The sequence below is a fragment of the Pleurodeles waltl genome, chromosome 12 (assembly GCF_031143425.1).
Source record: "Pleurodeles waltl isolate 20211129_DDA chromosome 12, aPleWal1.hap1.20221129, whole genome shotgun sequence".
NCBI classification, from domain to species: domain Eukaryota; kingdom Metazoa; phylum Chordata; class Amphibia; order Caudata; family Salamandridae; genus Pleurodeles; species Pleurodeles waltl.
The window spans coordinates 493,345,109-493,489,287 of record NC_090451.1 but is presented as its reverse complement, the minus strand read 5'-3'; the positions used below and the strand labels follow the sequence as shown (position 1 = coordinate 493,489,287).

At 44.8% G+C, this 144,179-nt stretch overlaps 1 long non-coding RNA gene across 1 annotated transcript; it reads right to left on the bottom strand.

Moving 5' to 3' along the window:
- Nucleotides 1-100,889: 100,889 nt before the first annotated feature.
- LOC138267421 (uncharacterized) lies at nt 100,890-102,461 on the bottom strand. The gene is made up of 2 exons (XR_011199798.1): nt 102,086-102,461; nt 100,890-101,316 (listed from the first exon to the last, which is right to left on the bottom strand). It is a non-coding gene; the product is annotated as an uncharacterized lncRNA (long non-coding RNA).
- Nucleotides 102,462-144,179: the final 41,718 nt, after the last annotated feature.

The window sequence follows — 144,179 nt, the reverse complement described above, 5'->3', positions numbered from 1 at the left end:
CTGGACCCTAAATCCACCCACTGGATATTTTATGAAATGGGACCACGCCCCAACACTTAGGCCCTAATTACGACCCTGGCGGTCTTCTGACCGCAAAGGCCGCGGTGGCAGTCTGACCACCGCCAAAGCAGTGGTGTGACCGCTTTAGTGGTGGTCTGACAGCCACATTATGCGACTGGCGGTTCGGCCATGGTCGACTTTCAGCACCGCAGTTTCCCTCCACTGGAGGGACTAGCGGTGCTAGCGGTCCTAATCCACCATGGCAGTGCTGCATGCAGCACTGCCCTGGGGATTAAAATCCCCCTTTCAGCCAGCTTTTACATGGCGGCTGCACCATGTAAAACCTGGCGGAGATGGGGTGGAGGGGGGCCCCCTGGGGGCCCGTGCATTGCCCATGCACTTGCCATGGGCAGTAAAGAGGCCCCCATGGACAGCCCCATTGCACTTTTCACTGTCTGCAATGCAGAAAGTGAAAAGCGCGATGGGTGCTGTTGCATCCTACGCACCACAACATTGCAGCCGGCTCAATGTTGTGGACTGTTCCCCGCTGGGCCGAAACACCATTTCAGCCCACTGAACTTGTAACGGGGCCCGTGGGAAGGTGGCTGCACTGGCAGCAACCTGACAGCAGGAGTTTGGTGGCAGGCTTTTCCGCCCTCAAAACTCAAAATGGCTCCCTTACTATGTATTTTCTGCACCGCTAACAGACTACGGCCCTGATTATGACCTTGGGGGAGGGGATTACTCCGTCCCAAATGTGGCAGATTTCCTGCTCACCATATTACAAGTTCCATTATATCCTATGGAACTTGTAACACGGCGAACGGGACATCCATCACATTTGGGATGCACTAATCCCCTGTGCCAAAGTCTTAATCAGGCCCTATGTCTATCCTGCCTTACTTATGGCAAGATTTTATTTTTCCTTTTCATGTTTAGATTTAATAAATGAAACGCGTTGATATGGGATGTACTCTAGCAATCTCTGGAATATTTGCAGCCTCCCCAGTCAGTATTAAATATTTTGTAGTGCAATGGGCCTGCTTTAACGATCCATAGCTGCTAACCTTCCCATCTGGCCTTCTTGCCGGTGTTCGAGTGCCCATCGGTCTCAAGTGCCCGCAAACAATTCTTTTAGCTTTGCTCTGTACTTTGGTTTGCCTGCTTTAGCTCGGAAATTGCAATTTAATTTTGCCTATCATATCCTTCCTTTGCTGGCAGTACCATAAGAAAGGTTGATATAGTCTTGTGATCTGCAATATTTTGTCGGTATAGGAGCAACCAAAGTTGCAGGAATGATCAATACTCGGTACAGGGGAATGAACGTCAGTTAATTGAGTGCAGAATGTAGGACAAGAGACGTGCTGTGGATATGATATGTGCAAGGAGAAGATTTATCAAAGATCCTGCATCAAGTCAGAAGTAACCAGTGCTTGATTTCTGTTTGTTGTTTCCGGTGCTGTGCACCAGCACTTATTTTTGAGAGCCAGCACTTATTTTTCTGCCTCAAGCATTTACTGCGAGCAAAAGACACATATGGGAAAGACGGAGGAAGAGAAAAACGAAAAAGCGTCAAAATGGAGTGAGCTGAAGGGGAAGGGAGTGGCTGTAAATACATTAAAGAGGTACGAGGTGACTTCAGGATTATGCTGCCTAAGTATGTGGTGTTCGCACATTTAATTGCAGCAGTCTCATGTTTAAGAGGAGGGCTTTGGGCTCCGACACATTTTGATTTACAAATTAAGCACAGGAAGTAATCTGTCATTTCCTGACCCTGCACCTCTTTCAGATGAGGTGGAATTATTTCAACAGTATGATAAGAAATAAACTGCTACCCTTCCTCTTCATGGAGGTGCAGCAAGGTGTTATCCAGAGAATAGAAAGAGGTAGATGTGAGAAAGTAGCCTCTTTCTAGCCTTGTTATCCCCACTTTTGGCCTGTTTGTGAGTGTATGTCAGGGTGTTTTCACTGTCTCACTGGGATCCTGCTAGCCAGGGCCCAGTGCTCATAGTGAAAACCCTATATTTTCAGTATGTTTGTTATGTGTCACTGGGACCCTGCTAGCCAGGACCCCAGTGCTCATAAGTTTGTGACCTATATGTATGTGTTCCCTGTGTGATGCCTAACTGTCTCACTGAGGCTTTGCTAACCAGAACCTCAGTGGTTATGCTCTCTCTGTACAAATTGTCACTAACAGGCTAGTGACCAATTTCACCAATTCACATTGGCATACTGGAACACCCTTATAATTCCCTAGTATATGGTACTGAGGTACCCAGGGTATTGGGGTTCCAGGAGATCCCTATGGGCTGCAGCATTTCTTTTGCCACCCATGGGGAGCTCTGACAATTCTTACACAGGCCTGCCACTGCAGCCTGAGTGAAATAACGTCCACGTTATTTCACAGCCATTTTACACTGCACTTAAGTAACTTATAAGTCACCTATATGTCTAACCTTTACCTGGTAAAGGTTGGGTGCTAAGTTACTTAGTGTGTGGGCACGCTGGCACTAGCCAAGGTGCCCCCACATTGTTCAGGGCCAATTCCCCGGACTTTGTGAGTGCGGGGACACCATTACACGCGTGCCCTACATATAGGTCACTACCTATGTGTAGCTTCACAATGGTAACTCCGAATATGGCCATGTCACATGTCTAAGATCATGGAATTGCCCCACCAATGCCATCCTGGTATTGGGGAGACAATCCCATGATTCCCCGGGTCTCTAGCACAGACCCGGGTACTGCCAAACTGCCTTTTCCGGGGTTTCACTGCAGGTGCTGCTGCTGCCAACCCCTCAGACAGGTTTCTGCCCTCCTGGGGTCCAGCCAGGCTTGGCCCAGGAAGGCAGAACAAAGGACTTCCTCAGAGAGAGGGTGTTACACCCTCTCCCTTTGGAATAAGGTGTCAGGGTTGGGGAGGAGTAGCCTCCCCCAGCCTCTGGAAATGCTTTGATGGGCACAGATGGTGCCCATCTCTGCATAAGCCAGTCTACACCGGTTCAGGGATCCCTCAGCCCTGCTCTGGCGCGAAACTGGACAAAGGAAAGGGGAGTGACCACTCCCCTGACCTGCACCTCCCCTGGGAGGTGACCAGAGCTCCTCCAGTGTGCTCCAGACCTCTGCCATCTTGGAAACAGAGGTACTGCTGGCACACTGGACTGCTCTGAGTGGCCAGGGCCAGCAGGTGACGTCAGAGACTCCTTCTGATAGGCTCCTTCAGGTGTTGCTAGCCTATCCTCTCTCCTAGGTAGCCAAACCTCCTTTTCTGGCTATTTAGGGTCTCTGCTTTGGGGAATTCCTTAGATAACGAATGCAAGAGCTCATCAGAGTTCCTCTGCATCTCTCTCTTCACCTTCTGCCAAGGAATCGACTGCTGACCGCGCTGCAAGCCTGCAAAACTGCAACAAAGTAGCAACAACGACTACTGCGACACTGTAACGCTGATCCTGCCGCCTTCTGGACTGTTTTCCTGGTGGTGCATGCTGTGGGGGTAGTCTGCCTCCTCTCTGCACTAGAAGCTCCGAAGAAATCTCCCGTGGGTCGACGGAATCTTCCCCCTGCAACCGCAGGCACCAAAGAACTGCATCACCGGTCCTCTGGGCCTCCTCTCAGCACGACGAGCGAGGTCCCTTGAACTCAGCAACTCTGTCCAAGTGACTCCCACAGTCCAGTGACTCTTCAGTCCAAGTTTGGTGGAGGTAAGTCCTTGCCTCCCCACGCCAGACTGCATTGCTGGGAACCGCGTGTTTTGCAGCCACTCTGGCTCCTGTGCACTCACCGAGGATTTCCTTCGTGCACAGCCAAGCCTGGGTCCCCGGCACTCTAACCTGTATTGCACGACCTCCTGAGTTGTCCTCCGGCGGCGTGGGACTCTCTTGTGCAAGTTCGGGTGAGCACTGATTCACTCCACTTCGTAGTGCCTGTTCCGGCACTTCTGCGGGTGCTGCTTGCTTCTGAGTAGGCTCCTTCTCTTGCTGGGCGCCCCCTCTGTCTCCTCACGTAATTGGCGACATCCTGGTCCCTTCTGGGCCACAGCAGCATCCAAAAACCCTAACCGCAACCCTTGCAGCTAGCAAGGCTTGTTTGAGGTCTTTCTGCGGGAAAACACTTCTGCACGACTCTTCACGACGTGGGACATCCATCCTCCAAAGGGGAAGTTTCTAGCCCTTGTCGTTCATGCAGAATCCTCAGCTTCTACCATCCAGTGGCAGCTTCTTTGCATCCACAGCTGACATTTCCTGGGCATCTGCCCACTCCCGACTTGATCGTGACTTTTGGACTTGGTCCCCTTATTCCACAGGTACTCTCGTCTGGAAATCCATCGTTGTTGCATTGCTGGTGTTGGTCTTTCCTGCAGAATTCCCCTATCACGACTTCTGTGCTCTTTGGGGAACTTAGGTACACTTTGCACCCACTTTTCAGGGTCTTGGGGTGGGCTATTTTCCTAACCCTCACTGTTTTCTTACAGTTCCAGCGACCCTCTACAAGGTCACATAGGTTTGGGGTCCATTCGTGGTTCGCATTCCACTTCTAGAGTATATGGTTTGTGTTGCCCCTATCCCTATGTGCCCCCATTGCATTCTATTGTGACTATACATTGTTTGCACTGTTTTCTATTGCTATTACTGCATATTTTGGTATTGTGTACATATATCTTGTGTATATTTGCTATCCTCATACTAAGGGTACTCACTGAGATACTTTTGGCATATTGTCATAAAAATAAAGTACCTTGATTTTTAGTATATCTGTGTATTGTGTTTTCTTATGATATTGTGCATATGACACAAGTGGTACTGTAGGAGCTTCACTCGTCTCCTAGTTCAGCCTAAGCTGCTCTGCTAAGCTACCTTTTCTATCAGCCTAAGCTGCTAGACACCCCTATACACTAATAAGGGATACCTGGGCCTGGTGCAAGGTGTAAGTACCCCTTGGTACTCACTACAAGCCAGTCCAGCCTCCTACAGTAGAACGGTCTGTGTTCCTCTGAGTTTTATCTAACGTTACCCTCTGGCTAGTTTTGCAGAAGAATTTCCTTCAATGTTAAACTAGATTCTCTTGCGGAGGGAGTGTTCTCAGAAAACTATCATTTCAGAAAATGCTTCCCTTTGGACATGGTTGGCAAAAAGCTGGACTCTGCAGTCCAAAAATCCTCTATATTTGTGAGCACCTTCTCATCCTATACCGTCCAAACTTTAATCTGAAATTTTCAGTTGCTGGAAAATCAAATACAGTCAGGAGTAGGCCCAGTGCTTAATCTGAGCTTGTGGTTTCTGGTGCAGGGCACTGCTACTTATTTTTGAGGGCCTGCAGTTATTTTTCTGCCTCAAACATTTATTGAGAGTAAAAGACACTTATGGGAAAGACGGAGAAAAAGAAAAAAGAAAATTGTGTCACAAAGGGAGAAAGATGAAAGCTGCAAGAGTGAGAGATAAAGGGGCAGGAAGTGGCTGTAAATGGATTAAAAGGCCCAAGATGGCTTTAGGCTTACGCTGCCTCAGTATTCCATGCTAGCACATTTAATTGCAGCAGTCGCGTGTTTCAAAGGAGAGTTTTGGGCACCGGTATATATATATATATATATATATAGATGTATATATATTTTTTATTTTTTTTATTTATTTTACAAAATTTACAAATTAAGCACTGAGTAGGCTTAATGTCTAGTGTTTCAACTATGGGGCAAACATGTCTATTTTTTACTAGATATCTTCTTTGACTGTATGTATATAGTAGTGTCTGCATCACAAGCACATTTGGATGAAATTCTAGGATGTGGACTCTCAAAAAGCTCTGCTCCTTCATGTGCTTTTTAATGGGGCTAAACTCTTTGTTTCTCAACTCTGCTGAGGGCAGAAAGTTAATTGCTGCAGACCCTACCAAGCAGAGGGGTAGAGGATTCTGTTTGAAGATATGTTTTAGACTACCTATTTTTTTCTAAAAACTTGATTCAGCCCTATAGAGAAAGGGATTGTTGTCCCATAGCCTGTGTCACCTTAAAGTCCCAAGTGCTGTCCTCAAACCCCCCTCCTTCAAAAACATGAACATCTTCTAGCAGGAGGACAACTTCTCTTATTGCAAAAAAAAATGTTTTCATCCATGTATGACTCTTTAATGTTAAAAATTGTGAAAAAAGTGCTATCAGATTACATTTCTGGAGGAATCTAGCCCCTATTTCCATCCTAGTCCTCCTCCACGGTGGAGTCTTTGGTCTAAGCCTCATTCCAGGATATTCAGGACCCATTAGGTAAAGCTGCTATAAGACCAGTACCCACAGAGGAGAAAACCAGTGATCTTTCTCAATCTTTTGTCTAATTAAAAATATCAGAGAAGTATCATCACATTTTGGATTTGAAATAAATAAATCAGTTTCCTCCTTCCATACCATTCTAGATGTTACATGTGCAGACAATCCTGCCTCTAATTTCATGGGGCAATTTATTGACTTCCCTGCAAAAGATACATGAGCATACCTGGATAAGGTGTTACTATTAATTTCTGGCCCTACTCTTTGGACTCACTGCAACTCAAAGAGTCTTTACAAAGGGGATCTTGTAAATATTTTGGATGGCAGGAGTGTTCAGGTATTCCAACACCTGGAAGACTGGCTAATTTGTTCTGCTTTTCATAAGAGAGTCGATGATGTCCATTTGGTGTGGAAAAGGCCTGTTTTCCAATACTTCCCTTGGTTTTATTTTTAACTACAAAACATTCTAATCTTGGTCCCTTCTCTGCTCATTCAATGCAAGGAAATGTTCAGGACGCATCTCTGTTTGCTTTTACCCACCACCTTCAAGAACAATATTACTGGTGATTTAACTTTCAGGTCTTCTATTTCTTCAAACGTTTCTGCCAGAGAGTGGAAGGGAGAGCAATGGAGCACTCTGTCTGGTCGTCTGATGGCCCCTTGTTCCAGGCTTCACCTCCAACCTCTGCTTCTACATCTTCCGAATTATTAGATTCCAGCACCAGGATATTATGAGGCTTTGATTTCTGTCACACTACAGATAAATCCTGATGTACTATTGTGGTTGATTCAAAGTCATCTGGAAAAGGAATTTCTCTTGTCCTTCAGCCCAAGCTGGTTTTAACTATGGGATGCTGGCATTCGGCGATGGTGGGGCTGCCCTAGAATCAAGAAGTGCTCAAGGACAAACAGTCCTTGAACCGAAGGCAGCCAGTTGCAATCTATTAAACCCTTCTGTGTTTCCCCTCTTCTTCAGGTTCAGTCAGTCTAAGAACTGGCAACTATGTGGCACGAGCATATATAAATCAAATTGGGGGCTCAACTGCTCAGCCTGGCGTCCCTGACTTGGGAGATTGGATCATCTGCAGTGAATCTTCTGCAGTCCCTTAAGTAGCCAGATGAGTCTCTCAACAAAAAAGAACATTGTTTAAAATTGTGTATTGGGTGACCTATGGCAAACACACATTATGATAACAAACTTAATAGACCCATCAGAAAGACTTTTAAAAGATGTTTGCAATTTTCAGATTATTTTTATCATTAGGGAATTAATGATCCATCCCTTGTTCCAGTGTTATTTAGAGGTTTAAAGTGCTAACGTGTGTACAAAGATATTTTGATGGCTGCAGCATGTTCAACAGATGAGGGATTTGAGACAGTCATGTTAATTATTTACAAAAGATTTACAAGCATAACACAATTTGCTAAGAACTACAATAGACACAGTAGAAAGACCTTTAGAAGATATTTAGAATTTTCAAATTATTGTTATTATTAAAAAGATATTGATTCGTACTTTATATCTGCATTGTTTGGTAGTTTAAAATGTACTATGGCATCTTGATGATTGTGCCATGTTCAACAGACAAGGGATGTGCAGTGGCATCTTACTTATTCAAGGTAGGAAAAAGACTGGCTTAGTAGACAAATAATAGCGAACCTGTATTGCTGTATGAAACATTGCTGGTGATTGTTTTGTTTTATTTTATATTATCATTTTGGGCACAGTTGTAATTAATTATGGAACAGAGATGTCTGTCTTTAACCAACAGCAAACATGCATACTACATGGATGATGGGACTCTGATGTCAAAATGCTGAGGGAATGAAGGAAATGTTCAAGTCTAAACACTACACAACAGTATGTGAGCCATTTACATTTGTACTCATCTTGAAATTAAACATAATGGATGTATGACCCTTAAGGAGATCAACAACTGATTATGACTAAAACTATGAATTAAAAAAATGTTTGGACAGAGCCCTTTCTTATTAGATGAGAGATTGATCTTTGATATGCAATGCTTTGACGAGTTCCTAAATGGTTCAGAAATTCTGGAGCGATTCATAAGAAACAAATACTAGAGCAAAATGAATTCTTTAATATAATTGTTAAGGATGTAAAGGACGCCTTTAATATTTGGAATCGTACCTTACCTGCAGTACTTGACAGTAGCTTACATTCCAGGGATAAAGAATGAGCATGTGTATCATTTGAGTCAAATACTTCCATCCTCCATTTCTGTATACCTGTGCCCTAATTTGTTCCAGAAGTTTTCCTATAGGCTCAGTCTATTATGTACAACCTCTTTCCTCAAATCGGAATGCTCTTATTCCCCAGTTCATCTCTCCAACCCTATTATCCAGGACTCAGGAAGTAGATTCACTGTCAATGAATTAGCCACAAAAGTGGATTATGCCTTCTCTCCCATTCCTCCTCTCAGCAGAGTACTTAAGAAGATTCAGGACAGAGCACAAGTGCTCCTGGTGGCTTCATTTTAGCCCTAGAGCCCATAGTTTCCCAAATTACAGCACTACCTCCTCCTTGGAAAATCCCTGTTCACACCACTCCTCTGAGAAATTCTCTATTGACAGATTCCTTCTCGATTAGACTAAATCACATGGTTTTGGGCATGAAGGTTAGGACTTTCGGCTCAGGGTTATTTCAAGGTAGTTCAGTTTTTATGCAGGAGTCTAGGTTTGTCAGTACTCGGAAGGATTATGATCCGCACTGGGCTTATTTTGAATCTTGATGTGAATCTAATGATTTTCAGGCTACCACCTGTACCCCTCCTAACATGCTTAAGTTTATGAGTGAGAGAGTTTGTTGGGTCTAGCAATTTCCTCTCAAAGAAGTCAGTGTGCAGTGAGTTGGGCTTTCATGGCTCAGAGATTTACTCTACTGCTCCTTTAGCTACTGGTCTTCTGAGAAGCTTTTCCGTAAAGTGTCTTACAGTGCACTCTCTTGCCCCTTGGGGTCTCCTATGGCTTCAGAGAGAGCTATTTGCACCTCCATTGCCTTCCAAAATTTGACAGCGAAGGTAATTTATTTTAGTTTTGGTCTGTTCAAGAGGCTCTGTAGGAGAATTAGAAGCTTTCTTGTTCTGTCCTCTTTTCTTTTGTTTCTTTCCCAATTAGGTTGTTTTGAGGAGCAGTGCAGATTGCATCTCACAAATGCCTTCTAATTGTCATCTATCTAAGGATTTAGTGTTTCCTAACTTTTCCCTAATCCTGATTTTATCTGAGGCAGTAAGATCACCCACTTTCAATTTACACAGATTTCTCTATGTCTGCAGGGCAGTCCTATTCCATATAACTCGCTCCCTTTTTAAAAATATTTTTATCTTGTAGAAAAGAGCAACAAAACTACATACCCTTAGTCAATGTAAAAGGACAGCAATTCAGAGGGCCTTCCAAGCTACAGAAAATTGATTACCAAGATCTATCAGAGTTTCTATTTCTATTTCATAGGCAATATTTAAGGGTACCTCACTTGCTGATGTATGCAATACTGCAGCTTCACCTCTCTCCATACACAATTGCTGCTGATTGTCATTTGCAAAAGGGGGTTAATTTTTCAGCTGAATTTTGATCAATAGTGTTATCCTCTAAGTATTTAGATTAAATTTTCTTGTTTTTGTTATTCCTAAATACTTCATTAAAAAAATCTCTAGATGTACCATCATTATGTTTAAAAGGTGTGTTTGCTACGTTCCTTCAATACAGTTGACTTGTTCAGCTTGAGTATATCCTCAATATGTAGGGAGTGGGGCAAACAAAATGGCTAAGGAGGTAATGACCCGGTTACTTACTGGTAGTCTTCATTACTTCAAGTCCTAGTCTTCCACGTGTTTTGCTTTCACTAATGACTGAGCTGACAAAAAACTCTAGAATGCACTTCTCAGTTCAAAGAATACATTTATTATTATTTCACCACTATGTTCCTAAAAAGGAGATTAGCATGTTGAAAGCACACATTTAAAAATAGTCACAGCAATGAAAGGAAAACATACCAAAATGATTCACAACTGCATTGTACACAGCGAATATATGTATTTATAATTATACTGCAAAGCAAATAATGAAGTAAACATTCTTCACCGTAGGGCCTTCCAAGCTCTTCATCTTTCTCATGCCAGCAAAACGATGACCCCATTCGAATGTGAGAAAGAGATTTCCACCCTCACGGGACAGATATCAGGCATCCAACAACAAGAATCCTGATTGAGGCCACTCTCACTCTCTCACTGTCGCACTGGTCTTTTTATATCTTAAAGAACCAAAAGGAGCTTTCTGGAAAAAAAAACCCTAATTAAGCAATTCAAACATGCTGGCTAGTTTAGGTCTGCTTTGAAAATAAGACATTGGGATTTGGCAACAATCCCAAGGTGTAAAATCAAAACAAGGCTGTTCCCTGCCCTCGGAGTACATCCTTATAAACCAAAGCCGTTGGTGAGAAAAAGCACGAAAACAAGCACAGTTTACAATGTGGAAAAGTACGAACAGAATTAACACGGCGGTGTCTAATGCTACGATAAAGTCAATAGGCAACTAAACTGAATACAAAATGTAGTCTGCAACTGGTGAACACTAGACAGCTAATCCAGGTGCAAAGTGGTGAAACAAAGTCAGTAGTCAAAAACGCATTTCACCACACCACGTCAGTCCAAAGTCCTCTCTGTAAGGAAATGCCTTTTTTTGCATGTTCACCCAAACATTTTTGGACTGATGCTATTGGTTTTTCGGCTCTGAGAGTGCAATGAGGCCTGCTAACCAGACCTCAGTGCCAGTGTTCTAACCCTATACAGATTATATGTTGAATTGGCTATACCCAATTGGCAAGGACTGATTCACTTATACGTCCCTAGTATAAAGCACCCAGGGCACATAATGGAGTGTGTCCACCCAGGGCTGCAGCACTGTTTGTGCCACCCTGTATGTGACAAAGAACAAAATGGTTCCCAGCCTGCCTCTGCAGACTGGAAGAGCAGAGTTGACATTGCTAGTTCCACTTTGCTACTTAAACTAACGGCAAAGCCATTCCCTTAACCTTATACATAAATATACCCTAAGGAAAGCCAATGAAGCACTATAGCAGGGAGCTATATGTTATTAAGTAAGACATCATTTTCATATGTCTTGACAGCAACACCTCCAAATCGTCATTTTGCTGTGGACAAGTTAGTAGTCCCATTAGCTAATACAGTTATTTGTTGGCACCCCAACCGGGCTAACTTCTGAATGGGACTACATAACTGGGTAATGTAAGATATCAAATTAATTGTGACATTAAACCTGACCTGCTGACCAGGTTGAATTTCAGGTTAAAATTAAGGTTCTGCAACTTTAACAAAGTGGGCTCTGGACTCCAGCTAGTCCAGTGGCCTCACAAAGGCTCTGGCACACAGACAGCTTCCTGCTCACCTGGGGACACCTGTTGACAACTCCCAGGCTTAGGAATGAAGATGGTTGCAGCACAGTGAAGTGTCACCATCCTCTCCCAGGATGGTCACTCATGGTGTTAGCCCAAAAGGTGTGCTTCAAAGTGGAAGCTGCCTTTGTGAGGGAAGTAGTTGTATCACCCCGAGCAGGATGCCTTTTGTTCCTGCAGAAAAAGAGGAGACAGAGCTATGGAGGGAAAACCTGCCCCAAACCGTTTTTTCTGTGAAAATGTAGCCCTCTGGCGGGTGGGCTACCAAGCTCCTGGAGACTGACGAAGGGTTGTGCCAGCCTGAAAGGGGCAGAAATGTGGCACTCTGGGAAAGCCAGATAACACACTTCACAAGAAACACGTCACTAGTTAGGAGGTACATATGGCACACCTGGCACACTGCGCCTCAGATCACACTGAAACTGGAACAAGGACCGGAGAAGGGGTGCCCTGCTGCCCTTGAACCCGCACAAAGAGAGGCTGCATCTTCTGCTGGACTTCACCTGTTGCACTTTGGGTTAGCAAAGTTGGGCCTGTACCTGTTGCTCCTGGTGTGGGAAAAAGTTGTGCCCCACTTGCAGACCATAACAGTGACTCCAAGGATCAGTTGGATGATCACCTGGAACCAGCTCCAGGGACACAAGAGCTGAAGAAGCACAAACAGACAATCCAGTAGTCACTACAAACGTTTTGATACTACCAGTGACCGAGTGGCTCAAGAGACAAATGCAAGAGAGCCGTAAGTTGTACCCAAGTCTCCTGGACCCAGGTGTCGTAGCCAGGACATGATTATCACCAACAAGGGACACCAGCCTCCACCAAAAGCTCTTGCCCCAAACGCAGTGCACACTGACCAGTAGCACAGCACCGGCTGGCCAGCTACTGCAATGTAGAGGATTTCGACCCCCAACCTCTGTGGCTAAAGTCACCTTACTTTGCCCATGGACAAAGGAACAAGCACAAAGTCACCCCCATCGACTGCATCAGAACCAGAACATCCTTGAGCATCTTTTCACTTGTATCCTAAGTATCAGGACCACTGCATATAAGTCAATGGCGGTTGTCCTGTAAAGGTTAGAGCTTGCTCTAAACGTGCTCTGGCAGCTAGGTAACTGTCCAGTCTCTTCTCTGGCCCCCTTGACCTCCACCCTGTCTGATGTGATCCCCCAAACGGGGCCAGAGTAGTCAAAGTAACTTTTCCAAACTTTTCAAACGTTTTAAAACGTTTCATTGACCAATGCTTGTTTGCAGTTGAATTTAAAAGTGATATTATCTATAAAAATCTGTATTTCCAGAACCCTGCAGTGGATTTTGTTGATCAAGGTCTCTAAAAATTCATTAAAATATAATCTATTTCTTAAATTGGTATCTTCTTTTTCACTGTTGTGTCACTTTCTTTTTTTGTTGTTTGGTGCTGTTAAATGCTTTACACTATGTACCTTTGCAAAGCCTTACTGTTCGCAGCCACAGCTATCCAGGGTTGAGCTTAAGGTTGAGTAAATGAGCTTCACTGGACCCAAGACTGTAGTTGCAAGTGTACTGCATGATAAGGCCCCACATTCATATCATATAGCATACCCAAATCCTCACATGCTCCCTCCTTATTCCCAAGAGTGAGGGAATACAGAACTGTGCCCCATTTTATAGAGCTCCTAGGATGTGGAGCCTACCTAGGCATCAGGGAGTTGGTACAGAATCTGTGTAAATTCAAAGGGTGTAGCTAGGTAAAAATAGTCTGGAAGGGCTGTGAAGAGAAGACTTTAACCATATTTTACCAACTGGAATGTTGAAGGGTCTTGCTGACCACATTCACCTCATCACTGTCAGTATACGTAATATAGTATTATATGTTTTCTCTAAAAGACAGTTGGGAGTGTGTCTACGATGGAGCACAAATAGCTGTGCTTTCACAGAGCTACAGCCTTCCTTCACAAAGTAAGGGGTGTGGCATGCTTTGGGACACAATAACTAAGCACCCTGGGAGAAGCACCCAGCCCACACTTAGCAGCAGCAATGCCACAACAAGACCCGCCAGAGAGTGCCCCAACACATGGAGGAGAGCGCCAACACAGCTAAAATGGTGCCCATTGTGGAGCCTTGATATCTACGGCCCCGGCTGGTCGCATTGAATCACTCCTGATCACGCCACATCCCTCAAGGGCTCCAGGCGCAATAGTGGTGAGACCTGCAGCAGTGATTGGGCATGCCTTGTGGTTAACACTCCAAGCGGAGCATGGGTGAGGCTCAGACGCTGGTGCCAGGCCCTGATGGTGAGGGCGGTGATGGACAGTTGGAGCAGCCCACCCATTCTCTGAAGCAATTCAAGCACTGGGCCGCAGGAGGCAGTGCAAACACACACCTAGTGGCCGAGACCACAGCTCACTGCTGGAAGGCACTGGCAGATGGTAATAGTGAGGATCTGTTTTTCAAGGCCCCAGAGACTACTCACATAACCTTTTACTTACTGGTGCATCGATGGGCCCAGGCATCATACAGAGAAGGCTAAGGGAGCACTGCCAGGAACAACAACAGCACAGGTTGGCGTGAGCCTTGTTGAAGCTGAGTCCTTGTGAGGGAGATAGCGTCACGACTGGAGATGAACTGATACTCACCCGCACACTCTGGAGCTATGGCCCCCCACATCTCTCCCAACCTCTACCCTCAGAAAGAGTACCCACTGCTTTTGCGGTTCCAGAGAAATTTAGGTCCCCCTGGACCCTAAAGACTTTACAGTGGTGGAGTCTTGGCCCCCTACTTCAACAGCACATCTGGTGAGGCCTTCAGGGATCCCTCACACAAAAGGAGGGCTGGGGACATATTGTTAGAGGCAACACCCAGTAGGCCCCACCATGTGGCTGTGCGGAGGCCCTTTAGCTGAATCCCCAATCAAAGGGACCCTCTAATTGCAAAGGAGCAGGTCTAGACATTCAAGGCAGCAGTAACCAGTGTCTCCCACCTTTAGGCCACACTCAAGAACACATTGGTGGACCCAGCCTGATGCTAAAATGGCCACACACCGTAGTAAAAAAGACGCTACTTTGAAGGAAAGGCCTTAGTGAACCCTCCACCAAAAAAATCTGAGCATCGTCAGGATGCCTCGCCTCACAAACAGCTGCGACTACTGCAACTGCCCCCTTCCCCGGAGAAGGAAGTACCCTATTTGGTGCCCTGGGCGATGGCATTGCTGTCTTCAAGCAGGCCATGGACCAAGCTAGTGATTCACATGAAGAGGAAAATGATGACCATCCATGTGAATTACTAGAACTGTGAGACAGAAACAAAGAATTGGAATACCACCTGGAAGATCCTGAAAATAGATCACAGCGCTCTATTATCAGAAAAAAAGGGTCTGCTGCAAGTGAACTCCGGGAATCCAGAGAACTATGTCGACCGCTTGTTCCGCAATGTGTTGCCAGACCTAGCGGATAAGGACATTGTTTTGGACTGCACCCATATAGCGGGCCGGTCAGCTAACTACCGTGGCATGCCGCAGGATATTCTGACTTGCCTACACTACTACTGTCAGAAAGAAGCCATTATGGCGGCAGTGCGAGATCACCACCGTGTTTCTGTGGCAGAAAAAGGGGATCCGATATAAGGTGGGGTCACTTTTTCTTCATTTGAAATAATGAGACTCACAGTGTCCGCACCTTTGAGGAAGCTCCTCCATACTGGGCTATGAGGCACTCCAGGGTAGGAGTCCTAACACCCAAAGCCCGAAACCCACTACACTCCTCCACCAAGTTGAAACACCCCTCACAATCAGTGAAAAAGTACTTTGCTAAACCCACAGAAATGGAAATCTGCAAAGAAAGAACAGCCTTGCTGTCCCAGCTCCAGTGCCAGGACAGCATCTCAGACCCTGACAATAATTAACGAAAGGATGAACTGCCTGCGCCATATCCGCCAGACACCTGGCCCAACTCTTGCACAGATACTCACACTGCAGGCAATGCTGGCTGGGCAGGCCCGATGGGGTGGATGCGCTACTGCTCGACCCACCCCCCACATGCTTGGCTTTCTTGTACACTCTGACACTTGATTAAGATAATTAGTTTAAAAGTCCGAGGCCTCAATGCATCAGTAAAGTGCCTTGCGCTTCTCTCCATGCTAAGAGACTCTAAAAGCAAAATGTGCCTTATCCAAGACACATTTCTTCTCAAAAAAGCAGACTGGAAACACCTGCAGTCCCATTGGTTTGACCTACAATACTTTTCATCTGGACCAGGGGTGGCTGGCAGTCCTGTTGGCCACACATTTCCCGGGCCAGATCATACAGGTACAAGCTGAGCGACCAGGTAGATTACTTTCCTTACACGTAGCAATGAATGCACACACATTGATACATGCTAACATCTATGTCCCAAAGGACCATCAAGAGGCTTTCCTTCTGGAGGCTGTGGACCGGGTGATGGCCAACCCCGATGCAGACACCTTTGTATGGGGAGACTTTAATCTAGTCCCAGATGCACTAATGTATAGTTCTGCTCAGAGCAAGTTGTAGATGTGGATATTCACATCTATGGACCTTCAATGGCTGAGGGACATGGGGCTGGTAGACGTGTGGTGCTTGCGTCACCCAGCAGAAAAGGATTATACACATTTCACGACAGCCTACCAAACCTATGCTAGAATAGACTTCTTTCTTTCCTTGCCACGTTTTACAGCAGCTACCACACTAGCGGATATAAGCGTCGCCGTTCTTTCTGATCATTCACCCATCTGTATCACACTGCACATCCCAGTCGGCACGTACATTTTCGCACCAGGCGCCTCAATCATAAGCTACTGACACACGGCTCAACCATATCTGAAATCAATGATACAATTCACATCCTTCTCAGATCAATGACACGCCTAATAATCCCATTGCTTTACTATAGGACACATGTTTATAGCCATTGCTTTCCAATTTAATAGAGACAGAAAAAAAAGACGAAAAACTTTGCTTGAAGGGACAGGTCAAAGACAGAGGAAGCCCATAAACAATCTGGCTCCCATAAAATACAGCACCAACTCAGGCTAGCTCGAAAACAGGTTAAGGCCTTAGACATGGCCAAAGCGGAATATGCTTTTCTTAATATTAAACAAAAAATTTACTCTGGAGGCAATAAAGCAGGGCTTCTCCTGGCACATCGGCTATGTGCCCAGGTATTCAAATAGAGAATAACAGAGATTGAAGGGTCATAGGGGAACAGGGTGCATCAGGATGCACAAATGGCTCAAGAATTTGAACGCTTCAGCTCTACATTATACTGTATACAGAGGAGACACTTGAACTGGGGGACGCTGAAACATACTTGGCTCAGGTCATAACGGATCACATCCCGGATGAAGGTACTTCACAACTAGACAGGGACATCCATCCCAATGAGGTGCTCATGGCCATAACTCCCTTGCAGCCAGGTAAAGCACCTGACCAAGATGGCTACACATCTGACTTTTATAAAATAGTTGAGACTATCCTAGCCCCCTAATGGCCCACTTCTATAACTCTTTTAGCTCTCCAGGCTCCCCCACATACACAATGAGAGAAGCTATAAAGACGGTTCTCCCCAAACCTGGGACTGTGCACTGCTCCTCATTCGTCCCATCTCATTGCCAAACGTAGGTTAGCTTCAGGCTTCCCCACATACACTATGAGATAAGCTATCATTACGGTTCTTCCAAACCTGGGACGTGTGCACTGTTTCTCATATCGTCCCATCTTATTGTTAAATGTAGATTTTGCAAGCATATTGGCAGCCTACCTTGCCCCCCTATATGCAGTGACGGGTAGTTCCAGATCAGGCCAGGTTCATTCTCTAAACGGGCTGCAATGGCAATACCAAACGCATCTGTCATCTCATAGATAAAATTCATTGCTCCTGCACGCCAGCGCTCCTGCTATAGGTCAATGCCGAGAAGACATTTGACCGAGTGCATTTGTCATATCTTCAGTTGGTGCTGGCCAAGGCCAGGCTTGGTGCCAGGTTTCGCACCTGGATATGCTGCAGTTATACTAACCCTGAAGGTAAGGTCAGAGCCAACAGACTATAGTTGCAACCTTTCAATGTAGCCCGCGGCACAAGACGGGGTTGTCCCTTGTCACCGCTTCTCTTTGCCCTCTATATGGAGACATTCACGAAAGATTTCACAGACACCCCCATATAGCAGGAGTTAACATGGGGGCCAGTGAGCATAAACTAGCCTTATATGTAGACGATGTTATGTTTTGGTAGCCTTTGCACATTCCTTCACATCCCTACCCCTGCTGATGCAGGAGTTGGAGGTCTTTGGGAGGACCTCATTATTTAAGGTAAATCTCCAGAAATCACAGGCTCTTAACCTTACCATTGCACAAGCTGGCGAACTCCAATTAGAACACCTCTTCCTCTTTTCTTGGGCCTCTCACAGGGTCACATGCCTCGGCCAGCAAATAAACCCCACGCCAGAGTGCACAGCGGAACGCAATTACGCTGAGTTACTTTCCACTGCCAGATCAGACTTACAATCTAAAAGGAAACTCCATCTCTTAGCTGGGAAGATTCACTGTGACTAAAATGACCTTACCAGCCAAGATACTGTAAGTCCAGTGATACTCAAAGTACGGCTGACTTTTGCATGCGGCCACCTATTCAAAAGGGGCAAGCATTTATTTATTTAAGAGTTGATTGACATTGAAGAAACAATTATTTAGGGTGTCCTGCACAGTTTAACTTTAGGTCCACCTTCATTTTTAAAGAAATCTTGCTACAAAGGTGTAAAAATACGAAAAAATCTCAAAACTTAAAAAATGTATTTCATTAACATGCAGAACCATTTCACCCTACTAGTAGTACAATATCAGACTATATTAGTGCAATTATTAGTGATAGTTTTCAAACATGTGGCAAAATACCAATTGTAAGAGTGTGAGGGACCTATTTGATCAAGATGGTCTTATGGACTTTACACAAGTCCAGTCTATTTACAGCATCACTCCTAGTGCACACTGGCAGTATGCCGCCATTAGACACTGGTTTACACAACCACACATATGCCCATATGCCAGCCAACCCCCCCATATGTTTTTTAAAATGGCTCCTCACCCGTCAAAGGACTCCTCTCCGACATTTATGCCTTCCTTAATACCCTGATGCCTAATACTAAATCCCCAGTTCAGGGGCAATGGGATCTAGAGTGTGAATGCCAATTCCCTCCCTGGGAGTGGTCAGACATCTTGCACCAAGCCCACACGTCTGCTTGTAGCGCCTCCAGTAAGGAGACTTTACTAAGAAATTGTGCACCATTGGTATTACACACCTGCTAGAACAGCTAAATGAAAACAGGACCAGGATGATGGCTGCTGGAGGCAGTGCTACATCTACGCACACTGACACATATTCTCTGGCATTGCCCCAAACTACAACAATATTGGGTGGATGTCCTAGCTAACATTAATGAGATCTACAACACTGACCTGCCTAGGTTCCCCAGCTACATCTCGTTGGACCTCCTAAATTGTGCTCTCTCCTCCATCACCTCAAATAATTGCATTTCCTAACACCATGGGTTGTCGAGTAGATCACTACCTCCTTCTCCCTGACATCTCTCTCTCCTATCCTCTTCACCATCCCTGCTAGCTCCCTCTCAATTCACACCACCCCTCCCCGCCAATCCTCCCCCTCCCCCCGCAAAAACTTACTTTTTTTTTTTTAAACAGCTCACCAGCCTATGGATGTGGAGTTTGCTATGTATTCTTTTTTTGAAAATTCATTAAAACTGAGGTAAACCTAAAAGACAGTCAGCATCTAAAAGACCATCAGCATCAGGCCACTAGTATTGAGACTGTATTCTGGTTTTAGTCAAATGTCTGCCTGAATGGCCCTCATGTCAAATGTACAATTGAGTCTCTCAAACCTTTAAAAAAAATAAACGTCTGTCTTTTCAATACTATACCACCCTCTAAACTCATCTCTGGTTTTGCAGATGCCGGAGCCCAGCGCTACAATGGCTAATTGTGTGCTCCGCTGCATCATTTCAATGCCACAAGGTTTTAAGGCCTTTGTCTTTCACTGACAAGTTAACTTTTTGCTTTTTCACTATGAGCTACAAGTCCCTACAGATTCTTCTGCAAGTACTGTGTTTCCTACTCTGCTGCAGTACTAGGCTGACACTTTCTGCTCTCTGCCAGCCTGTGGCTCTTTAGGCCACTTATGTAACACCAACAAATGTGAGGTCCCTGTACTGTGGGAAGACCTCTGGTCCCAATAGGAAGAAAGCTGCTGAATGTAATCCTGTAGTGATTTTACCTATACAACTCCCATGGCGTCCACTTGCAGTAACTCAGCAGTTGTTTTAGTATAGGAGACTCACAAGTATGGGGAGGGCAAGAGACTCAGCAGACTCACCCTTCTGAAAGCTTGAAGGTGACAGAGGAGCTCCTCAACTCAAAGGTTGTCTAGTTGGTTCCTGGCCAGCTGACTGGGGCGGCCTTGTAGTTTCTGGGCTGGCTCACTTTAGCAAGTTGTCCTCCAGATGGGTCCTTCCAGTCAGCTGGCCGTTGCCTCTCTTCAAAGGATTAGGTAACTCTTTCTGGCAGGATCTTTCCAGCTTCTGCCTCCCATGCAGGTACATCTCCCTTCTCTTGAAAGGTCAAGCACCTAACTAACGCCACAGGCTTGACAGACTTAGGTCCAGTCCCAAGAGAGTGGAAACTAAGGGCCTGATTTACATCTTAGTGGTGTTACAGCCAAGCTGCGTTGGTGGCCGACCCAAAAACACCGTCAAGTGTCTAAGGTGTACTGCCCGCAGTATTTAGTTGTTACAACTCTGCAGGTGGTGGACTGGTGACAGATTGCTGATGGAGGGAGACGGTGGCTCGACCCAGTGGACTTCGTACAATAGCATCGGCTATGGAATACAGGTAAATGACACGCTGTACCTTAGCCATATGTGTACCCTGCACTACACAACACACCACATTCACACCCTCACCCATTACAATTCCAACACAACACAATCCGTGCATGCCGAAAACACACATTGACATGCATCCATGCCACAACATACAGACACCACTGACACTGTACCCACACACGACACAACTACAACAAACAAAATAACTACACACCCATCTACACAAAAAAACTCACACACAAGCACAATTGCACACAGCATGACACAGAATGACAATGTCCGGCATACAACAACAACACTCCCCTGAATGTGTCACATGGCAACACAACATACACAACAACACCAATCTCACATGCAAGTGACACAGATATGGACGCAACCAAAACCAGCCACACACATACTGATTCAAATAAACAACAGACAGCACAAACCTACTAGTACAGGTCCCCTTGCATGCTGGGAGAATGCATTCCATTGAAACGTATGCCTTTACCATGCACATGTTACAACACAAATGCCATTATCCCGTATTAACCATGCATTGCAAACAAAGAATATGCATCTACCAATACCACACATGCTTTTACATGCAATCCATTGTAAAAGCATGTATGTCAAATGCATATACTTGGTTAAGGTTTTCCCTGGCCCCTTCCCTTAAAACTAAAATCGAACCTCCGCCCCCCCCCACAGCGCTTTTAAAATAAAAAAATATTGAACTGTACCCTGAACCTTAAAACTGCTCCCCAAGTCCTAAACCCGAGCCCCCGCCCTGAGCCCAAAAACCTGACCATAGCCGAGCCCCCTCCCTACCCCTTTAAAAAAAATGCCCACCCCTGCTCTGAACCCTAGCACTGCCCCCCTTGCCCCAACACTAAACCAATACCCTCGTCCCAAACTCTAAAACCTGACCTCCGGCATGAACCCCTCCCCTGACCCCCAACCCTTTTTAAAAAAAAATACCCACCTCCCACCTTAAGCCTCAACACTGCCACACCCCAAGCCTTAACACCACCCCACCACAAGCCCTAAAACCTACCCCCCCAGCACTAAATCCGCCCCCTCCACCTTTCCCCTTACCTCACTTTCCACACAACAAGGCAGCTCTCCAGGCAGGCAGGTCATAAAGAGAGAACGGAGAGGTCTTTCCATTTCCTCTAATGACACTGATAGCCTTTTCCACACCTTTACCACACATATTCCCTAACCACCACAGTTACGCATATGCCATTACCATGCATGCCTAATTTGTTGTAAAGGTATGCTTGGTAAAGGTATATCCGTTGTAAAAAATGTGTGGGTTAAGGCCATGCATGGCAAAGGTGCATGCATGGTTAAGGCTGTCTGTGGTTACAGCCAGGTGATAATGCACACACATGGACACCATTGACAAGTGTGAATGTACTGTCATTGTGGTGCCAGCGTTCATTGGCAATCAATATTGACACCACAATGACAGTGTATGTGTGCGATATACGTCTTATGCCAGTGTGTCTCCAGCCATGTATGACACAATTGTCCCCTCGACATATGCATGTCACAGTGATTTAAAACAATTATGCGTTCAGTGGTCCTGACCTCCTGTGCAGTGCCCATCCAACGTACCCTGGCAATGTAGCGTCCCTATCTTCAAGTCTGGATACGCCGGGTCATGTTTTCTCTGTGGGTCGGTGGCAGCAGCAACAGCATGTGTTTTTCAGTCGGGTCCAGTGGAAAACAAAAGAGGAATCAGGAAAAAAGTTGAGTTTGCACCCCCCCCCCCAATCGACCAACTAAGAAGTGGAGGTTGGACCACCACTTTTTTCTTGGTGGTAAGTCACATCCAAATCTGTTCAGCAGTAAGGGTGTCTGGGTTCTTGCCGGTATACACTTTTCCCTCTCCCTCCAGTAGCGCAGGCAGTGTTTCTTGGCAGAGACGGCAGTTCGAATGCAGGCTTTCAGCTATGGGACTGTGAAATCTTACTACAGCCGGTGGATCGTCACAGCGGCAGATGGATTTTCAGTCAATAACTCGACAGCGAGACCGTTACAGCCAACATCTAAATCAGGCCTTATGCAATATTTAATTCCTGGTTCTTCTGCTATTCTTCTCTCTTGATGCTGGTGAACAGGACCTCTTCAAAGGTACTGACTGGGAAGGAGCAGTACTTACTCTCTTGCCTTTGTTGTCCAAGTGTTAATAATCAGGGAGGTTTCAACTTTTGATTGACCAGGGCCTTATCAAATCTTAGAGGAGCATTATTCCAGTTCATGAAACCAATATCCACGACCGTCCTATTCATCTGTTCCTCTGGGGACCTCTTCAGCTGATTCAGGTTAATATGGAATGGCTCAGCCCAACATGCCATTTCACAGAGCGATGTTGGTCCCAGGCAAGAAAAAGGGAGGGCAGGTTTCAACCCGACAGGGCAAACCCTCACACTTAAAAGGAGAATGATCTGGCTCTCTCTCCCACAATTATAGACCTAGGCAATGGAGGCAAACATCTTGTGCAGCATGTGGTGTTCAATAGACTCTAGTTCTTAATAATCTGACACCACATAGTAAACAACACACAATCAACATCCAGCACCTGTACCTTTCATTTATGTATCAGCCACAATTAAGGCTAAGGGCCCACGTTAAGAGGTCTGAACAGCCCTTTACACATATTGGGCCAGTAGGCATTACCACTCCAGAGGGGAGGAGGTAATGCAGCCTACTACGCCTTTGACTACATAATACAATGCCACCACTGACAGTCTTGCGCTACATTGGTAGAAAGGCTAGTAATCACTCTCAGGGACAGGGGAGGACTTTGGGTGTACCTCTGCCACTACAGTCTACCACTGATACTTGACCCCAGCTATAATGTTTCAAGGTTGGTTTCAACAGAAGGACTCTCAGTGGGCTCACATGACTGTCTACCTGACCGGAGGAAACAAACACATGACTCTGCTGAAATGAGCAAGGGCAGGATGGCACAGTTTCACAAGGCTGTGGTAACTTAATGCTCTCCAACACAATTTTTGGCTGACTGGTGCTTTAAGTAGTTGAAAACCTGGAGTGGTGGTATTTTACCACCATAGACAGTGGTAAGCGGTTGTCACCGGAACTTTGGAAGGAATTGCTGCTTGTGATTGAAAATGTAGCAGCACTTGTTGACCACTTTTGAGCTTTTGTCCCCAAAACTGCTGAAGATATTTTTGTACAAGCTATATACCAATTTCATAGACTTGTATAGAAACGTAGCAGATGTTTATGTTAATTTTGCTTATGTTGTGTGCACTGCAGAACTAAGGTACAGATGTACGTAGTTTTTTTATTGTTGCAAATGGCCTGATTTGCAGAAACGGCAATTTGCAACACGAAAAAAGCAATTTGCTATTTACAAACCCTATTTTGCGATTTGGTAATCTATTTACCAAATCGCAAAATAGATTTGAGAGTCGCTGTTTGGAAGGGGCGAGCCGAGTGTGTCTCTTCCAAATAGCGAGTAGCAGAGGGATGTGTGATTGATTTGTGACCGCAATTGCAAAACAATTGCAGTTACCAACAATTTCAAATTGGCAGTAACCCATTCCCAAATGGGAAGGGGTCCCATAGGGACCCCTTCCCCTTTGTGAATGGATGCAAATATATTTTTTCAGGGCAGGCATTGGTCCCACGGACCACTGCCTACTCTGAAAAAATAAAACTGAAACATTTAATTTTTCTTCTTGAAATGCGTCCCGTTTTCCTTTGAGGAACACTGGCTACATTTAAAAAAAATAATACTTTATTTAAAAAGCAGTCGCAGGCATGGTGGTCTGCTGTCCCCAGCAGGCCCCCATCCCTGTGAGGTCAGCCATTCCCAATGGGGTTGCATTTGCACTTTACCTCATGAATATTGATGAGGTTGATCATTTGCGATCTCATTGGGAATCACAAACAGTGTGAGTTATACTGTTGTACGTTTGGTTTTGAGACTCGCAATTCGGTTGCAAATTGTGAGTCGCAAAGCTAGCGGTCGTACATCTGGTCCTAAATGTCTTATTATTCATACAAGATTACCAAGGCACAGTAAAACAACTGACCTGTAAATTGACAATTGACAATGGAAAAAGGGGAGAACAGCTCATACTTTAAACCAAAGTTGTGATAAATGTGTTACATGGTCCCGGAAAGAAGTCAACTGTAAAGAAGGGGCCACCCTGTTAATGTTCCGAATTCTAACCAAGGGAAAAAGTTATTTTGATTCCACTGATAAGAAATTAGAATTGATCCTGCGAGTACATTGGGAAGAATATATTTTTGATAAGTGATCTGTAATGCCAAGTTATGCAATTGCAGTGGGCTATCTGTGAATAGTAAATGAAGAGTCTATGGAGATGAATATTTGTAATATCAAATAAGAAGCAATTCTAATGTACATTCTCGCTTAGGAATAGACAAAGTGTTTTTAAATGGATTCTTTGTAATTCCCATTTTGCTAACTGGGTTTCCTGCATGATGTGTGGATGGGCTGTGATAGGAGTATGCATGTAACTTATAAGCAGTAAGTGCTTTGTCTTATTAAAAAAAAACAAATATGTGTATATCTAATATGTATTTGATAATAGATCATATGTGTGCATTGTTAGTATTTTTGTCTATTTCTTTCTGCCTTTTTTAGTACTATGTAAGTAAGTAGAAAGTGGCTAGAATTCTTTACAATTTCACTTGGAAAGATGTCAAGGCATGATTCAAGTGAGATGTAGAGGACCCTACGTTTCCGATATTTTAGAGTTGAGGGGAATAAGCCCTACCTTCAGTGTACAATACTAAAAGAAATGTATTTGTGGGACCAATGTCAAATGATTAACCCCTTCGCTGCCAGGCCTTTTCCCCCTCCTGTGCCAGGCCTTTTTTTGCCTATTTGGGGCAGTTCGCGCTTAGGCCCTCATAACTTTTTGTCCACATAAGCTAACCAAGCCAAATTTACGTCCTTTTTTTCTAACATCCTAGGGATTCTAGAGGTACCCAGACTTTGTGGGTTCCCCTGAAGGAGGCCAAGAAATTAGCCAAAATACAGTAAAATTTCGTTTTTTTCAAAAAAAGTGGAAAAAGTGGCTGCAGAAAAAGGCTTGTGGTTTTTCCCCTGAAAATGGCATCAACAAAGGGTTTGCGGTGCTAAACTCAGCAGCTTCCCAGCTTTCAGGAACAGGCAGACTTGAATCAGAAAACCCAAATTTTCAACACAATTTTGGCATTTTACTGGGACATATCCCATTTTTGCAATTTTTTGTGCTTTCAGCCTCCTTCCAGTCAGAAATGGGCATGAAACCAATGTTGGATCCCAGAAACCTAAACATTTCTGAAAAGTAGACACAATTCTGAATTCATCAAGGGGTCATTTGTGTAGATCCTACAACGGTTTCCTACAGAAAATAACAACTGAAAAAGAAAAATATTGAAATTGAGGCGAAAAAAACTTCAATTTTTCTCTACGTTTTACTCTGTAACTTTTCCCTGCAATGTCATATTATCGAAAGCAATATACCGTTACGTCTGCTGGACTCCTCTGGTTGCGGGGATATATAGGGCTTGTAGGTTCATCAAGAACCCGAGGAACCCAGATCCAATAAATGAGCTGCACCCTGCAGTGGGTTTTCATTCTATACCGGGTATGCAGCAATTCATTTGCTGAAATATAAAGAGTAATAAATTGCTATCAAGAAAACCTTTGTATTTCCAAAAAGGGCACAAGATAAGGTGTTGAGGAGCAGTGGTTATTTGCACATCTCTGAATTCCGGGATGACCATACTAGCATGTGAATTACAGGGCATTTCTCAAATAGATGTCTTTTTTACACACTCTCCTATATTTGGAAGGAAAAAATGTAGAGAAAGACAAGGGGCAATAACACTTGTTTTGCTAATCTATGTTCCCCCAAGTCTTCCGATAAAAATGATACCTCACTTGTGTGGGTAGGCCTAGCGCCCGCGACAGGAAACGCCCCAAAACGCAACGTGGACACATCCCATTTTTTTGAAAGAAAACAGAGGTGTTTTTTGCAAAGTTCCTACCTGTAGGTTTTGGACTCTAGCTCAGCCGGCACCTAAGGAAACCTACCAAGCCTGTGCATTTCTGAAAACTAGAGACCTAGGGGAATCCAAGATGGGGTGACTTGTGGGGCTCGGACCAGGTTCTGTTACCCAGAATCCTTTGCAAACCTCAAAATTTGGCTAAAAAAACACATGTTCCTCACATTTCTGTGGCAGAAAGTTCTGGAATCTGAGAGGAGCCACAAATTTCCTTCCACCCAGCGTTCCCCCAAGTCTCCCGATAAAAATGATACCTCACTTGTGTGGGTAGGCCTAGCGCCCGCGACAGGAAACGCCCCAAAGCGCAACGTGGACACATCCAATTTTTTGAAAGAAAACAGAGGTGATTTTTGCAAAGTGCCTACCTGTACATTTTGGCCTCTAGCTCAGCCGGCACCTAGGGAAACCTACCAAACCTGTGCATTTCTGAAAACTAGAGACCTAGGGGAATCCAAGATGGGGTGACTTGTGGGGCTCGGACCAGGTTCTGTTACCCAGAATCCTTTGCAAACCTCAAAATTTGGCTAAAAAAACACATGTTCCTCACATTTCTGTGGCAGAAAGTTCTGGAATCTGAGAGGAGCCACAAATTTCCTTCCACCCAGCGTTCCCCCAAGTCTCCTGATAAAATGATACCTCACTTGTTTGGGTAGGCCTAGCGCCCGCGACAGGAAATGCCCCAAAGCGCAACGTGGACACATCCCATTTTTTGAAAGAAAACAGTGCCTACCTGTGGATTTTGGCCTGTAGCTCAGCCGGCACCTAGGGAAACCTACCAACCCTGTGCATTTTTGAAAACTAGAGACCTAGGGGAATCCAAGATGGGGTGACTTGTGGGGCTCTGACCGGGTTCTGTTACCCAGAATCCTTTGCGAACCTCAAAATCTGGCTAAAAAAACACCCTTTCCTCTCATTTCGGTGACAGAAAGTTCTGGAATCTGAGAGGAGCCACAAATTTCCTTCCACCCAGCGTTCCCCCAAGTCTCCTGATAAAAATGATACCTCACTTGTGTGGGTGGGCCAGGTGCCTGCAACAGAATAAGGCCCAAAACTTGAAGAGATAGAGGGGATAGCACAGCGAGTTTATAAGGGCATATTATTTTATACATCTTTAGACGGACTCTGCTTTGGGGACCCACATAAGTGAGGTGTCATTTTACTTGGGAGACTGAGGGGAAAACTGGGGAGTAGGAATTTTGTGCTGGAGCGGTGATCCTACTAAGAAAAGTCAGGAAAATATGCTTTTTTATGCAAATTTTGAGGTTTACAGAGGTGTCTGGGTAAGAAAATGTTGGGGGAGCCACGCAAGCCACACCTCCCTGGACTACTTGGGGTGTCTAGTTTTAAAAAATGTCTGGGTTTTGTAGGTTTCCCTAGATGAAGGCCGCACCCAGGACCAAAAACATAGGTGGGCCCTCCCCCACCAAACACAGGTATTTTTGTAATATATCATTTTGATGTGTGCACATACGTCCGTGATGTGCCAAACACTAAAATTGTGAAAAGAAACACACTTAGGTTATGTGAAGAAGACCCCTCACCCACCAACCAAGTTGGTGGCATGCTTCATCATCGGGGTCCCACCCGAGGCACCTAGCGTGTCACAGGTGTGCTGCGACGCCTGATTACAGCGGAGCAGGTTTTGTCATTTTTACCACACATACTGGTTGGATTTGGCACGAGGGTGAGTGATGGTTCAGTGGATCAAATTTTATTAACAAGAGATTTCACAAAAATAAAATACACTGCTAATAACTGAAAGGCAAAAAACTGAACCAATGACTCACAGCTCGTGAGCTGTAAAGCCGCGACAAGGCACCAACCGCTTTACAGTCCATTCACACACCTTTCATACATGACACGCACAATACCATTCACACCGCCAGCCACGGGCCCAGCACATTACAACACTCACATCGACAGACCGCGCCACTCAAGGGCCCATCACTTACATACGCCCACATGCCTGATACAAGAATCACACCAGCTGATGGGAGTGTGGACTGCCGTTTGGCTGGCACCACCAGCCAAGCGCCACCCCACGCACACCACCAGCCAAGCGCCACCCCACGCACACCGCCAGCCAAGCGCCACCCCAAGCACACCGCCAGCCAAGCGCCACCCCAAGCACACCGCCAGCCTAGCGCCACCCCACGCACACCGCCAGCCAAGCGCCACCCCAAGCACACCGCCAGCCAAGCGCCACCCCAAGCACACCGCCAGCCAAGCGCCACCCCAAGCACACCGCCAGCCAAGCGCCACCCCAAGCACACCACCAGCCAAGCGCCACCCCACGCACACCGTGAAACATATGAAAATATAAAACAGAAACCTAAGCTCACGGTATTTCCCAGAATTTTTTTGGGGTATGGTAACTTCTATAACAGCCGGGCACACACAGCCCAGGCTTTGAAGGGCATTCGGGGCAGTACATCCGGCTCTCCCTCCGGATTAATCTCCGGGCACATACTCTACATTTCTTTGTGGGCAAGTCTTTTTTGGGAGTGGGAGGAATGTGATCTGGAAAGTGCCGATCTTTCAATCTAGCCACATCCTCCACCACTTCTACTCTAGGAACTCTTGCCGGTTCCACCACAATAAGGCTTTCTATCACTGACTCCTGAAATTTAACAAATGTCATCCTTGACTCAGGTGAACAATCCTTGTATACAATAAAGGCATTAAAAGTTGCCAAATGAAATAAATGTAGGGCCAACTTTTTATACCACACATAAGACTTACGAAGAGCAGTGTCAGATGCAGAGTCAGTGTCGTAATCATGGTTTGAAGACGACTCAAAGAGCATGCGAACAACCTGCTGAGCAGTCACTTTGCGGCTAGCCATGATCCTCACTAACAACAAATGGATTGCCAACAACAACTAGCACTAAAATAAGTAATAAACAAAGTGTAGCTTTATCACAAAGAGTTATGTACTACAAAAAACTATACCACTCACTTGCCTGAAAAAGCTACTCACCAAGCAACTACTCTGCACAGACACAGCAATCACCAATGATATCCCACTAAAAAGAAAAAAGAAAATTAGACATATGACAACACAAACATCACTGTGCTCAAATCTAAGGACAATATCAAACACACAATACTGCATTTAGTACACCACCTACAAACATGTCATTCATGCATGTCAACAATACTCCTTTGGAGTAAATTGCTTTCACTTACCTAAAACATGCAACTATGCAAACCACAGGACAACTACTGCCAAAACCGCAAGGATCCACAGCAAAGGAAGCAAAAGCGTTGAACTAGAAGAAAAAGAAGAAATAAATTGTTATAATCACAAATACAAGTACTTCGCCAGTTGACAAACACCCCACCACCAAGAACTTAGAAGTTGTCCCTGGTACCTAAGTGGATCCTGCCCCCCTCGGGGGTAGATGGGCGTAAAAAAATTGGCCAATCTGCCCCCAAGGGGGGCAGAAATGGGCAACACCTCTGTGCCCCCTTTAGGGGGCGACCCTTCCCAAAGGGGGCACCCCCAGTACAAAACAAACAAACAAAAAAATCCCTGTCGTATTGTTGGTTTCTGCCCTCCTTGGGGGCAGAGATGGCCAATATGAACTTTCCCCACTTTAGGGGGGCGACCGTTGCCCAAGGGGTGCCCCCAAACACACACCACACACACCACACAATCCCTGGCGCCTAGTGTGCTTCCAGCCCCCGGGGGCCAGATCGCCCAAAAAAATGGCTGGTCTGCCATCGGGGGGCAAAACAGAAAAAAAAAAAATAGCCCCCCAGGGGAGCGGCCCTTGCCCAAGGGGTTGCCCCCAAAAAACACAATAAAAACAAAATCCCTGGTGTCTAGTGGATTTCGCTCCCCCCCCCCTGGGTGCAGATCCGCCGAAAATTCGGTGACCTGCCCCCAGGGGGGGGGGCGAAATACTAAAAAAAATAGCCCAGTGGGGCAACCCTTGCCCAAGGGGTCGCCCCCAAAAGAAACTTTACACTCGAAATAAATCCCTGGTGTCTAGTGGATTTCGCCCCCCCCCCCCCCCGGGACAGATCCGCCGAAAAAAAGGCGAAACACTAAAAGAAATTGACCCCCGGGGGGCGACCCTTGCCCAAGGGGTCGCCCCCAAAATAAGCAAACAAAACAAAATCCCTGGTGTCTAGTGGATTTCACCCCTCCAACCCCCCGGGGGCGAAATACTAAAAAAAATTGGCCCCCAGGGGGGCGACCCTTGCCCAAGGGGTCGCCCCCAAAATATACACAGCAAAGAAAATCCCTGGTGTCTAGTGGAGATTCCGCGATCGTGGAGCAGGAATCTTGTGAAAACAGGCACAGGGCGAAAGGAAAAAGCCTTTCCTTTACCCCTGTGTCTGTTTCCCCCCCCCCCCCCCAAACCCCCAAAACGGAAAGGACTCACCTCTTGGGTCCTTTCCCCACGACGCGCTGGAAGCAAATGGCTTCCAGCGCGTCCAGCAACACCTGATGACATCGGCGCGCTGTGCACGCACTGACATCATCGGATTGCCGGGGGGGTCGGGGGTGGGAGGGGAAGGTCTTCCCCTTCCATCCCTGCCTTGGGGGGGAGGGGGGTGAACGGTGGGGGCGCGCTAGCGCTCCCCCAACTTCCCCTGTGCCTTGGACGAGGTGACCTCGTCCAAGGCACAGGGGAACTGTAGCCTTGGACGAGGTCACCTCGTCCACGGCACAGAAGCGGTTAACCCATTCATTAGACTGTGATACTTTATATTATTTGTTATTAAATAAACATTTGGAATATACTAAAACAGCCATACTTTGACAATGCAATATTAATAAGGAATACATTTTTATATATAAGCATGTAAGTAGCAGACTATCTAGGTGTATCATAAAAACACCACCTATGTGTCGAGTCTCACCTACTTCTGAATATTTGTCTTTCAAGAAAGGGGTCCTACCAGAACTGCTAACATTGCATACTTATCATTGTATGTGGCTGTGCTTTGTATTCTTCATTCATGGTTGATGTAAAGTGATTATGGGTGTGATGTAAAGCAATTTTGCAGTTGCCTGCAGTTTGCAAAATCACAGGGTTTGTGATGACGAATGGCTTTTTGCTATTTACGAAACCCACTTTCCAGATGGGAAAAGCTTTTCCAACTCAAAAAATGGGTTTACGGGCCCATTCCAAATCGCAGTTAGGAAGGGGTGTGAAAGGGACTGTAAGAAATTGGGATATTAGTTGAGAGGAGTGATAGGCCACACTCAAATAATAAATACAATTCTTGTCAGGGTGAACCACAGAAAGTCACTAGATTAACATGTGCTTAATCTTCTGGTGGCTTGGTGTGAGGAAACAGGCCTTTTTTAGGTGTGCGTCCTGCACAAGTAACGGGCCAACATGTGCACTCCATTGGGAGCCAAACACCCAATTGTAGGGCTTGACTCTCTAAGGGTAGCAGAGCAGAGCAGCCCAAGGTATGTCAAGGGACATGGCGTGGGCCGGCTTACCACCATTCGCTGGTATGCAATAATAACACTCAATAAATAACCATCAAATCAGTGCTTTTTCTTTAGAAAAGGGAATAGTACATTTATTATTCACCCACTACTAATTACTAAATATAATTTACTAATATGCACATTAGGCAGATGTAACACACCATAGATGACATTGCATATTCACCATTGAGCCACTGAAGGATGATACATCAGGTAGGTCTATTGGCTTGGTCAAAGGTTCAAGATCAACAAACTACATGTTAAAGACATCATCATCTTGTGTGTAAATGCAAGAATCAATAATAATCATGTGTAAATGCACTTATTAATGTTAATAAACCATAAGCACTTTGATCAATTACCGCTGTCAGCATTTTTATATCAATAAAGCCTTTTAAAATGAACATAATATATGTGGTTATATTTCTTTTCTGCCACATATAATCTAATCATAACCACAGCCCATAGAGGGCATCATTTTCTCATCACATTAAATACAACCACTGATTTAGTCCCTAGAGGGCGTTGCGCTGCACTTCTAGCTTTAGGGCTGAAGCTCCAGACTGGGGAACACTTGTAAAAGCAAGAAAGATCCCGAGTGGGTCATCCTTTCCATGACCTTCTAAACTTAGGGTCACTACTTTTGCAAATGTGCTGTAAGGAGGTGCTGCCATACTCTTGCTGCACCCCCCCGCACTCTTTTGGACATGTTGGTGGTGACCCTACCATCCTGGGGCTATTGCATTATCCTTTTTACACTGTCAAAACAGTCCTGCAGAGCATTATGGCGCTCTCCTTGGTGGAGCTCGCAAATACTTGATGAGCAGCTCTCCCGCTCTGCTGTGGTGAACTACACCCTTTTTTTTTCTTTGCCATGCAGCCTTGCAATGTGCAGCCTTTTCTTTTTATTTGGGGGGGCTTGGTGCCACCCGGGCACCCGCATGCCTCCAGATGTTGGTGGCAACCATGAGAGCCCCTCACTAGCTGTCCCACAAGCTTCCACTCGACCCTCACTTCCATGTGCAGCCGCAGGAGCGAGCAGCATCTCCTTCCCTGCCCACTTCAGTGGGCTGGAATCTTGGCAGGCGCGATGACCACCCACTCCCCCAGACATGGGCAGGGGGGCAGGCTCACCACTACTGGAAGGACGCAATAGCACTCCCCCTGGCATTACTGGTCTTCGGGAGTTCGGGCATGGGGTACTGAGGTCTTACTGGCAATTACGCCGGGGGTTGGAGTCCCCGGGCAATAGAGAGAGTCTAGAAGGGGGCCCCACACACGCCCTCTCCTTGGGAGAATTAGGGAAAATCTTTGTGCATTTACCCTTGGGCCCTGGCCCACCCTGAGAGTAATTTCAGGAATGGCAGTAGAGCCCACGTGCTCCATTGCCGAATGGGGTCAAAGGTCACCAATCTTCTAAATGCATAGATTGGCCCCGTTTGGCCAATCTTGACAATCCTGGGCTCAATGTATGCCTAGTGGCAACTCTAGTCACCAGGAGCAGTTTCAGCCAACCTCCTCACCTCCAAAGCAGTGTAATCCACAAGGAGCTGATTCTCCTGGCTCCCTGCACCTGCATTCCTCCTAGTTCTGGTCTCTGTCTCTGGGTGCAGAAGTCCAGGGCTTTCCAGAAACTGGTTCTCAGGGTGTGTAAGGGGGCCAGCCTTACTGGCCCTTGCAGAGATCCACTGGTTCTGGGGTCAACTGTGACAGAGTCCTTAGTGCTTTTTTGGCACCAGGGGGTACCTCATTCCAGTTGTCTATAGCAGCCTCAGGGTCCAGCAGCGCACAGCAAAAAAACAGCAACCAAGAAAGAGTCTCTCCTATGTGCAAGAGTTTTTAATGTTCAGTGGAAGGTTCCAGAATCCAGGCACCTCTGGCCAATCCTAGGGTGCCACATCATCTCTGCACCCCTGCACAGCATGTTGCAGGAGTTCAAAATGGCATCATCAAGGAATCACTAGTCACACCTCCTCTGCGGGCCCATCTGCTTCCCCCCTTGCTGCCATCACTTCCAGGGCCTTTCTCACCAACTCTTCGAAGGAGAACACCCTCCTGTGTTGACTCTAGAGTTCTGGGCTCCTTCCTTTGGTCAGTGGAATTTTGGCAGCAGATTTATTTATTGATTCATTCAGTCCTCCAGCCCAACCCCTTTCCTCCTCAGGAGCTGAGTGAAGCACTGTTAATTGCTTCCGTTGTGTGGGGAGGTGCCTGTTCCAGCTGCTGGAGAGAAATGTAATTAACTACAGGGAGTGCAGAATTATTAGGCAAGTTCTATTTTTGAGGATTAATTTTATTATTGAACAACAACCATGTTCTCAATGAACCCAAAAAACTCATTAATATCAAAGCTGAATATTTTTGGAAGTAGTTTTTAGTTTGTTTTTAGTTTTAGCTATGTTAGGGGGATATCTGTGTGTGCAGGTGACTATTACTGTGCATAATTATTAGGCAACTTAACAAAAAAAACTATATACCCATTTCAATTATTTATTATTACCAGTGAAACCAATATAACATCACAACATTCACAAATATACATTTCTGACATTCAAAAACAAAACAAAAACAAATCAGTGACCAATATAGCCACCTTTCTTTGCAAGGACACTCAAAAGCCTGCCATCCATGGATTCTGTCAGTGTTTTGATCTGTTCACCATCAACATTGCGTGCAGCAGCAACCACAGCCTCCCAGACACTGTTCAGAGAGGTGTACTGTTTTCCCTCCTTGTAAATCTCACATTTGATGATGGACCACAGGTTCTCAATGGGGTTCAGATGAGGTGAACAAGGAGGCCATGTCATTAGATTTCCTTCTTTTATACCCTTTCTTGCCAGCCACGCTGTGGAGTACTTGGACGCGTGTGATGGAGCATTGTCCTGCATGAAAACCATGTTTTTCTTGAAGGATGCAGACTTCTTCCTGTACCACTGCTTGAAGAAGGTGTCTTCCAGGAACTGGCAGTAGGACTGGGAGTTGAGCTTGACTCCATCCTCAACCCGAAAAGGCCCCACAAGCTCATCTTTGATGATACCAGCCCAAACCAGTACTCCACCTCCACCTTGCTGGCGTCTGAGTCGGACTGGAGCTCTCTGCCCTTTACCAATCCAGCCACGGGCCCATCCATCTGGCCCATCAAGACTCACTCTCATTTCATCAGTCCATAAAACCTTAGAAAAATCAGTCTTGAGATATTTCTTGGCCCAGTCTTGACGTTTCAGCTTGTGTGTCTTGTTCAGTGGTGGTCGTCTTTCAGCCTTTCTTACCTTGGCCATGTCTCTGAGTATTGCACACCTTGTGCTTTTGGGCACTCCAGTGATGTTGCAGCTCTGAAATATGGCCAAACTGGTGGCAAGTGGCATCGTGGCAGCTGCACGCTTGACTTTTCTCAGTTCATGGGCAGTTATTTTGCGCCTTGGTTTTTCCACACGCTTCTTGCGACCCTGTTGACTATTTTGAATGAAACGCTTGATTGTTCGATGATCACGCTTCAGAAGCTTTGCAATTTTAAGAGTGCTGCATCCCTCTGCAAGATATCTCACTATTTTTGACTTTTCTGAGCCTGTCAAGTCCTTCTTTTGACCCATTTTGCCAAAGGAAAGGAAGTTGCCTAATAATTATGCACACCTGATATAGGGTGTTGATGTCATTAGACCACACCCCTTCTCATTACAGAGATGCACATCACCTAATATGCTTAATTGGTAGTAGGCTTTCGAGCCTATACAGCTTGGAGTAAGACAACATGCATAAAGAGGATGATGTGGTAAAAATACTCATTTGCCTAATAATTCTGCACTCCCTGTAGGCACTGCAGGGAGACAAAAGGCCTGGGCTATAATCCTGAGCTGAACCTGAGAAATTTGACAATTCTGGACAACCTTTATGTTGTGCAGATATCTTTTTGGAACTTGCAGATTTGATTTTCTCATACAGGTCACATCCCAGTTTGATATGTCACTGGACTTTGTATGCCAATGGGAAGCAAAACTGCAGTCTAAGGCAGTTTTTCTCCTATGTGTATAATAAAGTGGCACTACAGACAAAACAGTAAATTACTGTCTTTCTCTCTTAGTGTAACTAACATTATATGGCCTACCCCAGGTCAATATCTAATCTTGCAGAGTCCCCTCTGCGGCAGGCTACTTGTGCGCAGTTACCAGTCTGCGCATGACAGAAGTCTCTCTCACACGTTCAGCCACCACATATGTGCACACATGTCCATGTGTAACAATCTGGGTGTATTGCTGCAGCCTTGTCTTAAAAGACGGACACTGGCGGAAAGCTTTTGCAGTCCATTTAGCATTTATTTACAGAAGGTGAGTCACCTATGGTGGGGCTCGCCAATAGTAAAAAGGGCACATACCTGGTTAACCAAAATCAAAAAATATGGGTGGATTTGATGGGCAGAACCCATCCCCTCACACTTGGCATAAAGCAGTCCGGCTTAACTTAGAGGTAATGTGTAAAGTATTTATGCAAAACATACCACCAATAAAATCCCAAACCAATTTAAACATACAGAGTAACTTTTAATAAATAAAATGACACCAAAACAACAATAATCCCATCCATAGAACTGGAGATATGAGTTTTTAAAGGTTTGAGTAAAGATAGCACCAAAAAGCAAAACACTTTCTGGTTGCGCTGTACCGGGCAAAGTCGGCAGTTCAGGCCAATCACAATGGAGCGAGGGCGGGGCACAGGACCAAGGTCGGTCCATTGGGAGTTGTACCTTTGATTCCTTGGTACAACCCTGCAAGGTCCTGCATTGTTCTGCACAACGCTGTGTTGATTCCAGTGAAACTGCTAATCTGGGGCTGCACAGGGTTGCAGTGCGAGGTCCTGTGATATAGGGTCCTGTATGGGTCTGCACCACAATTTTTCTGTTTTGGTGAAGCCACCAATGAGGAGCTGAGAGGTTCTGTGATGCAAGGTCCTGTGTCGGCCTGCACTGCACTGCGTCAGTTCCAGTGAAGTAACTGAACAGGAGCTGGAAGGTGCTGCGATGAGAGGTTCTGCAACAGTCTACACCATGTTGCGTTTGATAAAGTGAAACCTTCAGTAGCACAAGGAAGAGTACAACCTCTCTCCAGCCAAGGGTCCATGACCTTAAGGAAAGCACTTAGTGGGCCAGGACTCAGTTCCACAGAGGGGATCAGGTCAGGTCCATTTTGTTCTGATGAGTGGTTCTGAAAGTCCCATTTTTATACCAGTTGCCAACCTTTGTGAAAGGAAGTTTCCTGACCTATGCCCAAAACTGGTCAGTTCTTCCCCGGTCCTGGTTCCAAACTATCTAGGGTGACAAAGGCAAGGGAAGGCCTAATTTCAGGTTCCTTTGTGTGTGCTACAGGAAGAGTCCTTTGAAGTGAAATTAGGGCTGGGGACACCACTTCTTCAGTCATTCTGTCAGGAAGACCCTCTCCCCTCACACCTAAGCTTCTTTTATCTCACCGTCTGGAAGCTTTGTACAACCCACAACAGCAGACCCATTCACAGTCATGTAACTCAGTACACAGACAGCAAAGCACAGTTGGTTTTGGCAGACAAATGTCTAAAACTGGCATTTTCGAATAGTAACTTAAAATCTGCCTTTACCATTAAAGATTTGAAATTACAATTCATTTGAATGTTACCATCATTTCTCCATCTTTTTGCAATCTGAAGTTAGCACTTATTAAGTGTAACAAGGCACCCATTATTAGTGAATGGGAGAGATAGTCTGACAGCAGTGAAAAACAACTTTAGAGGGTTTTTCTCTGCAAGGACACGTAACACGTAAACGCCAATGCCTTCATGAACCCCCTGCTCTAGGGATGGTTAGAGTCTACCTTAAAGGTCATGTGTAAGTATTAAAAAGAAAGATTTAAGCTTGTTAATATATTTAATTTACCAGGGTAAAATGATATTTTAAAATGCCACTACAAGCTGCAGTGGCAGGCATGAAACATATTTTACAGGGCTACTTTAGTGGGTGGGGCACTGTGTGCTGCAGCTCATTCACAGCGTTTAATTTACAGACCCTGGGTACATGCAGTACTATTTACTAGGCTCTGGTAAGTAAATTAAATGTGCCAATGTTCTGCATGCAAATTTCACCATGTTTAAAGGAGAGAGCACAAGCACTTTGCCCCTAGATAGCAGGGGGAACATACATATAGTTCTACTAATGAAAACAACACATGGTTTGTGACATCAGCTGCAGTCAAGAACTATTTAAAAGTTCAGGAAATCTCAAAAAAGGTGGTAACGGATTCGCCAAAGGAACCTATCCCCGTTGAACAGCTATCCCTTTAAGAATCTAGTCAGGCGATCTCTGTGAGAGCAGGCGTTGCTTACAGGAGCCACTGCCTGTTTCTCTGGAGAAGTTTCTGAACTGGATTTTTTTTTAAACCAACATCAGGTCCTTTAAGTAACATGGGCTGTAGAAACAAATAATATCCCAATGTGGAATTCAAACACAACGATACTGGTCTGTTGTTCCTTGCAGGCCACTATCCTTTTGTTTGGTGACAATTACAGGGAGGTCTCAATTAAAAACTTTCCTAATTGATATTCTTCAGGCAGGTTGTTCTAAGACTCCATTGTGGCAGGAGATTGTGTGATGGAACTTATCAGTACATATGTTGCAGTGCAAAATTAAAGTCTGGTCACAAAAAGTCAGTGAGCAATTCTTGACAACTTTATTCCACGTTTTCATACATCACGTCTTCCGTACTTTTCTACTCTTTCCGCTGTCTATCTCTCCTGCTTGCTCCCTGTGCATGTCATTTTTATGAACATCAAGGATGGGACTAAATGCCACAGTCCAAGGATGGCATGCATATGTTTGCAGAACAAATAGGTAAAATATGATCTATTGCAACAAAAAAAAAAAACTTGAATTGAATTAAAAGCAAAATATGCTCCCCCCCCCATACTTGGCACTAAACTGTACAACGTTTTAGGCATATGGACAAGTGAAATGCAGTCACTCACAGTGAAGTGTCAGTGACTAAAGTGGACTGGCCCCTTCACTCAGAGAAAGCAGAGATAAAAATTAACTTGATTGCTCAAGGTGAGATAAAGAGACAGAAAGTGAAAGGTGTAGATACCAAGGAAACCTTGATGGGGCTATCATTTTAAGTTGACTTGAAATGTTGCTATGAAACCAAGTCAATAGTTGTCCAATTACTTACTCTCATTTATAAAAACCTGCCTGGCTGAAATCCACATACCGCTGCAACTCTTCTCAACGAAGAACAGTGAATAATTCTCCTGTGGCACAGGTGATTTTGTAAATGGTGTCTTATCCTCTCACTTATGTTTATGCTTGGTGGCTCAAGCCTTTGGCCTTACACTGGCCGCCATAGAAGGGATATGCAGTCCTGCCAACATGAAGAGCTGTTTCACTTGTGAGGAGAGGGTGGAGGCTTGTAGGGGTGGAGCTTTGTGCCATGCACAGGCTGAGCCACTTTATATACACCACCTCCCCCTTCCACCAGAAAAAGGCAAAATGTCTGAGGCTATCACCAATATCCTGGGGAAGTTTCACAACGCATACCGGACATTGGTTGCACAGAGCCCCCAAATGAATGGCTGGAAACTTGCTGCCTTTAGGGGTTTCCAGCTAAATGTGTGCACACCATGTGATATCAGCTTCTTACTGGGTGACCATGAGAAGGGAGCTGATGTTGTGTGACACATGGTGGCCTGTGTAAGGTGGAAGGTCTGGGTGTGAGCTAGACTTACTAAACCAACTCAGTGTTTCCACTTACATGTTTGGTCACTAAAAATGCCCAGGCTCAGGAGTAATCTCAGCTATATGTGTAAAAATGTGCCTATATTTCATTTATGGGTTTCATCAGTTTATTCCAACAGCCTTCATATGATGCTACAAGCCATGCAGCATGTTTTCCAAATATGAGGCAACTGGGATTCACATTTTCCTTGTGACATCGTTCAGAAATCCCGCATATGGAGGAAAAGCGAGTAGCTCATGAACTGCATCAATGAACTCCAGAAGTGACTCCTGTAGCCCATTCAGTTTCATAGGAACCTGGCATGCTAACGGTTTCATGAGTCAAACCTAGCTCTATTCAATGCAGAGACCCAGTGTTTCCGTTGCTCAGCACTGGCACTTAATCGTCAACACCGGGACTTATGACAGCCAGCCATATGGTACTGCTTGACTAATTTTTCTAATGAACACAACAGTTGTTTCTTAATGCTGTATATACATTAAAATTACTAATACTTGCCATGCAAAGCTGTAAGAATAGCTTGGTTGGCTGGTATGTCATTTTTCATGTATAGAAATTCTGAATGAGGCAGTGGGTGGTGCCTGCTGTAGTGGTCTCCTGACAAGGGCCCCAGTACTTATTATTTTTTTTTTTTATAAATTAAGTACTGCAGAGATCAAACCTGTAATAACACACATTACATTAGCCTCTCCAGTCATGCAAGTTATAGGGTGATCCTAAAACATAAACAACTTTATCGTGCTAGGTTTGACTAGCAATCCTGATCTTTCCTCAGCGTTACCAATGACCAACATGAACTCTGACATTTTGCACGTTGTCCACTTGAGAAGAATCACCAAGCCCTCTGACAACACTCGTCCAAAAAGAGGTTTCCGAGGTGTTCCTGGTGTGGAAATATTTGGAAGCAGAATCAGTTCATCTCAGAAGACAATGGGCAAACCTCCCTTCTAATGTGCAAGGGGAAATCCATTCCTGAGCTTTGTCCCTGTGAATGTGTGCTTAGGCTTTGAAGAAAGCATACAGTGCTCCACTAGATCGCTTCATGCACCTCCAAGGCCCTAGGCATCCTTCCTGATTATTTCTTTCATTGCAGCAACTATCCCTTTAAGGGAAAGGTCTGCAGGTTTGTGGGATTTTTCAATTGTGAGTGAGGGGTGAAGGTCTGCTGTCCCACGCAGGCATCTCCATCCCAATATTTCCAACTGGTTGGAATGAGTCACAAGCTAATACCGTACCCGTAATTGTAATACTGATGAGGCTGAAGGTGTACACATGTTTGCAATCTGTACTTTCGCCATCCATTTCACTACAAAGAACGAGGGGGGCAGCGAAACACAAACATTCAGCTGCGAGCAGTCGCCTGTGTACTTGACGCCACAAGTGTTTTGAGATGTGTCAGAGAATAGTGAAAAAATAAATGAACAGTTGTTTTAAGGCATTGGCCAAATGGGCAATAGCCCAGGGCTCCCCTTCTTCCAAGGGCCTTCAGGGAAAGCAAACCTTTTCCATATTTAACCTCTGTCGATTTTATTTCTCAACGTGCAAACCGCTCTCCCTCTGCCCCCCACTCAGTCTCTCTACCCAGTGTATTATTAAGGATTTTAAGGGGGTCTCCAGCAAGACATATTTCAGCTACTGTCATGTGACCCTGTTACAGTTTAACTTTAACGCATAATTTGGTATTGTCTGGCATCACGTGAGTGAGTGGGGGGGGGGGGGGGGGCCATGAATTATCAGAAAATGGATAATAAAATTCAAATTAGTTTCCCCAAAATATGTCCTGCCTGAGGCCTCAAAAGACCTTATAATGACACAACATAAGTGGAACAAATTTGTTATGGAGGAGGGATTTATCATTAAGAATCCCCTGCTGCAATGCTGTGCTGCAAAGAGACTTCTAAAAATAAGGCAGGAAACTCCGTTGGATGAGATGAAGTTCCTGGCATCCCAGGGGAATCACTCGCTAATACCACAGAGCCTACTATTTGAATTCTAATTTTATAATATGTGATGGAGTTTTGTGTTATTTGAAGTAATATGATAATATCACTGCTCACAGATACAAGAGAGAATATGTAAGACTAGGATGGGCAGATTCAATTCAATGGCGCAGGTGAGTGCATTACTAGGAATAGCGACTATGAGCCACCCAGCCTGACCAGAGAAAACTGAAAATTAACGGATCTAAGTATAGAGGAAATAAATTATGGAACATTATGAATATTTTATAGAACCCACAGGCAGCCTAATCTCATGCTGCTGCGCAAATATGTAGTAATGACGATGACAGAGAATTCAGAAATAGATTACTACATTTCCTATTTCGCGAGGACAATGTATTTAATAGTAACCAGCGGCTGATTCACGCGCACACTGGTTAAGAGATTATAATTAGGGAACAAAATACAATAAGTTTCTATTCATGTCTGATGACAAAATGTCTACCATTAGAAGAAAAAATGTACAGGCACTACAAAAAGTAAATGAAACAAAAGGAATGACTCCAGCCATGACGAACCACTGAACATGCTAATTGAACCATTTTTCTCAGGTGGTAAGGTACTTTTGAAATAGTGGAAGTAAATTACATATTAAAACTGCTTGGGTGCAAAACAGTTCACGGACACAGTGCTCACAAAAACAGAAAACTTACTTAAATGTGATGACATCATCGCTGACCATGCTGACAATCAAGTTCATTGCCAACCAGGCGTGAGGTATCTAAAGTTATGGTTTTACCAAATTCACTGCTGCGTTACAGTAACAGTGTTCTTCCACAGCCATTATTGGTCTGTGATATGTGTCATCAGGATATTTTAATTCCTTTACGAGATATCTGATCATGTAGAGGAAGAAGGCAGTCTCTATATAAAGGCACCGAACTCGGAACTCACTATAAATATTCCTTTATGCATAGGAGGATTTTTTAATTCCTAATAACACATCGTGACATCATGACCTTCACCTACCCTCTTTAACATTCATGGTTGTTTGCCCAGCTTATAAAACATATCTGTTTGGTTGCGGGTATGTGGAATCTGACTGTTAAAGTAAACACGCCGATGTGTAGCTTGCAATTTGCACGCGCATTCCATAAACGGCTACATGGAAGTTACTTTCAAAACTGTCTGTATGTTAAATTGTGCCTGTGTACTAATTTACGAGTAGACTTCTGCTTTGTTGCAATGATCTAAAGCTTGCATGCAGTGCTTAATTTGTAAAGGAAAGAGTGCCGGTGCCCGAAGCTTTACTCAGAAGGCCGCGACCGGTGCAATTAAACATCTGCGGCTGTCTGGTCTAAAATCTACCTCAGGCCTCTAATCCAGTACCAGACACCCCTGCTCCTTCATCTCACTCTTGCAGGTTCCTGATATCTCCATTTGTGATAGTTTTTCTGCCTTTGACTTCCTCTGCCTTTCCCATTTGTATTTTTTCACCTCTAGCTCTCAGAAAATATCTCATGAGGAAAAATAAGTGCCGGCCCCCAAAAATAAAGGCTCAAATTAAGCACTGGTTGCATGCACCTTATCACAGACGAGCAATTATTTCTTGTTAGACTTTTTATATAGTTATTACAGGTTTATAAGTATTATATTACTGTTCTTATGCCTCTTTTCATGATCCTGTTTTTTTGACTAGTTAAAGTCAGTGCTTAATTGGTTTCCAATGCTCGGCACTGCCACTTAATTTTAAACACTGGCACTTATGACTGTCTGCTACATGGTGGCTCTGTTTGTCTAATCTAGAGATAATCGCTACAAGCATTGGGTATTAATTCAATATACATTGCTAATGGCTAATACCTACTGATGAAGCAGAAAATGAAGGTTTTGGTTTATTAACGCTTAAACGTAGTGCTGAAATAATCTTGTGTGACTTTAACCGAACTAATTAAGATTGTACGGGGACAAAATGTGCCCTCAGAGTAGTTTGCCAACATTTATACACGTGCTTTATATAACGTGGTGTATTAGAATTGCACTAATCCGACATAATCATAAACGTATACTACGATTTGCTTGTTTGAAATGCTTTAGCTTAGCATTACTTTAGCGGAGGCTTTGGCCTAGTGGCCTGGTCTCACGGTTTAGATGTTCGTATTTTCCAATGTGCTATTAAACGTGTATTTCTGCTTGAAGCTGTACTTTTCCACAGAAACTGTTCACATGCTTATCTTAAAGTTTCGTGCCAGCTTGGCATATTTTCTCTTTAATTCAAGGTCGACTTGCAGGTGCGGACAATGGAGGCTCTGAAAGTGAGCTAATTGGGAGACAATGTTGCGATTTGCGTACCCATCTCCAAGGATAATGTATGGTTAAGTAAAAGCTTGAGAACTGTCGTTTTTGATTGGACAATTTGAAGCTAACCTATGAACCCTCCAATGGAGACCCTACTGGACTTGAACCATTGTCTATAAAACCCAGGTGCACGAGAGGAAAGCTCTCTCCATTTTGGACAACCCGCCATTTTGCAGACTTCGTAGCTATTATGGCCCACTTTGCTGCGACGCCATTTTGAGAGACTTTGATGCTTTCTCTAGTCGAGAGAAAGAGACTTTAATGATTCTTGCCCTAGAGACTTTAACTTTGATTTGCCCCTTTGCATGAAGTAGCAGTCTTAACTTGCCGCCGTGAGGCAATTGCCCCGTTCACCCCTGTCCCTTTGTCCCGTCCTATGCTGATCGAGAAACGATACCTGTGAGACGAAGATTTCATTGATTGCTGTTCGGAATTGGTAATTATGAAAGGAAATTGTAAAATTGCATTATGTTTCTGTTAGGTAACCAACTGCTGATTTTGATAAGAGCCCCAGCTAGGAGTTTTCTAAATTTATGTTGCCAAATTGTTTTTGCATGAAGTCCCACATGCTGATGCTAATTTGAGGTTAGACGAGGATTCCATATGTCGCACGATGCAATTTGAGATCTTGTTATGCTGACTAAATGTACGCAATTAGTTCATTACAGATTATTGTATTAGTGCTTTGCATTGCCATTATCGAATGCCTTGTGATTCAAATGCTACATAGATTGCACTTGTTTCGACGGTATGGACAGCTATTAATGTTCATTTATGTTTATCATTTAGTGTTGAGACACATTTATATTGTGCTAGCTTTGTTAATATAGGGAAATAAATTCACTAACTTTGCAATAAACTGGTGTGGTTATTCCTGACTGAAAGGTCAGGGTTTGCCGAAATGTATTCTGGATTAATTGTAAAGTGTTATGTCGTTCAAGGGGTTGCTTATGTTCGTTATTGATTATTGATTTGATGCGACTGATCGATATAAGAGTACAGAGAGTTCCCACTTAGTCAAAAGATTCATCGGCCTAAAGGGCGTCCGAACGCAGGTAAAATTATTACTACGGACCGCTCTATCAGTAGATGGTAGCAGAGGACGGTTTCGTCTTTTGGGACCCTGTACTCCTAAAGTACATGGTGTTAAATTAACGGTTACGCATTTTGTGGCCCCATTCGAGAAGTTGAATTAGATTTTTCCTGGATAAAACGGATTGACAACATGATGATGGGCTAGGTCCACCGCGACTTTCCCGGGATCTCGGAGCTTGCGAATGGAGAGAACGGAGGTGTGGAAACAGCGCTGGTGGTACTAGTGATGGTATGAGTGAAGTTAGGGTTTTGCGCTTGCACAGCTTATTGCCGCAGGGTGTGTGAAAAGGTTGCGAGGATTTTCTTTTAAGGATAGCGGAGGTGCGACTCCGAGTGTAGAAGTAGAGAAGTCGTCGAACTTCATAGAAACAACGGAGGTGCGGCTCCGAGTGTGAGAGTAGGGAAGTCGTCGAACTTCATGTGCGTGTGGCGCTTTGTGCATAAAAAGGTCCACGTGGTTGTTGTTGTTGAGACGGGCCCTGCGAGGTCAAGAGACTCCGGAGTATGTTGATCCACGTTGTGGTCTGGGCGGTTTAGTAGGTTGATCGGGCGTGGTCAACGAGTCGGGTACGTGTGTTAGGGAGTGAAAGAAACTTCGACTTCGGGCTCTGACAAGATTCTAAGTGCACTAGAACAGATCATTGACAAGTTGAGAGTAGGTCTGCGGGTCAGATTTGCTTGCGAATGTGGGGACTGAGAAAGACGGAATAGCGGCCAGAGGCTAGTGAAAAGTCCCGAGGCTAGTGAAAGGTCCCTAAGGTCCTGAAGCGATTGTGTTACCCTTCCTGTAGTAAACCGACAGATCTCTTTTAGTTTTTGGTAGCTCGCGATACATGCAAAAAGTTGTTACGAAAGAGGTGAGTGAAGGAAGACTAGCCGCGAGGCTTTGTCAGCCGCAGTGTGTGTGAGTGTGACGTCACTAAGAGCCGCGCTGGGATAGGCTGGTTGGAGAGAAGGGTCGCGCACGGATTGGACGCAGTCCGTGGGGCTCGATTGGAAGGGGAAAGGCAGGTGAATAGTATTCCGGGAATTAAAGTCACCTATTGATTACAAACTTTGTGGAATAAAAGTGACCTATTGACTATAAACTTGGTGAAATAAAAGACGAGAAAATGAAATTCCTTAAAGCATTTAGGAGTGCGATGAAGGGGGAGTCTTACATTAAAGCGAGCGTAGGAGAGGAGACGCCACCCGAAGGTACACCAGCTTACATTGTAATGGAAGAGAAGGGGGTAGCTCCGTGCCTTTGGCTAAAGCAATGGCACAAGTTGACAGAGAAACATGGGAGCGTAGCGTTCCCAATATATGGGACATTCAATATAAAGATCCTAGAGAATTTGAGATTCACGATGTACGACATGAAGGTGCCTCCAAGGCCAGCACAGTTTGAGGCTCTAGCAATCTGGGAATTAATGGCTAGACAGCAACAGAAGAACAAGTTTGAAACAAGGATGAGGAAGGTAGAAAAGACACTAGCGGATGCTAGGTGGGATAATGCGCAGAAGGTGTGGAGGTCAGATGTATTGCAGGGAATAAAATTGTTTCCCGCAATAACTAAGGATGAAGAGGAGACAGGTAAGAAAGCTACCTGTAAAACAGACAGGAAGTGTTCGAAGGATAGAGAGGATGAGGAAAAGTTGAGAAGAGAAGAGGAGTTAGAGGATGAGGAGTTAATAATGCAATTGCTGAATGACCGTCCACCACCTTATGCAGAAAATGGACAAGGTCCAAGTACCAGTTCTGCCCCTCCGGCACTACTACAGAACAGTGAAACCCAGAGTTCAGGAGCACCATCGGGATCTAAGGACCCGAGTCTGCTGTTCACCCCGCAGATACCGCAGGTTAGGAGAATATATCCAGATGTGCCCGTGTTGAAACCAGCAGAAAATTATCAGCCGCAGATGCCAGGGTACTACAGCAGTGAAAATAGTGGAGGAATGATCCTAGATCCAACCGTAAGGGGCGTACAGAATGGTTACAACCCAACAATAGCACAAGCTGAATCAACTCAGTTTATGATGCCTCAAAAGCAGATGCAGGGAGGAAACGCATATGCTCAAATGACGGGGAGCCAGATGGGCATGCCGGCAGTGATGACCCATGGTGTGGGAATGAACATGCCTCAGAACATGGGGAATGGACAGAACCCAGACGCGATATCCTTACCCATTACCGTAGGTCCAGCGGTACCTCTGTATAGTCAGCCTAATTCGGGTCTGAGCAGTCAGGGATCAATGCTGCAGAATGGGACAGAAAGAAGGTGCATAGAAAACACTCCAGGGATAACTCCGATAGCGGCTCAGCCAACTGGGTCTGGGTCCCTGATGGAGTTTAGTCCCATATGTGCTCAGTCAACACTGGTGAGGTCGAGCCCCCCACTGATAATACCATTAACATCGAACACTGAACAGTTGCCGCAACCATCGATGGCAGTCGATGTGAATGCTACACTGATGGGAGTAAATGCGCAACAGCTAACCCAGTGGTTCAACAGTCTAAATTCCACACAAAGTTCAGGCAGTGGGAAAGGAGAAGAGTACCTGAATAGGATGAGGCTGAACATGGAAGCACAAGAATTGGTGGAAGGGAATATGGGTGTGAACAGGTTAGAGTCCTACACGGAAGAGGAGCTGAGGTATCTATGTCCAAAGATCACGAAAGAAGTAAACAAGGTACATAAAAGTTTGCAGGAAGTAGCGGACAGAAATGGGATTGACATAGGCAAGACGAAACACTTGAGCAGGAGCTATAGGTTGGATTTTGGGACCACAGATTTTGAACACATGAGATCAGCAGGCATGAAGGCACACCTTAGAGAATTGTTGCAGAGTGTACAAGTGTGGAGGTGCTTAGACAAGTGGGAAAGCAGGTGGGTAAAGAGGAAGGATAAGAGGAGGGACAGTGCTACAGAGCACAATGAGAAAAGACCGCAGAGTAGTGATACAGTAACAATGTTACCAATGAGGGAGACAGCAGGGGGAAAATTAGTACATGTACCATGGCACAGAAGCGACATTCAGTCTTTTACGAATGATTTTCCCAAACTAAGAGAGAAGCCGATTGAATGGTATCAACAGACTGATAGGTTTGTGAAGCTTGCGAAATGTCTCTGGGAAGACCTGAACACTCTATTCGAGATTGTGGTTCCGGCAGATTTGTGGGAGGATTGCAAAAGAGCGGTAGGTTGGCCGACAAGTGAACCAGAGAGAGACAGAGAGACGGGTGCACCATCACCTATGGTGATGAGCTTGTACTATAAGGTGATTGAGCATTTGAAGACGAAGATTGCCGCGAAAAATGTGGATTGGCAGAAAATTGATCGAACTGCCCAAGAGGCTAAAGAATCGATTCATAGTTACTATGAAAGGTTGTTGAAGGCGTTCAAGAATTACAGTGGCACGGAAGCAATAGAGGCGAAAGATATGCTCCATTTTGTGTTCAGATTTGTGGAAGGGCTGAGACCAGAGATAAGTCAGATGATAAAATCGCATTTGATTTGCTGGCAGTCGAAACCGATTGAGGAGGTCTTGACTTATGCGAAATACTGTAGCGACGAAATTGAAGTGAAACAGAAAAGGCTGAAAGAGAAGGTGATGATGATGCAGCTTAAGGCAGCCCAGACAGGTTTGCAAGGTCTGCAAGGTCTACAAGGGATGCAAGGGTTCCAACAGCAGGTATCGCGACCGCAGCCACAGTTGCAGGGAAACATGGCGTTTCAACCACAGGCCAGAGGCAGAGGCAGAGGAGGTTTTGTGAATAATGGTCCGGATTTGAACACTGTTGTGACCGGTGTGCAGTCACGTGTGCGGAATTGTAGGTCATTGGAAGCGCGAGTGCCCGATGGTGGTGCAGGAAGGTGCAGGTACAGGTGTAGGTGTTGGTCAGCAGAACAATGATGTCAATGCATTTCAGACAATGAGAGGACCGAAAATGAGAGGTCCAAACTCAAATTTTCAGACCATAAATCAATTGCAGGGATTACAACCTATGCAGCCGCAGCAGATGCAGATGCCCCGTATGCAGATGACGCAAATGCAGCCGATGCAACAGCAGTTACCTATGGTACCTAATCAGCAAATGCAAATACCTTTGGCACCAATGAGTCAGCAGCAAGTGATGGTTCCTCCACAGGTAACGGGTCAGGTAATGAGTACAAACGGCACAGTACAACAGTTCCCATTACACAGTGAGAGTGGAATAAACAATGTATGGGAGAGTGAAAGCTCAGAAGAGGAAGGAGATTGTGTGCTTGCGGCATCCCTAGAAGTTGATCAAAGGGGTCCGTACGTAGAAGGAAGAGTAATGGGTCATCGTGTCTCATTCTTGGTTGACACAGGAGCCACACGTTCAACTGTTAAGAGCAGTGAAGTACCAAATTTGCCACTCTCAGGGAGGACAGTTCAAGTGGTGGGAGTAGCAAACAGACATCTGACGAACCCAATTACAGATCTGGTACCAGTCAACATTGGTAACTATCAAGGGGTACATCAGTTTGTGGTGTGTGACTCAAGCCCGATAGCACTGTTAGGAAGAGACCTATTGTGTAAATTGGGTTGTTCGATAATGTGTTCAAACGAAGGAATAACAATACAGACGAGCAATGATGGGGAAGAAGAGGACAGTGTAGAGGGGGATGAGATGGAAACAGTCGACGAAGAGTATCCTCTGATTTGTCTTTTCCCGATGATAACTGAAGAAGATATCCCAGCAGAATTACGGGAAACAGTCGGAAAGGAAGTGTGGGACATGACAGGGAAAGAGGTGGGATTGATGAAAGGAGTGGAACCAGTAAAAGTGATGGTAAAGCCCAATGCGATCTTTCCCCGGACCCCACAATACCACATGCCACAAGATACTCTCATGAAAGTTGCCCAACTCATTGACGAATTCGTAAAGCAGGGAGTACTGAAAGAAGTGTTAAGCAGCCCATGTAATTCACCGATAATGGGACTAATAAAGCCAAGTGGGAAAGTCCGACTCGTGCAGGATTTGAGGAAAATAAATGACATCATAATAAAGTGCTGCCCTGTCGTGCCGAATCCAGCTGTGATAATGTTTCAAGTCCCTTGCGATGCTGAATGGTTCTCAGTCATCGATTTGTCACAGGCATTCTTTTCTGTGCCTCTTCATGAGGACAGCCAATTCCTCTTTTGTTTCAAATTCCTAGACAGAGTGTACAGTTGGTGTCGAATTCCTCAAGGGTTTTCTGAGTCACCGTCAATATTCAATCAAGTTCTAAAGAAAGATTTGGAAGAATTAGAATTGCCATACGAGTCAATTCTAGTACAGTACATTGATGACTTACTGGTTGCATCCAAAACGGAAAATGGCTGCACAGTCGATACCATTGCTCTGTTGTATCATTTGGGAAGGAATGGACATAAAGTGTCCCCTTCCAAATTACAGTTCTGTCAGAAGAAAGTGAAATACTTGGGTCACCAAATAGAGAAAGGGTCACGGAGAATAATGAAGGAAAGAATTGCAAGTATACTCCAAATGAGTCCACCTAAGACAAGGAAGGAGGTGAGGAAGTTTTTGGGAATGGTGGGATATTGTCGCCAGTGGATTCCCAACTTTTCGTCTCTAGCGAAGCCCCTACTGAAATTGACCCAAAAGGATGCCTTGGATGAAATTGAGCTGAAAGGAGACGAGATGGATGCTTTTGTTGAACTGAAAGAATGCATGTGCAGGGCTCCAGCTTTAGGTATGCCTGACTACACGAAGCCTTTCACATTGTTTTGTCATGAACGTGATGCATGTTCTCTGTCTGTCCTGACTCAAGCCCATGGTGGCGTAAACAGACCAGTAGCATATTTTTCAGCTACTTTGGATCCGGTCGCAGCAGCACTCCCAGGGTGTTTGCGCACCGTAGCAGCAGTTGGTATCAGCCTCACTCAGAGTGAAGGAATAGTGATGGGACACCCAGTAACAGTCATGGTCCCTCACTCAGTTGAGATACTTTTGACCCGCTCCCGAACGCAGCACATGACTGGAGCAAGACTCACAAGGTATGAAACGATTATTCTGGGCTCACCGAATGTGCAGCTGAAAAGGTGCACTACGTTGAATCCAGCTACCTTGCTTCCTGGAGAAAATGCTGAAATTGAGAACGCTGAAGACGTCGAGCATGACTGCCTTCAGGTGACTGAATTTTGCACAAAACCCCGACCGGACATCAAGGATACTAAACTTGATGAAAATGACCAAATTCTCTTTGTTGATGGTTCATGTCTAAGAGATGGGATGGGGATTTTGAAAGCAGGATATGCTGTATGTACTGTAACAGGGGTCTTGGAAGCGGGATGGCTTCAAGGAGTCTATTCTGCACAAGTAGCAGAACTTGTAGCCCTTACTAGAGCATGTCAATTGTCTGCATTGATGAAAGTCACCATTTACACTGATAGTCAATACGGGTTTGGGATTGTGCATGACTTTGGACAACTATGGTCACAGAGAGGTTTCCTGACTTCTTCAGGATTCCCAGTGAAAAACGGGGAAAGAATAAGGGAATTGTTACACGCCATTCAAGTACCAGCTGAAGTTGCAGTGGTAAAGTGTAGTGCTCACACGAAAGGACAAGACTATGTTTCTCTGGGAAATGCATATGCGGATCAAGTCGCAAGATTTTGTGCTTTGAACTGTATATTGCTAAGGGATGATTGGAATACAATAAGTGAACCAGAACTCGAACCAGCAGAAGCATTTGCCTTGAAGGTCGTAGATACAATAGAGGAACTAAAAGCACTACAGAATAATGTCAGGGAGGATGAGAGAGACTCCTGGATTAAATCACAATGTATAAAGAGACAAGACGAGCTATGGGTTTCACATGAGGGAAAATTTGTTTTGCCAAATGGTCTCTTATCGCAGCTTGCGCGGTTCTATCATGGGCAGGCTCACCTAGGGAGAGATGCCATGATAAGATTGTTCAAAACTGATTGGTTTAACCCCAGATTTCGTCAAGCTGCAGAAGCAGTTTGCCATCGATGTGTCACTTGCCAGCAGATGAACCCAGGAAAGGGAACATTTGTGAATGCGAGTCACATTGGTAGGGCAAGCGGACCTTTTAGCCGTATGCAGATGGATTTCATTGAGATGCCTGTGCATGGAGGTTTAAGATATGTGTTGGTGATTGTGTGCATTTTTAGTCACTGGATTGAGGCATACCCCACACGTAGAAACGACAGCCTTACAGTTGCCAAGCTATTATTGAGGGAGTTAATACCACGTTTTGGATTCCCGATCTCTTTAGAATCAGATAGGGGAAGTCACTTCAATAACGAGGTGATAAAGTTACTTTGCGAAGCACTGAACATTGAGCAAAAGCTGCACTGTAGCTATCGCCCTGAAGCATCAGGACTGGTGGAGCAGATGAATGGTACGCTGAAATCGAGAATGGCAAAAATATGTGCATCGACAAATTTGAAATGGCCTGACGCATTGCCCTTAGTGCTAATGTCAATGAGAAACACTCCTGATAGAAAAACTGGATTGTCTCCGCACGAAATTCTCATGGGCAGGGCTATGAGACTTCCTGCAGTTCCCGCAAACATGCTTTTGAATATTACAGATGATATGGTGTTAGACTACTGCAAAGGACTGGCTGACGTGGTTCGCTCTTTCTCTCACCAGGTGGAAGCGACCACCTTGCCACCGATCCAAGGTCCAGGACACGCACTGAAAGCAGGTGACTGGGTCGTGATAAAGAAGCACGTGAGAAAATCGTGTCTGGAACCCCGTTGGAAAGGCCCTTTTCAAGTGATCCTGACGACAACTACCGCTGTGAAGTGCGCGGGGGTTCCCAACTGGATTCACGCCAGTCACACAAAGAAGGTGTTGTGTCCCACAGATGAGGAAGTTGAAGCGCTGAAACTACCAGTGCCTGACAAAACAGTGCCGAGTGCTGAGAAAGAACAGAAGCGAACTGAAAGCGAACAAGCAGAAGCAGGAGAGAAGGAAATATTATTGGAGGGCGAAGAGTTTGACTTACTTGGGGGAGACCAAGGAGAAAGTTCAGACAGCGACGAAGAAGCTGCAGGCGACAAAGAACCTGAAGCAGCTGAGGGTAGCAAAAAGCCTGAAGCAGCTGAAGGTGACAAGGAGCCTGAAGCAGCTGAAAGTGATAAAGAGCCTGAAGAGAGTAACGGTGACGAAGGGCTCGAAAAAGGTGAAAAGGCAGGAGAGCCTGATCAGAAGGGGGCTTTCCCAGAAACAGACGATACAGAAAAAGAAAAAGAAAACGTGACCGATTCCCCTGAAGGTGGGGACAAGGAAGACAAGAACGAAAGAGTTCAAACCTCTACAGAAAAGATCGCAGGTCCATCAAACGGACACGGTGCAAAAAGAAGACTAAGTGTCTCACCGATAAAAGAAAAGGGTAAAGAAGGTTTGAACGAGGGAGGGAGACCAAAAGTGAAAGAGAAAAGAAAGGAAGTGACTCTTGTGGAACAATCGCCAAGTGAAGAAAAAGACTTGACAAAAGAGGAGAGTACCAGCGAAGCAGAATCGAAAAGAGAAGCAAAATTGAAGAGGAAAAGGATACCAAACAGGAGGTATTCCGGTCCTGAATGGGCATACGCAGTAAATGATGATTGGACTGATGAGTTTGTATCTCTAAGCATCGAGAACGAAGAAGAAGAAGAGATACCAATAGAAAAGAAAAGTTTCATAGACTCTGTCGATTGAAACGGTAGTAAATGGTATTGCTTGCTGCAATCTAACGTGAGACAAACAACCAGTTGAGACATTGCTAAACCGAATTGAGACAAATGCTGCTAACCGATAAGTGACTGGCCTTTTGAAGAAGACGGTGTGAACATTGTGCTCGTTCAACTTTGTAACTGAATTGCTAATTAGTTTCATTTATAAGTGCTTCTAGCTCTCTGATTCTATACAGATCATGACGCAAAACAATAGAAAGAAATATTGTAAATACGTGTGTATAGGCTTGGTAGTAACATGTGTACTAATAATAATGGCAATTGTGTTTGGAATGCATGGAAAGGGTGAGAATGAGACTATTGCTGCTTCTACTATTGCTCCTGTTACTGTCACTGAATTAACACCATTGAAAAGACTAGCACTGGATGAGAGGCTCTTGCACGATAAGAAAGAGCTTTCGTATAACGTTTTCTATCGCTTATTAACAGAGTATGTTGAAACTATGGATGCGAAAGATTGTTATGTGTGTACCCAGATACCGACATCAGTAAAGGAAGGGGTAACTTATCACCACATGCCTCTTACATATGGGATTACATGTAGTATAGTAATGTCTAGGTTTTATGGTCAATCTAACATACAGTATTTTTACTCGAATTATGATGTTACCTTTGCTTACGTTCCTATAATAGCGCAGCTAAGCCAGACTGCAAAAGATTGGGATTTTAAAATTATGAGGGAATTTTTCGAGCCAATGCTACCTTTTGAGACGGCTCATGCTCATAGGGAGAACCTTACTTGCTCCGTCTCTGCTGTAGAAATAAGCTTTTCAGATCGCACAGATGATAGAAGGGCTCAAATGAAAGCGAAATTAGAAAAGGAGCTACATAAGAGGACTTCAGTAGATAATTACGATTTTGCTGCTATAAAGACGCAAGGGAAAATTGCTTTAGATGCTTGGCATGTAGGGAAGTTTTGTATATATCGAGGAGAATCTTATTATGACAATATTTTTGTAGGAGCGAGTGAATGCAAACATACGTTTATCTTTAAGGCCAAATGGACATTCATGATGAACGGACTTGACCCTGTCATTCCAGGGGTGTATTACATTTGTGGGCATAATGCCTATTATCGTCTTCCAAAGGGATGGTGGGGGAGATGTTATTTGGGTATAGTGTTTCCAAAGGTTTATCAGCTGGATGACGTATCGATGATTCAAAAGACATCTGGATCCCATCGTATCCAGAAAAGAGAGACCGCAGCTGCTGTGGTAGGTGATATATTTGGAGCCATGATTCCTTCATTGGGAGTTGTGCTGAATTCCATCAAAATAAGAAAGTTGTCTACTATAGTGGATAACATGCTGACAAAGTTTTCAGGTGCTATAATCCTGATAGATGCTGAACTTGCAGCGGAAAGAGCTATGACTCTTCAAAATAGGCTTGCTTTAGACATTCTTTTAGCAAAGGATGGAGGCGTTTGCAAAATGATCGGTGCACGTCACTGTTGTACCTATATACCGGATAATAGTGTGAAAATTAAAACTATGCTTGCTAATCTAACAAAGGAAAGTGCAGATTTGAAGGAATTGAAAGAACCAGGAGTGTGGGAGAAGGTTGGAAAGGGACTAGCTTCAGTGGGACATTGGATTGGGGGAATTTGGAATGGAATATTATTGAAAATAATAGAAGGAATATTAATAGTAATAATTTGTGTATTTGGAATTTGGGGAATAAAAAGGGAATAATAATGATTATGGAAAGAATTAAAAGAAGAAAGGAGGAGAAAATTATGAAAAGAATGGCAGAAGAATACAAAGCGCAAACTAGGGGTACTAAAAGGAAAAGGGAACTGACAGAATTTTAATGGAATAAAATTTGTGGGGATGATTTGTGTGATGACAAGTAGTCATCAGAGGAGGGATTGATGAAGCAGAAAATGAAGGTTTTGGTTTATTAACGCTTAAACATAGTGCTGAAATAATCTTGTGTGACTTTAACCGAACTAATTAAGATTGTACGGGGACAAAATGTGCCCTCAGAGTAGTTTGCCAACATTTATACGCGTGCTTTATATAACGTGGTGTATTAGAATTGCACTAATCCGACATAATCATAAACGTATGCTACGATTTGCTTGTTTGAAATGCTTTAGCTTAGCATTACTTTAGCGGAGGCTTTGGCCTAGTGGCCTGGTCTCACGGTTTAGATGTTCGTATTTTCCAATGTGCTATTAAACGTGTATTTCTGCTTGAAGCTGTACTTTTCCACAGAAACTGTTCACATGCTTATCTTAAAGTTTCGTGCCAGCTTGGCATATTTTCTCTTTAATTCAAGGTCGACTTGCAGGTGCGGACAATGGAGGCTCTGAAAGTGAGCTAATTGGGAGACAATGTTGCGATTTGCGTACCCATCTCCAAGGATAATGTATGCTTAAGTAAAAGCTTGAGAACTGTCGTTTTTGATTGGACAATTTGAAGCTAACCTATGAACCCTCCAATGGAGACCCTACTGGACTTGAACCATTGTCTATAAAACCCAGGTGCACGAGAGGAAAGCTCTCTCCATTTTGGACAACCCGCCATTTTGCAGACTTCGTAGCTATTATGGCCCACTTTGCTGCGACGCCATTTTGAGAGACTTTGATGCTTTCTCTAGTCGAGAGAAAGAGACTTTAATGATTCTTGCCCTAGAGACTTTAACTTTGATTTGCCCCTTTGCATGAAGTAGCAGTCTTAACTTGCCGCCGTGAGGCAATTGCCCCGTTCACCCCTGTCCCTTTGTCCCGTCCTATGCTGATCGAGAAACGATACCTGTGAGACGAAGATTTCATTGATTGCTGTTCGGAATTGGTAATTATGAAAGGAAATTGTAAAATTGCATTATGTTTCTGTTAGGTAACCAACTGCTGATTTTGATAAGAGCCCCAGCTAGGAGTTTTCTAAATTTATGTTGCCAAATTGTTTTTGCATGAAGTCCCACATGCTGATGCTAATTTGAGGTTAGACGAGGATTCCATATGTCGCACGATGCAATTTGAGATCTTGTTATGCTGACTAAATGTACGCAATTAGTTCATTACAGATTATTGTATTAGTGCTTTGCATTGCCATTATCGAATGCCTTGTGATTCAAATGCTACATAGATTGCACTTGTTTCGACGGTATGGACAGCTATTAATGTTCATTTATGTTTATCATTTAGTGTTGAGACACATTTATATTGTGCTAGCTTTGTTAATATAGGGAAATAAATTCACTAACTTTGCAATAAACTGGTGTGGTTATTCCTGACTGAAAGGTCAGGGTTCGCCGAAATGTATTCTGGATTAATTGTAAAGTGTTATGTCGTTCAAGGGGTTGCTTATGTTCGTTATTGATTATTGATTTGATGCGACTGATCGATATAAGAGTACAGAGAGTTCCCACTTAGTCAAAAGATTCATCGGCCTAAAGGGCGTCCGAACGCAGGTAAAATTATTACTACGGACCGCTCTGGGCTTGGAATAGTCTGGAATCTTACACTTGTAGCAGTGTGATGGTGGTAATTGTGTTGGTATTGTAATTGACAGCGCTGCCAGGAGCAATGGATGGTTCAAGCTTCAGTGGCCTCCTGAAGGGGGCCCTTGCACCTATATTTTTTAAAATTAAGCACTGGTTCACATCATACTGCTAGCATCCACCCATTCATATGCAGATAGCTGTAACCTTTTGTGGTGCACATTACAACAAAATGTTGTGTTTAGACGCTGACCTGATCATCAGAGCCTGAGGAGATGAAGGAAAGAAGGTTTTTAATAGATGAGGTTTTAGTGTTTTATTGAAGCAGGTCTGAGAGGAAATATATTGGTAATAAACGTTTCTGCTAAAGTTCTGTCCCTCATCAAGCAACACTTAAATAGAAGTTGGCTCACCAAATTCTCTCCAATGGATTGGAGGTTTCTAGAGGCCTAGTGAGATACGATCTCTTGAATGTATCTCATAATTAGAATGTGTATGCTCTCAAAAACGATACAAAATATTTTCACTTCTATTGGGTGCCAATTCAGAGCTCATCTGGGTCAGCCACATATTCTGTGCCCATTGTAGCCAGGAAATATTCTTTTTGGAGAGTCATAAACTCAGAATGCTGTCATAATAGATCGGTGAGCTAGCAAGACACGGCACTAAAATAACTCTTAAGCCTCATGGAATCAGGTTTATTACTTTTCCGAGGTTGACCTTGATGTTAATAAAAAAATACAATGGTTTTCTTGACTTTGACCTGTATCCAGCTTTGTCTCATCTACACCTCAGGGTCTTTGAGGCAAGCCAAAAAGTGCCCTTTAGGCCTGAGCGAAATTTTAAGTACGCCGGAGTAATCTGATTAATTTCAGTAATTACGCATTACTCTTGAGATGGAAAATTGCTGAATTTAAGCGATTATGCCAGCTTGAGTAATTGAGAGTAATTTGGGGCAAAATTCTTACTGTAGGAGAACAGGAACAATAATTTAAGAGAGAGCGAGCAGTTGTTGGCTACATGCTCTTCATGGCCTGTAGAATTTAGTCCAATTTTCTTAGTGCAAAATGCTTCATCAGGCCCATTTTGGACACACGGGTACATTTTGCACTATAAAAATAGAGATAAATGCTGGATTACGCTTCACATGTAATTAAGCATAATTATTAGTAATTTTGTGGTAATTATGCTAGAGAGAATTATGCCATTTAGGCCTACCCCTAGTGTTCTTGGTTCATAGTTTGGCCTATAATCCTCACTTGTACCTGGGTATCGTCAGCCTCGAAACAAAAGAAGAGATGGTGTTTTGAGATGAGGCCCTTAGAGTCCTTAGGGGGAAATAATACATGCTCAGGAAGCACTGCAAGTCCTATAGGCCACCACAAGTAATGTCTGAATGTGGTGATAGATAATGGCTCAAATTGTCCCTTTGGAATGGTCGATGTGTTAAGGTTAGACACCTAGGCCCATATTTATACTTTTTTAGTGCCGCATGTGTGTAATTTTTTGGCGCAAACGTACAAAATACAATTGTATTTTGTACGTTTGCGCTGCTTTTGCGTCAAAAAATGATGCAAATGCGGTGCTAAAAAAGTATAAATATGGGCCCTAAGCCTTTAAACAGCAGGTAATGACCACAATGTTAAATGCTGCAGAAAGGTCTCAATTTCTCTGTTTTTGCATTCTTCTCCACAGACACTTGATAATTTTGCAAGGCTTTCTACTATATCTTGACCTCTCATTCTTACTTCATGCTATCAAGTTCCCATGAACTGAACTGTTTTTTTTTATTTGTATGCCTATTCTATCTCTTCTTCCTCTGGTTCTCAAACCATTAACATTCCATGAAAGAATATGAGATACTGTTCCAATTGGCCCCTTGCCCCCACCTCTACTAGCTATCTTTGAAGTGAGATATAAAAACTGACTGGGGTGAACAAGGCTCTTTTTCCATTTCTCCCAAATGCTCCCCACCCAGTGACCCCCCCCAACATCTTCCTCCCCCACTACTCCCATGGAGAAACCCCCAATTTAAGGGCCGATGTTGGCCCCATTTTTAAAACATTCCTGTATTCCTGGGTTTACTCAAAAGAAAAAAACAGAAAACCTTCACTGGTGTTCAGCCTGCCCACTCTTGATGACTGCCAACAATTTGTCTGCTCCATTTACATCCCTTATATTATGCATTTTTTTATTATACATAACTCGAAGAAACGCAGGAAATTTCAGCTGCGCCGAAGCCCTCAAGCTCTTAAATTCCTCCAAGCACTATCCCAGCTCCCACTGCCTATCCATAGTGGACCTAGACAAATGTGACCTAATCTTAAATGTGACATCATCTACTCTTAGGATTTTTAGTTTTAGCACTTTGGACAGAATCTTTTCTTTCAACTCATAAGTTTGAAAATTTATCAAAATTCTTTGAGGTTTACTACTATTAGGCCACCTCGTAAAAGGGTCTCAATGAATCCTCTGGAGGTCCTTTTCAATCTCTTCTTTACTCTCCTCAAGCCCAACTGCAGATTTAATGAGGGAGACCACATAGGACTTCAAATTTCCCCCTTCCGCCCCTTCTGGTATCTTCAAAAGTCTTAAGATATTTCTTTGTGAATAATTTTCCATTTGCTCTAATTTATTTTGTAACTCCTGCTCTTTCCCTTTTAATACCTGAATCTCTTCTTTATGTAATCTCAATTCCTCCTTCATTACTCCAACAGTCTCTTCCAGGGTGTGAGTTCTTGCCATCAAAATGTCAAACTTTCTTTCTAATACCATGCAGGCTTCCCTTATCTCTCCTTGGTTTATCTCAGAATTTGCGAAACCCTTTTTTATATCTTCAGAGATTGAAAGAATCATTGTCTCAATAGAGGAGCCTGGGATAAGGCAAGGAGTAGTAGGAGCTACAGATTCTGACAGAGCTTGAAACCTAGGCGTCTGGGGGACCACCGGTACTGGAACTGTTGCTTGCAGGGAAGCAGACTCTTCACTATTGTTCTGCGCAAGGGAAGGAGCCCCAAACCCTGTTTGCCCCTCCTCAAAAAATCCGTTAGCTTGGGGAGACGAGGGTGCGCTGTTTTCAACTATTCCAATAGCGTCTCCATACACTTCCTTTGTCTGTAGGCCAGGGACCTCCATCACCTGTTTACTCTGGGCCCTGGAGCAAGTGCGGTAGCCTCGGGTCTAACCCTAAAGTAAGACTTTAAGGAGGGCATAACCTTGCTTTTAATTTTGTGCCTATTCTCAACCCCCCCCCTTTGCAGTATTTCTACTTCCTTCAGGCTCTTTACTCTTGCCTATTTTCCCTGCTACAGAGTCCCCCTTCCGCCCTTTATCTGGCACCTCCTGCTCAAATCCCCCTTCTTCCAAAAGGTTGGGGGGGGTTACCACAATCCTCCCACACTCTGGCTTACCGCACCTCTGCCGGCTGTCCCCACCTCCGCTTCTGCCACTGCTCCCCTCGCACTCCTCCTTACCGCTGCTCCAAACTCCTCTCTCCTCTCGCCGGTAGCCTTGCTTGTGCTGCCGCTGCCACCATTCCCCTGAAGGGGAATACGCGCTGTTCCTCAGCACGTTTGATGTAGCTCCAGCGCAGCATGGTTCCAGTGCCCGACACCAACCGCCTTCTGCACCTCTACTGTGCACCACGGCGCGTTTCCAACCCTCATCGTCGGCCCGCACATCCGGGAAACGTGGCCTCGCCCCTAAGCAGCACAGTCACCTTCACTACCTTCGCTACCCAGGAAACAGGTAGGAGTCCTAGCGCGCTGCTTCCTTAGCACAGCCCACCATGTTCTCCCCACTCCAAGTCCACTTAAACAAAACGATATGCCTTTTAGTGTTGTTATTTCTCCATGCAATGAAAACCACTTACACCAACCCTTCTGTGCCTAAGTTTTTCCGTTTTCATGTTTGATCACTCTTACACTGCAATGTAAGTCTATCAACTGCTCCCCTTCAAATTGACTTCATACAGTCTACACTGCTTATTGGTGTAATTGTCACCATTTCTAGTAACTTGTATAGATAATCTATCTCTCTGGTTATGTCTGTTGTATTGGATCCCTGAACCTCACATGTCCTAAATTCATCAGTCTTCTCTACTCCCCAATCTGTTTTTGCGCTACTCACTTTTCTTTCCTCTCTACTATTCTTAGTACCTGTGCACTCTTTCTTCTGTCTCCTCAATCAGCCATGGTGGTCTCACACAAAACATTACTTATTGTTACAATCATCAAGAACCTTGCCCACCATTCTTTGTGAATCAATCATTTTCATATTCTATCAAAGAATGCAGCCAAGAATTTTAAATACTCACTGCTCAAAAGATCATCAGGAGACTCGAAAAGCTAACCAGTACCTTAGTCTTAGAAATGGTAATCTTAAAACTGGCCTCTATTTCCCCTCATGAAATCGCTCTTTAGTGAATTATTTCTGTAACTCCTTGAAAGTATTTTGAAAATTCACTATATTGACAAGTGCACCATAGCGCTCTCATCTCACCTTAATGCATGTTTGGCTACCTTTATATTTACTAATGGTAATGATAGAATCTTCCAATTAAACCCTTAAAAAACTGAATCACATTTCTCAGCTCTTCTTGGTACTAGGAAAAGGCTACCAATACTTTCCCCATCTGCTCCTACCCTCTTTCCCTTTTCTCTTCACCTCAAATCCAACCGCTCATCTCCACTTATCTCCTTGGTCTTCTCTTTCTGATTTGCTCCTCTTTTTGTCACCATTTTTACAACATGTATCTTAAATCACCTGCACTTGGCTTTTTCCCTTCCGTCTACCCCCCTCCATGATAGTTTTGGCTCGAACTCTTGCACCTGTAGGTAGAAATTCACCTCTCTTCCTAAGATTTCCAAAATCTACCCAATCTTTGCACCAGATCCCTAATATAACTTTCTTTGACCCCCCCCCCATCAAATATCCTATCCATGGTCTGTACCATTTCCTTCCACTAAAAAGCACAACTCCATACCTCCTTCCTTCTCTCCGCCCTCACATATGCACTTTGTCACATTTCTCATGTACCCTAGAACTTACTATTCCCAGTGTTCAGAAGACTGACTTTTTATAATCCCTTTTTACTAAACATCTCTTATCAATCTAGTCCAGAAACTTAAAATTGAGCACTCTCCACAGTAAAACAGCTTTCCACTTACTTTCTTCCCATAATGTCAGCCTGCAACTGCTCTCTTTTCCTCACTAAACACCTCTACATCCATTCTACTTAAACATAGAACCCTACTCAAATTTTTGATCCTAAACAAACCCTTGGCCTTCAGACAACTAATCCCACACCTTCATCTCTCTATCTTCCATAAAGGTATCCTCTTACCCCCTAACTTATTTGTGTATGCACAAACAGTGCCATATCATCAAAACCTAAGAATAGTCAGCTTTATAAACTAGTCTAAGATCTCCCCCTGATGTCATTCATGGACCTTGAACCTTGACTCCCAGAAGTCTTCCCCTGTGGCTGGTACCCCCTCAATGTTCAGAGATAGATCTCTGCCCTACTCTCACACTCTTATCATGTCCGTACACCAACTCGCCATTGCATCCCACCCACCACCCAAGGTTAACATACCACAACAATCTCATCCAGAACCTAATGGATAAATCAACAAACTAGTATCAAAGTTCATATCTCGTCTCTTCACTGTCTCCTCCATAAGAGTAAACCAGTACTAAGACGTAGAACATAGCTAGCAGAGTCTATTGTTTCTCACAAACTTGATCTAATAGTCTTGACCAAATCTGGGGTGAGTGATGCCTCATGTACTATTAAGGATCTCCTCTTCCATTCAGGATACTCTGTCGTTCACTTTGCCTCTGAACAGAGATCTGTGGAAGGAGTACACTAATCCATTAAGACTCCCTTGAATCTTAGCACCTATCATTTGAAACCATCACCTTCCTGTGCTTGGGGGTGAAAATAAAGTTTCATTGGTCCTATGCAAACAGACTGGTGTATCACTTACCATCTCCCAATGTGAAAAATCCACTTTTGTCAATCAAATCATGGAAGGTATAATGACTAAGTAGATCATCTCCTTTAACATTATCTTCCTGGGTGAGCTTTATTTCTACTGGGGTATCAATGGTGTGAATGCTATTTCTTTAAATCTTCTTGTTAGACCATGTCAATATTCCACATTGCACCAAAGACATTCATTTCAAAGAATAAAATTGGACCTCATAACTACTAATAAGGACATTTTCTGGGTGGATGTTCCCTTTATAGTTGACTTATCCAATCAATCTCAAATTCATTTTATCCTTAATTACACAATAAATTATGTTAATTGGAAGTCAAAATGACTGCAGATACTGGGCTGAGACACCAAATACATCTCATTTATCAGTGGTTTAGCCTTGTTCTACCCCCTACTAAATGTTAATACTCTCTTTCGGCACTGTGATGAGACCACTGTCAACATCTTTAATGGCCTTGCACCCTTGAAATATATAGAGTGGAGTCAAATAAACCAGTCTAATTGCTTTTAGCCAAGTTCAATGAGGAAATAAACCATAGAAGAAACCTTCAAGACAATCAGCATCAGTATCCCTTATGTTTTTAGCAATGTTTAATGAGGGAATAAAGCGTAAAAGAGCCTCCAAGACAATCAAGCAACAATATCCCCCAGTACAAAACTATGTGGTGGCAGAAAATGATTTCCCATGGAAACAAAATTCTAGAACAAGGCTTCCTTCCTCAAAGCCAAAATTAACTAAGCTATTTATTCCTCAAAACCCTCTCTGACATGTGATAAACTGTCAGAAGGCCCTAAACCCATCAATATTCTGAATGCTGAGTATGAGTGGGTGGGTGGAATAATTTAGTATTTCCATGTTACCCATGTAACACGGAATTACTAATTAATTCCGCTGTTCTACACTCCTGCTGCTTGATAGGATTAAGCCCAGGAAGGCAGAACAATGATTTCCTTTGGTTCACCCTCTCCCTTTGGAAATAGGTGTGACTGTCTTGGGAGGGGTAGCCTCTCTAAGACACTGGTATGATTTGAAGGGCACATATGGTTCAGGGACCCCCAGTCCCTGCTCTGGCGCGAAGTTGGACAATGGAAAGGGGAATGACCACTCCCCTGTACATCACCACCCCAGGGGTGGTGCTCAGAGCTCCTCCAGAGGGTCCCTGGGTTCTGCCATCTTGTTTCCAAGGTTGGTAGGGAACTCTGGGAGCATTTGGGTGGCCAGTCCAAGCAGGTGACTTCACAGCCCCTCCTCCTGATAGGTGCTTACCTGGCTAGGAGACCAATCCACCTTTCAGGGCTATTTAGGGTATCTCTCTTGGGTGGGTCCTCAGATTCGGCTTGCAAGACTCCAAAAGGATTCCTCTGCAACCTCCACTTTGACTTCTGGCAACTGGAACCACAACTGGACCCTCCAGGAACCGACAATGCTGCAATCAACGAAGAAGACTCTTCTGCAACTTTGTTTTCACAGCTTCTGCCAGCTTTGCAACATTTCCCCAGACGTGCATCCTCAGGAGACAGCAACTCTTCAGCCTGCACACGAAGAAGAAGGAATCTCCCTTGGAGAGTAGGAGCCACTCCCCTGCATCCGCAGGCACCTGCAGCAAAAGTCAACTGGCTGCATGGATCTCCTCTCATCTTGAGCTGCATAGATCCTAAATCATGGGTGGTAGTCTGTAGTAATCCTCTTGGTCCTCTCTGCCAGCTGTCCAACTTTGGTGGAGGTAAGCCCTTGCCTTCCCAAGCAGGGCACTACCCCCGTGCACCGCATCTCTTGCAGCTGCCAAGGCTTGTTGGCATCTCCTCCAAGGGATCTTCAGGCAACTTGTAGCTCCCATCCCCAGCACACCTTCCTGTGACACACAGCCCTCTGAGTGGTTCTCCTGCAGCATGGGCTCCTTCTGCAACTTCTGTGTCCCCATTCTGTGGAACTCCTGTGAATGCTGTCTCTGTTCTTGTGGGTCCTCTATGATGCTGAGTGTCGCCTATGACTCCCCCTCCTGGATTGAGTCCTCTTGGGCCTTGCTGGTCCCCGGCAGCACCACTTTTCCACTAACCACGAGTTTGCCTCTGCCACATCTTGTTGGTGGAATTCCTGCACCGACACCCTTCTGCAATCTTCACTCCAGCGTGGGACATCTTCTTCATTCATTCATACTCCTCCTGGAACTCCACTGTAACTTTTGGACTTGGTGCCCTCCCTCCAGAGGTGGTCTTCTCCAGGAATCCACTGCTGGTTTCTTGCAGTCTTGTCTGGGTGTCTTCTTTTCCTCTTTTTCCTCCTTTTGGGTGGTTTGGGGAAAATCCAATGATTTACTCCTGCTTTCCTGGTCGCTGGGGGGGGGGCTGTGTTACTTACCTCTGTGGTTTTCTAATACTCCCAGCTCCCCTCTACATATTCCACTTACCTAGGTGGGGGTCCTGTGTTCGCATTCCATTTTTTTAGTATATGCTTTGTGCTCCCCCAGGATCACTATTGTTTATTGCTATTTGCACTGTTTTCTAACCTTTTCTATGCCTATTTCTGACTGCTAGTGTATATATTTAGCGTATTATTTACTTGCTATTGAAGGGTTTCCCTTCTAGTATTGTGTGGTTTTGTGTTCCAAAAATAAAGTACTTTTATTTTTGTACAACTGAGTGTTTTCTTTCATGTGTGTAAGTGCTATGTTACTACAGTGGTATTGCATGTGCTTTACATGTCTCCTAGATAAGCCTTGGCTGCTCATCCACAGCTACCTCTAGAGAGCCTGGCTTCTAGACACTGCCTACACTTCACTACCTGGACCTAGTATAAGGTGTAAGTATCTTGGGTACCCACCAGACACTGACTTCATCCCTTTGCCTGCCAACTTCAGGTCATGGAACCCTGACCAACCAAAGCAGAAGGGAGATTTATTTTCCGGACAAGGCGTCCCTTCTCAGGTGAGTTCCTTCTTCCTCCTCCAGTGGCCAAGTCTCACCACCTTATATACTTTAAACAAACGTAAGAGGAAGGTTATAGAAACCCCGCTCCCTTTGAGTAAGTTGTAAAATTTACAAATTGGCTATGTCAAGTCAGTGTTGAGAAAACATGCATCAGACTGGCCAAATCTCATGGTGTTTTTCCAAGACTGAGCTGTACCCTGCTCTGTCATAACATTCTCAGCCTGGTACCTGCTTATTTTCCGTGCTCCCCCATGTTTTTCTCCTTTCCCTGGTGTGAATAGCGAACATGGTTTAACAAGCTGTGCAAAGAAAATTAACTGCACCACCAATGTGATGATATTTGAAGCTAAGCTAAGCACAAAACAGAGTCAGTTGTCAAGGTGGCCCTGGTGGTTAAATACAGATAGCTCTACAGTACCTCAGCTTGTGCTGTTTCTGGCAGCCTTTGCTTTAACCAAATGACCCTTGTTGTCATCACCCAAAACGGCTATGTACTGAAGCAATGATTACTCACAGAAATACATGCCAGAATCATAAAATCCTGTCCATAAACTCTCGTCACATTCTGGTTTGAAAATTGAGTATCTTGCAGGATGGAGTGAGATTATTGAGCTGCTGTGAAAGGTATCAGAACCTTTTCCCTCAGACTTCAAATCTTAGAAACTCACCAAACATTGTGCCAGAAGCCCAAAGTATTTTTGTGTTCAATGATTCAGAAAATCACAGACTTTGCTATGGCAAAATGACTTATTTTATATTGTATTATATTGTAATATTTATACAGTGCTTACTACCCCTATATGGGGTGACAAAGCATTTGCCTACATGGGTAGCGTGTAGGGTGTGTGGTTGGAACAATGGTATTTTTGTTTTGATCCTATGTGGAAAGTATTACCACGTTGTACGTGATGACCACAGAGGTGTGGTCATCTTTTCATGGGACGCAGTGTTGTGGAGGATGAAGTGTGAGAGACAGACACACAGTGTTGTGATTTTCAGTATGGAAAAACAGGGTGAGTAGGGCCTCTGTGTTTGTCTTTTATTCATATTATTCATCAGTATATACAAACAAGCGGAGCCAACATGTTTTGCTTTGTCATGGGCTTCCTCATGCATAGAAACATGCAAAGAATACAGATGTAAGTATATACAAATTTACCAAAAGCACAAAATAATCACATACTGTAGTCAAACATATAGTGCAAATATCAACACTGTGTATTCCCCCTATCACATAAGACATAAAAAAAGTGGAGGGGGGGCATGCAAAACATATGAAGGAAACCAAAATTGATTTTTAGACACAATACTACAAAGAAAATGTATGTTTTTATACGGCAGACTCAAGTCTGTTGGTCTGGAGACTTACACATAACATATATACAGATATATATATATATATATATATATATATACAGATATATATATGTGTGTTGCATAAAAGACACACAATCAATGTGCACAGACATAGAAATAACATCATGCTAACAATGAACAAATTATCTAATGCTAATCATTGTGGATATGTACAAAATAAAAACGGGTATAAGAAAACAAAAACAAATAAAAAAATGGGAGTGATGGATGGAGAAAGCGATGATGCTTAAAGGCTAAGAATTGGAAAACCCATAACATATATAGTACGGAGTTGTGTACCGTATACTTCGGAGTCCCATAGTATTCAGGAGCAGAAGAGATAAAACACTGTAGCGAAGTACAAGAGGAATAAAATCTGCACGTGTGCACTGTGTTTAAGAAGTTACCAGAATTTAATAAGGAAAGCGTACGGAACCAGTTGGACAACAGCGTCTGAGACGACCAAGCATCCAGGGTAAACTGTAAGGTGAGATATGATCGCCATAAATAATTCAAATACGCCACCTTAACGCCGCCCTAGCATAATTTTATTTTACTCTAAGGCGGCGCTAAGGAGGCCTTTTCTCCATGCTATATTTACAAATTGGTGTAATGCATGCATTGCACCACTTTGTAACCCTTTGCGTTACATTATGCATGTGCCATGAATGATGTATGCAAAAGGGGCGTTCCCCCGTTAGGGGGCTGAAAAAAAGGCGCAAAGAAATCTAAGAGATTGGCACTTTTAACTCCTGCTCAGAGCAGGGGTTAATAGGAGGCACACCATTGTTTACAATAGGGCCCCTGTGTACTGTTCAGGGTTAGCGCCAAAATTTTGATGCTAACACTGAACAGAACATCAATAATTTTGACACTATTGCCCCCTACCCTGCGCCATGGTGCACCGTATCTTAGATACTTTCCTTAAATCTGCCCCTTAATTGTAGGAGCGAATGCAAAGAGTGAGAAGAAAGGCTAGGATTAAGTGAAGAATGAAAAGTGAAAAAGGACTCAAGTTTACCTGTGCCAAAGAGACCAGAGTTCTTACCATGTAACCAAAAAAGGTGCCCCCAACTAAAACATTTTTAGAAATGTCTCTAGATTCAGGCTATGGTTGAAGGTGAATATACCTTATATGAACTGGTTTTGCTTGAGTCATGGCATGAGTATTAGCTGGCCTATTGTAGGGTCAGAGTCAAATGTGCAGAGTCACGGGTTCAGCCGTCCAAAATATAAAAAATTAAAGAAAGCATCAAGACAACAGACTAGAAGTACACCCATATTACAAATAGTGTAGACCTTCATTCAGTCAAGTGATCTACATGTATAGAGACTAAGGCATGACTTTCACTCATCACCACACACTCCAGTTTCAACTATGACGTCTTTACGATCTTGAACAAACACTGGCCACTGCTGAAAGGGTTCAAGATCTTGAACACACTGCACACATGTGCGGCTGTCGTTCCTCTTGTACTTCACTTCGGTGATTTATCCAGAATGCTGGTGGAACATCACCGACTGTCATGGTGGCGAACGGCGGTAAGGCGTCACTGCTGACAGCAGCACCGTCACGCCAGAAAAACACCGCCGACCGAATTATGAGAAATGATACGGGCTGGCGGTGTTATGCTGGTGGACGCTGCTGCTGACAGCAGCGCCGCAAACTGTCTCCAGCCAGAGGTAGGCCGTGTCGTAATCCTGAGGGTGGGATTGTGACAGTCGCCGGGCTGGAGGCCGACTTCTCCAGCCCTGCAGCCGTTACCACCCTGCCAGTCGGTGTGTTAAAATGGCAGTCTTGGATGGCGGTAACCGCCATGGTCAAAATCCCATTTTTTTTACCACCAGCCTGTTGGCGGTATTACTGCCGCTTTAACACCGACCACCAGGGTTGTAATGAGGGCCTATATATTTTATGTGATTCTGAATTCTTTTGTTATCTGTCAGTATCTAAACCTACAGACGTGAGTCTGATGCTTAAGAATATAAATTGTCTTTGTAGTATTGTGTCCAAAAATCAATTTTGGTTTCCTTCTTACATTTTGTATGCCCCCCTTTTTTATGTCTTACATGATGGGGTTGGTATTTGCACTATAAGTTTGACTACAATATGTGGGGTTTTTTATTAGGTTTGTATATACTTACATCTGTACCCCTTACATGTTTGCAGCCCCGAGGGCACCTGTGATGAGGCAACATGCGTTTGCTGTGCTTGTTTGTACATACTCATGAAGAATACGGATAAAAGACAAACACAGAGGACTCAGCTTGTTTTTGTTTGCTTTCTGAGCAATCTTCTCTTTGCATATTTTGTTTTTTGTTGCCTCCCTAGTATGTTCAAATGTCTCTAATGTCTGACCATTTACTAGCTTGTCTCTAGAGGTGGGCAACAATTGCTTTGAACACAGTGACTACTTCAGGTGGTGAATCAATAGGTCCCCTAGCTGCCAGAAGTTGTTCAATATGGTTTTCAGTGTGCTGGTAGCTTTGAACAGATCTCTAGGTCTTTTTATGGTATTTCTTTTGATATATTCTGTTTAGCTGGCTACTCCAATGAGTTGTCCAACCTGGGATTAGTTATAATCCTGAGATGGCATAGTTGGAGGGAGAGAGAGTTTGAGAGTTCTGTTTGGATAGACTTTGTTATTATTAGGGGTGGGTGATATATTGCACTCTGCAAGCAGAACTGGTGGAGTTTTGGCCACTTTGCTTTATGCTTGTAACATGGAGTTCTGCAAAGTCCCGCCAACCCCTGCATGCTACAGTTTCTTCTCACAGGCGGTTTAAAATCCTGTAGTGTGATTTTTGGTTGCTAGTAGGGCACCCAGTGATATATCTCCAACGTGAATCGTCATGAGCGGTCCCGACCCCTCACAATCACAAAGGTGCCGCTCGAGTAGAAAATCCACTTTTGCACTAGCAAAATCGACTTGTGCCCTCTGGTGCTCCGAGTGGTGTTATTTGCGCTAATTTTTCAGCACTGAATGAGCTCCCAGTTCTAAATCACAGTGCAAGCAGCGTGATATGACTGTTTTCCCATTAGTGGAATTCTGTGCAATCTTGCTGAGTTTTTTTGTAACTGCGGAATTCCATGGATCAAATTCTGCAAGTTATGCCCAGGCCTAGTTGTTATCATCCCATACCTGTGTGTCAGTGTGAGTTGTAAAGAGGTCAGAGTGTATAGATATTTGGGACCTGCAGTGGTGAACAGTATTAAGTCCTCTGAGTTGTCCAGCATTGTGTGACAGACTTTTAAGTTATTCCATACCAGGTTATTTGGTGATGTCGGTTTTTTGGCCCTATTGTGCTGGTGATGGGCAGCCTCTGTAGCAAATACATCTTATGTGAATGTAAGAAGTATAAGTTACAAATTGCTGCTGACCGTTGCTTAATATGGTCTTAGTATTATTGTGGTCCATAACTGTTCTATATGGAAGTACATAGCTATATACTTCCACAGCAAACCATAGCATAAAACCCAAGAATATTTATCTTGCGTGACAGTCAATGTTGATATTACTCAATAATATAATAATATATTTTGTGTTGGATACAGGGATTCAATACCCTGAGCAGGGACGGCTTTTCCAAATGGAGGTTCCCTGGTCTCTGACCCTTCCTGATGAAGCTCTGCAATTAAATATCAAGTTAATCTAGTGGTCACTGTGTGTGAGGGTTTTGCTCACCTCCGTGGATCCATAGGACAGCTCTTCTTAGATTACATGCATATCGAAAGCAGTTTGATGGTTGGGTTGGTAAGTACTGAACTCATTTTATGAGTCGGAAAAGCCTTTCCAACTTGCAAAATGGGTTTAGTGATCCATACCAAATCACAACTGAAAACATGCTGAAAGGGACATCTTCATCTAATTGAGATTTGGTATGGCATGCATCAGTTGCAAACCATTACTCAATTACTAGTACCTGAAGCTGACACAAAAGGACACCTTCCCTTTTTGAATGGTGTTGGTGACTTTGGGGGGGGGGGGGAGTGGATTGAGTAGTCAGTGGTTCAGGTGGCCACTGCTTCGTCCTCCTCTCCATCATCCAGATGTTTTCCCAAACTAGAAACCTTTTTTATGGCAGCACTGGTTCTTTCAATGCTGCTTAAAAAAAAAAAAAAATCTTGTTTGGCAGTACAAATGCAGGAATGGTGTTCTGCTGTTCCTTGCATGCCACAACTTCTGTGTTTGTATCCCATCACATAATATTAATTAAGCCTGAATAATATTCATTTTTTAAACAAACTTTATTGTGTTTTGTCATACATGAAAACAAACATGGTGTAGCACAAAACAATAGTCAAAGTGTAAATTTCGCAGATGTGAAAATGTATATAAGGTTTGTTACAGGCAATTAGGATGTCGCCGTGCATCTAAGATTGCAATTTTCCTTACAGGAATCAGGAAAAACTGTGTAAAGACATTATTGCAAAGGAATAGCTTTACCAATGAATAAGAATACCTTACCCCTCACCCTAACCCATCTTCTATCATGTGTAAGGTGATAGGAAACGATGGTAGTAGGAGTGTCCTTGGAGAAGGAGAAGGGGGTGAGACCCTTTGGTTAGGGTTAACATTGGATGTGCGCCTACACAGGGGCTGGAAGCTGTCTCAGCTACAGAAAAAAAGCAATCATGGGGAATGTTAGAAAGGGCATTCGGAATTTCCACCATAGGGATCCCATTCCATATCACTTGGTCCTTATTCATTTGCAGCTTGGGACTTGAACAATTCTACGGCCGTGTCCCATGTCAAGGCAATGGGCCATTTCCGAAGTCCACTCCATTCCTCCTTTCACAGCGCTTGACTTTCAGCAGTTCCCCAGTGTATAACTTCTTGCCGCCAACTATTTACAAGTGAAGCTCGAGGGGATTTCCAGCACCTGATAATGTGCTTCAGAGTCAATATGAGGGTCAATTCTATGAAGCGTGATAGAGTTTTGGAATGTTTAGGTTGCAGGTACAGGCCCAACAAATAGTGCTCCATCATGTTTCAGTCGGAGCTCCTTACAGTTCTGCCAGGGCTGCGTGGACTTCGGCCCAATAAGCCTTTAGGGATGGGCATGCCCATAGCATGTGTAAGAGGTCTTCAGGTCAGCGCGGCATCTGTGGCAGTCGGAAGGTGCAGTGTGGAATATTCTGTGCAGTTTTTTTAAGTGTGAAGCAAGCCCTATGTAGTATTGTAAACTGAATTAATTTGAATCTGAAATTACTGGATATCATGTTGGGGTATTCAATTAGGAAGCGCCACTCTTTGTCATGTAAGCCCTGGCCAAGGTCCTCTTCCCATCAGTTCTTGTGTGGTGCTAGTGAGATGTACAGATGTACTTCTAGGCCTTTGTACAATTATTTGACCAAATGTCTGCTTTTCTTAATAGTGGGAAGGATGTGACACACCCAGGAGCAAAAATGTGTGTAGTTTACCCAGTCGCAGTTGTCTCAGGGGATAGTCTATTTCAGTCAGGTGGAAGCCCGCTAGCCAATAAGACAGCCACTGCAATCAGCCTGCATAGCAGTAGCCTACGAAATATGGGGTGCACATACCTCCCTCGCCCTGCAGGACTTGAAGCTTAGGCAGGCTCACTCTTCTTCTACCCTCACCCCATATCAAATCTATAAGAAGAATGTTAAGCCCCAGGAAACACAGCTGGCAAGTTGAGGAAAAAGTGCAATAGGCGGGGCAGCATCACCATCTTGGAAATCGCTAGTTGTTCTGCCACAGAGATGGATAGAGTGATTCAGAACCGAATTTGTGAGCAGAGCTAAGTGACTTTCTTATTCAGATTGCCCTCCAACAGATATGTGGTGGTTCTATATATCTCAAACAGGTGAAGCAATATGGCAAGTGGTGTAAGGTTTATGGTCAGGTCTCGTATATATATTATGATGTTGTCCGCGTACAGTGAAACCCCATTATGTTGCAGGCCTTGTAGTATACCACAGTCTCCTGCCATCCACCTGATACTCTGCGCTAGTGGTTCTACTACCAGCATGAAGAGGAGTGGGGTTAGGTCCGTAAACAGTAGTTTGACCCACCTGATACAAGCCATGTCATAAAGAGAGCATCACAAGCAAAATATTACTGAGCATATATTACAACCCCTGAAACCATAGCTGTGCTCTTGTCAGAAGAAACACAGCATACATCAATCCTAGAGCACTAAAATGCAGCAAATAATGAGTCACAAATCTTCATGATATCAGTGATGAAAAGTGGGGGGATAGTGGGTGATGCAAAAAGACAACCAGCTCAGTACAGGAGCTCCTGTTCCGGTAAATGCGTCACCTTTCTGATGCAGGAACGGGGCTTCCGTCAAGGTCTCCGTCCCATCCCGATAACGACTGCATAGGGTACAAGGGTATGACCCCCAACCACAGGTAGGTAGAATGTGAGGGAGGCACACACAGCTCCCACAATGGTGGGGAGATCTCTCGGGGTCTCCCACATATGCCAGCTCAAAAGACAGCCGCCCAAGTTGTGTGGGGTGGCTCTTGACTTCAGGGCTCCTCACCGTACCCTCCAAGAAAGCCTGCTCTCTCCCGCTCACCCTCAAGGGTGCAGCGCCCATGCTCTCAAGGCCAGCGATGTGTTTTTATTGATGCTGGGCCCGATGGTGATTCAGCTCCACACCAAAGCACGGCACAGCCTCACTCTGGAAATCTCAGCAGGATTGAGTGCCTGGTTGTTCCCCGGGGGCACCCGACACTGCACACCTCGTCTACGCTCCTTGGAAAACTGCTGTCCACCACTGCCATGATCTCTTGGTTTTCCTGACCACTCCTCCCTGGTGGAGGGGCCACACAGATCACAGTGCTTGCCTTACACTGAAGCACCAGAGGTCAGCACTCAGTTTGTGCTTCCTGGACTCTAAAACACAAGGAAGTCCTCCAGCACCAATTTTAGAGCTCTCCCAAGTAGAAAGCAGGGGCATAGAGGGCACACCACCCAGCCCCTGGAAACAACTGTAGGACACCAGGAAGAGGGCATGCAGCAGGCCAGAACACCAGGGTCCTTGTAGGCGAAGTGGCAGTCCGCCTTGTGGCTCAGAAGGCCATGGGTCAGCAAAACAAGTCAGTCCAAAGTCAGTTCCTTGCAGCATAAAATTCGACCTCCAGCAGCATCTGGTTCAAGGTCCATGCAGTGCCTCAAAACATAGGGAACAACCATGGGATTTATACTCATTTTCTCTTTCATCTCAGGGGGCACTTCAAAGAAACTTCAGAAGTGCACAACAACCCCTTCAAACCCAGCCCTGGCTCCAGACATCAGTAGGGGGTAATCAGTCCATTGTGTGAGGGCAGGACACAGCCTATTCACATTTAAGGTGCAAACAAACCTCCCTCTCCCCAGACCCTTCTCTGGACTTCATATAGGTGGTTAAATCAACTACAACCTGAGCCTAGTACTCTAGCTGTTAAGGGTTGCTTTAAGTCTTGGTTCTTCTGCTCCACAACAGCGTCTCCCTCGGGGTGATATGGAGACAAGAAATATAGTTAGAACCCCATTGTTTCTGTGGTGTCCATGAATGCTCTGGAGGCAAAGGCAGGGCCCTGGTCTGAATGGAAAGCTGCAACTGCATATGTCCCAATAAAGACATGCAAATCTTTAATAACAATTTGAGCATCAGCTGATCGTTGTGGCCATACCAATAGAAATCTGGAGCACGAACCAACAGCGACTAAGATGTATTTGTATGCACCATCAGGTGTTTAGGGGCCCACATTGGTCAGAGTACGTACATTGTAGCAGTTTATCGGAAATTAGGAGGGGTGTCTATGGTGGGGGCTTGGCGGTTGATTCTTTTATTTGTTGACAGATGTCACAAGAAAGGACATATTATTTGGATTGCTTGTATAGACATGGCCACCAATAGCATTTTTGCAATAATGTAATTGTAGCCGTCACACCTGCATTGGCAGAAGGAACCCCTTTATGCTGTACTTTTATTAGATCTAATCTTTGACCTTGGTTGGGGAACACACGACCACCCACCCCTGGTATTTTTATGAGTGCAACATTTTGGACGCTGAGATGGTAGGAATATTTGGCAGGATACGCTTTTGGAAAAGGCTTGCTGTCAGCCAAAGCTTTCACAGCAGCCAGTATTTCATCATCCAACTCGTCTTTGAATGAGTAGTCACAGCAAGGGAAGCCGTGGCTACTGCTGAATTGGCTACTTCATCAGCCAAAGTGTTTCCTGCAATGTGTATTCCTACACATTGGTGACCTTTTGTATGTATTACATGGGCATTTGGTAGTGTTTCCTTTAGATCTGCTACCTTACCCCACAGAAGTCTGTGTTTGATGGTGTTCCCTTTTGAATCTCTAAACCCATTCTGGTGCCAGTAATGCAGGTGTTAATTGAAGGAATGGACACAATAATAATATGAATTGCACACAATCATTGTCAAAAGGTCAGGATCAGTATAACAGAGCCTTAAGCTCTGCCAATTGTGCTGTTTAGTCTCCTAAAGTCTGCATGTATGAGTTCTGAGGGTGAAACTTGCCGTCCCTTATGAATCCATTCACAGCCGCACAAGTGGCAGAGTATTGCCGTTTAGTGCCTACCAATGGTTGTGCTGAACCATTAGTGTAAATAATAATTTGATATTGATCAAGAAATAAAATGTGTGTAGGTGATGGGTATTCAAGTTCATATTGAAGGAACTCTTGTGTCTGAAGTTTTGGATCAAAAACATATTCAACATCAGTGGCAGTCAGAGAGGTGGCCCATTGTATCCACTATAGATGTAATGCTTTTGCGTTTGGTACATTGGCCTTTGGCACCACCTCTAAGGCTGGTATTGGGGTCACAACAACAATTTGTTTCCCCTGTGCCAAAGGCCTCTCTTTTACGGCAGCCATCTGAACAGTAGCCATAATTTTTTCAGTGGGAGCAAAGCCTTGTTCAGCTGTTGAATACAAATGTGATTTGTATGCTATGGGAATGGTATCACCTTCATTAAGTGCTACATATGTGAACCGAATGGCACCAGCAATTTAGATGTCCAAGCTGATTTGTTATAACGTGTGTGTAAGTGTTTTGCATCAAGTACGTCCTGCTGCAATGCTCTGAGACTGCGTGTGTTCAACAGTCCAATATTTACTAGAAAAGTCTGGACGTATCAAGTTATAAAGTGGTTTTATGCGTTGTGCATTTTCTGGAAAGTATGTTCTGCCAAAACTTAAAAGGCCTATAATGATTGTAGCATTTTGATGGTATTTAGTGGTTGTAGTTGTGTGCACTTTTGTAGAAAGGAGGGTGCAAGGCTCTTTCTTTCATCTGATAACTCGAATCTCAAAAACAGGACACTGAGAAAGGCATTCTTTGTTTTCTTGAAACTGAATGTGTTGAATATTTCAGCGAATCCCACCACAATGGTGGGCCCACCTGTCATAGGTGTGTGACCAGGTCGTCATCTGTCAGATAGATATCAACTACATAGGACAATGCCTCAGGGTCAGTGTTGTGAAGTGTAGATGTAACACGTGCTGAGAACAGTCCAGGACTGTTCTTATACCCTCGTGGGAGCATGTAAAATTTTCTTTGCATGCCAAATCAAATCTCTTCTTTAAGGCGCTATATTTTGGCAGAAAAAAAACTTTGGAAATATCCAAGATTGTTTTGTATTTTTTGCGTACTAAATTGTTGATGAGTGCTGTGTGCATTTTGTATAGCAAATGTGCGTGAGTGACTGTTTAAATTTCTGTAATCTAAGACTATTCTATAAGAATGGTCTGGCTTAGCTAGGGGGAACAAAGGTTTTTTTTGTTGGTTTGTTATACAAAGGGTTTTATTACACCCTGGTACTCTAGTTGTGTGAGTATTTCTCATACTGGTGCTTTAACCTCATGTTTAATGGGGTATTGTGGCTGTGGTAATGGTATTGATCTAATCTGTTTCATATGGTAGAGGGAGTCTTTATCCCATCCTACATGATTGTGATACAGTGCCGGGGCTTGTGCCAATGCCCAATCTACTGTGTAAGCCTCTCTTGATTCTTCTGGAACAAGGACTGAGAAAAGTGGCCTAATGACATCATCACCTAGTGGGAGTTTACAGACAAATTCTGGTGGCCAATCCTTTTCAGCCAATAGGATGTCATAGCATAACATAACTTTTTCCCAGAATATAACTTTAATTGTGCTCTCTGTGTCTCCCTCAATTTGTATTTTTTTACTTTATAAATCCTATCTGGGTGAGGGGTTGGAGGGGGGACCCACATGTTCACGGTTTCAACTTGTAAATAGTCTTTAGTTGTCTCATCCAGAAACTCTTTAAGATTCTGAAGAACTATTGTGACCTCTGCTGTGCTGTCTAGTGGAATCAGTGCCCACTTCCTTTTCTTCAGTAAAGTCCTTATTATGTGTGGCATTTCTAGCCAAAGTTGCAGCCACTTCTTTCTTTTTGAATAGTGCTTTCTGTTTGGGGAGTTTTCTCTTCCTTTTTAATGGAATGTTCAGATGAGTGTTGTGAATCTTTCCTTGGTTTCACATACTCATTTCGCTGTTCAGAATTCCTGCTTCTCTCACTGAGTTTATCCAGTGAGTCCTGGAAGGAACAAGATTGGCGTACAGCAATATATTGGTATCTATCAGGGTTTTTTTTAACTATCTCAATTTCTCAAATTGTAACGTTTCTCAGAGGTCTCCGAAAGCCGGGATTCTCTTCTTTGTTTCACATTATCTTTATTTTGTTTCTGTTTATCCCTGTGTTTTTAGAACCCTTTGCTGCTTGCTTGATAGAATCTTTATTGGATTTACCTATGCTAGAACAGGTCTTAGCGATAATCTTTGGCAGCTCATGCTCCTAATCCTGTACAAGAACATCTCTGAGACATTGGCATACTGCCAATGCTACTGCTTCCCCTTTAAGATTACTTAATATTAGCGAGGATACTGTGGCAAAATTGCCCATTAATAGCATCCCGTGTTCTGGGACCGGTACAGCCCCGTGTTCATCATGAATTTGTTTTAACTTCTGAAAGACTCGCAAGTGTTAGTGTACTGTGTGCGGAAGTGTAGAGTGCAGCAAATACAGCACTCCAAGTGGCACAGTTGTCCACTGAGGGAACCATCCGAAATGGCAAGCACTTTGGGAGAATTCTTTGTTCATCTAGGGGTCCGTTTGGGGAAACACTGCTTCCAAAGTGCTAATGTTTTGTGCTACCCTAAACAGAATCTCGTTTGGTGGGTACCTTAACCATAATGGAATGCACAGTGGCAGGATTAATGCCCGCTGTGCCCACATGTGATTGCGGACCTTGCTGGGGGGAGTTCAAAGTTGGCATTATTTATTGTATTAGGCGTCTATATATTTCTACTAAATTAGTGTAGAGGTGGTACACTTCTCTGACTGCCATTGTACCTGCATTAGGGTGTGCGGTATGTGTAGCCAATTCTGGCCACATAAGTCTGTCATTACTTAAAGGACCTAGTCTAACATTCTGTGGAACCTGTGGTAGGGAGCCATCAAGCCAATTTTGGTGTTCTTGAGAAGATACTGGTATTTCTAAGTACGTGTTAGGTCTATATTGTGTGGGTGCATTTGGCTGGAGTGTAATGGTGAATTGTATGTGTGTTCCCGTCTGCTGCTGGAAAAGTGACCCAAGAGTGACATATTTCTGTTCTATATGCTGTGTGTGCCTCAACAACAAATGTAAGCTCTCCTCCCTCATCTGTGAGGCCATTATTTCTTACGTGTGTTGTGAACTAGGGGTCTCATGTTTGCTGCAATTCCAACCCTATTTTGGTCTGCCATTTTTTCAAAATAGAATTAAAATGTTCAGCGAAAGATACACCAATTGGGGAATCCTTTTAAAGGTTCACGCTTGAACAACCTACAGCATCAAATAAGTACTACCTATCTAGCTGAGGAGGATATTCCCCAATACCATGGAGTCTCCATATAAGGTAGTTGGGGTGCCTTTTGTACGTAATGAGACAGACGCTTGGGAGATCTGTAAAGTCAGTGCTTAACCAACGTTAGTGGTGCCATGTCGTAGACTCCTTTTTGGTAACGAGACTGCTTGATTTTGGGCAGCAGTACCACCGAGCATGAGGGAGTGAGTCTAATCCCACATCGTGTGACAGCCTAACCCTTTCTGGCTAGTTAGCAGCACCTCACAAGTACCACAGGAAGAAGTGATGTGTGGCATATGACACTCAGACTGGGAAGTCCTGATGGAACAGATCTTACCCCTTTCTCTCAGTTACAAAAGTCTCATACATGCAAAGACAAAATAGAAGCACGATCTTGGTGCAATAGGACATATTGAAGCAACTGCATTCTATGTAAAAAAGGCATGAATTTTGATTATAATGATCATGAAATACAGCGTTATCACAGCAGCGATCAAGAGAGTGAAACACAATAAGTGTCCCACCATATTGTCACAATAGCATGTCTAACATCCATACCTACACTACTACGTTTCTAAATGAGAGCAAATAGCAGTGGTAGCTCTAATCTGCCCTTCTGGTCCCAGGAAGGAAGCCAAACCCCTATACCTGTGTTCAGAGGTAGATAAGAGGTCTGTTAGTCTGCTGAGAGTACACCCACATAGACGAAGTGGACCAAAAGGTTTCAGAAGAAACTGCTAAAAGATGCATTATAAGGTGGCAACTGGCTGGAATTACCCCTCGAAGATGTCATGGGCAGTGTGATGCTTTATAATAACATATCTGATGTTCTCAGAACTGCCCTGACAGCACATATTTTTCTGTGTATTGTAGACAGTGTTCCCTTTGGACCGGCCCTACCTAGTAAATAACATGTACAGCTTTCAGTTGAGCACAGGATGAGAATGTTGTGCAAAAGAAATGAATAACAGATTCTGCATACAAGGACAATTGATAAAGAATAAAAAAAACTCTCCACTAAAATGAAGGCTTTGCTAAAATAATAAAAGTAATAAAAGGGAAACGTAAGTAGATGAGATGCCAAAGGTCTGAGGCCCAGAGCTAAATAATGTGCCCGTGTAAATGCTGAACTAACCCCACGACAATGGGGGAGCCCGGTTATCGCTCTGTGGATTTCATCTTGTGCCAGCAGAGCGCCCAAATTTGCTCAATGGGACAGTGGCATCTGGGGTAAGTGTGGGCTATCCAGGAAGATAGTAACAGAAGCAAGGGACGGTGCTGGGCAGCGACTGAAAAGACGAGCACAGTAGTCCCTGAATACCAAGTTACAATCCTCCTGCGTCATGTGTTGGGTGTCCCGGGGGTTTGCTCCAAGAGGATAGGGTTAGGGAACAGTTCTAGGCAGATCATGCATGCTAATAGTGCTCCCACTTTGTCACCCTCAGTGTGTATCCCATGTATGGAAATACTGTATTCCAAGACCTTCAGGCATTCTGGAGTTTTTGCATATTGGATGCAGAAAGTCCTGTGGATCATCTGAGGAGTAATCATCGTGGGCCACTATGCTTTCCAGCACACCCAGTTGTGTCTCTTCTTATTTGAAGCGAGTGTCGTGCCCCTGATGTTGTGGAAATGGAGGTCCCCCGTATGGTCACCAAAAATGTCTCCCATTCTATAAGAGGCAATGAGATAGTGCCAGTGTTGTCAGCAAATTAGTCAGTGATAAAAGTGGCAGCAGTTTCCTTGAAGACTGTGTCCTCCAGCTGATGAGGTTGTAGTCACCATGTGGGTATTGGGAAGGGAATTACGCCCCAGGACAGGGTTAGTTCAAGGGGGATGTGGTCAGGCAAGATTTTGCCCAGGTATGTAGGGTTAGAAATATTTGCCAGCTAGTGCGAAGAGCATAAGATCCATTCTAAATGGGAGTGTAGTTTATGTGGTGGGAAATAGCATAAATATTATCTCATTGCAGCACTTAACTCCCTCCTTGCATCCGATATTGGTCATCCTAACACCAAGGATCGCAATGCCTTTGCTTATCTAAATGATTGGGCACTGGTAGGGGGATTGGAGGGGGGGGGAATTGATCAAATGAGTGCCAAGGACTGCGTTTTACTCTCCTCTGGTCGACCAGTGCACATGGGACAAATCAGCCAATATGGAGGAGAGGTGTGATAGAAAGATGTCTTGTTCCATATTTGGAGCAGAGACGCTACCCAGAACTAATGGTCTACTATCTAAATTCCCATGAATAAGCACATAGCGGCCATTAGCATCAACCCTGGAGTCCACTGCCCCAAACTGTGTTCCAGTCTACACCCAGACCGCCGCGCCCTGTGCAAAGGCCGTGAAGGTAGTGGCAAACACTTCCAACAGAGTTTAAGTGCCTTGGCAGACAAGAGGTGAGTCTCTTGTAAATAAAAAATGTGGGTCCTCTGTGGCCAGGCTGAGATTGTATGCAATGACACTTGTGGGGCAAGCCCATGCCTCTGACATTTCATGTTAGTATGTTATAGGAATTCATTGTGTGCATGTTTCAAGCAAGTAAAAATCATAAATTGTGATGTTCTCCCTTGATTCCCCCATCTCTCCTGAACTGGAATATACAGGTTATCAGAGAAGACAAAGGGCTAACAATCGAGCCACAATACTTGGTCCAGCTTGAAACATTAGTTCAACCATAAGCACAAACTTAACTCAGCATAAACTGGAGCAACTGCTCTAGGGGTCGGCTAGTAGAGCGAGAGGCACAGGAGAACCTGTATCATACATAGTAAAGAATAAGACTTACCACCCTTTGGACACCACAGGAAAGGAACAATAGGTAAAAAGGATATACCACATCAAATCACAGCATGAGCTTTTGCTTCAGGGCCTTTAGAGTAGCCAGGGAGATCACAATTGTCAGCTGGGCCTTTCTGAGAATGTGCCTGAAGTCTTGAATGGTGATGACAATGAGAGGGAAGTCAAATTATACTGTCTGAAGTTTGTAGCATCACTGTGGGTAACAGTGTCATACTCGTGTTGGAGTCAGAGGAAGCACTACTGGAGGAGCTGGGTGGAAGCTGGAGGGGTCGCGGCTGCCTGGAAGAAGTCACTGTGACTATAACAGAACATCGCTTCTCCAGTGCCTATTAAGGGGAAGGGGCAGCACAGGACGGAGGCCATCAGAGTTACCCTGCCTCTGCCAGCATGAGGGTCAATGCGAGGAGCTGCATGCGCTATCTGAGGACGTGGGGTGACGGGCATTTAGGTAGTGGGACTCCAGCCGGTCCCAAACTGATTCAGGGATGTCAAAGAACAGTGTTCACTGATCGTGTATGACTCGCATGCATGCTGGAAACATTAGGGCAGGGGTTCCCAACCTGTGGTCCAGGGACCCCTGCCTCCTCAGGGGGTCAGTAACTGCTTAGAAGATTAAATAATATTAATGGATTAATAAAATGTATATAAATAAAGTGTCTAAATGTACAACAGAAAATGTTTAAACATATTGTAAATGTCAAGGAATTTGAACTGGAAGCTAGAAATTAAATTAGTATCCTCACATTGATTCATGGGCACAGTGAATGGGGCATCAAGCAGCACATAGCATGGACGATGTGGGGCTTCAACTGAATTCAGTTTGTAAATAAAAGAAGACGTGTTATCATTGTGTATGTTTTGGAATGCTTGTTTCTGTATTATTTGTCTAGTGTTCTGCGGTTCAAATCAACAACAATGTTTAGGCTGGGGCCACCAGCTTCCAGTAGTGACTCAGTGGGGGGGGGGGGGGTCCCTGGATTCAAATAATGGTTCAGTGGGGGTCCCCAGGATCCAGTAATGATAAAGTTAGGATCCAAGGAAGTCAAAAGGTTGAGGATCACTGCATTAGGGCAGAGGGTAAGCCCTCTGCTCAAAGTTGTCTCTTCGCAGCAAGGAACGATGAATGTTTATGCTGGACTGCTAGAGTGTAGTCAGGGAAAAGAGACACATTAGTGCAGAGGTATTCGAACCGGGAGGTGGGACACCTTTGGGGGTCTAAATTTACCCCAGGGGCAAGCCAGGGTCTGACTAAGAAAGCATCATTTTGTTTTGTTTTAAGTTGAAAAAAATAAGCATCAGTAAATCACTTTGTAATGAGCAATCACTACGCCTTTTGTCATTTATATACTGGCTGTGGGTAGGTTTCAAAGGGGAAGACACTCCAAATATTCATCAGACCTCTCCCCTCCCGCCATTACTGATAAACACACTCTGGATGAATGTACACTTTAGTAAGGGCAGGCAGACCAGAATGTTTGGCAATCAAGTATTTGATTACATTTTTAAAAGGGGTAACAGAATGTAACTACAATATTTAAATATGTTTAATCATATTTAAACAGTGCCAATTTAAGAAAAATTCAGGGGGGGTGATGATTACTTTTTTTACTTGGGGGCGCAGCTTTAAAAACTTTGAAGACCATTGTGTTAGTGCTATCAATAGCAATTGGAGCGTTCTCCCTGGCCTTCTGCAGCACGTTTCGAGCCCAAAAATGCAGGATAAGGGCCACAATGGGCCTGGGAGGTGCCCCCGGAGGTGGGCGATGTGTGGGCCCTCTATGTACCCTTTCCACTGTGAAAGTATCAGAGTCCTTGTGGGGCCACATTGGTCCTCAGCCAGTTTCCATGAATAGCTTATCATTGGGCCCCTTAATTTCCTTGGTCAATCTGATAATGTATACATTCCTGCATCTCGGTCGGCACTCTGCATCTTCGGCCCTGTCATGTAAAAGGCGCATTTGCAAACGCAGATCCTCCATTTCAGCTATGTGGGCTGCCTGTTGTGGAGTCAAGGTCGCAGGTTCTGCTTCTTTTGATTTGACCCTTTCACACAATTTGTGGTGATGGTCACAGAGCAGGCCTAAGTCTAACACTAGTAAGCCAATGCGAAGCTCTGTGACAGCTCTAGAATCCCAGATTTCCTACAGAATTATATCCAGTTTGTCTGGTCCTGTGCCGGGCATTTTACAGGGATATAATCCATCTGTGTGCGATCTAGTGATCTGGACTGAACACATGCTGATTGGGAGCTGTCACAACTTGGACGAGGGGCCTGCTTCGTGCTCTTAGTGCGATCCATGACAGCTTTTGTTCCAGACAATAGATAAGTGTTGGAGATACTGTATCCTGTAACATGTAGGGAATAACCTGGGATGCTATTTAATTAGCAGTCAATGTCAATGTCAGGGTCCTGTTTGAATGAGTTAAAGTTCTTCATGCTGGTGTCAGAGCCTCCCAACGGCGTGGTACAAGCAAAGCAAGCCGGGAGACGGGCATCTATTGTCAGAGGTGGCAATGTCCCGGGTGTGTAGGCCCAACGCTGATGACAGAAGAGCCAGGTATCCAGTCAGGTACATCCTCAGGACCTAAGGGTGTATGGACTCCACAGTGTGGCAAATGGGCATGGAGGGGCTCTTTTGTTGCAAGGTGGGGGTTTCAGTGCAGCAGGCCAGAGCCTTTCACCCTGGTGGTATTGTGCACAGTGACTCCTCTGCCCTACCAGGCTTCCATTTTCCTTTGAAAGGTGTACTGAGGATGGGAAGTGCAGGGGGACCAACAATTATAGGAAGAATATTCTGGAATCGACCCTTCACAGCCTGATGTAATCAGGGTGGTGTTCGTTGTGCAATGTTCGTTGTCCACTTTACCTACAAAGAACACTGCATGCCACTATGTCCCCCGCCCCCATGGCAGACACTGGGGCAAGGTTACAGGTCCACTTCCTCTCACCGGACGCAGAGGATGCAAATTAAGCCACACACAATCTATATCACTGGTTATCAGAATGCGCCGACAATGTAGCCCTCCTAAGGAAACCAGTAGGAAACCGACATAGCAAAACACCTAAATGGTTTACGGCAGACCTACGGGAATCCAAACGCTCCTGCAGATGACTGGAATGGAAATGGAGGAACAGTAAATCAACCAAAGACCACACAGCCTACAAGAACGCAGTCACCACCCACCACCAGAACATTATAGCTGCCAAAAAAGCTGCTATTCAAGAACACCTCATCACCAGCGCTCACAACAGCAAAGAGCTCTTCGCCATCGTCAAAGAGTTTACAAACCCCAGGACAGTCACCTCATCCATCCATTCAACCCTCCCTCCCAAGGCCTCTGCAACAACCTTGCCACCTTCTTTCCATGAAAAATCCAGGACATTCACGAAGGTTTCAGGAACCAAAACCCGCCGCTCATCACCATGGACCCAGCACCCCACTGGATCCTGAACTCCTGGACCCCCAATCACCAAAGAGGACACCCAAAGACTGATGAATTCCATCCTCTTGGGAGCACCCTCGGATCCATACCCTCATTGTATCTTCAACCTGGCCAAAACCCCCGTAGCTCTGCCAAACTATCAACCGATCCTTCGAGACCGCCACCCTCCCATCAGACTGGAAGCACGCCGAGATCAATCCATTGCTCAAGAAACCCACCGCAGACCCAAGTGAGCTGAAAATCTACAGACCCACCTCTATGCTCCCTTTCCCAGCCAGGTAACGGAGAAGGCCATCCACCAGCAACTCACTGAGAGACACACCAAATGTTAAACCCATCCCAATCCAGATTCAGAAGCAACCACAGCACTGAGACTGTACTACTAGCATCCACCGATGACATACTCATCATACTAGACCACAACGGCACGGCCACACTCATCCTCCTCCAGCTCTCTGATGTGTTTGACACCGTGTCCCACTCCAACCTCTGCACCAGACTACACAACACCAGCATCCTCACCGGAAGAACACAGAGTGTCAGACTACCACCGTTCATGTCAGAATCCAAAGACACATGCTGCTGAGTGCCGCAAGGATCTTCACTCAGCATGACACTTTTCAACATCTACAAGGCCTTGCTTGCCAAGATCATCAAACAACACAGGCTAAACATAGTCTCCTACGCCGACGATACCCAACTGATCCTCTCCATGTCCGAGGACTCTGCAAAGGCCAAGAGAAATTTCCACAGCGCAAAGAGAGCAGTCGCCGCTTGGATGGAAGCCAGCTGCCTCAAACGCAACACAGACAAGACAGAGATCCTCGTAATCGTCTCCACCCCTTCCTCCTGGAATGACCCCTGGTGGCCCACCGCACTGGGAAACTCCCCCGCCCCCATGAACCACGCACTCAACCTGGGCATCATCCTGGACTTCTCTCTATCCATGACCCGCCAAATCAACACCATCTCATCATCATGCTTCCACACCCTCCGATTTCTGCGAAAGATTTTCAAGTGGATTCCTTCTGACACAAAAAAGACAGTCACCCACTCACCAGAAACTTGACTACGGCAACACATTCTATGCAGGCTTCACCAAGAAACACCAATCAAGATTACAAAGAATCCAGAATGCAGCAGCCAGACTCATACTGGACATCCCCCAACACAGCCACAACCCTTTCCAGCTCAGAGACCTACACTGGCTCCCAGTCAACAAGGGCATCACATACAAACTCCTCACCCACACCTACAAGGCACAGCACAACATAGGACTGGCATACCACAACTACCGCCTCGCCTTCTATGTACCCAACAGACTTCTAAGTTCTTCCCTGCTCACCCTTGCAGCCGTCCCCATGACCTAGAAGAGAACAGCAGGAAGAAGATGAAGAACCGCCACGCCTAGCTCTGTGACTGAGCAGCATGACCACAAACAGCACCTTGAGACCCTGCAGATGATTAGCTGTGCTTTACAAATCTCTGATTGACTGATACTCCTGTGGTAGGGGACTCAAGTTGTTTTCCAACCTCAACAATGTCCATATTTACTTGTGTGTGCCTGCCAGAGGTCTGGTAGGCCGCAACAGTGTTATGGCAGCAGGAGATGAGTCCACAAAGTAGCATGCCTTTATTTGGGCCCCCCTTGTGCCAGTGGAGTAGCCACAAGAAGCTAGAGTCCGCAGGAGCGTTCGGAGCGTGACTAATTCCCAAGGCTGGCCTGTCAGAGTGCCTCTTCCTTGGTGTCACCTCAGGGAGCACCGGCACTGTACTCACACACTGCAGGGGCACCTACCAATATTGCAGTGCTGCACCCACCTTAAAATTCCACCTTAGGGCAGAGCTACATTAGTCCTGAGGAGGGAAATCTTCTGTCCCCTTTGCCCTGGCACCGCTGCTCACCTCGTGCCAATGCATGGGCTTTGACGGCAGTCATGTCATTTCTTGAGGCAGGCTTTTCCTCGCATCAAGGCACTGTAAGACGATCCTGGTCTAGGGGCCTGATGGGACCCAGGGAAAGGCGTAACTCAATCTGTTGAGTGATATCTCACCTCCGAAGGTTAGAGAGGGAGGAGGTCCATCAGAGCACACCCGGGCCTTTCTTCCTCGATCATTCAGAAGCGCGGTCCTCTGGGTCACAATGTACAGCCACTGCTCACTTCCAACAGCTGTTCAAACAGTTCCCAGGGAAGAGATAGCAGTTATTAACCTTCCTTAGTTGCAGAAAGGTTGCTGCTGCAAAGATGACGGCGGATATTGGATTTTCTTGGGTGCCCCTCGTGAGCTCAAAAGCAGTCCTTCCGTCATTTTAGGTGGCTAGCCACGCCCCAGCCTGATTAATATTCATTAGACAAGTCATTCTGTAATCCCATGAGCAGAGATTCTGCAATGCTACTGCTTCGTACACACTTCTCACTGCAAAATAAGATTTGTCGCAAAGAGTTAGTGTCTGGTTTGCAACCACGTTTTGCACCCAGTCTTGTAGTACATCTGACCCCTTGTCACAAGCATTCTTGGGTGGTGCCCCAGAGATCTCAAAGTAATTTTTCCCACAAGCCCAAACATCTACATCCTTTGTGACTTGAAACGCCTTGATTTGAGAGATCTCTCAAAAGAACCATCATAGCCTCTGTTCCTTTTTTCCACAGCTGTTTTCTTATCTATATAAAATGTAACAAGCAACGTAGCATGGGAAGACATTGCTAATATGAGCTGATTTTTTCTGGATGACATTTTTTAAAATGACAGTTGTGTTGCAGTGAGCATGTACAATTTCAGGAACCGTGAGACCTATATACTCCATTTTGGTGTCAAAATATAGGTTTTGGGGGGTTAGTAGTCTTGTAGAGACATAAAATAACTCTTCAGAGCAACCCTTCTGCCATTTTCCAAAATGACGGCTCTATAACGGTGTGTTTTAGCCATCATATAAGTGATTCATTTTAATGTATTTTTGTTTCAGGTTTTCTTTTGATCCACATTCGTAAACCATAGCAAAGCAGGTGGTAGCAGAGGATCTTTACCTCCTGACAGAGTGTTGCTAACTACAAAATCTGAGGACTCCTTCAACAAAGAAGAATGTGTCATATGCCAAACTAAACCAAAAGAAAAGCTAACATCAACTGTGGCTGGATAGAAGAGAGTTTGAGATGCTGCAGAAATATGCCAAGACAAAGTTCACAAAAGATTAAAACTGATGGTGAAAAAGATAAAATATTTTATCATTGTAATAGCAAGTGCTACAAGTTATATACAATGAAAAAGCCTGGAAACAAATCATCAAAAAAAAAAGCAGAAACCAGTGAGTTACAAAAGAATCTAAGTCTTCTGAGATAGCGGTAACAACCAAACCCAATGCCCATATACATAGAAGATCGATGGCTACCCCTCGTCCACCTCCAACAACTGATCAGAAAGCTTAGGATCTTCAACGTATTATCTTTAGTTTAGCCAGAACAAGGGCCAAAGGGATTGACGAAAGAACAAAGTATGTGAGACTCAAAAGGGCAATCAAATTTTTATCTGCAGCTAGTTTCTTCCAAGATTAAGTTTTCATCCGAGTAGCTGATCTAAACAGCGAGGTGAATATATTTGCAGCGGACTTGTATGCCCACCCGAACTGCATGCATGCATACATTTGAAAACATGAATGTACAATGAGCTCCAAGCAGCACCGTAACCACCAGCTTTTGAAATACCAAATTAAGTTTTAAAGCCACTCTTGAGTGTGGCTACAGGTTCACACTCAGTGAGATCAGAGAAATAATGGTCAACATAGATGAACCTGTATTGATCCATAATAATGAAATGAAGATTTTTCTGGTGAGAATGTACAATGACAGAATTCGTTTTTTTCAGTCTAACTAAAAGAATGAGCTGCTTATGGTGTTCTCAGCTGATTTGACTCCTGAAGTTCTTGCTGCCAAAATAAGATTACAGGATGCAGTAAAATCAGCTGGAATCATTTTAAGAAACGTCTTGAAAGATTTAGATTTTGGACTTAATTACAGATTTTGTGATGCCCAAGAGCTCACCAAATCATGGGAGTCAACAAGAATGCCTGATGTTGTCTTAACATTTTTACATCATTGTTTGATATCAGCATAGCAAAACTGTTACAAACTAAAGTTCCTGAGTTCAGAACAGAAGCCAATTACATTGATGATGGATTTGAAGATAAAAGTGAAGAAGTGGAAGACAATCCCATAAACCAACAGGCTTATCCTATGCAAAGGTATTGTCTTTTCCAAATCATATTTTATGAATTACATCATTGCAAAAAGAAAACTCTGCTACACTTGATGACTGCCCATGCAATCTAGGACAAGTGCAAAAGTAGAGAGCTAGTCACTTCAATGAGTAGGATTGGTGTTTCAACAACTTACAATTACATAGTACGGAGCAGGAACTTGTTAGCAGCTCATACGGTAAAATCTTGTGAATGCGACAGCACGCCACTTCCAAGTCACTTTACCAGGAAAGGATTTACAATTGCTACTCTTGATAATTTTGATTTTGAAGACAGGTCTTCTTTGTGTGGAACATCCTGCACACATGACACTGCTATGGTTATTTTTCAAGAATGTACCAATGAAGTAGCTGTTGGAAAACAAGCAGTGTCAGCTGTAGGCATAAGCCAATGAAGCAGCAAACTTATAACCCAACGGCCTTGCCAATGTGTGCAAAATCACTACAAACCATCAACACTCCCCAGTCTACCAGAAAGTTTAAAAGTGGCTGAGAACATAGATCTTCTACATGATGCTGCGGTCCACAAAGCTGATTTAATTGAATTTATCATATTGCTTATTCGGTACAAATTGAAGGATGAAGAAAGGCCAGCTCCTCCGTAAACTGGAATTCATGCTCAGATCTCCCAGAATACCGTCCTGATGAAGAAGGTTGGGTTTTTAGCAGTAATACCATCTCTACTCACATACTATGCAACAGTTTACACAGCTCTAAAAATATTTCCAAAATGTGCATGCTCAGCTTGAAGCTCAGCCTATCCATGCCAATTTTCTGCAATGAAGGCGTTTTCCTTTTTGTAGCTGACATTTTTATGAATAATCAAGTAGAATTAGATGATCTTTATGCAATGATGGGCATTTTCCACTTGGCACAAGTTGTACTGCAGTGTGCAGGAAGTTATCTCAGTGGATGTGGAATAGACCATGCACTTATTGAGGCTGAAATCTTTGGAAGTAAAACTGTCCAGTTAGTATTGAGCGCAACTCATTATGTTCATTCATTACAATTAATGCTCATCACATCTGAGGCCATAGAAACGTTGCATTGGAATGCTTTCTGAAATAAGAATGCCAAATTAGGTTTTGCATATCTTATCTCAGAAGTGAACAAGGCACAAGGTGCACTTCATTCAAAAGACAATGCAAAGCCAGGCAATGTTCAATACACTCAGCTGATAATCAGGAAACCTGAAAAACAATTTTGTCAAAGAATGTGAAGAAAAACTAGAACTTTGCAAGTACTGGGGAAATGTTTTTAACATGATAGCTCTAGTGCAAGACTTGGTACATGCTAATCAGGAAGGTGATTGGGAGCTGCACATGAAGACTGTGGAGTCACTAATTACTGTGTTTTGCAAATTTGATTACATAAACTACTTGAGATTTGGGTCCTGGTATTTGGAAAGAGTGAAGAAGCTACAAGTGGAAAAATCATACCTCTACAGAAAATTAACCCAAAGACATTTTGTGGTGAAAGACAGAGAGGGAAGGTTTAATGCTGTGGCTCCATAAATGAAACTGGAACAGACAATCCAGAGATCACAGAAAAGCTCAAAGGGAATTGTTAATCAGACACGCAAGAGTGAATATGTTGCTCAATGGCAGCTAGCTTACCAGGAAGTCCTTTCTATTTGCCATATTTTCAAAGAGAGAACAAATTCAAAATTAATTGACCATAGTGAAACTGTTCCTCACCACAAACTTGTGGGAAAGAGAGGGGAATTTTTCAATAAACATATTGACAGCCTTCTTCATTTCATGCAGCAGCAAGCAAACTCCTTTGAAATAATTGAGTGTGTGCGACTACACAGCTTTGTGACCAAACAATATGTAGATAGCGATATAAAGACACGTCTACTAGATGTCCTGGAGCATGGATTGAAGCTATATGCAGAAATGAAGCAGAAGAGATTTGTATTGAAAGAGAAAAAGCTGTTTGACATCATCACTAAATCAAAACGTCAACACTTTAATTGCCATAGTAAATGTTTCGTCCAACCAGCCCCTACAGAATAGGTTACAAAAAATGTATTTTGCAAGCACATAGAGAGATGGATGTAGCAAAAGAAAGGGATGAATTTATCAAGGACATTCTGTTGCATAATCTTCTTTCAACACATAAATTATTTGATGGAGATGCTGCACAACCAAACCAGTGTAGCACAAACTGGCACAAGAGCTTGAAAAAAACTTACACCTGAAGAATTTCTGTTCATAAAGGTGGCCTCATTGAATACTGCTTATGTTGTGGACTATATGTCATAATTGCGAATGGTTAAAATTTCATCCATGCAAAACTTCAGAGAGGTCGTTCAGACTGTTCTACAGATATCAAAGTCAGTGTGCACCTTGTGAGAACTGTACATTGTCTTTAACAGTTATCTTGAACTATCTGTCAAAGAATGTAAGAGGATGGGATGTAGGTCTACACGTGGAACAATCGACCTTGTCTGCATCAAAAATCCGACACCCATACCTGTGCAAATTAATAAATTCTGGTCATCAGCATCGAACAAGATGAACTTGGAGATGTTAACTCACCAAAACATTGCTGTTGCTTCAGTGAACACTGAATTTCCAATTATTGCAAGTGAAATGATGGTCAATGAGGAGTTGGTGCCTGCAGAGATATATTCAAAAGGTATGGGACATATTGTTCAAGAACTTAACAGCAAATTGGAGAAAGCAGACCTTCGTGTTGTGCCACATGTCTAGTGAACTGATCGAAATGGTTCCAATCGAGTCATTCTACTGTCAAATGACACAGATGTGATTATTGTGCTACTTAGATTTGTTGCAATGTTTATATTTCAAGGATTTTTAGAGTTATGGACTCGTCATGGAACAGGCAAGAAAAAACACTTAATCCTGCTTCATATTCTGTACAAGAAACCTGACCCAGAGATGCCCAGTGTTCTTATCAAGGCACATATTCTTATGGCTGATGAAACTGAGCAAAATTGGAAAACAGCTTGGAGCTTTAACTGCTGAACCTATGATGTTTCTAAAAGGATTTTCTGAGACAGATGAAGAATGTGACTTTAAAGACGTAGAAAAATACCTTGTGCATGTTTGGAAAATGAGTTCTGACAGTCACACATTTGACCATCTTCGGAACAGTGAGTTGAAGAGATCAGTCCCCTGAACGACCTTCCACCGACATCCTATTCCGTGCATGGACAAATTAAAAGGGCATTCTACCAGATCAGAAGATGTGTAAATGTTTTGGATCATGCTTATGTAGAGAAAAATCTGTGTAAATTTGGTTAGGAAGATATTGATGGGGTGCTAAAACCTATGAAATTTCTACAGCCTCTACCCACAGAACTTACACGTACATGTACTTGCAAAACCTGTGCTACAAAAAGATGTCCCTGTCGATATGCTCTTCTCAAATGTTCAACATTCTGCAAATTTACCACAAGCGACTGCCGAAACAAATACAATGAACTATGAAAATGTGTCTAAAGCAGGAGTGTTAAACATTTTTTTTCATATTCAGATCACAAACATTGGTGTATTCATAAAAGGAGTAAATACCATTATTATTTTTTTAATTTCTATAAATGGCTCAGCTTCCTCTATTATAGCCGTCATTTTGTAAAATGGCAGAAGGGTTGCTCTGATGAGCTATTTTCTGTCTCTATATGACCACTTGACCATCAAAACCTATGTTTGACACCAAAGTGAAGGTATAAAGGTCTCATGGTTCCTGAAATATTACATCATCACTGCAACACATCTGGCATTTTTAGAAATGTTGCCCGGAAAAATTTGGCCTGGATCAGCAATGTCGACCCAACCTAAATGACTTCTCTAATGATCCAAAAACACAAATCAAGAATTTCAAAAATGAAAATTAACAATTTTTATGGGGGTAGTACAGATGGGGCTGGGATTAGCCCTGGCCCAAACAGGTTTTGGGGACCCCTTTTTGGAACAGTTTTGAATTTAAATGATCCAATTTCAGCTCTGGCATGCCCTCTTTGGGCAGGTCACTGGCAGTGCACAGGCTGCACTGTCCAAAATCTAAATGTGTTTACGTCTAATATTCAAGAATAGTGACATTTTTAATATTGTTACACAGTAGCAGCTCACTAATATTACTGCAACCAATCTCTGTGACACCCTGCTATTTCTCATATGTGAGGTCCTGTTTTGAATGGAAGCTGCATGAAAAATAAACACATTTCTCTGCTAAATATCTGTAATAGACTCTTACACATCACCCACATTAAAAATAAATGCAATGAAAATTGTATTTTTTAACAATCTCAATCTACAATTATTCAAGGTTATCAGGGAAAGACTCTCTGAAGAACAGAGCGAGCTCTATCAGGGTTCCCCCTAAAAGGCTGGGGCTCTGGGCCAGAGCACACTTTGCCCATGCCCTTAAAACGTCTCTATTTCTAACCAGTTTATGGTTCTGGGAATAGCCATGTTAACTTTCTTTCACTTGTAAATTTTTAACATAAGATGTAGTCTCCTTTCAACATGTAAACATGGTCTTATTTTATTTGTACATGTTCTTTAAATTTAAACATATTTTATTTAATGCTGTTTAAAACACCGAATCCCACGTTTGCCGTCGGTGAAGTGCTTTAACGGCCCATGGGGCCTGTTTTGCGCTAAGGCTACAAATAAATGTTTGCATATAAATAAACGTGCGGGCAAGGGACAACGTGCTTGCTGTGGCTTGAACAGACCTTTGGCTCCCCCAGCAGGCTGCTTTAGGCAATATAAAATCAAATAAATGGATACATCCATACACATACCTAAATAAAAATGTAAGCACCGTTCACATTACGAGCCAGGTTTTGCATTTCTGTGTGGGAACCTGTGTGTGCATCTGCCTTGCATCTACTAGTAGGTGTAATACTTGAGTATATAGTGCAACAAACAAGTACTCTACGTAATTCCTTTTTTGTAGGCTGCCAGCATTGTGTAGAGGCGGGCGAACCGCTGGAAGCTCGAAACTGAAGCCTGGTTCTGTCTGTGGCTCAGGCTCAGCTCGAGGTCCTGTTGGAACCTCGAGCCCAAAGCTAGCCAGGTTTTCATGTGGCTTCTGCCTGACACTCTCTGCTGCACCTAGGAAGTGGTGTTCGGACCAGGGTGGCCGATTTTGGAGCAAGGGAAATATGTTCTAGTCTCGGCGTCCGCTCAATATTCTGTGATTCTAGGCACATCACTTTATCTTTCCCCGTCCTAAAACATGTGATGCTGTGAATTGTATAAATTGATGCTCATGTAAAGCGTCCCAATACTTTTGGGTCGAGTTTGCGCTATAATAAACTACAGAAAAATACACAGAGGTAAAAGCAAAGCATTAAAATAAAAAAGAGGGACAAACATACCCATTTAGTGACTGATTTTTACAAATGAAACCACAAACCTGGAAAATCGCGTGTTGCCCACTTTAATTGTGTGCTCTTTTGCACATATTGTATTTCCCCCAAACTTCTTATCTTCATAATCGCATGTGAAAGCACTTTCAAACAAGGTTGGATTGGTAAGGCAGGCGGATAGACAGTGTTTGAAGTTCACTTTTTGATTCGTTGTTTTGGGTTTGTGAGGTGAAGATCCGTCTCTGTCCTTCTACCATCTCTAGGGGCCGCTAGGTCTTGATCCGTCTCGTTGGCGCCTGCAGCAAGGGGCAGGTGGGCCCCAGTCATCGCCTTCATTGGAGAAGTCAGTGTACTTCACCAGCCCCCTGCTGGGCCATCCCATTGTCAAATGGGGCTGACGGGGCCAGTGGTTATGGGCACACAGATGAGCGAGCCTCCCTGAAAGACAGGCGCACCAGTAGCAGCCCATTTATCTCCTGTTGCGGGTTAGATTATCCTTTCGTTGACCCCCTCCTTGGTCAGACCAACACACTGAATGCTTCAATTACTTACCAGTAATTGCATTACTCTGAGTCCTCTTCAGGGAACAAGTTGGGGGTACACGTGGGTGGACGGCGTCCACCCACTATTTTCACAGGGTGGATGCCGTTCCACCTGCTGAAAAGTTAGGCCCTAGAATATTATGGCATTATCCCAGTATAATTTTCCGACAACGGAACACACAGCAGTGCCTGCACATTGTCTGTTTTCCTTTCACAGCAGCAACATGCAGGCAGCGAGGGGGACTGCTTTCATGTTTAAGATTCCAGCTGGGCCCAAAAACAAAGGGATAATTTAATGGGCCATCAGCTCTCCTGTTATTTCAGAGTGACACTGGCTTTGGAGGCAAGGCTTTGACTTTCTTCAATTGCTGTGCTTATGCATTCACGTTAAGAATGTGGGATGTATTGGTCTGGACAAGGATTTACACACACAAATATAAATACTATTATTTTTTTAATTTCATTTTTGATAGTGCTGCTTATTCCAAGTATGGTGTCTGAGTGCTTTACATCTCACACACACATTTAACACTGAAAATAAATCTTATAAGCATGTAAATCAACGTACAGGATTGTAATTCGATTTATATAGTGCTTACTATCCCTGACAAGGCATCAAAGTGCTTTTCAGTGAGTAGAACGCTACTCCGGAACCCAAAAGGGAATAGGGGTGGATTAGTATAGGGAAATATGAGGATGTGTTACAGACAGTGAGGATTACAAATTACAGAAGTCACATGTCCTTGATAGGTCACTGTGCTATAAGGGAAGGGTTGCAATTTGTGAACTGCAAGTTACAAAAGGATCTGTGCTAAAATCAGTAATCCACTTTCATTTTTACATAAAATAAAAATCTCTCATCTGCATTTACAAGGTGTGCTTTGTAGAAAACATATTAACCCTCTATGCCACTTTGAGTCAAAACTGGGACTAGACAAAACTGGGATCTCTCCAGCAAGTGCATTGACCACCAAAGTTATTTTACCATTATTAGTATTCCATAAGATTTACTGGACAGAGAGAGATCTCTTCAGCAGGTGCCTTACCCCAATAAGATTTTATATAATGCTCTTTGCAACCAAGTACACCAGAACAGATTTACTGTCACGTTTTCCAAGGTTGCCAATTTTTTGTAGCAGATTTTAGTTTTTAAAATGTATAGGGTGACTGTCAGACTGTTTTTATGACTCCACCCCTTGTGAATCTACACCCTTTCCATTGCCACACCTTGGCCCCCAGATTATGTGTTCCAAAGGAAAGATTTTCCAACTCCAGCACTGCTATAAGGATTACACACACACAGTAGTATCAAAGCTGGGACACAGTTTCACCACTAGGACGTAGCTTCAGGGGGTGGGGGAGATTGGGTGGGACACCTCCTTAATAATTTTTCGTCAGGTCTTGGCCTGATGGTGAAAGTCCGATCCACCATCTGCAGCAACAGTGACAACAATGACATTAAATCATGGCAGACTGAGTATTAATGGGTGAGCCACTATATCAACAGGGAGAGCTGAACAAAGGGTCTTGCTTGGCTCTAGGAGCCCCACATGAGAAGAGCCATGAAAATATTTGCTATGTAAATAAGGCTATATAAAAACGAGATACAGCTGCTTCAAATTTTTTACAAATATATATTTTTGTAACATGTGGAAGCTTTTCACCTTAGTACTTCAGATTAAATCTCTGCAGTTCTTAAAAGTAATAGTTTGAAGACATGAACTTAGAAATATTGGGGGCTCCCTATAATGCTGATAATTCCTCTAGTGAAATCACACTGAAGTCTACAAAAAAGTTATCAATGGAATGCTAGTGGGTATTCTAGTGGTACTGTTTCCAGGGAGAGCTATCCTTCAGTTGGACTGGTGAATGTTAGGTTGGTTTAGATAAAGTTATGCCAAGAATAAGAACATGGGAGCTATCTGCTGCTAAATGTGGGTGACAGCATTTTGGGGGCAGTGTGTGTGCCAAGATTGTAGTGCTTAGTGGTTTATCTACTGTAGTTAGTGAGATACGAAACTTCATCAACATTTGGCCTGTTAATTCCTTTCGACAGGGAACTCAAGTAACAGGCTTAAATAGTGATCAGCTTTCATGTGTTACATCTTGTAAAGTGCTCAAATATACTCATGAAAGACAGGCTAAGCATATGTGTGAGGTCTTTAGATTCTATGATTTAAATAGCAAATATTTTCAGGGCTTGGCTCGTGCTTGGGGCCTAAGATCCAAGCCGGGCTATTGGCTCTGCTCTCCCTGTTAATTTGTTGGCTCGCCCACCTCTAACACTGTTTCTTTCCTTTTTGCAGTGTGCAACCAATATGTGGAACACATGTACATAGGGCCGCTAACACCATGTTTAACACGTGGCAGAAACGCAGGCGGCTATCACAAAGTTATAGAGGGTAACCCCTTAATCACTGTATTCTCTGGGGTAATAAACGTCAAGACAAAAACATGAGAAGCAGGGTAAATTAATCCGACACCACACTTTTCCTCAATAAACACCAGTAAATGTGTTTGGAGCACAACTCAATTGTCAAAAATACAACAAAAAACAAAAAAATTAAAAAATCACTCTCTAAGGGAAACAAATTCAGATCTCATAATCTTTGCATTCAGTTTTACATTTATTTGCATAAGGAATTCTTAACCACAAAAGTGTTTATACATATGAGTCTACAAAGATAATCTGGATCTATCCTCATAGCATGAGTAAACACTGCAAGCCCCCTTGGGGGGTGGGGGAGAGAGGAGAGAGGAGGAGAGAGGAGAGAGAAGAGAGAGTGAGAGAGAACAAGCTGGTCCAAAGGCAGCGAGGGATTCCACATGTCCTTTCTGAGCATGCACAGGAACGCAGCAAGAGTCCAGTGTGGAAGCCGGCTAGTTATGTTTGGACACAGGAGGTACACAGCAAAGCACTGCAAAATTACTCCAGGTTACTTCTCTAGTCCAAGTGGTAAACAGTGCCTGAAGTTTCTCAAGAAAAGGCAGCGGTTCCTCATTTGTCTCCACTGTTGACGGTCAGTCTCAATCTTCTGGGGTCCACGGTTACCACTGTTGCTTTTTTCCTCAAGTCAGATGGTTGCTGATCTGGTAAATGACAACCACCAGACAACTTTTTTCATGTACTACTCCCTGTGTGGCACTTGTTTAGCCAAAAGCTGTCACAGGGTTTGGAGTTATCAAGATCTTGTTCGATCTGTAGAAAGCAATAAAGACCTTCGCCACCAGCTTCTAGACTTCTTTAGGATTTTTCACCACACAGGATATTCAGGATTCAGTGTCATGGTGAAGTAATGTATGTTTAGTACCTTATATCCCGGGCCACTGGAATTATGCAGTAGTGCTGCTGTGGTGTTTTTGCATAATTATAGATCTGCTGCTATTGCACATAATCAATCATCTTCAGCATACTCTGCAGATTTTAGCAAAAAAAAAAAGTTTCTAGATCAAATGGTTCAAAGGTAAAAATGCACGATCATATGTTGCTGCACAGCGGGAGGCCCTTTGCAAAGGTTGACCGGTCACCTTTGTGTTGCTTATTGCTATATTTGGGCGTTAAACTGGCACTAATGTGGTGCAACCAATGTCCGGTCAATGTAAAAATAACAAAATAATAAAGTATACTATCACAAATTGTGCCGCATTACAATGCTTAATTTGCCTATTCTTGCTGCATAGATTACTCAAATCTTCTGCATAATTTGGTCCTCCCCTGCTGCATAATTCCAAGGCCCTGCTTATATCACTAATCAAAAATAAGAAACAGAAGACTTTCAGATTTCTGGGTATACTCCCTGGTAAAGCTGCAAAATATTTCTTTCACACTTTCAACCAGCCGTATCCTTTCATAAAGAGCTCACGCTTTGTAGATTTATTCTAACTCCTGACATAAAGCAAAAAAAAGTCATGATGCAGCAGTCAGAACAGTTCTTCTACAACCAAGTGAAAGGCCAATGCATTCAAACAATGGGCCAGATGTATGAAGAAATGGTTTTGCAAATCGCAAATAGCGAATTTTAAGAAATCGCTATTTCCGAGTCGCAATAGGCCATGTATCATGATTGTGTTTCGGTAACACTATTTGTGGTTTGCGAGGCCCATTTACCGAATTGCAATTTGTATTTTTGCAAATTGCGATTCGGTAATTGAAAATCGCAAATTGCGAGAAATTGTGAGAAAGCACACCTGGAGGAGCCTGATGACATCACAAGCAGGAAGTGAGTCATCCCAGGCAGTTTCAGGTGCCACACCCAAACCAGCACTCAGAGAGAGCCAGCCCAGCCACACTGAGCAAGTCTCTGGAGAAGGTAGCAGCACAGCTGAACAAACATGGACACCTCTTCCCAGGGAAAGGAGAAGGGAGAAAGAAAGCGTAAGCTGAAATTTAGCGAGCAAGAGCTGGAGGTGCTGACAGAGGAGGTGGTCAGGAGCCATGACCGGCTTTTTGGAAAAAGCTCACTCCAGGTGCCTGAGAGTGAGAAAAGGAGACTCTGGGCAGACATCCAAACAAAGATCTGCGCTGTTGGAGTGGCACAGCGCTCTGTAGAAGAAATTAAGAAGAGGTGGTACGACCTGCGGTCCCGTGCCAAGGAGAGGGTGGCAAGACGACTGCAGGAGGCCAGGTGCACAGGAGGCGGCCCAACCACAGAGTCACCCTCCACCCCAATAGAGGACCTAGTGGAGTCCACACTCCTCCCTGAAGCAGTCAGTGGGGTCACTGAGGTTGACACCTCCGGCACACCAAGTACCAGCAAAGGTAAGTGCAATATTGAATTGTAACCCCATATGTGTATGCACAAAAGCCCCTTAGGAATTAGCAAGTAATGTAAAACATTGTGAGAAGCAGTCCATTCCTCATCTTAGAAGCAGCACAACAATGCCTTATGAGAGTGGCAGTCCACAACCCAGAGCTGAAAGTAGCACATACAATGTAATTAAGTAGAGCGACACCCAGAAGAACACAACACCCACAACACAGTGAAGAGAAGTACCTGTACCTTTATTACCATTGTGTGACCGTAATTGTAACAAACATAACTGACATGCTGCATATTGTTGTTGCAGGTGGTCCAGGCCCAGCAGCCACAGCACGTGCCAGTTTAGGGGAGACTGACACCCATCCTGCTTCAGACTCCAATACGACTGGGTCTAAGAACTTTGTGCCACTCCGACGCAGGCCTAGGGCACTGCCACTGCCAGAACTCCGTCAGGACTCCGATGAGCAGCAGGAAGGCCCACATACACCATCCCCAACTGGCAGATGCACCCAGATGAAGGAGCCCTGTTCGCAGCAGATCACAGCACCCCGCAGGATGGCTACAAATGCAGGTGCACAGGCGTATGAGGCAGGTGAGGGAACCTCCTTATTTGGTGACCTGGAATCGGCTATGTTGCAGCAGCAGCGCCTGCAGAATAAAAAGATCACTGCATTATAAAAACAGATGCAGCAACATAATGCCAACATGGGGGGGCCTGCATCGCCAGCTGGAGTGCCTGAATGCAAACATTGAACAGCTGCATGAGGGACAGGTCCAGGCATCGCAGGACACAAGGGAGCTCACTTCTGCTGTGAGGGAACTATGTCAGGAGCTGCGCCATGACAGGGTGAGCCACTGCAGGCAGGAGCGACGCTTCATGAGCATGTTCGGGGGATTTTGTCACTCTGTCACTAGGCTGGCTACTTCCACCTCCCAAATTTAACGTTGTGCAGTGGCTGCACAGGTTGAGGCAGCACACAGCAGCAGAGATGTGGCTCAAGGACTAGTCCAAATCACCAATGTGAATGACAATATCATGGGAAACAGGTCAGCCACACCTAGCGGGCTTGGACTGGGGGACACGGAGGACACATCCAGCCTCAGCAGCCTAGCTGTGCCTGCAATGGACACTAGACGGCACAGTGCCAGGCACAGCACTGCCACAGAGGCAGACAATCGAGGTGCCAGTGAGGCAACTAGGCACTCGAGTGGCGTGCGTGGCCGCAAGAAGTGACTGTAGTGGCCACAGCGGTAATGAGTACACTATGAAGGAATAGTGCTTTACTGTGAACTGCAATTGTTTTTTTTTTTTAATCACTTTTGTTGGTATTCGTTGGACTAACATTACCTGACATTAAGCTAATAAATGTACTCACTACAGGTACATTTGTCAGTGGATTTGTGTTAACATACTTACACCTGAAATGGTTGTGTGTGATGTCAGCACGCCTTTGCCTTCCCTCTGCTGCACTGGTCCTGTCTGCTGGCTGTAGGGGTGGTATGGGATCATCATCCTCATCTGAGTCTGGCTCCGATATTTCCACAGGTATGCCCCTGGTGGTAGCTATATTGTGCAAGATTGCACAAGTAGCCACTATTCTACATGTTGTCTCTGGGCTGTAGTGCCCCTCCACTTTTGTGGAGGCACCGGAAGCGACTCCTCAGCAGCCCAAAGGTGCGCTCCACCACGTTGCGGGTCGCCCTGTGTGCTGCATTGAATCTCCGTTCTGCTGGTGTTGCAGGATTGAGGTAGGGCGTCATCATGTAGGTGCGCACTGCGTAGGCACTGTCTCCTGGAAGGGAAAGAGGGTATATTGAGTAACAGCCATCTGACATCAGCATGTCATCAATGCGCCAGTGTTCAGAGTGTCAATACCTAGTAGATATCCTTTACCAAACTCCCCAGCAAGCAGTCTTGTGTGAATCCCGCTATGGCGAAAGATGTATGAATCATGTGTGCTGCCTGGGTACCTGGCCACAAGATCAGTTATGATATAGGAGGCGTTGGATATCACCTGTATATTCATGGAATGTTGGTATTTACGGTTGCGGTACACATAATCTGTGGCTGATGGTGGACAGATTGCAACATGTGTCCCATCTATGGCACCTAGGACACGGGGAACTGTGCTATCGGGTAAAAACCTATTTTTGTCTGCTGTATTTCCTGTGGGGTGTGGGTGAATCTGATGTGCTGGTGTATCCTGCTCAGCATGGCGTTGATAAATGCATTGAAAAATCTAGAGAGGGTACTCTGTGAGACCCCTCCAGCTGCTGCTATGACCCCTTGATAGCTCCCTGAGGCAAGTAGGTGGAGGGAGCATAATACCTGCACATGGGTGGGGATGCTATGAGTCCTATGTGTTCTGCGCTGCAGTATGGGTTGTAGCTCAGCTATCAGATCAAGTGTCATGGCTGAGTTCAACCTGTACTTCTCAAATATTTCCTCCTCCATCTGGTCAAAAAGTGTAATGCGCATTCTGAAAATGCGCTCCTGTCTCCTCCTCCCTCTCCTCAAACCTGCCAAGATCCTCATCCTCCTCGCCATGACGTGGAGTGCAGCCATTGTGGAAAAGAGTCTGAGGTATTCTGGGCCTCTTTATATAGGTTGCACCTAGTTACCACCTGGTTTCACTTAGTGGTATTTTACATGTGCAAAATGCCATTCTGCAAAAAATCGCAATTTGCGATTTTTTAATGCCTCGAATTGCGACTTGGATTTTGCGAATCGCATTTTGCGCCTTGCAATTTCCTACTGGAAATACCAAATCGCAAAATGCGACTCGCAAAAACAGGTCGCAACGCAAAAAAAAAAAAACACAATTTTTGCGATTTCTTATTTTTGGTCTGCGAATGCCTTTCATGCTTCGCAGACCACGTTTTTGCATTCACAAACGGCCGAATTTTGCAATTCGCACCGTTTGCGAATGCAAAAAAGTTTCATACATCTGGCCCAATGTTTCTTATTTGTGGAGCATTTTTTGACTGGCACTTACATGATGTGCTGCTTGAATACTAATGCTTCTGGGTACAAGGGATTTAAGTGGGACAGGCCTTGCCGGTGCTCAGCCCTGGTAGTTTTAACAAGCCGTTGTTCAGACGGTTCTGTGTCGGGCCCTGTATTTTTGCCCGCACCCTCAGCATGAATTTTTTTTTACCTCGGTAGCCATATCGCCCTTTCCCGTCCTTTGGTGTGAATTTAAAGAGACTGGTTTGTTGTCTGCTGCCACGCTCAGCAGATGATTGGACGGTATAATCATCTGATAGTGATCTGAAAGCGCGCGCCACAGACTCCACAGGGGGCGAGATGGGTGGGATTTGTGGGCGTCCTCAAGAGATAAAGCTGCTGCATGGGTTTCTGCTGCCCAGTATTGGCGGCTTCCGGACATTTTTCAAGCCTAAAATAAAAAAAAAGTTTTTTTTTTTTTTTCATTTTCATTTTCATCTTTTCATGTAAAGTTCCTAATGGAGCCTTAGGACTCGCCAAATCCCCGCACATTTTCAGATGATGAGACAAAAGGACTCAGGTGGGGTTTTAAATCCCTTCCTTCTCCACAGTACTGGGACAGAGTGCACTGCAACCGATGCATAGTTCTGTTAAGTGGATTTTTTGCTCTATTTCTCGTTCATGGAACTCACTGTGATAACCTATTTGCTCTAAAGGGCCTTAGCACACATACATAAACATTCCCAGCCTGTCACACTCTGCTCTCTTTCTCTGACTGCTGAACTGATTACATATCGCCCTTTCTGCGCGTCCCTTGTAGACTTGTTAGCAGTTCATCCAGTATTAGTGTTTTCTCACAGTTTATTGGCTGCAAAGACTTTCAGTATAAAACCGGGCACGAGAGCTACGGTGAATCCTCTTTCTGCATAATATTTTCATGGAAAGTGAACACTGCTGCTTTCGCTGATAAATAAAAGTAACACAAGCAATCTTCGTTAGCCGCTAGTATGGAGTATGAAAATGAAGTCTGTAGTAACAAGCCCAGAAAATGAGTCAGCTGTTTAAAAATACTAGCATTTTGCCCAACATTTTTCTTTTCAGACTTACTATTTCAAATGGCACAGAAAATGCTTCTGTATGAACTTAATCGTATTGTGTTTTACGGTTTTCAGTTATGTTTTGTGAAAAAACAGTTAATGAACGTGTGCAGGGTTGTATTTCTCTCGATAAGGCCACACTCTTCGTCACAGAGGCCACGGACCTTTTGAAGTCTCCCTTACGCTTTTCCATCCCACTTGAAGAACTGCTGGGTACCACGTCAGAGCATGAGGTACTTGAATGGTGAAGTCCCTTACAGGAAAAGATATCAATTTTAAGTCAACATTTCTGAAAAACAGTGTGTAGGGCGCATTGTTTGGACTACGTTTTTTTGAGGTTAAGTGGGGGAGGCATCCAAATAACACCCACAAGAGTTTGGCATAACGTGCTACATGTAGTCCAGCACTTCATCCATGCAAAGCATAACAAGGTTGGCGCTGCTTAAATGTTTCCAAAGTTGGCAGGTCCTCTATGTACAGAATATGCAATACCAGGTTCTTGTGGATTAAGTGAGGCATATTCTGCCAGAGCTCAGACCAGTCAATACAAAAAAATGACTCTATAGCAGGCCCCATTTGGGCTCTACGTTAAGGTCCTTAACTGCAAAAGCACTGATCGCTTTCTCAACAATGACTGTAAAAACCCTTAAGGTAATCAATGTCAGCGTTGGAAATCCCTGCTTACAATTTACGTTTTACCTCATTTTGCATTCTCTGAGAGTATTTTGTTTTTAAAACATCTTGTGCTTCTATAGCTTTTTCTTCATAGAACTCCTGTATAGTACATACTTTGAACTGAGTCACCTCTCACTGAGTTCAGGTTGTGGGCCGGTGTTTATAACTGTCTGAAGTTGAGGCTGAACGCAGTGCGAGTTTCTCACAGTGCCTGTCGATTGGTCACAAAGGTGTGCAGAATACATGCACATGCAAGTCTTGGACTCTCTGCAGAGCACACAGGGTGATGGTTGCCTATGTGGCAATTGTGGGAAAAGTGTGAGATATTCAACTGTAAGAATTTAGAAGGATGTGAAAGGAGATACTGTGTACATGTGTAACAGAGTTAAAGACTCCAAAAGTAAGTGGCGAGACTGGGAAAACAGCCTTGTCTGAGCCACTCCAAAGGCTACTACCCCTTTCAAGGACCTTGGTAATGTCTAATTCACAGTCTCATATTTTCAGAATTGAAACACTTTCAATTCTAACTATTCACAACAATTTAACTGTTGTTAGGGCTTTGTGTTACACTCTAGAGTTATACTTCTTTGGCCACTCTTACTTTAGAGAGCTCGTTATTTTCATCCCACTTCATTGCTTTAAATGGACAGGTACTGTCCGGTACTGAGTACTGAACTACTTTAGTTTGAAGGCGAGAGAGTACCTGCACTATTCAGCACTACTGCAATATATTTAATGGAACAGTACCTGCATTTCTCATGAGTTAACAGGTACTCTAAATAATGAGTACCTGTACTTCTGTGCTTTCATTTAAAGCACAGTCCGACTTAAAGCACTGAGGATACCCTACATTGTTTTTTACAGTTAGCATCCCAAGAAAATGCTCAGTAATTTTTTTTTTTTAAAAGTGAGTGGACGACAGGCAAAATTACAGAAATGACAATAATGTATAACAAGCATTTGCAATGGAATGGGTCTGCCTTTCTCCAAGTTAGAGCTATTAGCAGTTGTAAACTCGCAAACGGACTTTTCTTGCCCCATTAAATAGAAAAAAACTGAGTGTGATCGTGCTGCTAAAAAATGGAAATGGAAATAGAAACGGTCTCAGGATCGATGTCATGCAAAGCGCTCAACTTCTGCCAAGGGAGATCGCAATGCGAAAAAAGAGAAAAAGTAGTCCACAACCGTACTGAAAACAGCGAGCCTCTTATGTTTTCAGTAGTTGGTAGTGGCGCTCGAGGAGGGCTAACCACCGGAAAAGGCATGACGTATGCATGCCTTGCACTAATGAAGGCAAGCAGATTTTAAAAGGCAAGCCCAGGAACCAAAGAAAGACACTGACGTGACATGGGCGGGGTTCCGAGCCCTTTTCTAACTACTAAAGCCTCTCGCAAGCGCATGCTATCGCAGACTCTGACCCTAAAAAACAAGGGCTTGACGGGCGAGTATGAGCAACTCTTAACATGGTGTAGAGATTCGTCACATTGCCAGAGCTGCTGATCCGTGTTGGCACTCCGCTGGTGCCCTCCAGTGGCTATAGGAAGCTTTACATATCCCTGTTGTGTCTTGCCTTATCTCTGTGAAATGAAAACTATGCGAGGAAAGGCTCCATTTATAATCTGCCTGTTTTGAAAACTTCTATCTGTAGAATAACCGGCTCACCAACCTAGGCTCTATTTAGCAAGAGGTAAGCCGCTAAAAGTAAGACGTACTCCCCCGCACATCATAGAACATTGCATGTTGTCATTCACTGCTCCAATGCGTGTCAACAAACTAATCTTTGTTTAGCCATAAGACAGGCTCCATTCTTTGGAAGATTTCGTTGAGACAAACGCATCTGTTATAGAGCTGCAGTACAAAATTAAAAGGTACCTGATCAAGTAAAACACAGGTACAAAACACATCCACGATTAACCTTTTCAGGGCCCCCAGCCTCATTTACAAAGGCTTGCTTTTAGCGTTTTTTTGACAGTGCACACACTTGTGACTTAGATGGAATGCAAAAAAAAATTCCTTGAACCTTTTCCAACCTGGAAATAGTCGGAGATTTACTCTAGTAAAGGAATGAAGTAACTCTGCTTTTGGGGCGGGAACGGAAATGGAAATACCAAACTTCAGGATGTAAGAGATGGGATTTCTTAAAAGGCAAACATGTTTCCCAGACGGAGAAAAAACGAGAAAAGGGAAAATAAATGTGCATTTGCGCAGCAGACTGCCTTTGCCAAGGGTGGGCTAGTGGTGTGCATTAACGTCACCTGAGGTTGCCAGTAGTACTGCTGAAGGGCTGAAACTGGCACAGCTTCCCAAGGGCAGAACTGCGAATGTATGTGAATTCCCAAAACTCGTAAAATCCCCCGCACCTCCCCACGCTTAGGAGTACATGTATGTGTGGCGATTTAAGAGTATGTTTTGTAAATCAGATCGAATGTGCAGAAGCATGCTAGAGTCATTTCTGTGTGTGTCTGAAGTTGAACAAAGCCAAGGCAATGTTGATGCAGCAGGAGAATGTGAAAAATAAGCAGAAGAGCAGACTCAATATAATCTCCTACACCAACAACACTCAACTAATTCTCTCACTCACCGAAGACCCCACAATGCCAAAGCCAGCTTCTACAATGCCATGACCAACGTAGCAGCATGGATGAAAAACAGCTGCCTCAAACTAAACACCGACAAAACAGAAGTCCTGCTCTTCAGGAAGAACACCTCCATATGGGACCACAGGTGGTGGCCAGTAGAACTTTGACCAATGCCATCTCCATCAGACCATGCACAAAACCTCAGCATCATCCTCGACTACAAACTATCCATGAATCAACAAGTAAACTCAGTCGCCTGCTGATTCTACATCCTCCAGATGCTCTGCCAAATTTTCAAATGGCACTTATTTTCTGCCTCAGGTGTTGACTGCGAGCAAAAGACAAATATGGGAAAGAAGGAGGAAGAGAAAACGAAAAAGCATCTCAAAAGGGAGAAAGCAGAAAGCTGCAAGAGTGAGCTGAAGGGGCAGGAAGTGGTTGTAAATAGATTAAAGAGGCCTGAGATGGCTTCAGGATTACGGTGCCTCAGTATTCCATGCTCACACATTTAATTGCAGTAGCCACATGTTTAAGAGGAGAGCTTTGGGCACCAGCACGTTTTTATTTGAAAATTGAGCACTGCATCCTGGCAATTGATCGCTCTCCTGAGGAACACAAATAAGAGAGACCGGGTCAGGTAGATATGGTGAAAGAGGGTAAGAGAAAGAGTGAAATGATGAGATGGCAAGAGAAATAAAGAGATGGGGAGACAGAATTAAAATGGCAGTAGAGAAAATAAGAGAGAAGTGGAAAAGAAAGTGACAGTTGAAAGGAAAGAAATACAAGTAAGAGAAATAGTGAAGAAAAGCCGGTATAAAAGGATATAAAAGAGAGAGAAGAACGGAAGCAGAGACATTTTTTTTTAGAAAGAAAACAATAACGAAAAGAGACAGATCGGTCAGCTACATGGTATTGGAGTAGAAGAGGAGAGAAAAGAATGATGGAGAAAGGTGAGAAGGGATGAAGACAAAAAAGAAAAATAATGGAAAGGTTAACATGACGGAAAAGAAAGGAAAGATGCATGGGCTGGTAATTGGGAGTAGGGACAACAAGGAATGGAGGAAACAAGAAACACAGGAATAAAGGGAGCAATAAGACAAGGTAAAAAATAGGAGTGAGTGAGAGTGACAGTAAGAGGGTGCAAAGCAGATGAAAAGATGAGGAGGGCACAGAAATATCAAGAGAAGCTAGTGGAAAGAGGAGTAAAAATAAGATTAAGAGTGACCATAAGCTAATGAGGAGAGACAGAGAAACTATAGGAGGGTAAAGTGAGAGGTAGGGCCGTTGACAGATAAAAAAGAAGGGTAAAAGAGAAAAATAAACAAAGTCCATGCAACAGTAAGAGCAGGTAGCAGAGGCAGAATGAAAAGAGCTAAAGTTGTAGAGAGAGAACAAGTCTAATTTTTGGCCAAATGTTACTTGTCCAAAGTGCTTTAAAATGCAAAATTCTTTCTTCATTTCATACAGATTTCCATGACCAAGACCCTCCAAGTTATCCGGAAAGTGACCTTTAAATCCTGCCAGGTTTTCACTAAAGCTTTTGGTCCAACTTGCTTTGAAACCAATCCTTTGCAACAAAACCCATTCAGCTTCTTTTAGGACACCTTATCCACAAGCTCCATTCTGCTTTCTATATTATAGTTAGATCATTTTTAGGATACATTTGCAAAATGCACGTGCTGTAGACTACCTTTCTCCACAAAGGCCACAAGGACAGTACTACAACCCGCCTTCAAACATGTGTTTAAACTATATGTAGCATGTTGACATGATTCCTTCGCAGAAAGCATGAACAGCACTAGGGCAGGTTTCCTCTACAAACAACACAAGCAGTGGTACAGCAATCCACCTTCAAACATAAGCCAACTCAATACCTAGCAAATTTAGTGAGTTATCAAGCTTCCCACAGCAAGAGCAGAAGTCGGGCAAGCTTTTTTCTCAAATAACAGCGCACTTAAGGACTATGGCCAGATGTATAAAGATCTTTTTGTAAAAATCTGGTCACAATATGCAACCAGAATTTTGTGACAGTAAAAAAAATAGAAAACTGACCTATGCACGAATAGATTCGTAAAGTTCTGAATCAGAATGGGTCATGATTTGACTTACCTCATCAATATTAATGCAAACTGTGACTCCCTCCAATGAATCGTGGCCTGCTAAAGTTAGCAGACCACAATGCCTCTGATTGATTTGCAATAAAGTATACTTTTTTTGTTAAAAGTAGCGCATTTTCCTTAAAGTGAGACCCAGTCAGACATTGTAAAAAAAACAAAAAAAAAAGATGTATAGACAAAAAGAGGGAGTAAATGAGAGTTACGATAATGTTTAAATAAAAGCTTAGAATTTCTGTGAATGGGTACCAATTACCTTTGTCCTAAATCAATATGCTGCTTAATATAGCGCTTTAAGCATCATAAGGATGTCTCAAAGCACAAAGTGGAACAGGAGAGCAGGAATAGAGGGACCAGGAGTAAGGAAGGGGCAGACAAAACAATGGGTATGGAACCTTCTAGGTAGATGAAACTTCCTTCAAACACTTACCTCACCAGATTGTCTAATACTGTCTTAGGAGTAGTCATATTACCCACATGTGGAGGCAGTAAAGAACAAGAGAGGGAAGAAGGTAGATGGGCGGATGAGAGGTGATTGTGAAAGGATCAAGGACATGACATTTAGAAATCATGGTACACTATCTAAGCAATTCTATGGCATGGCAGGGAGCGCGCTTGGAAGACCAAATGCAACACCTCTTTCCACTCTGTCTCCAGGCAGACCTTTCATGAAACCTCTCCTGAAGCCTCACTCTAATGGGTTTATTATTATGTGTCCACAGCTGAAACAAGAGTTGAAGGGAAGCAGAGGTGGAAGGAGACTGAGATGGGACTCGGGAAGGAGTTAGTGGCGGCTGCTGCAAATCTCAAGGGGAGGGTTGGGGGAGAGCTGGAGGGGGGAAGAAAATATATATATATATTTTTTTAAACGTACCCTACCGCTGTCTCTGTCTCCTGCCGCCTTAGCGCTCCTCTTCCTTCCGTTTGGTGTTCCAGCATTCACCGGGACACCAGCAGAGGCTCCCCAGCAAACCTGGCACTGCTTTCAATCTAAACATAGCATGTAAGCAATGTCAGGATTGGTCTGAGTGGCAGTCACTACCGCTCAGACACAAGCATGGGGTCTGTGCTGTTTCTCCAGCCCAGCTGTGTATACAGCCGGGCTGGAGAAACCTAAGTGCGCATGTGTGTTTGGCCTGCCTCAGCCGCCCGGCCAAACACACATGTGCACTTAGTGCACTCTCCCCTCCTCCCCTCTCCCACCTCCTCGAGGCCCAGCCCCGCTTCGGCCCTGTACTGCTGGCTGGGCCAGCAGATGAAAAATGAAACAATAGAAAACTGTTGTTTCATTTTTCATCTCCTGGCTCTTGGCCACGGAGGCAACGCTCCTTCACCATAGTGAAGGAGCCACCCCTAGAAGGACTAAGGCTTTCAATGTAAGAGATGTGAGGAGTTATTACCACTGGTTTTAGGAGCTGGGAGGTAGATGATTAGGATAGCAGAAAGGGCAATGTTTCAAACACAAAGTAGCGAGTGCTGGTATTTACGGTCTTACAGAACCTGTTGATCAGAAAAGTCTATATTTAACGTCTTAACATCAGGTGAATTTGGGATTCACATTGCTAGACCTGCCTGTCTTACTCATTTCACTTTTTGTGCAGCCACCTGTCTGCTGCTCAGTCTGTTCCTCACACTATGACTATATCAGTACTGTACCCCTGCTGCTCCTCATCTTTCCCCGAAGAAGGCCTTCGCCTCGTACCAGAATTCTACTGAAATACTCGCCATGCCATCTAACAATTCCAAAGACAGAAGTTGTGGTAAAGTTATTTTTCATGACATATTTTAACAAAGGTTATAGCTGTTTAATATGCACTTGACTGTGGATGTCTATTCACCGAAATACCAGGGGTAGCAGAAGTGACATCACACGCCCTTTCACCTCCACTTTCACTCGCACACATACATATAAATTCACACTCTCACATAAACACACTCACTCGCAAGCACGCTCACAACATACATTTAAAAGCATTTTGCATTTTCCAGCTTATCGTACCTCATTTTTACTACACTAATAGTGAATAATATGTTATTATTCACTATTAGTATAATAAAAATTGACATAAAACAAAGGTGAAGTCCGAACTGACATCCATAAAGACAAGCTGCCCTTGTGTTCCTGGCACTGAATTTTCCACCTTTTGAAGGCAGGGGTCGCAAAGGGCAAGCCAGGGGTCGCAGCTACTCCTAAATGACGTCCATTCACTTGACTTTAGGTGTCCTTGGATATCATGGAAGTTAAGAAACCTTATCTGTGAAATCGTTCCAATGGAGAAGCTCACTTCAGCCTCAGTGTTCATGCTTTACTTGTGTTATTATAGCGGCCATTTTTGCAAAAGCAGCATGGATTTCCTGCAGTGGGAGAGCCCAAGTACATATAAATCTAAAGTGTTTGAATGACGCTGGAACGCAAGGCTTGTATCTAGGAAGTAACATACCTGGTATAAAAGTATTTAGAACATGTGGCATATTGCATAAAACAATATTTGAAGAAATGTTCTTAACACGCACAGTTTGCCACCAATGTCCCAGAACTTCCATTAGGAATAAACCTGAAACCGCACATCTAATGCACGCGTGTTTATGTCCTGTGCGGATCAGACTGTGAGAGGAGGCCTCTTTTTGCATGGTTAGCCCCCACTTTTTGCCCGATGTTGATTTGTCCTAGAAGTTGGTAGTGCCCAGGGCCCCTGCTAACCAGGTTCTCTGGGCTAGAGCACTTTCCTTAAATCTGTTGTGATGCTTGGCACTATTGGATACACTCTTACCTATAACTGTAAGACCCTAGTAAATGGGTACATCAGTATCCAGGGCATGGGGTAGTATGAGTAGGCCCCTGAGGGCAGCAGCAGTGATTGTGCCACCCTCCAGGGCCCTGCACCCAGATGCACCCCGCACTGTCAGTGCAGGCTGAGTGTACTGGGGCAACCCTAAAAAGACAAACTCGACATGCTGTCCACCCTACACTGCATACGATATGGGTAAGTCCCCCCTCTTGAAGGCCCTACAGCCCTAAGGCAGGATGCACCATACTATATGTGAGGGCATAATTGCATGAGCAATGTGTCCAAGCAGTGTCCTTGCCAAACCTGGGACATAGTGAGTGAACAGAGCAGCCATTTTAAGTCCATGTACTGGGCACTGGTCAAACATGAGTTCCCCGGCTACATGATGGCCACTCTGCACCCTGGGTTGTTTGGGATCAAACAGCTCAGGATGATAAATCCAAACTGGTACCAGTATTAGATTCAACCCCAAAAGTACCCAGGGGACACCTTAGAGGTTCCCCCTGCAAAAGCTAACATAACTGGCATAGTTGCTGACTGGTTCCATCCAGGCTGCCACTTCCAGACAGCCAATATACAAACCTGGGGGAGAGCCATGGCTCTCTGGTTTCTAAAACAATGCCCTTCCTGGGTGGAGGGGTTAACACCCCTTCCCTCAGGAATGTGCAACACCCTGGCAGTGAGCTTCCAAAGGCTACTACCCTTGTAACTCAAGCCCCCAGGCCTGCTGCTATCAGCAGATGGCTTCCCCCTCTGTCAAACTTCACTTTTGGCAGGAACAAAGGCAGGAATCCACACAAAGGGTAGGAGGAGGAGCATGCACCACCCCTAGGGGCTTGCAGGCAAAGTGGACCCCCCATTTAATTTCCTCCATGTTGGATGGCAAGAAAATATCCAATGAAGTGTAGTGAAGTGACCCTTCCCACAGGAAGTGGCCACTTTAGTGGGTGTAGCCACCCAAGGGTAGGTGTCCCATTGGACCCTACCAGGTTCTCCCTCAAATGCCCTCTAAATTCAGTATTTAGTGGGCTCCCCAGACCAAGATTTTAGATTAATCTGGAATAAAGAAAGACAGCACCAAAGAACCCGACAAGACAAGCGTAGAGTACCTTCTGCACCAGCAGAGGCTCCAAGACCCCGCTTGCTGCACCGGAATCCTGACAATTGCTGCTGCGAAGGAACTGACCACTACCGACCTCAAAAGACCCCGAGGACCTCCAGGCTTCACAAATATCCCAATATCTCCCTCCTGAGCAGAGGCAACACTCAAGAAGCCAAAGGAACCTGCAAACGGGTGAAGGACCGCATGATATCTTCGCAACCGGAAATCACAGCTGGACTCAATGACACACTAATGACAGCTCGGACAAGACCTGCAAGTGTGCCAAGTTTGGTGGCACAGCACACTCCCGTGGCCGAGTTGTGCCAATACCCTAGGTACTGGCCAGTGCACCCTGGACACCACCAAAAGCAGCTTTCCCAGAGCTGCAACTGGACCAGGAGGAAGCCCCAGTCGAGGGACTTGAGTGACACCCTGGACCTCCCACCATAGTGCCCGCGACTTCCTGCAAGACCCCAAGAAGAAGCGTTACCTCCAGCTCCAAAGGGTCCCTTAACGCACAGCATCCAAGACCTTCAAAACGCACTGCACCTGGTCACCCTGAGCCTTGCGGAATCTGTGTGTGTCCCGGGTCCCCAACCCCTTGTGACCTTAACAGCCCAAGGGGACCCCCCAGGCACCACCTTTAAATTGGCAATACAGCTCCTTTTCCAAGTGGCCCCTCCAGGGGGCCCTGTGCCAAGAGACTTTCCAATGCTGCTCCCGACAGAACTGGAAGCCGCTTGAGGCTCTCCAGCTGCCCAAGATGCCCACCGACTGCTGCAACCATCCTGCAAAAGAAGAGGCTGGTAACCCAAATGTACGATTTTTAATGCATTTTTAAAAGTGATTGCCTATTGATTCATATGGTACATAATTACGCACAGAAAGACTAACTTTATTAAAATTTTGAAAAGTCACATCTCCAAAAGTACTTAACGTATCTTAAACATCTTGTCTTAAGATTCTGAAGTATTTTTTATAAATTCTGGTTTCGACTTATTCATTGAGTGTGATGCATGACTGGATTTGTGAGTACAGCAAATACCTAGCACATGTCCTAGCCTAACTCCTTGGCCAGCTACCATAAATATTGGAGTATTAGGTATTTTTACCTTTGGAACCCAACGTGTGGTTGCCTGGACCCCCTGCATAGTGTGCCTAGTTTTGCACACTACATAGAGGGCCAGTCTCCTACACAGACCAAGTGCAAGTCAGCCTGTGTTTTAAAACGCAACGTTTGCCGCCCATTTTTGCAGCGATTAGAGCCCCAATTCCTACATCCTGTTAGGCCAAAAGTATGTGTCATAAGAAAGACTTCTAAAACTATCTGAATTTTATTTTTTGATTTTATTATAAATTGTTATCAATTATTGAGATAGAAAACTAAAGTTGTGTAAAGACTTAAGGTTATTAAACCATGTTACGCCTCCTGTGTTTGCTTAGAATGCACTGTTTGTTGTACCATTTTCCAGAATCTGAAGATGGCTTCACCCTTACTGTTCAAAATGTCAGCCTCACCACCCTACCCTCCACAGTCTTGGCGCGCCCTGGGGTAAAACTTTTTTCTCAGTGAGTTTTTGCAGCACACCAGAAAGTGCTTGTGAGGTGAGTGAAGCTATGACTGCAGCTGTCCTGAGCAGTGCTTAATCTGAGTCAGTGGTTGCTGATGGGGCCCACTGGCCCTCATTTGTAGGGACCATGGCTTACTTTTTCTTATTTGACTTGGTCCCAGAGCAAAAGAAGAAAACCACAAAAGTAGGAAAGGGGGAGGAACAGATGACGGCAAAACAGTGACCAAGGGAGATAAAAGGGAAACAAAAAATCACCCGCGAGAGTGAGATAAAGGGAGAGGGGTGAGGGATGTGAAAGAAAGAGGCATGAGGTGCAGTCAAGGCCAAGCAGCTTATGTATTCGGCAATCACATCATTTCTCAGTGCAGCTGCGGGCTTCTGAGAAAAATCTTGGACACCGGCAGTTATTATTTTACAAATTAAGCGTTGCTCATAGGTTGTAAATAGTTAGTTCCAAACATCTTGTATGGTTGTAATATTGTTCATTGGAACACTTTTCTTGTTCATTTATATTTTTGCCTGTAATACAGTGTAAGCACTTTCCTTGATTTAGGCTTATTCTATAAATGACGGAAAAAGGGATAATGTACTTGGTGCTGTGTAATTATAAATGTTATTTGTTCTTTTTAACATGGAATAAAAACAGTCTTGCTTAATCGAGATGCATATACAGGATGATACACTGACATCTAGTGGTGACGAGAAAGACTGCTTTACATCTCACATAGGTCATAAATCCTATATGCCTGTTATTCCACAGATACAGAAAAACCCTCCCATGAAGCATTTAAATGGGCGGCATTCCACTGCAGTGCCCACATTACCCCCATCCAGACAGAAGTCCATTGACTCCCTTTGAGGTATGCACCATCTTCACAACCAGCTACAACGTTTACAAAGCTGTCATGGCCAGCACCTCTGCTTATCTTGTAGCTCATGATCTATGGTGAATGTTGGCACACCCGCAACCAGAAGACCAGACTAAGCAGCATAAAAAAAAGACATAAGCATTTTCCACTTATGTTCCCAGGATTTGGAAAAACACCCTTCTATCCATCAGGACCACCCAAATATTCTCCAATTTAGAAAAGAGTTGAACACTCACCTCATCAAAGAGTAGTGCATCCCAAAGCATTAACCATTCTCAACCGAGCTCCATCTGTTTTCTCATTGAGTTTATGCTGGTCTTTGACCACGTACGGCACTCTGCTGCCTTTGGGCTAGGTTCACGCTAACGAAATACCATTTACATACATACATAACCCCCTTTCATTACGTCTCAAAAAAATTCTATGTCAGGACCGTAGGCTCTGATTATTGCTCTCTTTCCATGCTTTATTTTCTAAGCAGCCAATAAAGCGAAAGTTTTTGAAACACTACATTTCCCAGTATAGACTATTACAGTCACATGACCAACCATAGAGTGCTTCTATAAAACCTGTTTACACCAAAACACTTCCTTTTTCTTTGCTGCTCCGCAGACTAAGTATCCCTCTTATAATATTACAGCATAATTTCAACATTTTACTATAATTATTTATGGTCTGACGCGCGCCTATTTTCGCACTAGCTCTAGACAGCCGCACTTTTCTTGTAGCTGGTTACTGTTTCACAAGATTATTGCTAACGATTTTTTCCTTCCTTTGTGCAATTTGAAATTCCTTATAGTTTACTGATTCTTCCAGAGCGGGGATTTCCGCTCTAAATGAAGCAGCGTGAAACTTTCGTTAATTTTGGTGGAGTGGGAGTACTGGGAGCGAGTACTCTGCAGCCTTCGCTCGCACAGTCGTCTTTCTATTTCAGCTGACAAGACGTGATGTGCATGCGCATCACAGTGCTTTTCTTTGCGCAGGGTTTCCGAACGGACAAAGGCACTGAATTAGAATTGCAAAGTTCGACGTCCGCTCCACTCCTTTGAATGCCCTGACCTGACTGAGTTCTCCAGGGTTTTAAAATATTAACACAGGCTTTGCCCAGACATTTCTCACAAGCCAGTCATCCACTTTCTAAGTTATTTGTTTAGCCTGTGCTGGTGTGTGATTATATTTGTGTGGTCCTCCCGCTCCCTCATGATACCCCCTGCGGGGCCAGTATGTGTTTTCATTGCGGTGACTGAACCATTTATTCTATATACTAAATAATTCCTGAAAGACTGCACAATGATTAATGAATACCAAGAAGGTGAGGACAACTACTTTTATGATAAGGAGCAGTCCAGGTCTTTTGAGCAGAATTTGGCCCACGCTCTGGACTCAGGGGTATGCCAAACAGTAAATAACGCACTTGTAAAGGTGACTTCCCCTCTGAAGCATCACCTCTTTGGTTTTGCCCAACAACAGGGCTTGTTAGCCCCATCTTCAGGCATGATTAATGAAGGGGAAAAGCCCCAGAACTCACAAAATAAGGAGCCTCATTGTGAGGCATTTGAAGGCCTAATATGCGTCACTGGCTAATGAGCATACTTATGGTATCCCTTCTGGCTCCCGCACTGATGCCATATCTGTTGATTCAATCTCCGCAGCCTCTTGGAGTTCTTCGCAAGAAGATTGTCAAGGCCCATGCAACGCAAAGCCAAATCTCACCACGCAACCACTAACAAACAGCCCAAGGTCCAGACTTTTGAGCTGGGTGACATTATGCACTCCAGATCGACCGCATGGATTCCTCCTTTGCAGGTAGTATATTATGTCAAAACTCACCTACAACAGGATTTTGACCAGGAGTTCTGAGCTCGCTTATGCTCGGAGTGCCCTCGGCCCTAGTTGCCAGACAAGATAGCTAACACCCTGAGGTGAACCCCACCATGGTGATGTACCTCAAGAAATACACTAATGACCCGAAGAAGGGCATAGATAGGGCATGGAAATCATGCCAAGATAAACCTTTGGACATTATGGTCCATTGACAAAGTTTGGAGATGGCCTTCCACTCCAAGGAGTCTAACGCACCCATAGACCCAGAAATCCTAGCTGGTTGGGCCCAGCAAGCTATCTGCTAACTGGGCAACACCAATTGTGCAATTTCCAACAAACAATGTTGATCCACTCTCAAGAAATTAGTCCCCAAACTGGCAGATCTAGCCTCTTCGGAATCGGGCCCGGTAGCTCAGGGCTTCCTATTCGGATCTCCATTCCTGAAGGAATTGTCCAAATTCGTCTCAACTTATTCTAGCTTGGATAAGGCCCGAGGTTCAATCAAAAAGGTTCTATTGCCACTTTTTAGAAGGGCCAGGCGCTTCAGGGGACGAGCATTCAGCTGAAGCTATTATTAGGGATCCTCCAGAGACAATTTGCAAAGAGGCAGAGTTAGCTACCAAGAACAGTCTTCCACGTTCTACCCCTCCAGATCTCGTGCATCCAGGGGCTGGTTCCAGAAAGGACGCTTCAGGGGCTCTTCAAGCTCCATCCAAGATTCCAATACTTCAGTTGAGAATTATTCCATCTTCAGAGGTATCTTTGGGGGGACGCACCCAACTGTTTGTACACAATTGGCAAAGGATTTCTCAGGACCCTTGGGTTCTTGAAACCATCCAGGGTTTCATGCTGTAGCTTTACGGAACTCCTATTCAATCAAATATCCCACATCTGATGTATTTTTCCCAACTAGATCAGTGTTTTATAGATGTGGAACTCCAAACCCTGCTATCAAAAGATGCAATAAAGGAATCCGAGCGGCATCCATGAGGTTTTATAAGTGCCATTTTTATAGAAAAGAAGAGAGGTAGCTCAAGATTGGTTCTCAATCTCAGGGACTTCAACCAGTGGATCCTATACCGTCATTTCAAGATGGAAGGGATCCACTTGTTGAGGGACATACTTCAAGAAGGGGATTGGATGGTTGATTAGGCCTGAAGGATGCCTAATTAACCATCCCCATTTCTTATCCTCGCAGGAGATTCCTTCAATTTCTATGGAAAGAGAAATGATATGCGTTCAGAGTCCTTCCTTTCGGTCTCTGGTCAGCACCCTGGTGCTTCATGAAGATCATGAAACCAGTCACGGAATGTCTGAGATCTCAGGGCGTTCGCCTCATCATTTATCTATATGACATAATCATGTCCGATTGCCCCCAAAAGATCCATCCAGCATCCGGAGAGGGCAATTTCTCTGCTCCAGGATCTGGGGTTTGTGATCAATGTAGAGAAATCCATTCTGAGTCTGACACAATACATAGAATTTCTAGTTTCCAGGTGAACTCCCTCACAACTCACCTTGTTCTTCCCTCTCAGAAAGTAAAGAATATCAAGAGAGAATTGAGGTTAGTATTGTCCAGGACGACCATATCCTGGAGGTCCATAGCCCAGTTAGTCGGTCTCCTAGCATCCTCCATACAAGCAATATTTCTGTGTCCTCTTCAATACAGGGCCCTTCAATGCTTAAAAATCCAACGCTTGAACAAAGGCTTGTCTCACTCACAATAAATTGTGCTATTGCAGGCGGCGAGGACGGAGATTTCATGGTAGCTGAACCACATTGGAGGCATGAAGCGGCAGAGCCATATTTGGCTCGACTCCTGAAATGAATATAGAATAGGATGCCAAACGCTGGGGCCTGGGGGGCCCGTTGTCCACAGTTGGCCGTTGGTTGGTGACAGGGTTGACTCTACATATCAATTGCCTGGAACTTCTGGCTGGTTCTTTTGCAATCCGCAGTTTCACGGCAGGGAAAGCAAATTGTTGTATTCTGCTCCGCGTTGTCAATGTTTCAGTGGTGCGCTATGTGAACAAACTCGGGTGGACCCAGTCCAAACTTCAATTGGAGATAGCCAAGGATTTTTAGCATTTTGCCTTCAGAATCAAATTTCAGTAAAGGTGGAATACCTGCCAGGTCAACGCAATTTGGCACTCCTTCCACTTAAGGGATGCCAGGGATTGAAGACTGCATCCAAGGAGGTTTTGCCAATTAATGCACCATTGGGGTCCTTGCAGCATAGATCTATTTGCGTCATGTCTGAACTCCCAGCTACCAGTGTACTTCAGTTGGCACGCATATCCGAGAGCAAAAGCAACAGATGCATTCCTGCAGGACTGGAATTTTTTCCAATCCAATGCCTTCCCTCCGTTTATGATGATACCCAGATTGTTAGCTCAACAGAGACGGCAGAGAGCAGAGATGATACTAGTAACCCCCCTGTGAAGGTCTAAAGCTTGGTTCCCCATTTTTCATCAGCTAGCCCATGCACCTCCGGTCCACCTTCCTTGGCAATGGAACCTACTGTTAGACCCTTTGGGTCTCCTGCATCTGTTGATCCAATCCAGTCAGTTGTCTCTAGTGGCCTGGCATCTTTCAGGGAAGGATGGAGTCTCCCAGGCCTTTTGAGAGAGGGTCAGGTCTACATTGATCGATCATCGGCCTCAAACACTCATAAAAGGTACACTTCAGAATAGAGACGTTGGGGTGCTTGGTGCAGTACAAGGGGTGCAGATATCTTTAACACAGATTGCACCATGATTCTGAATTTTCTTTCCTCTTTGGCAGTGGCAGGGATGGCTTACAGGTCAATTAATAATTTCTGCTCTGCTATCTCCACTGGTCATTCCTTTATAAAAGGGAGACCCGTTGGCCAGCTTCCCATTGTGTGTAAACGAATTCGAAGAATTAGGATGCTTAATCCCCCTCTTCCCAAGTATTCTGATCTGTGGGATGTTAATGTACTCCTTAGAGTTTTGGACGCATGGCCAAGTGATAGATATTTAGCTTGGAAACAGTTGTCTGCCAAGCTCACTATGTTATTATGCCTGATTTAATGTAAAAGAATTTCAGATGTGACAGCACTGGATTTGGCAGGGCACCAATTTACTCAGGAAGGAGTTTATTTTTAAGTATCCTAAAGAACAAAATGTAACACCAGGTTAATTTCTTATCTAGCCAATCCCAAGCTTTGCGTAGTACAGTGCTTGAAGCCCTATGAGGTAAGTACAGCGGAAGTGCGAGTAAATATGCAGGGTTGATAGCTCTGCAAAAACCATACCATCCTGTCTCCTCTGCTACATTAGCAAGGCGGGTAAGATGGCTTTTATCTGAAGCAGGGCTAGACATTCCCAAGTTTGGAGCTAATTCTGCTAGAGGGGCTATGGCATCTAAATCTTTTTTTCCTGGGATCATGGCTAGAGGATATTATGAAAGCTGCTAATTGGTCATTGGAATCTACTTTTAAAACCTTTTATTACAAACCGATAATAGATGTTTCTTCAGTGGTGATGGGTCAGCTTTAAATGCGCACAATTGGAGCCTCCAGTCCTGACGTAGAATATTACATTTTCTAGCATTTGCATCAAGAACTTTCAATTTATTAAGGACACGGAGGCAAGGATTATCCAACCCAGATTTTACAATATATGGGCATTATGTTGACTGTTCATAGGTATTGTATATAAGAGTAAAATAATGTTTTTTCTCTTTATTGCTCCCTCCCTGTTTGGGATATTTCTCACAGTGATTATTATTCCATATCTTGAGGCAAGGTTTATGGTTTGTATTCGTTTGTTGTTCCTAGGACAAGATGACAAGTGATGTTTCTGCCCTGCGCTTTGGTGGTGATCCAGTTTAAAGGGAACGTCACCGATGTTCACTCCTCTCCTGTTCCATGGGGTGTATGCTCGGATGGCCCAGAGGTTCCGTGAGCCTGAAGTTCTTGTTGCAGTTGATCTGCTGCTTTGGAGGCAGTATATTAACTGTGTTTTTTTCTGCAAAGAAAGAGGACGTGTTTTGGTGTTGATAGGTTTTTATAGATGCACTCTCTAGGGTTGGTCATGTGACAGTAGTGGTCTACACTGGGAAATGTAGTGTTTCAAAACTTTCACTTTATTGGCTGCTGAGAAAAAGCATGGAAAGAGAAACATAATCCTCACCTTCGTGTCCTTAATAGAATTGAAAATTCTTACATTATTTGTCATGAAGTTTCAAGTGACAGGGGGCATGGCCAAGTAAGCCATCGTGGCGGACGCACTCTAGTGCAGCTCCACCACAGTCTACAAAAACCACGAAATAATATCCAGGTTGCAGCAATTATAATTGTTCGCCAGCAGCGCATCAAGACCCCTGAGAGGGAGAGGAGTTGTCTCAAGCCGGGAAAAAGTGTAACCGTGTAGCCGCTGACCCAAATAGAGGACACGGCCTGTCTGTGCGTGCTGCTGGGGCCTTGGGCAGCAACCTGACCGTGGATCCCTGGTTGTGTGGTCGTGGCACAGCAGCTGCAGACCATGAACTTTGAGCCTGGGGTGAGGCGCCTTGCAGGTGAGTGACAAACTGGCTGCCTGGCCGCCCAATTGGAAGAGAGGAGCAGTTGGTTGATGTGGCCGGCGGAGGGGGGGGTGAGGACCCTGTGAAGCTTCGGCCCGCCAACTCCTGCTGCGCTCTGGGCCCGGCCTATCGCAGTGGCTCCCCAATGGAGGATCAGCCGAGCACGACTCGGCACATCCTGCACTGAACCTTTCTGATGAACAAAGCAGATCCGGCTGTGATCCACCCGTCACAGAGTCACGGTATAGAGGGGGTAACGACTGAGGCACAGGCTTGGGAACGGCGCAGTGATTCTGGAGAGCGGACCCTGGCCTCAATCATCGACAATCAGCTGGACAGGTGGAGTGCAGCCAAGCCACCTAGGAGACAGCCGGCACTGGGCCCGCTAGCCACATATTGTACACTCACATTTAGGGCACCCGCAACTGAAGCGGGCATCAGGCCTCATCCTTCTGCCCAACAGTAATGGAGATGCACCCAACTAGGAGCTGCCCGTACTTATCCAGGTGGGACTGGAGGATGCCGCTAGTAGTGACGCAGTGAGTGGACCCCGTGGGGCATCTGAAGAGGGGGCCACTCACTTACTGGTGGTCGGCTGAAGGCACTCCAGAGATCTTATAAGACTACTGCCACTACCTGGGGAGGGCCCCATTTGACTGTGCCCCCATTAAGGAACTGAATTGATTTGAGTGGTGCAGGAGGCTCTGGATGGCATAAGGTGATAGACTGAGAGGTCTCACTTTTGGAGTCCCCTGATAGCAGTGGGACTATGCTGGGCTGTGCTCCGACCAAACACACTGAGGGCGGGGAATACCAGAAGACAGGGACAGCAAGGAGGGAAACAGCCAGGACCCGCCACCAGAATGGGCAGACAATGCTCCACTAGCTGCCGACCAGACACCTAACCTCACCACACCTACAGAAGCAACGCCCCTGACTCAGGGATGCACAGAAACCCTGAAAATGTCTAACAAAGTAGACCAGGTGCTCGCAGTCATAGCACAAATTAAGAACTCCCTGGAGACCCAGTTGGGGGCACTAGCCACGGAGCTTGGTTTCTTGCAAGACAACCACTGAAAACTAGTGGACAAAATTTCTGAGGAAGAAAGGACACTAACCGAATTAGGACCGTAAGTGGCGGAGCAGCGGGATGAGTTGCAGGACCTCCGCTACAGGATCCAATGCCTGGAAATGCGAGCTGAAGATGCAGAGGGGCGTTCCCGATGGAGTAACTTCAGGATTGTTGGGATGCCCGAAGGGGTGGAGGGATTAGACCCTCTGGCCTACGCTGAAAACTGGTTTCCGCTCCTTCACCCGGGATCAGATCTCACACTCTTCTACACACTTGAGAGGGAGCACAGAGTCCCTGCCAACGGCCTACCCCCTGGGTCACCAGCACACCCCATGCTGGCAAGCTCCTGCACTACATAGACAGAGACGCTATCCTGCGAGCAGCTAGGAAGGCGGTGCTAGTGCAGCTTGAAGACAAAACAGTGATGCTGTTCCCTGACTACACCAAGCAGGTCCAGCAGCGGTGCACTACATTCCTGGTGGTGAAACGTCGTCTCTGACAATTGAGACTACAGTACTCACTGTTCTTTCCGGCTCGACTGCGGATCATCGCGAACAACAAAGCACATTTTTGTAAATTTTTTTTACAGACCCTGCAGAGGTAATGCAATGGCTCGACAGTCAAGATGGCGACACACTGACCGGCGGCACTGAACAACCGCCCACCCCAGTCTACTCGTCAAAGGTGTGGCCTGGTGAACTGACCATCCAAAAAGGCAGCCTCCCGGTGATCCCCGGATCTGAAACAGATCATCAAGGAGAGAAGGGCAGCACTGTCCACTTTGGCTGCCCTGGGAGAGGTGACTCCCTCCATGGATGACGATTCAGAACTTCACCTCTTCTCAACAGATGAAGATTCAATGGCCTTAACATTACACCCGGAGACTCGCCCACAATGCCTGTTGTCACACCCCAGATTGTGGATGGCCTGATCTGAGAAGTCGAGCTTAATGCCCTAATCACATGCCCACCTCCTTGTAGACTGGACAGACAGAGCTGCACGTCTGCCTGGATGGGGGCAACCCGTTAGCAATGAGTGAAGATAACACTGGATATAAAATTATAGCATAGAAACCCACATTCCCTCTCACCTTCTTCTGCTATATCTGGTGGGGTACTCCACCACAGGCTGTGTAACTGAACTGAATACCCCGAAAGCTTGTGACACTCTAAGTTTTCTAGTTATCTCTACACCGTGGAAGATATCCCAAGCAGATACAATATCGACCCATACGCAGATCACATCCACAACCTTAGCCACCTTACCCTCCTACTTTAATAGTAAACACTATATACCAACATTTTGGGTGCCTCTCCTGTTGTGAGGGGCTCCCCCTGTTCATTAGTCCTTCAATATCCGCTTCTGTTTTACTATGTATAACCTTTCCCCACTCAGACGGCAGTTCACTGAACCATATAGGAGGTGACAAAGCATGACCTCACCCACACAAGTAGATACAGGTGCAAGCTCACATGGGGGCTTCTCCCTTCTCCTCCAATTAGGCAGACTTACAACACCCCAGTGCCCTCACTGATGGCAGTTTGTCTCCTTAAACTTAACATAAGGGGCATGCACACCATGCAGAAATGCTACACAGTCCACTGTGACATTCGTCGCCAGAATGCCAAAATAATCTTACTGCAAGATACATATATATCTGCAGAGGAAGTACCAAGGCTCCGCCGCCATTGGCGCAGAATCATACATGCCACCACTTACTCTTCAAGTGCTCGTGGGGTGCTGATCTGGGTGCGACCTGGCCTCCCATTCCATGAAATAGGGGTCACCAGTGACAACGAGGGCTGCTTCGTATTGCTGGAGGGCAGGCTGAATGGGAAGCCACTCTTGATAGGAAGTATATACACCCCCAATGTAGATCAACTCCTTCTCTGGGATTGTCTGTCGGAACACCTAGCTCACAAGACGCATCTTCCATTGCTCTTAGGGGGTGACTATAATAGTATCCTGGATACTTCCCTGGACAGGTCTCACCCAACCCTACCCCACACAACCCTGCCGCCAAGCGACACTTCTTAAGATATGCGTAGATAGCTGGTCCCGAAAAGATATCTGGTGCACATTATACCCAACTGCTAAACTATATTCCTTTTACTCTGTACCTCATCACTTAAATGCTCGATTAGACTGTTTTCTGAGTTCCCACTCAATACTCTCCCTAGCTCTAATCTCGGAGTACTTGGGCAGAATTGTGCCAGACCACTCCACCCATGTGGTGGACCTGGCTTGGTTGCCCCCGCGGCCTCCAGTCCCCCTTTGATCCCTCAAACAAGACACACTGGAAGATCCTGCCTTTTGTCATACACTGGACACCCACATACAACATTTTTTAAAATAACCACAACACTGCAGGAAGCTGTGCCATAGAGTGGGACTCCTTTAAGGTTGTCACGCAAGGCTTATGTATTAAGGAAATTACAGATGTCCGCAGAACACTAGAACTTGAGCTGGGTGAAGTTGAGGCACAATTAGCTGAATTAGACAGATACTGTGAGTCCCATTTGGATACTACTACACAGCAAATTGAAGCACACAAAACATTTACCACTCAATTAGAACGCCTAAGATGTTTCACTGCCCATACCACAAGGGTACATCATGAAGGAGACCAGGCCGGGCACTTACTTGCCTGGCTAATACGACAAGATGCAAACTGCCCCAATCACGGAAATACGATCTCAATCAGGAGCGCTGCTTAGGGACCAGGACTCCTTATTGCAAGAATTTGCACAATATTACGCACAAATAAACAAGGCCCCATCTGCACCCCATGGCCAAGCCATCACCAACTTTATGTCACAAATTACCATTCCATGTATCCCAGAGAGCACGAGGAGGAACTTGGATGAACCAATTACAGAACAAGAGTTCCTTCAGGCAAATAAAGACCTAGCCCGGAATACATCCCCAAGCTTGGACGGTCTGCCGTTGGAGTTTTACTCCACATTCGCACCGAAAATGGCTCTGCGATTAGTGGCAATCTATAATGAAGCCTTGCAGCTGGGTGTCCTGCCCAGTACGCTTGGGGAATCTCTCCTCACTTCTATTCTCAAACCTGATTGAGATCCAACCCCCTTGAGCTCCTACTGACCAATAGCCATTTTGGGGGAAGATTACAAAATACTGGGTAAACTTCTAGCAAGCCGATACACACAAATAGTCCCCACTTTAGTCCATGAAGATCACAATGGATTTGTCCCAGGGTGGAGCACCTTGCAAAATCCCCACCTCCTGTTCCATATCCAGGATCAGCTTTGTGACTTTTTCCCCACATGCAGTGGCCCTCATCCTGGATGTGGTGAAGGCATTTGACACTTTGTCATGGAATTACTTATTTCATGTATTGAACCGAATGGGAATAGGAGAACGCTTGTTGGCATACACCTGCGTCCTTTACAGTAATCCCTCCTCCCAGGTCAGGTTGGGCTTCCTTGTTTCCAGCCCCTTTCCTATATACTGTCTCCCCTCTTGTTTGCTTTAGCAATGGAACCAGTGACGATACGGCTCCAGTACATTGGGGTATTATGTTGGACGACCGGATACACGTGACCTGTTGTACGCATGCTGGTGTAGCACCAGAATATACAAATTCCCCTAACCCCATTATACAACACATTAGAGGAATTTGCGGTTGCTTCGGGTCTCTGAATTAATTGGGTTAAATCTGTGATCTACACTTTTCTCTCAGAAACCCCAAGTTCAGCTGTTCAGCTCAACCCCACTCCTCTTCAGTGGAGCCTGCAGGTGGTCCGGTGTCTCGGGATTCAGCTGTATCATACCCCGGAGGGCTTCTATGGAGGTAATCTTTGCAGAGCGTTTGCAGGTGTCAAAGTAAAGATGATGTTCTAGGAGACCTTCCCCCTTGCTCCCAAAGGAAGAATAGCACTTACCAAAATGCTTATTTTCCCCAAGTTATTATAATTATTTGCGAACCTCCCAATTGTACCCCTGTACCTTTTTCAAGGAATTAGACATGTAGATGGGGACTCTGATATGGGGACGACAAGGACATCGGGTGGCTGTCTCAAAGATACAGCTCCCCCAGCATCTGGGTGGACTGGGAGCCCTAGTGTTTGAGTCTTACTTTCTAGCATCACAGCTTCAATGGCTGTCATGGTGGACAACAAGCTGCTACATGAGTGAGGTTAACAGCACCCAGGGCTCCCTTAACACAATTACCATTCATAGTCTCCTATTTCTGAAGCCCACATCCTCCTCCCCTGGCCCCTGCAGATCTCGGTGGCTCGTGCCTGCATGCTGCGCGTATACACACTGTCCCCGGGCAGACCATGCTATGCACCCAACATTCCACTGGTCGGCCTCCCTCGACCCCCAGGTCAGTACACAGCACACCATTTGGTAGCCTGGACAGGAATAAAATTCTAACAGTGGGAGATCTATACCTAGATGGCCAATTACTCATGTTTGATCAACTTATGGAGAATAATACCATACCGTTAGGGCAATTCCTTACTCAGTGACAGCTTTGCGCCACCATGTAGACATGTGGGGCCAAACAGAATCAGAGCCACAGCATCATCTCGTCATGCAAACACTATACACTATGGGCCACGGCCGTCACTTAATAACATGGTTATATAAAGCCATACTCTAATTACTCCACGTACCCTTTGATCCACTTAGATGTTTCTGGGAAGAGAACTGAGCACCAGGGAACAGGAAATGGTGCTGTCCCACCCCGGGAGAGTTTCACGTAACTCCTGCTTTAAAAATATACAGTTTTATCTTCTGCATAGAGCATATTTAACACTGGCCCGCCTAAACAAATACTACCCCACCGCACACCTCACATGTCCGCGCTGCCCACAAGAAGAGGCAGATTTCCAATATATGCTTGGGCCTGCCCCACACTCCACCCTTACTGGTTCATAATACACAATACACTGAAGGAATTACTGGAACTACCAGACTTGAACACATCGGAAGCCAGTGGCTTAGGTGTTTTCAAACATAAGAAAAAGCATAAAGTTCGATCCCGCTTTAAAGCCTTGGCACTTCTACTGGCAATCTGCACACTATACTGGCAGTCACCCATCCCGCCTCCAGTGGAGGCTGGAGAGGAGCTGTGGCCCAATTGGGGCAGAAGAGGAGGTGGCCCTCTGTGGTGAGGAGGTGCGAGGCCTCCATCGCCACCCCATCTCACACCACTGAGAGGCAGTCCATGCACACTTCAAGTAGCTTCCTCACAACGATACTAGGCCACCATAAGGTATGTCTCCTGTAGAAGCAGACTGCTCAGGTTATTTCTGTGACCCCTAGATGTACGAGTTACTTACCTTCCGTAACAAAATATCTGGTAGACATATTCTAGTTGCAGATTCCTTACCTTTGAATTTTCCCAGGCGTCAGACTGGATCCGGAGAATTTTTCTTCGAGCAATACCTCTGTGCGCTGTCAGGTGGCATTGGTCGACTCTGTGGGCGTCGTTGGCATTGTGCTCGCCGTGGTGATGTCTGGTCGCATATAGGCGCCACCCTGGCATGCTGACGTCAGTTTGTTTTCACGCCTTTCCACGCCAGTATCGTGGAGCCATGAATAACAATGAGCGTGGTGTGCCAAAACTAGGGACCTCAAGGGAAAGTTCCTGTCCCTAGTAATCAGTTTACTGTGAGGGGAGAATGGGTGGGTCGGTAAGGAATCTGCAACTAAAATATGTCTCTACCAGATGTTTCGTTACCGAAGGTAAGTAACTTGTACATCCGATAGAGACTTCTAGTTGCAGATTCCTTACCTTTGAATAGATACCCGAGTAATACCATCCCCGATGGTGGGCCTGCGAACTAAGATCACACCAAAAAGTCCTGCATGACCGAACTGCCAAAGTAGCCATCCCTTCGGACCGGATTGTCCAGGCAGGAGTGCTTGGTAAAAGTGTGCAGAGATGCCCACGTTGCTTCCTAACAAATATCCAGGACTGGAACACCTCGTGCTAGTGCTGTGGTAGCAGCAGTAGCTCTGGTGGAGTTAGCTCACAAACCTTCAGGGGGTTGCTTTTTAGCCAGAGCGTAGCACAGTTTGATGCATAAGAGTACCCATCTTGAAATGGTCCTCTTCTGCAGCGCCTTCCTCTTCTTTGCATCCACATATCCCACAAAGAGTTGATCGTCCGCCCGGAAGTCTTTGGTACGATCAAGATAGAACGCCAATGCTCTTTTTGGGTCCAGACTGTGGAGTCTCTCCTCTTCATGAGAGGGATGTGTGGTGCATAAAAGGTAGGCAAGGTGATGGACTGTCCAACATGGAAGGGTGTCACTACCTTGGGTATAAAAGAAGCCCTCGCGCAAAGCACCACTTTGTCAGGGTGTATGGCAAGAAAAGGTAGCTTAGATGACAGAGCCTCGAGTTGACTAACTCTGCAGGCAGAAGTAATAGCAACTAGAAAGACAGTCTTTATAGTTAAGAGCCCTAGAGGACATTTGTGAAGCAGTTCAAATGGGGTACACATAAGGTTAGTTAAGACCAGGTTGAGATCCCATTTGGGCATGATAAATGGGATAGGTGGAAAAAGATGTGTGAGGCCTTTAAGAAACCCCCCAACTATGGGAGATTTAAATAATGAAGGCTGATCAGTTAAGATAAGAAAGCAGAGATAGCAGAGAGATATCCCTTAAGAGTGCCCAAGGTGGAACCCTGCCAAGCAAGGGAAAGGATAAAGAGAAGAACTTGAGAGAGAGGAGCAGGTAGATGATCGTCAGAATTGTCGATGCACCATGCCACAACTTTCTTCCAACGACAGGCTTATACAGTTTTGGTTGAGGGACGCCTGGCTGCCAAGATAACATCACAAACTTCGGGTGGCAATTTGAAAGACATCAACTGTTGCCCCTCACTATCCATGCAAGAAGTCGCAGAGTTGACAGGTTCGGGTGGAGGACCTTCCCCTGCTGCTGCAACAGAAGATCCTCCCAAAGAGGCAGTCTGATCGGAGGAGTTATGGCCATGTACAAGAGCTTGGGATATCGTTCCCAGTCCAGAGCAACCAGTTTTACTTGGGCTCAGTCTTGCCTGATCTTCAGAACTCTGGGCAGAAGTGGTATTGGTGGGAAGGCGTACAGGAGGCCTGAGTTCCACTCGAGACGAAAAGCGTTGCTGAGCGAGTACCGCCTTGGAAACTCCAAAGCGCAAAACAGCTGACATTGTGCATTCTCTACAGAGGCGAACAAGTCTAACCAAGGTTCTGCTCACTGCAGGAAGAAACCTTGCGCTACCTCTGGATGGAGACGCTATTTGTGGTCGACCATGCATCATTGGCTGAGTTTGTCTGCTCTGGAGTTCAAGGAACCTGCCAGGTGTTGAACCACCAGGGAAATGCCCTGATGCTCCAGCCAAGTCCAGAGACGAAGGGCCTCTTGACAAAGAGTCCACGACCCCACTCCACCTTGTTTGTTGCAATACCACATGGCGGTGTTGTTGTCTGTGAACACCTGCGCTGCTTTCCCCTTGAGGGAGGGAAGAAATGCTTTCAATGCTAGTCGAATTGCTCGGAGCTCCAGATGATTGACATGGAGACCGGTTTCCGTCGGAGACCAGATACCTCTGATCTGTGCCTCTCCCATGTGGCCACCCCTTCCCAGAAGTGACACATCTGTCACGATCGTAAAATCTGGTTGGGGGAAAGGAGAGGGATCTGCCCTTGACTCAATCCTGACTCGTTAACCACCACTGCAGGTCTTTCGCAGTCCCTTCTGAGATCTGAACCTTGTCGGAGAGATTCCCCTGATGCTGCGCCCACTGGAACTTAAGGTCCCACTGCAAAGCCCGCATATGCCATCTGGCATTTTGGACCAGCAGGATGCAGGAGGCCATGAGGCCCAGCAGCCTAAGAGTCATTCTCACCGAAATCCAGGACAGAGGCTGAAACATAGGTATCATAGCCCCAATATCCTGGACTCGCTTTTCGGGAGGATATGCCCGAAACTGCACTGTGTCCAGAACAGCTTGGATGAAAGGGAGCATCTGAGAAGGAGTCAGGTGTGACTTTTGCATTCACTGGGGTTCACTTTCAACGTACCAAAGGTTTGTCGTAGTCTGGAGGTGGGAGATGACTGTCTGGGGCGAGTTCGCCTTCAACAGCCAATCGTCGAGGTAGGAGGAAGACTGGAACCCCAAACCTGCGCAGATGAGCTGCCACCACTACCATCACTTTTGTGAACACCCAAGGGGCACTGGTAAGGCCAAAGGGGAGCACGGTAAACTGAAAGTGCTTGTGACCTACCACGAATCGTAGGTAACTTTGGTGGGCCGGCAAGACGGGAATGTGGAAGCATGCGTCTTGCAAGTCCAACGCTACCATCCAGTCTCCGGGATCCAGGGCAGATAAGACCTGAGCCAATGTCAACATTTTGAACTCCTCCATTTTTAGGAAGAGATTGAGGGACCAAAGATCTAATATAGGTCGAAGACCTTTGTCCTTTTTCAGAACCAGAAAGTAGAGGGAATAGCAACCATGACCTACTTCTGGCAATGGAACCCTCTCTATAGCTCCTTTGGCCAAAAGGGCTTGGACTTCCTCACAGAGAAGCGCCATATGATCCTCCAATATCTGAGTGCATGCAGGTGGCATGGCTGGAGGAGATGTCTCGAAGGGGAGGGAGTAGCCCATTCGGACAATTTAGAGTACCCACCTGTCTGAGGTAATGGCTTGCCATGGGGGCAGGTGATGGCGTATCCTGCCACCTACTGGCTCCTGATGTACCTGCGGACTAGGAAGGCTTGGAGGCTGTGGTGGGGCTGGAGGTGAACTGGGTGACCTGCTGGCTCCCTGATCTCCGGGAACATGGGATCCTGCGCCTGCGGCCGCGCAGGGGTTGTACAACCTGCTCGGGTCTGTGGCCAGGTGGAAAATGATGCCTTTGGGTGCCCCTTCCATAGCCACGAAAGGGGCGAAAGGTGGACTGCTGGGGTCTAGGTGCAGGCGCGAGGCCAAGGGACCGGGCTATGGCTCAGGAATCCTTAAAGCGCTCGAGCGCCGAGTTCGCCTTGTCTCCGAAGAGACGTGTGCCATCAAAGGGCATGTCCATTAAGGAATGCTGAACATCCTCTGAAAAGCCAGACGTTCTCAGCCAGGTGTGGGGTCTAAATGCCACCGATCTGCCCAGAGAGTCGGTTGTATCCAGTCCACAATGAATCATGAACTTAGCTGCATCCCTCCCATCTGTTATGACTTGGGACAGGACAGCCCGGGCCTCCTCCAGAACTGCAGGCAGCACTTGCGCGACCGTATCCCAGAGAGTATGGGAATACCAGCCCAAAAGGCATGCAGGGTTCACGGACTGCAGCACTAGACTGTTGGAAGAAAACCACTTTTTCCCCAAATTATCCAGTCTTTTTGATTCCCTATCTGGGGGTGCAGCAGGGAATGCTCCAGCTGAAGAATAGCCTGGATGACTAGGCCCGCAGGCGTGGGGTGTTGGGTCAGGAATTTTGGGTCTTATGGCGCAGGCCGATGGTGGTGGGCAATCGTCCTACTTACAGGAGCCCTTGTGCTGGGTCAGGACCAGGTACCCAAAAGGACGACTGTCAGTGCTTCGTTGAAGGGTAAAAGGGGCTCAGACGAGGAAGACCGAGATTGAAGCACGTCGGTTAGGATGTTAGGCCTAACCTCCACAGAAGGAAGCTTGAGGTCCAAGACCTCAGCCGCCCTTCTCACCACCACAGAGTAAGAAGCACCCTCCTCCGTAGCCACGCTTGGAGGAGAGAGAATACCAGTGTCAGGGAAGGTGTCGAGTCCACTGGCATCACACAAATCCTGCACCCAATCCATTTGCGGGTCAAGCTGGTATTCTACAGGGTCCAGCGACCCCTCCATACTTTCCCCGTATCCATACCCACAAGAATAAGGGTCTGGATCAACCCCAGGCCCAGGAGAGCCCATAGAGAACGGAATCAGCATCAATCAACGTCGTTCCGGCTCCGGGTCGTTGGGTATGAGTATGGGATCGTCATCGACTGTGGGCCCAACCGACGTGGGGAGCATCGACGTCTTACCCGATGCCGGGGAAGGTCACTGTGGCACGACCGGCGTCGGGACAGATCCACGATTGGATCTGTAGGGGCCCTTCAGAGCCGAGGCCAAAGCCAACGGCTTTGAAACCGAAGAGACCCCAACCGACTCACCTGTGCCCGAAGGCGGGTCGGTCTGCCCAAAAATGAGGCGCATGGCCGTAAAACTCTGAGTTGGGTGGGGGTGGCTGCGGCTACTGGGAAGTCAGGGAATCACGGAGCCAACCCAGAAGAAGGCTCCATTGACTGAGGCCTAGAGCGTCGACGTTCTTCCCGCATCGTATCATCGAATCGACGGGGTGAAGTCGAAGAACGCTTGTCTTTCCTCAACTTCTTTTTGTGACTCGAGTGTCCCGATGGCTTGGAGGACGAAGAGTGGTGGTGACTCCAGGGCCGATCTCGAGATCTTCCTCTCGAACGGGACCGTGAGCGCCGCAGAGTCAAGTGTTGGGCCACCATGAGCTTTAGGGACCGCTCCCTCAAAGCCTTCGGGTTCATGGCCAGACACTCGGAGCACAACTTCGGTTCGTGATCGCGCTCCAAACACCATAAGCACACGAGGTGCAGATCCGTCACCGACATAGTTCAGTGACAGGAGTTGCAGGGCTTGAATCTAGTCTTGTGGGACATCCCTCGACGCATCCACAAACTCGTCAAAAATACAACAAAAATGTTGACGTAGTCAAAAATGACTGAGGTAGCTTTTCTCTGGATCTGCGCGTAGGCTGGCACGGAAAGAAAATAACTGACGTCAGAGCACCGAGGTGGCACCTATATACGAACGTGACGTCATCGCAGCAAGCATGACGCCAACGATGCCCGCAGAGTCGACCAACACCACCTGACGGCATGCAGTGGTACTGCTCGAAGAAAGATTCTCCGGATAAAGTCTGACGCCTGGGGAAATTCAAAGGTAACGAATCTGCAACTAGAAGTCTCTATCAGATATTGTCTCTCACTACTTAACAAACAGGAATTACCCTAATTGTCCCCTTGGGAGTCCCCCACCTCTTATCCCATGACCAGTACAGATCTTTCCATTTAATGCACTCCCTGCCTGTGCCCCTGTGAACTCCATAATAAAAATCTATGCACCACGCCATAACAAGACATTCAGAGATGGTAAGCCTGTCTTCCCTAGTTCTACCCAGTACCCTGTTCCCCTTGAGACATATGTATTATCTGCAACTCACTGTGCTTCCACATGCCACCAACCACATATACATGAAATGACAGAAATGTTGTACGTGGATGCTACATACCATTCATCCGGCAGGAGTAATTTTCTTGGCCTCCCCTGGAATGTGCACAAGCATAGATGACTTGACCACACTTGCTGTATGTCGAATGTTTACACTTTGTTTGAATAAAACCAATAAAACATTTTTTTTTAAAAATGAAGTTTCAAGTGACTCCATCACTTTAAGGCGGTCATTCTGACCGCGGCGGTCGGCGGTCGCCGCCCGCCAAGCGGTTCCCGCCGAAAGACCGCGGCGGCCATTCCGGCTTTCCCGCTGGGCCGGCGGGCGACCGCCAGAAGACCGCCGGGCGGCCCAGCAGGAAAGCCCCTTCAACAATGAAGCCGGCTCGGAATGGAGCCGGCGGAGTTGCAGGGGTGCGACGGGTGCAGTGGCACCCGTCGCGATTTTCACTGTCTGCAAAGCAGACAGTGAAAATCTTTGTGGGGCCCTGTTAGAGGGCCCCTGCACTGCCCATGCCAGTGGCATGGGCAGTGCAGGGGCCCCCGGGGGCCCCACGGCACCCGTTCCCGCCATCCTGGTTCTGGCGGTGGACACCGCCAGAAACAGGCTGGCGGGAAGGGGGTCGGAATCCCCATGGCGGTGCTGCAAGCAGCGCCGCCATGGCGGATTCCCTGGGCCAGCGGGAAACCAGCGGTAACCGCCGGCTCCCCTTTTCTGACCGCGGCGGTCCGAATCGCCCAGGAAGCACCGCCAGCCTGTTGGCGGTGCTTCCGCTGCCCTCCGCCCTGGCGGTCATGGACCGCCAGGGTCGGAATGACCCCCTAAGTCTCCAAGCAGCCTTTGAATTTGGTGATTAAACAATTGTACACATTTACATTTCTTTCAAGTAGCACGCATTTTGGTGAAAAGGCCTATTTCGTTTACTCTCCGTCCTTCTCTTGGTTTCATCGCACAAAAGAGACACCATCCTCTTCATTTTCAGGCAAAAACACCACAAGGTTTACATTAACCATCCAGTTAGATTTGTGTTTTTTTAAGAAACAAAATGAGAACTGTTTTTGTACAATTATAAAAAGCACTGGTGTGTCAGTCCCCATAGATCCCGCCCACTTTGCCTGTGTATACATGCAGATGTCCTTTTGGGTGAGTCGAGGGGGTAGCAGGGAGGAGGCCAACAGGGTTTCATTTAGATGAAAAGAACTGATAGTTCAGACCCCTGGGACCGCTACGTAGTGGCCCAGAAGCATAAAACTTCAAAGGCTTTGACCCTAAATCACATTTGGTGTCTGGAAAAGGACTAAAAGGAAGGGAAGTTGAAACCCCAAAACATGTCACTGCCAAGCAGCCAGACGGGCTATATGAGGGTGGAAAGCTCTGCGAGACTTATGCTTGTGTCTAGGAATGGCGGCCAATGCCTGTTAGTGTCCCTGCTGGGGGACTAGCACCCGGGAAATCCAAGACCACCTGCCTGCTTTCAAAGACCAGTGTGTCCTGTGAGTAAGAGGACGGCATTGAAAGCTGCAAGGTCCAGTGGGAAGCCCCAAGTGGGCACCCGGTGCGAGGTGTGAGGAAACATCTGCTACACCAATCGGGTAGTTGGCCATGTGCAGAACTGAGTCAGCAACCCCCATAATGCCCTGAGAGGGATGCCGAGAAGATAGCCATGGGAAAAAGCTGCAGTAAGGACTAAAGCCTTGCGCAGTAATGTCCATGGTAAAAGCTGATAAGAAGTAAGGGCCAGAGCCTGGGCTGCAACACTGTGACAACCTTGTAAGCCAGCGGGGGCCGCCATGGTAAAGAATGCCATGCAGTAATGGCCTAAGCTTTGTGTGGCAGCTGTATAGCAACACCATATTTTAGAAGGCGCTCCTGGGAATACTTGTGCCATGTTGATTAGGCGGTAGAAGGCGAGCGTTGGTGACCCATGGGTCATATGCAGCAATAAAAACTGCGATTGATTCAACCCGATTGAGCAAGTGAGGAAGCCATGGGAGCATCATTACCCAAGTCCAGGATCGAAGACTGAGGCATTGGAATCAACACCCCCCCTGCACCCCATATGGAGTGCGAAGATACTTACCACTCAGGAGGTGTGCAGGAAACCTACGATTGCTGCTGGAGCAAGACTGAGAGAGAGCGCCTGCACCTGCCAAGAGCAGCCACTGAGTCTGCGTGTAGCCAAGTCACTTGATCACGACCTGAGCCGCTGTGAGCACCCACAAACAGTGCACACCCCAGGACTTTGAATGCTTCACTCCTACTGGAGCAAGTAAGACTTGTTTCAGGCCTATCAGCCCCAGGGACTCGTTGCTGAGCACACTGTAGGACTAGAAGACGTTTGACTTGAATTTAAGAGTCAGAGTGGATGCTTGAGACATGGATGGCTAGTTGTGCTTTCCCTGGATATTGTCAACAGTGAATAGGGAATAACCACTATTGCGAACACGAAAATGCATAGGGACAAGGAATTGCCGTTGTAATACTAGAGCCTCGACCTTAAGGGAAATTGTGTTATTGTTTGTGAATATCGTGTTCTTCCTTTGTGTGGTTAGCACTAGACATAAAATACTTTTTTCATAAAAATAAATATTTGGCTGGATGTTGACTTATTGCACATATTTTGAGTTGTGAGCCCATGCTCACTAATTTGTATCCCTACCTCCCACTTGACCCCACTCTCGAGAGTCAAGTGCTGAAGAGGTAATTGGCCCAATCGCTCAAAATCCACACTAAGCTGGGCCCCAGGACATCAGGAGTAAAAGACCTCAACTTCCACGGTTGGGCCCAAGAGCCCCTTTGTACCCCTGTGTCCCTCTCAGAGTGGTTCAGACAGCAAGGTAAAAACTATCATTAGTGAAGCGTAGCAGTGGCTTTGGGGCTCCGGCATGTGAGGGGCCCACTAAATCACAGTTATGACTGTCTTACTTTACAAAAGTTCAATGGGGGGGGAGGGAAGAGCCATTTTCCATGCTAAAATTAGGGCCAAAACCACCCTTGTTGCAATGAAGGGGGCAATGTGGGACTATTTTTCTCTCAAAGGCACAAGGAGCTTGTTTCAAGAAAGGAATGGTGGCTAGACATGGTGAGGAAAGGGTGAAAGAGGCACAGGACACCACCTTTTACTCAGAACCACTGCTATCATTAGTGCACCAGGTGCACTTTCATTGGGACCCAGGAGTGTAAAGGTCTCACATCACTCTAATTAGGGGAAACAGTTTGCTCTATGTATTTTCTGTGTTTAAGTCTCACATTTAATATGGATTGTGAGCTATAGAAAAAGTAACCCTGAATTGATCTCATTAACCTCAACCCTTGCACTCAGACCTGCCCCTCCCAAATCTCTCAATCCTTGACAGATGGTTTTATTGTTTTGGGCGGTGGGGCTGACTTTAAAACATTTTGTTTTAGGGGAAAGCAGAGCAAAACTTTTTAAAGACTTCTGTTGTAATGAGATAGAGGGCCCATTTTCAATGCTTGTTTTAGAGTCCATCCCCTTCTTGCTACACCACTGACTGGGGTGCATTTTTAATGGGAGTACCTGTAATTCACAGTAACAAACAGGTATTCTAGGATAATGAGTACCTCTGTTTCACATAGAGGTGAGCCAGCCAACAAAATAACAGAAAAAGCTGAGCCAAGGGTGTGGCACGACTAAGAGCTCTGAAAATAGTTGCCATGTAAGTTGTGTAATAAAAATGTAAAAATAGGATAAAGCCTCTTCAATATTTTTCACCTCAGTACTTCAGATTGCATTACCCCATTTTCAACCATTAACCTTGCCCCCACAGCCAAGCAACAATGCCATTAGTCAACTAAGAGACAAGTCAGTTGTCATCTGTACAATACAAGCTTATTAACCATTGAGCAACATTATAGCCTATTAAATCAGAGTGTGTTGTACAGTACACATCCAGTACTCCCATGTTTGAAGGTGCTTTCATATGCAATAATGAAGAAAATGAGGCTCTGTGAAATAAAATATTTGTCTAGTATCACACAATTTGCTCAAGTAAGGAAGCCAGGACTGATCCCAGGTTTTGTTTCACACCATGCAATTCAGCCTCTAGATGGCGATCTCTTTCTATCCCTTTTAACAATCTAGGTTCATGCTGTGTTTTTAGTTCTTGGCACACGAGTTTAGGGTATGGGTGACAGGCAGAATCTACATGAAAGCTCACCTCGTTTTGAGCATGAGGGTCCCAGGAGGGCCTCAAGCTGAGCCTTCAGTAGCTTTGGCCACCTATAATTACAGAAACCTTGTGAGGCTGAAATAATTACTGGTACTCCATTAGAGCTAGGAATTACTAGCACTCCATTAGTTCTAGGAATTACTAGCACACCATTAGTTCTAACTCTTGAATGTTTCCTACAGAATAACTGCAGGTGCCAGCTAGCGGGTAGTTTTTTTTTCCTGTTTTTGTTTTTTTAAAGGGTCGGTCTCTCTTGGTATATGAATCTACAGACACAGATATGAGAAGAGTCTCAGCCAGTGTGCTAAGCATGTTGACCACCTATAAATGAATGCACATCTACATTCTGGTGCATGCACATGAGAGCATGTTCACAAAATTATTAAGGAAAAGGGGTGAACGAGTGCACAACCAGGCATACAAAAACTTTTACATTTTAGAGTTTAATACATATTTGCCCAGTAAAAGATCATTTAAAACAAATATCACTAATATACATTTTATTATCATAGAAAGCAAAAATCTATTCATTGCCATGATTGCTTATGGTGACCTTGTGGCAGTGAATATGGTGTGTTCTGTGGGGCCAGTGAACCTGAAGAACAAGTAATTTACATGCGATATAGACTTATCTGGTAGAGACTATCTAACCTCAGATTCCTTAATTTATAGTAATCCCCAGGCATCAGACTGGGTCTGGAAATTTTCAAACAGTACCCCCTGCATGCTGGTTGGTGGCGTCATTCAGCTCCACACAAGCTGTGCCGGAAGTGACATGCACAGTTCCTATGTAGGCACAACCCAAGTACTCTGACGTCAGTTTCTTTTCGTGACTTTCCACACCAGAAGTTTGGAGCCATGAACAATGTTGACATACTGGTGAGTATTGCTGAAGCCCTCAGAAGCATGACCCTACTGGATCAGTCTTAAAGAGCAGGGATGAAGGGAGAATGGGTAAGGAATCTGCAGCTAGAAAATCTCTACCAGATAAGGCGCTACTGAAGGTAAGTTACTTGTTCACCTGATCCAGATTTCTAGCTGTAGATTCCTTACCTTAGAATAGATACTTAAGCAATACCTCCCTGGAGGTTATCTGCAAAATGAATGAAACAAAAAAGTCCTGCAGGACCAAATGGGCAAAACGCTCATCATGGTGGACCTGACCGACGTAAACAGTAATGCTCTGTGAACGTGTATAACACTCACGATGCTGCCTGACAGATGTCCAGCACACTGACTCCTTGAGCTAAGGCAGTAGTTGCAGCCTTGGCTCTTGGAGAATGAGCACACAAGCCCTCAGGGGAACTTTTTTTGGCCAATGCGTAGAAGATCTTTAGAGCACTATCCTTCATGAGATAGTCTGTTTTTACACTGCTTTCCTTTTATCGCCAACATACCCTACAAAGAGTTGATCATCCACAGGAACTCTCCTGTGTGATCAAAGTTCAACAACAATGCCCTTTTTCAGTCTAGACAGTGTTGTATCTCTTGTTCTTTAAAAGTGTGAGGTGGAGCAAAGAAGGTAGGCAAGGATCGGGCACAGAAAAGACTTTCTTAAAGTGCAGTATATTGTGCAAAAGAACAAAGTGCACGGTAGAATGGGATGCAGCAGTATTACAGGCCAAACATGAGAGTGAGGCAAACCAAGTGCCTCCTGCAGGAAAGGCCATTCAAAAATGGACCACAAATAATCTAAACCTAGTCAAATAAAACCTATACTATGGGTTGGTGATCCAAGATAAATATGGTTACATGTCAGAAGTAGTCAAAATCTGCATGTAACTGATGACTAAACTTATGTCAAGCAGTCTTTTAATTCGGTTTCCCTCTCTATGTGCTAAGTAGCTTCATTTCACCACTTCTTTAGATTGCGGGTCAATACTTTCAGGTGAGTCAAAAAGATAGTTATGTCCCAAACCATAAAAGGCATGTTTAATATATGTCAGACAAGGAATAGCATCCATATTGTCAAGGTTTAGGCAGTCCTCCAACACCTGGCTTGAAAACCTAGCCTGGGACTACAATTTTAGCCACAGTAATACGGGGACCATTTTGACGTGGTCCTCTAGGACGCTCATACCCAGTTCCAGATGTGAAATAAAACTCTATATACTCTTGGGGATGTTTCAAAGGCTACACAAAAAATAATTTTCCACGACCTGTAATTTCCCCGATGCAGTGTGGTCCCACACTCCTTCCCCGTACCTCCTAATTTAGAGGTAATTACTCTTAGAAAGCTGTGTTATTTCCTTGATTAGTTTATGGCCCAGGCATTTTTTTGCAAATCTGAAAATCATGTCACAAGCCGCCCCCATTTTTGGTTGATTAAGCCGTACCACGTCCCATTAACATCCAACAAAATATCCAAATAATAAAAAATATAACTTTTTCTATCGGTGTCCCCCCAATATGGACATTATTAGACTTTGTGCACTTGGGGCCACAGGTCATTATAAACTATTTTTGCTGATTTACCTTAAGGTTGCAGCATGAATTCATTAAAACCATTTAACAGTTTCTGAAGACAGTTATCTGTTAATGGTAACAGGACATCGCCGTCTGCATAGAGCAAGACCGGGACTACATGAGGGCCAATTCTAGAGATGTCTTTTCTACAGGGCCCTAGAAAGGTACCTAGAGAGCTAATATAAATTAAAAACAGGAAAGAGGCTAATATACAGCCCTGCCCGACCCTTCCCCCTAGAAAGCTTTATTGGGTGTAGGCAGTCCCCTTACTGTGTGTAGCGTACCTTTGTTGTTGTGTCCCAGCGTAAATGCCTTACAAGGTCCAGCAAAGGAGGATCAACCGCACCAACAACTTGCCCCTGTCTACCAAGTCAAAAGCACAGGAGAAATCCATGAATGCCATGTGGAGGGGACCTCTCCTGGCTGTGACATACTTCTCAGTCATACATATCATGAATAAATTGAGCTAGATCTGTCCCTAGGCCAGGTCGGTATCCATACTGAACTATCGAGAAGAAGGAACTGGCCTCTGCCCAGGTCTCTAATTTTCCCGAGATGACCCACCCTAAAGCTTTTACCGTTTAATCGATTAACGAGATTCAGTGGTAACATGGGTAAACTACAGTCACTTTTTTTTTTTTTTTTTTTTTTCAATAGATTGGGACAATGATAGTCTCTCTTCACAAATCAATGAGGTCACCACTAACTGCTGCTATCAGGACATTTGTGACTAATGGGGCTCAGAAATCTATATAATGTTTAAACACATCTATGGGGATCCCTTTGGGGTCTTCCCACGAGTGGCACTCAAAATAGCTTTGGTAGCAGAAGACAGATCTATGAATTCAAGTACCAGCACTCGTTAATGGGTACGGAGTCTGCCCCAAAAATCAAAGGCTGCTTACCCCCTTCATTATTTGAGTTTAAAATTAGGGAGAAATGACTGAGACACTCCTGCTCTGGAAAATGACACTCCATATTGGTTTCAGAGCTATGGAAAAGAAAAAAAAACGGGGCAGTTTACAAATTTGCCAAAAGAAACTACTGTCATTTAGGCTGGCTGCTTTTACCAAGTCCCTCTGTGCTTTGAATCAAATTTCTTGCTTCCTTTTCTCAATGGCTTGGTTATATATGTGCCTCGCTTCCTTAACATCAGCAGCATTATGTGGGCTTTTATTAGTAGCAATTTTGAGGGCTTTGAGCGCAGCAGTACATTCGGGACAAAACCACAGGAAGGCGGAACACTCTATTGGTGCATTATTTAAATAAAGGCTGCATGAAATTGATTTACAAATTAGAAACTATCTCTGATTTTTTTAGGGTCAGCATCCTGAGAAAGACAACAACCAGTGTCATTGGGAACCTCACTGATCAAATCTTTCACTAATTTGTTAGGGTCAATAGAGCCCCAGTTTAGCCTAACCCCTTTATTACTAGCGTTGGAAATTGCGGGCTTTGTCTTACCTGTTGTGCCAGGGAAAAGAGAAATAAAATAATGGGATTGTGATCGCTGTGAGGGGAGGCAAACTTCTTAACGAGCAAGACTGTGCCAGATCTCTTGTTAGATGGATGAAGTCTATGTGCTACTTCTGTCTCTCCACGTAAATGTGAGAGGATTTACATTGGCTTGGTTCTGGGTGACTGAAGGAAAAAAATCATATCACATGTTAAGATTATCTGATTTAGGGTCTAACCGTAAATTCAGTATATAAAGTGGGTAATGTCGGACGCCTGACCATTAGAAAACCCACATATATGGCGACCACTGCAGGTACATTTAGTAATTTATTATCGACTGCCCATACAATTGAGATATGGTGTCCCTGTGCCTGTACAACTTTTGAGACCGACTTTCCCAGCTCCTGGATAATGCCCACAGTTTGTGCAGCGAAAAATGAAAATAAAAATGTATTACAACTATAGTAAAACTTTTTTTTAATTGAAGCTTTAACACTTGGCAGCATGGTTTTGATGCTAGAACCTTCACCTTCTGTAAAACCAAATAAAATTAAACATAAAAAATTGAACCATTGTCCGAGCATTCAGCCATTGCTGTAGAATCTTGTTGTAGGGATGCTTTCTGCAACATGCTTACATTACTAAACTGACCACTTGAGATAAAACGTGAGGCTTTCATCTTTTGTTTGCTATTTGTAAGAGCAGGTACAGTGCAGGAACAGTTATCTCAGCTTTGTGCAATCGCAAGCCATGAAACCCATGAAGCTGAGAAAAGTAATTGGTTATTTCGCAAATGGAATTCCTCACAGAAGGTTTGACTGTAAAATAGTGTTTTTAGCGAAGATAAAAGTGACGTGTTCAAAATTATAGTTTGTCTTCCAGAATATTACTAAGGCGCCCACCTTAGATGTCCCAAAGATCAGCTGCCAGGGGTCATGCACACACCAGTTTAGTCTGTCCTTATTTT